The sequence below is a fragment of the Cnephaeus nilssonii genome (assembly GCF_951640355.1).
Source record: "Cnephaeus nilssonii genome assembly, chromosome: 14".
Lineage (NCBI taxonomy): Eukaryota > Metazoa > Chordata > Mammalia > Chiroptera > Vespertilionidae > Cnephaeus > Cnephaeus nilssonii.
The window spans coordinates 30,675,631-30,819,809 of NC_137085.1; the positions used below are offsets into that span (position 1 = coordinate 30,675,631).

The window sequence follows — 144,179 nt, forward strand, 5'->3', positions numbered from 1 at the left end:
TAAGCTTACCCCTAACTTCATTTCAGGACCCCAAGGTTTGGAGTGGCGATAGCCCTTCACGGTCCTGTCGTCATCGGTTTTGAAATAAAAGCTCCAAAATTCGACCCTCTGGCTGTGGCGTCTCACTGAAATTCAATATAACATCCCCACACTTGTCTTCCACCTCATTGGGACCTTCAGCCTTTCCCGGCTCCCCATCTCCTTCAGCCTTGACCTCTAGATGTATCAGTTTAATAGCTCTCTCCTCAGCACCCTCAAAGTCCTAACCTTCTAGTGGATGTGTTTTATATTTTACCCCACCCAGCTAATGCCCAACGTGTAGTTGAGCTTTGCTGGAGCAAAATCATATACAGTCGGGTGGCTGAGTCTATCTAAAACTCATCACCTGTAACCACACCTGGAGATTCCTCTACCTGATACAAACCACCTTCCTCTCCTACTTACAGCTGTTCTTTTCTTCCAGCTGCACCCTTTACCCCACGTGCTTTGTGTGATCTCAACACAAAGATCTTGCCTCCTATCACCTCACAGAAAGAAAACCCTAGAGATCCATGGGTGTGAACTTCCTCCATTTCCTGCCCCCTCTCACCTCCAAACTTGTCTGCAGCTGCACCCACTCTCACCTCTCTTTTCTGTATCTTGGTGTCCTTCCATACATCCAAGGCTAGATCCAGCCAAAAGAATTTAACTCAGTTCTCTTTGGTCAGTACTCAAACGTGTCAGAATCCCAACCCAAACCAGCTTAAGGAGACAAAAAAGGGATCCTTTACCAACTCACACAACGAGGATGGCCAATTTTGTATTCTTTTTAGGAACAGCAAGATCCAGGAGCTGGTGACACCACCTGGACAATATTGTTATTCTGTGCCTCAGTTTGCTCATCTGTAAAATGGGATATTAATAGTCCCTACCACATAGGGTTTTTGTGAGGAAGGAAAGTCCTCAGAAACCCAGGTAACACTCTTGTTTGCTCTTTTTTTTTTTTTCTGTGCAGTTGGTTTTATTCTTTTCTCTGCAGTCTGTCTTTCTTTGCTCCTTAGTCGTGCAAGAGAAAATGACCACCCACAATTCCTCAGCATATCAGGCCAGTTAGAACTAGGATAGTTTGATCCCAATTCTTAATAGTTGAGAGAGAGAATCCTATAGGCTTAGTTTGGGTCAGTGCCTACCACTAGGCCATTTAGGTGTGGTGGGAAGAGAAGAACCTGGTAAAAATGTGGCTGTAGCAGGCCCATCCCTGAGGGTAGTTGGAGCACCACAGGGAGAAAGGAGAATTGTGAATTGGCCAGACATCCCAAAAGGTATCCATTGCAATTGGAGGATGAGGAATCCCAGTCTGCTTTATGAGTAGATATAATATGGACAATGAAGCTGGAACCTTCCCCTTGATGTAGATAAAGGAAGGCCAAGCATTCAAGGTGTATAAGCTTAGTCCTTATTTTATGTGAGGAGTCCCTGTGCGGGATGCACAGAAGGCTGTACATCATCCTGGCCTCACCCTGTGGATTCTGTTTGTTCAGATTCCAGATCAAAGGTGTGCTGAGGGAAACCACAAGTCATGGTGTGGGGAACTCCAACCTGGCCTCACATCTGAACCCCAAGTTTGTGGGAAGAACCCTTCTGTGTAAATAAAGGAGGTGCCGGCAACACCCCCGCCTTGTGGCTTTATGTCATGGAGGGTGAATTGGTCAGGGATTCCAGGGGTCAAGACAAAGGTAAAGATTACAGGGGACCAGCCGTCTACCACCTGGTTGCAGATAAGCAGATACAAACCACCTGTGGGAGCAACATTGCACTAAAGAGGAGAGGAGTCCCTCCCTCCAAAACAGACTTGATTTTGACTTTCAGTATGAATTTCCTTATTGTGTTAAGAAACATAAATAAGAGAAGGCCTTTTACTTCTTTTTTTTAAAATATATTTTATTGATTTTTTACAGAGAGGAAGAGAGAGGGATAGAGAGTTAGAAACATCAATGAGAGAGAAACATCGATCAGCTGCCTCCTCCACACCCCCCACTGGGGATGTGCCCGCAACCAAGGTACATGCCCTTGACCGGAATCAAACCTGGGACCCTTGAGTCCGCAGGCCGACGCTCTATCCACTGAGCCAAACCGGTTTCGGCAGGCCTTTTACTTCTTAATATATAATAACAACAACAAACTCTTATTCAGAGCTTAACTGTATTAACTCACTTAATCCTCATAACTTTTGAGGTAGGGACTTATTATTATCCTTATTTTACAGATGAGGAGACCAAAGCACGGAGAGCTTAAGCAACTTGCCTAAAGTCGCACAGCTAATAAGTGACAGAGCTGGGGTTCCAACCCAGAAAATCGGTGCTCTTAAGTACTCAGAACTGCTACTCTCACTCCCACCGTGTGTATAGGTTAGGTTCTCAATCTCTCTCCTCTACACCTCTCCACCTTACTCTCCAATTGGACTCCTGTAGCCCAGGTTTACAATGGCAGCTTTTCTGTGGTTGGCCTGCCCTCTGCTGGTTAAAGAGCTGGATTGCAGAGATGTGGACTTCTGGGAAGGGCCCACCTTCCAGAAAGAGGGTGTGATCAATAGACCGGATTTCCTTTGGGTTAACTCTAGGCCTTTTGTTGACCAGAAATAAGGTCTAGGATAAGGTGACCAGATTTTAACATTGGTAGAGCGGGACACCATTGACCGGGGGGGGGGGGGGGGGGAGTGTCTTTTTAAAAATATATATATTTTATTGATTTTTTACAGAGAGGAAGAGAGAGGGAGAGTTAGAAACATCGATGAGAGAGAAACATCGATCAGCTGCCTCTTGCACACCCCCTACTGGGGATGTGCCCGCAACCAAGGTACATGCCCTTGACCGGAATCGAACCTGGGACCCTTGAGTCCGCAGGCCGACGCTCTATCCACTGAGCTAAACCAGTTTCGGCCGGCGGGGGGGGGGGGGGGGGGGGGGGGGCGGGTTCTTGATTAAAAATTTGGTCTATATTGTAATCGCTTTTGGTTTTTTTAATAAAAGGAAATTCACTTCTTAGATCATCATTGAATTTGCATCCTCTTTTCTTACTCATTATGTTAAAAATCTAAAAAAAATTTTTAAATTATATTATAAATTATTATATACATATTGCTTAAAAACACAGTAAGTAGGTACATAATTACATGAACATATTTTATTGTTAGTTTATAAATTAAATTAATTTGATTGTTATAAAGTAACTATATTTTAAAAATTATTTTAATCCTATATTTCTTTCTAAATAATAACAATACTAACTTGTATTACTTTTCCTCTGAATTTGCCATAACGTAAGTCGTGTCACTTTCAAGGCCGGCGCTAGACTTTTTGCCGCCACTATAAAATATAAATAATACGAGTACTGTCTGCTAAATTCAAGAAAATTTATGTATTTATGAAATAAATAAATAAATTACTTACCTAAATTATCTGAATAGCTGATTTGTAATGACATCACTTGTTTAACTAGCTTACTAGCATGCAGTACGATGTGTATCGTCTGAGAGACAGTTACAAAATGTTTTCGTCGTTGCCAATCCCAAAAAATGCCATTGTTCATTAAGTCCAAACAGTGGTGGTCGAATTCTAACAACTGACCAACAATGCGAACTTTGATAAGCAGTTCTCGATAATCAGTTCTCAACAATTATTTGTTATATTAAAGTTTAACATTATAAAATTAACAAAAATAATATAAAACTCATATCCTGGCTAAATAGCCACATGGCCGCCGAAAACCGTATATTCCCTTCCCGTTCTGCCGCCGTTCCCTAGCTTGTCGTGCATTCTTTCCCAAAAATCGGGACTTTTTTAAAACGCCGCGGGGCGCGGGACAAATTTTTAAAAATCGGGGCTGTCCCGCCAAAAGCGGGACATCTGGTCACCTTAGTCTAGGAGGCTGTGACCCAACCTTTAAATGGGGAGTGGGAAGCTTCCTGATCAATACAACTGCCTGTTTAGAGGTTAAAAAGTTGTCTGCCTGTTTGAGTTTATACACAATAGAGAGATGTGAGAGAATTCATTTGTCTGGTGTTAAAAAAAATTTCCTAGACAAATTGATCTTTAGTAATTGCCAAAGTTTATCAACTTGCTAATAATGGATCCTCAAGATGACAAAAGCTTATGTTTTGTGTGTGAAAAGGATATAGAACTTGATGGCTTATACAGTTGGGATACAGAAGACATATAAAGCAGCTAGTTTAGGGGGGAAACTTCCCTAACAAGGTAAAGGTTGCAGTTTCATTGCATATGGTAACAAAAATATCATATTTCAAGTCAGTTATTACAGAGAAAATATGGATGAGAAGAGTTTGTGATGCCGGGAGCATAGTCTATCAATTAGAGATGAAAAATCCAATACACCTAAGAAGCAAAATGAAGATACATCTATGGCTGCCAACTGTAATGATAAAGTTTCATTTCTCAAGAATGATAACCTGACTGTCGTAGACGCATAAGCCACAGACACAGCAGCAAATAACAAGTTCTGACTTGAAACAGGCTGCTTGGCCAGGGATTGTCTCAAGCAGCAAGCACTGCAGAGGGAATACAGTTTATACCCTGTCACCCCCCACCACACTTTTTCTTTTTTTAAAAATTATTATTTTTTAATCTTCACCTGAGGATTTTTTTTTCATTGATTTTTAGAAAGAGTGGAAGGAATGCCGAAACCGGTTTGGCTCAGTGGCTAGAGCGTTGGCCTGCGGACTGAAGGGTCACAGGTTCGATTCCGGTCAAGGGCATGTACCTTGGTTTGCAGGCACATCCCCAGTGGGGAGTGTGCAGGAGGCAGCTGATCGATGTTTCTCTCTCATCAATGTTTCTAACTCTCTATCCCTCTCTCTTCCTCTCTGTAGAAAGAGTGGAAGGAATGAAGGGAGGGAGAGAGAGAGCTAGAGAGAGAGAAATACAGATGTGAGAGTCATATCAATTAGTTGCCTCCTGCATGGGCCCTGACTGGGGCCGGCTGGGGTTCAAACCCACAACCCTTTGGTGCGTCGGCTGACATTCTAACCACTTAGCATTATCAGTTATTATTGAATTTAAATTATTGAATTTATTGGGGTGGCATTGGTTAATAAACTTATATAGGTTTCAGGTATACACTTCTATAATACATCATCTGTATATTGTGTGGTTCACCACCCAAAGTCAAGTCTCCTTCTGTCACCATTTATCCCCCCTATATCCTCTTCTACGTACACCACCCCCCTTCCCTATGGTAATCACCATGCTGCTGTCTGTGTCTACGAGGTTTTCTTCCTTTGCTTAATTTCTTTACCTTTTTCACCCAGCCCCCCAAACCCCTTTCCTTCTAATAACTGTCAGTCTGTTCTCTGTATCTATGAGTCTGTTTCTGTTTTGTTAGCTTATTTTGTTCATTAAATTACACATATAAGTGAAATCATATGGTACTTGTCTTTCTGACTGGCTTATTTCACTTAGCATAATACTCTCTAGGTCCATCATTGCTCTTGTAAAAGGTAAAATGTCCTGGCTGATGCCATTTTGGGGCTCAGCCTATCTAGTCTCCAGGTGACCTAATCTATAATAACAAAAGGGAAATATGCTAATTAGATGGGATGTCTTCCGGACAGTCCTTCCTGACAAAGCTAGGGGGGTGGGGTTTTGGGGAGGGGGAAGTTGGCTGGGGTCCCAGGTACCTGCAGCCGGCCCAGGGGAAGCCAGCCCAGGTCCTGGGTGCCTGCTGGTGCCCGGAGGAGTGAAGTCCGGGTCCCAGGTGCTGGAGGGAAGCCAGTGCTGGCAGCCAGGGGAAGAAAGGCCTACTCTTACACAATTTTTCGTGCATTGGGCCTCTAGTCCACATATATAAAAGCTAAGTGGCCGAGGCCGGTTTTGCTCAGTGGATAGAGCGTCGGTCTGCGGACTGAAGGGTCCCAGGTTCGATTCCGGTCAAGGGCATGTACATTGGTTGCAGGCACATCCCCAGTAGGGGGTGTGCAGGAGACAGCTGGTCGATGTTTCTCATTGATGTTTCTGGCTCTCTGTCCTTCTCCCTTCCTCTCTGTAAAAAATCAATAAAATATATTTTAAAAATAAATAAAAATTAAAATAAATGTTGACTTGTGCATGCGCGATACATATAAAGCTCTTGCTGGCACCAATCACATGTGTGTGTGTTTCGATCTGTCATTGTTGATCATGAATTTGGTTGACACTTTTATTATAGAGAAAAGGCAAATAGCGATACTAAAATATTTCTTCTAATTAATTTCCTCTCAATGTGCACGAATCCGTGCACTGGCCACTAGTAAATTTATAATCCCTTAAAAAAAAGGTAAGATTTCCTGTTTTTATAGCTGAGTAGTATTCCATTGTGTAAATGTACTATAGCATTTAAAAATATATATTTTTTAATTGTTTTCAGAGAGGAAGGGAGAGGGAGATAGAAACATCAATGATGAAAGAATCATTGACTGGTTGCCTCCTGCATCCACTACTGGAGATCGAGCCCACAACCCAGCATGTACCCTGACGGGGAATTGAAGGTTGACCTCTTAGGTCAATGCTCAACCACTGAGCCACACCAACTGGGTTGTACTACAGATTTTTTATCCGCTCATCTACTGATGGGCACTTGGGCTGCTTCCAAATCTTGGCTATTGTAAACAACACTACAATGAATATAGGGGTGCATATATTCTCTCGAATTAGTGTTTCAGGTTTCTTTGGATATATTCCAAAAAGTGGAATCATTGGGTCAAATGGCAGTTCCATTTTTAAATTTTTGAGGTAATCCATACAGCTTTCCACAGTGGCTGCACCAATTTGCATTCCCACCAACATTTTACACGGGTTTCCTTTTCTCCACATCCTTGCCAACACTTGTTGTTTGTTGATTTATTGATGATAGCCATTCTGACATGTGTGAGATGATACCTCATTGTGGTTTTAATTTGCATTTCTCCAATGATTAGTAACATTGAACATCTTTTCATGACTATTGGCCGCCTGTATGTCCTCTTTGGAGAAGTATCTATTCAGGACCTTTGTTCATTTTCTAATTGGGTTTTTAAAAATCCTCACCCGAGGATATTTTTATTTTAGAGAGAGAGATAGAGAGAGAGAGAGAAACATTGATCAGTTGCCCTGACCAGGAATCAAACCCACAACCTTTTGGTGCATGGGACAACTCTCCAACTAGCTGAGCCACCCAACCAGGGTACAGAGACATTATGTTCTAAAATATCTTTCTAAGGTTTAAAAAAAGAGGGTAAGAAGAAATAATAAGAGATTAGAGTCATTATATTGGCATCATTTCTAACGAAGATCTTGCCAACCTGTTCTCAAGTATTAATCTGTTCAAGGCCCTCCAAATATTTTATAATATTTCCTTTGGTGTCCTGAAATTCATGGATAATACAATCTACTTACACAGATATGAAAAAATAAATATAAAGCTTAACATATAAAAATAAATACATTTGTTATAAAATATAGTAATATGTATTTCAATATTTAAATCCTTGGGTTTTACTACTAAAGACATAATGAAGCAATGAGATGCTTGCATCTACAGTAGGTTTAATGAATAAATTTGGACTTAATAGGAGTCATAAGAAGAAAAGCCATTCTATTCAAATGAAAGCAGAAGTGTGGTGGACACTAGAATAAGACCTGGTGTTAAGTAATTATAGAGAACACATTTGTATAAGCAAATTAGGGAAGTAACCTTAATTAAAGTAAGAATAACATGACAAGTACTAGGTAGAGAAAGTGAAGGTATATACTATTGAAAATTAACTGGCTCTTCTTTTTAAGGAAGATGTTATAATTTTCTATGTTGCGTTGTAGGATGGGATAGTAAAAGAATATCTCAGAAGTCATACACTCATCTAGTTTATCTGACCACATGTTGGAGCAAACATGTAGACTCCCAGAACTTTAAGATATTGGAAATCATGTCCTTCAAGAGTTGATGGGAAATAGAGAAAGATTTGGAAAAAATAAACAGTATTTAAGAGGCTACAGGGAAGTTCTGTGGCCAACTTTTGGGACAGTATCAGATACGACTGAAAGCCAATAGGAATCTCTAAGTAAATCATTTCAATAGGTAATTTTCACAACAGATTTCTTACCATTATGCTGCAAATATTATTAAATTAATATAAATTGTCAATAAAATATTTTATTTTTTAAAAATCTATTTCTTTATTGATTTCAGAGAGGAAGGGAGAAGGAGAGAGAGATAGAAACATCAATGATGAGAGAGAATCATCAATTGGCCGCCTCCTGCACGCCCCGCATTGGGGATCCAGCCCGCAACCCAGGCTTGTGCCCTTGGCCGGAATCGAACCCAGGACCCTTCAGTCCACAGGCTGACACTCTATCCACTGAGCCAAGCCGGCCAGGGCGGCAATAAAATATTTTAAAACTAGTCTTTATTTATAAAATCCATTGATATCCCTGCATTCATTTGTCTCTACTGATTTAATAATGCGTAAAGTCTATTAAAAGGAGTCTCAGCTGTGCATTTGCAATTGGTTTCGCTGTTTTCCCAGCAACCGTGCCACTGAAATGAACCCCTTTTCAACTACTTAGTTTGAAATGCTATAAGTAATTTAATTCTTCCCACAAGTGGGTATGAACATCCTAACTGGGTTCCAAACTTTTCATTATCAGGCTGCGTAAACTGTGTTTTGGATTCAAACTCATCATTCATTCATTCACTCATTCTCAATGAACTCTACCTACAAATGTTGGCTAGTGTTCCTTTGGTTTCGAATGCATTAACCTCCCAGTATCGTAAATTCAATCCTCACTTTAAATCTAATCAACCAATCGCATCAAATAAAAGCAAAATTTCCAAACCAGTGTTTCTAAGCAGAGTGTTCCTCTAGAAAAGAAACGAGAACGGACCCCTGCTTTTGACAGCCTCTAGGTGCTCCGCCCCTCACGTACTCCACGCCCCTTTCCCGTGCGTCCCGCCTCCAGGGCGGGCGTCGGACGTCGGGCGGAAGTGACGTCGGACGGCCGCCGGAGGTGTCGTTGCTGTGTTGCGCTGCTAGGCCTGAGAGTAGACTGGGTTCCGCGGCCAGGAATATAACGCAATGTCCATCGAAATCGAGTCCTCGGAGTGAGTCCTGCGGCGCGGGATGTTGGGGAGGTGGCGGGGCCGGGAGCTGAGGGGTGTGGAGCGGAAGGTGATCAGGAGAGGCGTCCGCGAGGCTAGCGGGTGGAGGGGCATTTCCTTGCCCACAAAGAAGTTTCTTGCATCTGGCTGCCTCGGAGGCGGGTGCACAAGGAAGTAGCGGGCCAGATGCCCAAAGCCCAGGGGGAGGCGGCGCGGGGCCGGGGAAGGATATTCCTCGAGTTCTAGCCATCGCCGACTCCTGGCGCTCCGTGACTGATCCGATTACCCCTCCTCTCCGGGCTCCCGTCTGATGATCTGCACGAGGGGCTGCTCTTCCTGCTCCCGTTAGAACAAGTGTGATTCTTTTCCTTTGGGGTTGCGTGGCTCCTTTGCTTTCCCCTTCACAGCACTTAACCCAGTATTGTCACCGTTTCGCTCTCCACCCCTCTGTGTTGGGCGCCTAGAGGCTCCTTTTTCTTCTATTTATAGTCCCAGTGCCTCTAGCACATCGTAGAGGCTCAATCACTGCCTTTGAAATGAATGGACGACTAGCTTTTTTATGCTCTACCTGGAGCTGAATTTTGGTTAGCGTGTGAGCTCTTTGTAGCCACAAAAGAGAATCTGGAGATTTGGCCCGAAGAATGACAGATTGGGGGTGGGGCAGTCCTAATGAGTGACTAAAGGCCTTTAGTGAACTTTTCCAGGACAGCACCCTCCACCTTGCCCTTGCCAACACTTAACAGTTAAATCATCAGACATAACTTTTGTGTTTTGAGTGTAAGTAAGGGAGAGGACTTGTTCTGAAGACCTGCCATAGGATGAAAGGAAGCTTATTTATTCAACAAATACTGAAGTCTATTGTTCTAGACTCCTGGTGATACAGTAGTGAACAAAACAGACAAAAATCCTTGCCCTTACAGAATATGCACAGTGATTGGGGAAGGCAAAACAGCAAACAAAAACAGTAAATAAAATATGAGGCTTAACAGATGGTGATCAGTATTGTGAAGAAAATAAAGCAAGGAAGAGTGATAAAGAGTGCTGGAGTTAAGATAACTAAGTCAAAGGAAGGAGTTGGAAAGGATTCCATGATTTAGGACCTAAATAATAGTGGATACTGACATTCTCCCATTCTTGGGCTGCTGTGCATTTTTATCTATAATAAAGTGTAACATGCTAATTAGACCGGACAGCTGAACGACCTTCCGGACGATCTTCTGGACGAAGCCAGGGCTGCGAGGGCTGAGCCCCTTGCACGAATTTCATGCATCGGGCCTCTAGTTATCAATAATAGCTACTATTTACTAAGTGTTTTTTATGCTAGTCATGCTGTAAGCAGTGTAGTCAACGCTTTTAGGTATTATTCTTAACTGATGAAGAACAGGCACAGAGATAACTGACTTGCCCAACCTCACAATTAGTGACAGAACTCTGACTCAAATCCCAGCCTATCTCCAAAGTTTTAAATCTTAATGTATTACATTGTGTTTGAAGGAAGTAAATTTGATTGTGGTTATACCAAATAAGAGGTCTTTACAGGAGAATATCTTATTTGGGGAGTGCAAATGGAAGTGTGTTAAGGAGGATAGTAGGTACTACAACAGCAGTGATCTAAACCTGAGTATCTCTTAAAGGAGCCATGAGAAAAAAAGACTACTGCAAATAGCAGTAATCAGTTTCCTTCTTAAAATCACTGCCAATTTGAATCTTCATTTTCCCACATATCTGTTACTTGGTAAGATTCTCATCTGTAAAATGGACATTACAATAATAACCTATCTCATAGGGTTGTTTTGAGGAGTAAAACAATCAATATGTCTGAAATGCTTAGAATAGTACTTGGGCCCTGGCCGGTTAGCTCAGTGGTTAGAACGTTGACCCATACACCGAATGCTCGTGGGTTCGATTTCTGGTCAAGGTCACATACCTTGGTTGGAGGTTTGATCCCCAGCTCCGGTGGGGGCTCCTGGGGGCACGTGTGGGAGGCAACCAATCGATCTCTCTGTCTTTCCTCTCTCTCCTTCCCTCCCTCCCTCCTCTATCCCTTCCACTTTCTCTAAATATCAATGGGAAAAAATCCTCAGGTGAGGATTTTAAAAAATTTATTAAAAAAGAATAGCACTTGGTATATTGTAAACCAAGCATGTCAAACTCAAAGGCCAACAGGCCAAATAAACAAGGTTTACATTTATGTGGGCTGCAAAAAAGAAAAAGCTTCCATTTTCATAGAAATGTAGGTTTATTTCAATAGAGACATGCTGAATACCAAGGGCTGAAATAAATGAGTAACCATTAACATAAAATAATAGAACATTTTAATAAGAATTAATATTTTTTTCTTGAACATTAACTTACCAGACACTGAATAACTGCACAAATTAATAAGTGTAATGCAAATACCTATTTTTCTTGTTCTCCGAAAGCGAAATATTTCCTGTTGCACACACCAAACAAGTCAGCACAAGACTAATGATGGGGCAATCGGCTGCTAAAATATTCGCTGCTAGTATTAGTGGAGAGAAATGGTGCGCCTGTGCATAAGGCGTGTAAGGGAAATGAATGCAACACGATTACGTACAGTAATCAGTCATTAGTGAACATTGTAGTTTGTTATTAATAATTATGTATATCAGGATATTGTAAAAATTAAATTACGAAATTTTTATTAAAATGTTTCTTACATACTGTTATATTGGCTGAGCCACAAAAGTATTTGTTGTGGTCCGCATGCGGCCCATGGGCCGAGAGTTTGACATGCTTGCTGTAAACGCATAATAAACATTGGTTATTATTTTGTGTTTATTATTTCTCCCCAGAGAGAATTGACTAAATTCCAATCTGAAACCCCTTCCCCAATTTCACCCTTTATACTAGTGCTGTTCAGTAGAAATACAGTGTGAACCATGTATAAGGAAAGAGAAGGAAAACAGTGTATCACTACATCACACATGAACTTTTACAGATTCTTCACTAGACTCTAACTCCAGATCAAGAAGTTTGAACTATAAACATATTTAACTAAAACATTTATAAGTTTTCTGTCACATGTTGAAAATGGATGCTTATTTCAGTATTTGGCAATTACCTGACTCCTCTTTTCCTTGGGAAACTGAGTTTATAATGTTTTTATTTCACTTGTCCTGAAAATTTGGTAATAGAGGCAGTAGGTAGTGTTATTTTTGCAAATGAGACACATGGATTTGCTTTACTTTTATATACAGTATAGCTCACCTTGTTTGTGTTCAACAAATCCTTATTAAGAAAATCTCAATTCACATGTTTTGGTTGTCATTTTAAAAATGGACCAAATAATCCTAATAATTTATAGTACTTGTGTTAATGACTAGACTAAGTTTAAATATTTCACTAAAGTGCAACAATGTAATTGTATAAATTAGTAAGAAACTTGACATAATAAAAAGATCTCTGGCCTTGGAAGTAAGAGAGTTACTTTGTACCAACTCCCTTTCTAGCTGACTATGAGACATTAGGCAAATCATTTCCCCCCTGAACCTCAGTTCTCCTATTTCTGAGATGGAGGTAGGACGGGATGAGCCCCCAAGTCCCCTGTAACTTAGATTCTGTGATTTTGGGCATGCTTTTCTCATATGACAAAGAAATGAAAAGTGGGTAGTGAAAGGACGATGGTTGAGAGGAGAAATAAGCTGGGTTGGGCTTTTATTTTGTGGCCTCTCTGGTAAGTAGGATCCCTGAACTGGATGACTTGCTTTCTTTTTTCAGTGTGATCCGTCTTATCATGCAGTACCTGAAGGAGAACAGTTTACACCGGGCATTAGCCACCTTACAGGAAGAGACTACTGTGTCTCTGAATACCGTGGACAGCATTGAGAGTTTTGTGGCTGACATTAATAGCGGCCACTGGGACACTGTTTTACAGGCTATACAGTCTCTGAAATTGCCAGACAAAACCCTCATTGACCTCTATGAACAGGTAAGAGTGGAAGTGATGCTGATTCCTGTGGGTTGGTTTATTGTGGGACCCCTCACTGAGAAGCATTAGTGAGCATTCCTTCAAGCACCATAAGGGCTGGAATAGTCCTTAAAACGTAGACTGTCAAGATTCAAGTGCTACTTTGTACTTTTTTTCTCTCTGCTTGGAAAAGCCAAGAATTTCCCAAATTGAAAGTATTTCTTAAGTGATCTTTAAATGTTCTGACATCAACCATTCTGAAACCAACTAGTGTACTGCAAATTCAGTTCTGGCACTAACCACCCAAGGTTAGCACAGACCCCATAAGTTAAGGGCTCAGTTCTCTATAAAATTGCCCTTACTTCAGACACAAGTTGTACTTTGGGATCTCATGTCACCCACATTCCTGACTAACGCTATAAATTTGGGGATTCCCGTGACCCCCTCAATTGATAATTGACTAGAATGAGTTGGAAAGCACTATATTTATTATTGCAATTTTATTATCAAGGATGCAGATTGGAACCAGCCAAAAGAAGTGACACATAGGATGAGGTCTGGGAGGGTCCTGAACACAGAGCTTCCAATGTCGTCTCCCCATGGACTCAGTGTCTTTCTCACCTGGCATATTAATGTGTTCACCAACCAGGAAGCTCCATTGGGGTTTTTATTGGGGTTTCATTCAGTCTTCAGCTCCCTTGAGATTGGGCTAGCTCAAAGCCTCAACCCTATAATCACATGGTAACCAGCCCTCATCCTGAGCTATCTTATTAGCACACTTAGGTGTGATGCAGGGGGCTCTTTAATAACAAAGATACTCCTATCACTGGCAAACTTTGAGGGTTTTTAGAAGCTCCGTGCCAGGAATCCAGGACAAAAATCATACAAATTATATATTATACAACAGAACAGAGTAGAGTTTATGGACATAAGGATGTAGCGTTGTTTGTAAAAATAGGGTAGTTGGTTTGTTTCTTTACAATCTACGTGAATTCAGTAATTCCCCAAGGAAAATTTTGGTACCTGAAGAAAGGTTTCTCTGAAGCTCATGGAGATATTCCCATCTTTAGTTTCTTCAGCATATGTAGTCTGAACAGATGGCCTGAGAGGAGAGGAGATTGGTAGACAAAAATGGAGGGTGGAAGTTGAAAGATTGAAGTTACTACTTACAATTACTTTCGTTGTCCATCTGAAAAGGAAAAAGCATACTTCCCAATATAGGAAATCATTTTGACAGGCCATTTCTGCATAAGAAATTGTACTGAAAAAGAAGTATTATGAGAATGCATTGAAACAGCCATTTTCTTTCATTTGTCCAGGTTGTTCTGGAATTGATAGAACTCCGTGAATTGGGGGCTGCCAGGTCTCTTCTGAGACAGACTGACCCTATGATCATGTTAAAACAAACACAGCCAGAGCGGTATATTCATCTGGAGAACCTCTTGGCCAGGTCTTATTTTGATCCTCGAGAGGTATGACTGTGGTAACAAAAAAAAATTGTTGTTAATTTTTGCAAACATGCAATAATGTAATCTTTTGAAACCATTTCATTGGGTCGTTTTTGGGATTTTGATTTTAATTTTCAGTAATACTTTTCCATTTATATATGTTTGTTGAAATTTGCATATATTGAAGGGGTTGATCTTGTTCAGTTTTCTGAGTATTGAAGGGTTTCCCTTCCCCACATACCACATTTTAGCGGCTTGTGTGTCAGTCAAGAAGCAGAAAGTTTATTCTGACATCATTTCCTCATTAGCCCAAGTACTTGTCTGGCCCTGAAGGGCTTCCTGACTGCTGGTATATTCTCTCTGCATTTGTGTCCCTTGCCCCTGACAATTGAGTTCTTGGAAACTCATGCTTTCACTTCTCAGCCGATTATGTTTACTGGTAGGGCATGGTGACTGATGATCTTTTATTTCCCTCAAACCTTTTTTTGTGTATGCTTTCATTCTTTCTCAGCCAGCCTTTACTAGTCTAAATGGATGAAGAAGAATAGACATTGGATAATGGAAAGTTAGAAACTATGAGGATTAAGGGTTACCAAGATAGGATTAATGTTAGAGGTGGTGAAGGACTTATGGGCTGGGGTCATTTGACTGAAAAAAATTACCAAAGAATATAAAAGAATCCTTGGCTGTGCAGATTTTTCAAAAACTGGAGAACAACCCTGGCTTTGACATAGTTTACTTGGACTCCTTTGAGAAATAACAGGGTGGATTGTCTGACCTCAGTTTTCTTCCAGCTCATACTTTTGAACTGCAAGTGGACAGAATTGGGAAGTCATTTTTGAAAACGAATTGATTTAATTAACCCCCTGTTTAACTGGGTAGTTTCTTTTCATGTTTTCCATTTTGAGTGTTTCTGCTTGATGATTGTTGTGTCTTTTTTTTTTTTTTTTTTAATAAGTACAGTCATATCTTGTAACCATTTCTTGGAAATGATGCTACCCCCTTTCCTTTTTCAGGCATACCCAGATGGAAGTAGCAAAGAGAAGAGAAGAGCAGCAATTGCTCAGGCCTTAGCTGGGGAAGTCAGTGTGGTGCCTCCATCTCGTCTCATGGCATTGCTGGGGCAGGTAATTAAAGTTTGTGGAACTGAAATTACCCTTTATATAAACTACATGTACAAGCTAAAGAAATCAGACATCCTACGTATTGATAACTATCTGTGAAGCTGTTTGTACTAACAGTTGTGCCATGCCATCCTCATCTTATAGATGAGTGGTTAAGAGCATAAGCTCTATGCCCAGCTGGTATAGCTCAGTGGTTGAGTGTTGACCTATGAACCAGGAGGTCATGTTTCAGTTCCCGATCAGGGCACATGCCCAGGTTTCAGGCTTGATCCCCAGTGTGGGGCATGCAGGTAGCCGATCAATGATTCTCTCTCATCATTGATGTTTCTATCTTTCTCTCCCTTCCCTTCCTCTCTGAAATCAATAAAAATCTATTTTAAAAAAAGAAGAAGAGCATAAGCTCGAGTCAGAATTAGGGTGACCATAGAATTTAACATTTCATCTAGGGTGACTATAGAATTTAACATTCCATAACATTAAGGGCACTCTTGATCGTAGAATCATTTTGGTACTTGGCACAAGAATATCTGTTGGCAGCCAACACAACAACAGTGCAAGAGATTGATCCTATTATTTATAAGAATTCAATAGTTGATAATGGGAATGTCACCAAACCTAGGAATAGAGAAGAATTATTCACCTTATGGTTTGGGGTGCTTGCTTTAGAATGGGGGGAATGGTCAGCTCAGAGCTTTCACTCACATTTTATACAGCATAATTTCAGATAGATTGAAAGTTATATATTTTAAGAAAACAGAAAAACTAGTAGATAATGTAATGTATTAAACCTCCTGCTAGGGAAGGACTTCCTATGATTAGGGAGTAAACATCCAGGTAAAGGTCAACAAATTTAGTCACTTAAGAGTTCAACATAAGATAAAAAGAAAGCTATAAGGCTGTAATTTAAAAAAAAAAAAGGCAGCCCTAGCTGGTTTGGCCCAGCGGATAGAGAATCAGCCTGTGGACTGAAGGGTCTCAGGTTTGATTTCATTCAAGGGCACATGCCAGGGTTTCGGGCTCAATCCCCGGTAGGGGGTGTGCCGGAGGCAGCCAATCAATGATTATCTCTCATCATTGATGTTTCTCTCTCTCTCCCCCCCTCTCCCTTCCTCTCTGAAATCAATAAAAATATATATTTTTTAAAAAGGCAGATTGGAGAAAAAAATTCTTTTTGGCAAACATAAATAACAAATAACTTGATCACATTAAAATTCACAAATTATTAATCAGAGAACTGCCTAAAGCAGGGTATAACTTTCCACTCATTAAATTAGCAGAGTTTTAAAATGATATCCAAACTGTTGAGTTTTCTTTCTTCTTCTTTTTTTTTTTTTTTTTTAATCCTTACCCGAGGATATTTTTCCATTGATTTTTAGAGAGAGTGGAAGGGAGGGAGAAGGGGATGAGGAGAGAGAGAGATTCAAGACAGACATTAACCAGTCGCCTTCCGCACGTTCCATGAGCTGGGCCAGGGACCCAACTGCAACTGAGGTACACATGCCCTTGACTGGGAATTAAATCCGAGACTCTTTGGTCTACAGGCCGTCGCTCTAACAACCACTGAGCAAAACTGGCCAGGGTGAGTTTTCTTGATATAACTAAGGGAAAAAGGAATAAATATTGTGCCTGTCATATAGATTTGACATATATTATTTTGTGGTATCCTTTTAGCAACTCTTAAGAATTAGGCTTTTACTTCTTTTAGTTCATGAAATTGGGAATCAGAATAACATTGGGCAAATGATCTGGCTTAGGGCCATCTGTCTCTTATGTCCATGATTTTTTCATTCATAATATAGTTGTGAGTGCTGTTGAAGTTGTGACTTTTTGGGAAAACAGTTTGTCATTGTATATTGGGAGGCTTAACCATTCGTGTTCTTTTTTGGATTCAATAATTTCTATTCTGGGAATCTATTCTAAGGTGGGAGTAACCCCAAAATAGAAAAAGCCTTATATTCAAAGATGTTCATTGCAGCATTATTTAGATGAGTAAAAAATTGGAAATGTGTAAATATGTCCATTAATATATTAGTTAAATAAACTGTTAAACATCCAGGATATATTTTACAGCCATTGAAATGATAATTATGGCATAGCAGGATATGATGTTGGGTGAAAACGAAGAATATAAAACTTTACCTATAGTATAATTACAGCTACATTAATTAAATACATGTGTAAGGGGAAATACTAGAAGGTAATATATAAAATGTAACAGTGGCCGTGTTCGGATGTTAGAACTATGGGAGATTTTTGTTTTCCAAATTTTATTTATAATAAAGAGTCACACCTATAAGGAAATAGATTGGAAAGATGAACCTGTTGGCTCTTAGAGTTCCCTTCCACCCTGAGCTCAGCCTGTGTTCCTGGGACACACAGAGCAGCATAGATTATGCTGTGTTTAGATGGTTGGGTCTGGATGGCGCAGTTTCCTGTGAACCTCATTCTTTCAGACTTGGCTCTGAGCAATCAGAATCAGATCTTAAAAGAACCCGAGTGGATTATTATACATTTCTTTTCTCATAGGCGCTGAAGTGGCAGCAGCACCAGGGGTTGCTTCCTCCTGGCATGACCATAGATTTGTTCCGAGGCAAAGCAGCTGTCAAAGATGTGGAAGAAGAAAAGTTTCCTACACAGCTGAGCAGGCATATTAAGGTAGGATCCTTTGACACTCAGCCAGTTGGTAATCATCTGTTGAGGACTCAGCATGTGCTTCCTCAGTCAGGCCCTGTGGTAGGCGCTTGAGTTAGAAAGCAGAATTCATTCTCCAGCTCTGGTAACATTCAGGGTTGCTGTTAGTGACCACGGGGTCCTGTGGCCTGGCAGTGGCACACCTCAGTTGTGTAACCAAGTGGACATACATTTGACATTTGGCCCGTCATCTGCCTTTGCAGTTTCTCCCCTGAAACCTGCATTTGGAAGAATGATTAGCTCTTTGGTTAAACCTGGGACTAACTATGAACTTTTAATGTATTTGTCTTGTTCAACATTTGTGTTTTTGTCTGCTGCATGTCAGCCAAAGTATCAGACATGGATTGTAAAGTGCGCTTGTGTAGTATTTGAGGAAAATAATTTATCATCTTATGGCTGGTTCTTGTTTATTTTCTTTTAATCTGAGACTTTTCTAGGAAAAAGCACAATCAAGTAATTGCAGCAGTTTCCAGAATTACAAGTATATGTGCTATTTCAGCATCTTTTTTATATTATAGTTTGTGGGTTTGTGCTCTCATTGAATTTATGGATTTTAAAATAATTCATATTCCTCAAATCTTTTGACTTCAGCTTAGTGCATTGAATTAGTCTTTTCCGGGTTATATGTTTTAACTTTCATTTAAAGATGATTTTGAGCAGTACTTTTACCCTGGCTGAAGCCTTGGGACAAATAGAAATCTATTATAATTATGCTGCTGGGCTAAGATTTTTGTTACAAACACTTTCCATTTTTGGCATTTAAATTGAAATTCATAAAAGAGCTTTTCTCTGTTATTATCTATCTAATGTTTTGTAGTTCTCGTCTGTTATTAGGAGCATGATTGCTGATAAGTGCTCAGGATACATTGCCCAGATAAAAAGTCTCTATTAGATTTAATTAGTTCTCCTAGAGTTAGTCACCTCCACATTATCACTTGATTAAGTGAAGGTCATGTAAAGGAACAGTGATAGAAAATTCATTTACAAAACAGCATATGAAAGCTGACATTTATTTTATAAAAATGACTTTTTTAAAGGGGGACATCTGTAATACTTTCAACAATAAAGATAAATTTTTAAAAAATGACTTTTTTCCTCAGATGCACAACAGGAACATATGCCATATTAAGTTGAGTGTGAAAGTCATGCTAATTGTGGCTGACTCTGGTAAAAGCTTATTGTTTGGGTTATAGGATTATTTGTTCTAAGGCCCATTATAAAATATATATATTTTACTTTTCTTTGAAAATGTCAACTTCACATTAAAAAATTAGCTTCAGCTGACAGCCTAGACATAAAACTGGTCAGAGAAAATATATCCACAACCTTCTGGTGTCCAGGTACAGAAATGTCTCTCCAATGCTCCATTAGAATAAGCTAGCTATGACTTTATGCTAGGGCAGGGTTTCCCAAAAGGTTAAAATGGGAATTGTTTTAAGGCCACTAGATAAAAATGTATCTGTTTCATTGTTTCATTTGAAACAGTTTGGTCAGAAATCACATGTGGAGTGTGCTCGATTTTCTCCAGATGGTCAGTATTTGGTCACTGGGTCTGTTGATGGATTCATTGAAGTATGGAACTTCACAACTGGAAAAATCAGGAAGGTAAAGTATTTAAAATATATTAACTTTTCTAGTGAAAGAAATTACTATTGTTATTTTTAAACTATCTGTTATTTATACACTTTATTTTTTAAATATATTTTTATTTATTTCAGAGCTGGAGAGAGAGAGAAATATCAATGATGAGAGAGAGTCATTGATTGGCTGCCTTCTGCCTTCTGCACACCCCACATTGGGCCAGCAACCCAGACATGTGTCCTGACTAGGAATCAAACCATGACCTCCTGGTTCATAGGTTGATGCTCCACCACTGAGCCATGCTGGCTGGGCTATTTATACACTTTAAACTTATTTTTTGAATGGGTGATATGTACATCTGATACAATATTTTATGAAACAGAAAATTTGTTCAGTAAAAGGTCATGCTACCACCCTTGTCCCTCAGTTGGTCAGTTCCTTTCCTTGGTCCAGCCAGGTTACCAGTTTCTTGTGTAACCTTCCTGGAATATTCTAGGTATGTATATGTAAGCAGTTACTTTTTATTCCCAATCTAACCTAATTGTAGTACTAAATGTGCTTCTCTTATTATGAGTGAGAAAATGTCTTTTTATATGTGAAAAACCACTAATATTTCCTATTCTGTGAAGTTTGTTCATATCCTTTGCCTGTTTTTTTTAGTTTATTTTTAGAAAATATTTTTGTTGATTTTTAGACAGAGAGAAATGAGAGGGGGAGAGAGAGAGAAACATCGACGTGAGAGTGAAATATTGACCAGCTGCTTCCTGTATGCTCCTACCAGGGATTGAACCTGCAACCCGAGCATGTGCCCTGATTGGTAATTGAACCAGCAACCTTTTGGTGCATGGGATGATGCCCAACCAACTGGGCCACGCTGGCCAGGGCTACCCATTTTTCTTTTGGATTGTATCTTAACTGATTTGTTGGAGCTTTTTTTAAAAAAATATATATTTTTATTGATTTCATAGAGGAAGGGAGCGGGAGATAGAAACATCAATGATGAGAGAATGGTTGATTGGCTGCCTCTTGCACGCCCCCTACTGGGGATCGAGCCTGCAATCCGGAAATGTGCCCTGACTGGGAATCTGACCTTGACCTTCTGGTTCATAGGTTGACACTCAATCCACTGAGTCACCCTGGTCAGGCTGTTAGAGCTTTTTAAAGTTTGAGGAAATCAACCTTTGCAATCTGTATTGCAAGTATTTTTCAGTTTTTACTTTTGTCTTGATTTTGCTTATGGTTTTGGTTTATAGACTTAAAATCTTTTATATCATCATATGTATCCATCTTTTCTTCCACAATTTCTTCTAATCTTTTTATGTTTCATTTTATGTTCAATTTTTGATCCATCTGAAATTTCTTTAATGAGATAAAGTTGGTGTAGATAAAATTTAATCATTTCCCCAAATAGCTACTTATTAGCTTTCCACTGATTTAAATTGTAATCTTTATCATAGAATACTAAATTCTACTTGGATAGTAAATTAATGAGTGATATTCACTTTCTACTTTATATTTTTTATAGTTTATCTTTTTTTTTAAACCATGAAGCAGTCTCAGTTTATAATTAAAAAAAAATAGGGAACTTCTGTTTGAACAATAATGGATGATAAAAATAAGTATCCATAAAATGGATGATAATTAAATATATTAGTCAGTACATGGTTTGAGGAAAAGGAGCTGACAATTTGGAAAAAACATTAGTTTCTCACATTATACCCCTAAGATAAATAAATTCAGATTTATTTAAGATGTACAATATGAAACTGTGCACCCATGGATACAGACAACAGTGTGGTGAAGGCCAGGGGAGGGGTGGAGATGGGCAAAGGTGAGGAATGTGATGGGGGCATCTGTAATAATGCCAATAATAAAAAAAATTGTAGGGAAATTTTGCTTAGGAAAGATTAGTAAGCATGCTTGCTTCAGTAGCGCATATACTAAAATTGGATGATACAGAGAAGATTAGCGTGGCCCCTGCACAAGGATGACATGCAAATTCATAAAGTGTTCCATATTTTTTCATGTAATACAAGTGTTTATTTAAAAGAAAAAAGTAAGCAAAAGATATAAGCTGTTATGTTGGCATTTTGTACAATGTTTGAACTGTGTAAAATTATTTATTCCCAGCAGTATCAGTCATTTGTTAGGAATTTGTGTGCATGCCACTACTATTTGCTTTGGAGATTTAGAGTATGTACAGCCATTATCCTACTTTCAGTGAGTTTGTAGAGATCTGGGATAACTGGGTTTTGTGTTGTTTTGATAACTGCTTATCATTGTTTCCTTTAGGATCTTAAGTACCAGGCCCAGGATAACTTTATGATGATGGATGATGCTGTTCTCTGCATGTGTTTCAGCAGAGATACAGAAATGTTAGCAACTGGGGCTCAAGATGGAAAAATCAAGGTATGGATAAGTGGCACAAACTCTTGTATGCAGACATTCAGAGAGTTCTGTAATGAGGGAGTGTCCTACATATGATATGAGCTTGATAACAGCTGTTTATTGAGCATCAACTTTGTGCTAATGAGTTTATCTTTTCTTGTTTAATCCTAGTAACAACTCTGCTAGTGAGTTCCAATAATTTGTTTAAGGTCAGTTAGTGAGCAATAGGTCTGAGACTTCAATTCAAATCTGCTCATGCCCTTTCTGCTGTACCACCATTGCTCACTTTATATGATGTGTTGTACTTTGTGTTGGTTTTTTTTTGTTTTTGTTTTTGTTTTAGTGAATGGGATATTTTTAGGGAATGGAGTAGTCTGCAGTTGATTAGCTGTGGCTTGTATTTAATTGCTGGTAAAATGCCCTGAGCTAGGTAAAATACAGAAGTAGTCTCTGCTAAGTGATCTTAGTCTAAATTTTTGTTTTAATAATTTACAAGGAAAGAGGTTTAACTTTCAAAGGATTCAGTTATTATTGTACTATGTAAACTAGACATATCATATTCAGCTATTAGCATGTACTTTTAATGCTGTTTTAGTACATTAGTGAGCGTTGCATCTTGCTTGGCTCTATGGACATTCTATTTACAAGTTTTTACTGTTCTTTTTTTTTTTTAAATAAAGGTATGGAAAATTCAGAGTGGACAGTGTTTAAGGAGATTTGAAAGGGCACACAGTAAAGGTGTCACCTGTCTAAGCTTTTCTAAGGATAGCAGTCAAATCCTTAGTGCCTCTTTTGACCAGACAATTAGGTAAGTAAGAATCCCCAACTGCCCTTACTTGGGTTTGATGTGATGAAGCTCTGAAGGGAGGTACTAGTGATTCCTTACACTTTCACCAGGATGGTATTATATAGAGAGTGAGGTATGTGAGATCTCATTTCCCCAGGCAGAGTACAGCTGACACAGTGCTATAATTTTGTCTACTTGAGTCGTTACCCACCTGCAGCAGAATCATGTTAGAGCGCATATTACAAGTACAGATTCCTGGGATCTAGCCAAGACCTAGAAGTCTGTCCCTGAACAGAAACCTGTGGTATTATTGGCATATTTTATACCAGTTTCTGTGCCAACTTTTTGTTTTATTTTTGTTTGTTTGACATAATGAAAATTATACTGCATATGTAAATGCATAGCCCTGCTTCTTCACTTAATATTATAACAAGAGCTTCTGTAATTCATCTAAAATGCATTCAACACTAGGTCTCAACCATAATATGTAGAATATTAATTGTTCTTTTCATTTCCTTTAATGTGTGATAGAATTCATGGTTTAAAATCTGGGAAGACCCTGAAGGAATTTCGTGGCCATTCTTCCTTTGTTAATGAAGCAACATTTACACAAGATGGACATTATATTATTAGTGCATCCTCTGATGGCACTGTAAAGGTTAAGTATTTGCTACTGGATTATTTTGGGGTATCTATTCCATTTTTGCCCTTTAAGGAGTTTTCAGTGGTGGTAATGGTGATAATTGTGGTGGAGTAAACCTCTTTACTAGCTATTTTAGTTATAATTGAGGTGAGTCTGAGACAGTAATAATATTCTGTGGGTAATTCCTATTGGCCTAGGAACCTCAAATCTCAAATCTACAAAATCAGACTTTAGCATATGTAGGAAAAGAGGAAAGGTGTGGAGTCCTAGGTTTAAGTCATACCCCATTTACAGTGCTTAAATTTGATCTTGTCATAGGTATGGTCCACCCACCACAAATTCACAAAGGTCTCGGTGGCCAAATAAATAGCTATCTTTTTTGTTGCTCAGCCTTATCCCACTCCTGACCCCCACATTTAGGGTCTTCCTAGTAGCATTTATAGAGGAACAGAAGAGGTAGAGAGTTAAAACCAAGCCCTTTCTCAGAGACTTATTTAATGCCCTCAGCTGAAAGTAACGGATTTTCAGTATGTTAAGAGACCTATTTTAAGAGAGGGCCTCATTTTCTAGAAAAGATGAGAAGTCCAAGTAGTAAATTGCTGAGGATCTTGAGACATTCCATTTACATTCTAGAGCTTGCCTTTTGCAAGTCTTGTAGCGGAAGACATCAACATTTTAACACAAACTCCTAAAAGTCAGACCACACTCTGAGGTTTGTTCTGGCTTGGGAATCTAACCAGAAACCTGAGGGTAGGAGATATACTTTTCCTCAGGATGGATGGGGAAATACACAGGTCTCTTAGTATTTTAGTCATGGGATTTTCCCTCTTTGTACTATGTATAGGAACTCACAAGATGTAAAATGCCCTTGGGAGGGAGGTTAACTAGGCCTCTTTGTTTTGAGGACTTTTCCTTTAGTTCCACAGTAGAAAGGATAAAGCATCTCACTGACTTTTTAGACAGAAAACTAAAACCCTTTGAACTCTGATATCTGAAATGTTCATTTCTCTTCTAGGCAACTGGGCTTTAGAGAAGATTGGGACGGATAATTACAATGTTTATTAGGAAAATAAACAATAGGGCACTAACTAGTGGGCACCTATTTCCTTCTGTTTATGGGTATTCAGTATCTGTTTTGTGCTAAGCTCTGTTGAAGACACAACATAGTCCATACCTTTGAGGCTTTTATGCCTCATTAAGTGAGTGGTGTCCAGACAAAAAAACCTCACAACTGTAGAAATTCTTAGGCTTTAATTTTTTTTTTCTTTTTTTGTCATAGATATGGAATATGAAGACCACAGAATGTTCAAATACCTTTAAATCCCTGGGCAGCACTGCAGGGACAGACATCACTGTCAACAGTGTGATCCTGCTTCCTAAAAACCCAGAGCACTTTGTGGTGTGCAACAGATCAAACACAGTGGTCATCATGAACATGCAGGGGCAGGTGAGTGCTCAGGAAGTGCCTGTGGACCATTCCCAAGTCAGCATGTCTTGGTCCTGGCCCTTCCAGTAACCAAATGTGGGTTCACCACTCCAAAAAGCATATACACCGTATTTGTTATTCAAATGTTTATTTAAACTGTATTCTTCAGCCTTTCAAAAGTTATCTCCTTTCCCCAGGGTTTTTGTATATTATGTTGTTCTTTTGCATCCTTGGGGTAAATGAGGCTCTTGCCTCTGCAGAATCTCATTGAAGATTTTAAGATTAACAATTCCTGTCAGAGTGAGGGAGATAGAGTGTGTCAGTTACCAATTTGGAACATCTAGCTACCACATGATCTCAGAACGCTAATAAGAGAAGGGCAACCATATTTTCATGATGTGTATTTGTAATCAGCACATTTGCATGGTTCCCAAGGAACCTCACTTTTGTAGCACCAGGGACATTAGAAGCTTCAAGGTTGAGGTCTCGAGCCCTGGGAACATGTGGTGGTGCTGTTGAAATGTTGGCTTGTGCACTTGGGATTCTGCTGAGCATGAAGGAGACCCAGGGGCTTGTGTATGGAACTCTATTCCTTTAGTCCCTATAAGTAATAGGAATTAGTACTTTAAGATCCTTGGTTGAGATGGTTGGTCTGTGGTATCTGCTGGGCCCTGCATAGTAACTATAGGTGCCTATTTCCTCATTTTCTACTTGACATTTTAAAGACTTTATTAAACAAAAATAATTTTAGATTCATAAAGAAGTTGTTCCTGTGTACTCTTTCCCCAATGATAACATCTTTTATAACCATAGTATAATTATCAAAACCTAGAAATTGACATTACTACAATTCTGTTAACTCAAATGCAACCTTATTTGGATTTCACCAGTTTTTACATTCATTCCTTTTGAGGCAGGAAGTTAATTGTTCTATGAAATTTCATTACATGTGTAGAATTATGTAACCATCACCATAGTTAGGCTAAAGAGCTGTTCATCATCATCATAGTCCTGACCAGTTTGGCTCAATGGATAGAGCGTCGGCCTGCGGACTTAAGGGTCCCAGGTTCGATTCTGGTCAAGGGTATGTACCTTGGTTGCGGGCGCATACCCGGTGGGGAGTGTGCAGGAGGCAGCTGATTAATGTTTCTCTCTCATCGATGTTTCTAACTCTCTATCCCTCTCCCTTCCTCTCTGTAAAAAATCAATAAAATATATATATATATATATAAAAAGAACTGTTCATCACCCCCAAAGAAACTTTCTCATACTACATATTTATAGTCAAACCTTCCCAAACAACATTAACCACTGGTATGTTTTCCACTATTATAATTTTGTCATTTTGAGAGTGGTGGATAAAGGAATCATACGGTATGTAACCTTTTATAACCTTTGCTATTTGTTTCAGCTTGATTTGTGATGATTTTAAGAGCAAACAAAGTCTTAGAGACAGTTCCAGCCTGCATGGGGAGAGTATCTCATTCTGTTAGAAAGTGAAACTGGGGAGCATGATTCCATAAAGTATTGAGAAACAGTGGTATATTGACTTAGAAATTGTATGTGTGGTAATGAATTTGCTTCATGGTAAAATGGCTCAATAAACTAAAGATCTTCAAATATTTCTCAGGCAAGAGGATTTAGCATATGATGAATGGAATTTGTGATCTAATTATACGTGTCAGTAAACCAGAGTACAAAATAACAATGTAAAGATGTCCATTTAAACTGCTGCTAATATTAAAAAATAATAATAATAATAAAAATAAACTGCTGCTAATACAGATGTTTTGTTTTTTGCCTTGGGCTGTGATATGATTTAGATTGTCAGAAGCTTCAGCTCTGGTAAGAGAGAAGGTGGTGACTTTGTTTGCTGCGCCCTCTCTCCCCGTGGTGAATGGATTTACTGTGTGGGAGAGGACTTTGTGCTCTACTGTTTTAGCACAGTCACTGGCAAACTGGAGAGAACGCTGACAGTGAGTATTATTGACTTAAAGGCCGTCTAAAGAAATTTTGTTAATGCTTGTGTCTTTCTGAACTCTGTAAACCTTTTCCTGACTGCTGTCAGTGTATACCTTGATATAAAAATTTTATCACTAAATAAAATAAAGGGTCCATAAGTAATTATATGGAATTACCTCCTCTCTCAAGAAAAGTCATCCTTCATTGAGCCCTCAGCTTCAAGTGGATAGGGTGGGTGTACATAAAGTAGAGAAGAAGAAAGGGAATATGTTTAGATAGCCACCTAAATTACCCATATATTCCTCAGGGGGATTGGAGAATGACAGATATAGCTAGTTCTGTCCATGTCTTTACAAAGACACATTATCCTATCAAATTGATTTGATTATGTTTTTAAATTGCTCAGATTGTCAGAGTCACTATAAGGAGTAATTAATGTCAGTAAACCAAAGTACTGTTTACTATTATTACAGCTGTTGTAATAATAGCCCCCAAATTTCAGTGGCTTAACACAATCAAAGTTTATTTACTAGTAGCCCTGCCCATGAATCCGTGCACCAGTAGCTCTCTGCCCACTGCCCCGCTCTCCTGTAGCTCTACACCTGCTGCCCCGCCCTCCTATAGCTTCCTCCGCCCCCCACCCCCCCATAGCTTGCTGCCCTGCCCCCATCCTGTAGCTCTCTGCCCCGCTTGTAGCGAGTATCTCACTGCTGCCCTCCTGTAGCTTCCTCTGCCCGCCCCCCCGCCTCCCCCTCATAGCTTGCTGCCCTGCCCCCTCCTGTAGCTCTCCACAGCCCGCTTGTAGCTCGCTGCCCCACCCTCCTGCTGATCCGTGATCTGGTCATTACGCGGTCAGTTGTTACGCTTCATGGTGTAATGACCATTTGCATATTACATCTTTATTATATAGGGTTATATAATACTAGAGGCCCGGTGCACAAAATCATGCATGGGTGTGATCCCTCGGCCTGGCCAGCAATCAGGGCCAATTGGGGCCAGGGTGAGGGACCGCAGGAGGTTGGCCAGCCGTGGGAGGTTGGCTGTGGGAGCGCACTGACCACCAGGGGGCAGCTCCTGCATTGAGCATCTGCCCGCTGGTGGTCAGTGTGCGTCATAGTGACCGATCATTCGGTCATTCAGTTGCTTAGGCTTTTATATATGTAAATGAGTTGGATAGCCCTCCTCCATCTTTTAGCTGTGCCATTTGGAATATATGGACTCCAAGATCTCAGGAGTAAAAGATAGGAGGAGGGCTATATTGGATGTTTTTAAGACCCACATCTGGAAGTGGCTTATATTACTTTGTTCCTCATTCATTTTTGGCTAGAATTCAGTCACATGGCCACACCCAAATGCAAGGGAGACAGGGAAAATGTAATCTCTGTGGCCCAGGAAGAAATGGTATGGTGAACATATGAAAAATTATATACATACCCATGTTAGAGAATAATCTCTTGTCTTGTGTCATTCTTGAGTGAACTTTTGGCACACCTGCCCTGGGAAGCCTCCAATATGTGAGCAAAACAAGGTGAGGTGGAGAGTGTCTAGCTAAGGGGCCTGGCCAGTCGAAGTTCACCGAGTTGAAGGAATCATTTAGTCTTATCCACTGTCCTGGGACAAAGTGTTATTTACACATTATGAAAAACAGTACAAAAAATATAAACAACAATGTAATAGCCTCGTTTGAGCTTTTGGTTTGTGTGTTGCCTTAGACTTGATTCCTTTGGTGGAAAGTGGAAGCTTCACTCTTATTCTCTGCCACTCAGCTCTGGAAGCCTCTTCAGAGTGGTTTTTTTATAGCATTATGTACCCTAACCCTATGTTTTACTTTTTCCAGGTCCATGAGAAGGATGTGATTGGGATTGCACATCATCCTCATCAGAACCTGATTGCTACCTACAGTGAAGATGGACTCCTAAAACTCTGGAAACCCTAATTAGTCTTTTTTCTTTAAACTAGCTTGAGAGCATGTACTTAAATGAAGACATATTCATATGTTGCTTTTTTTTTTTTTTTTTTTGCCAGTTTCTCTAACTTGTCTGAATTAGGCACAAGAATAATTTTGTGAAAGTTCATGTTTAAGTTAGCAGTTACCCTTTTCTACACATTTTTAAGGTATTCATTTGTCTTTATAATTGGGGCGATCACTTAATGTTTTCAATAATCTTTTACCTGGAGAATGAAATAATTGATAGTTCTAAAAAAATTATAATCCTTTGATTATTGCAATGCTGATTAAAATGTGCCTCCTTGCAGTAAACTTGTAAATAAGGAACTATCCCATATTCAGTAGCTAGTCTTTTTTTTTTTTTAGATGGTAATAAACTTTATACCTTTCTGGAGTCTTTGTTTTTAAATGTGAAAGTGCTTATCTAGTTAGCATATTAGAATCTAATGAGGTGAGTGGGACATGGACATTATTTTGCCTGAATCTTAAATACAGTAGGAAGTCAACTTCTGGGTAGAAGAAGAAACTATGTGAAAAGGTTGGATGTTACATAGGATCACATTTCACTGCCTGTACCTTTCCATTCTTTTTTTTTTTTTTTAAATTTTAAATGAATAGCTTTTTTTATTCTAAGTAATTTAAAAAAAAATCTTTATTGTTGAGAGTATTACAGATGTCCCCTCTTCTCTCCCCCATTCCTCCTCCACCCAGTTCCTGCTCACCCCAGGCCTTCACCACCCTACTGTCTGTGTCCATAGATAAGATCTTTGGTTAATCTCTTCCTGCCCTCCCTCTCTCCTTCCCTCTGAGATTCGTCAGTTTGTTCTATGCTTCCATGCCTTTGATTCTATTTTATTCACCAGTTTATTTTGTTCATCAGATTTCTTATTCACTTATTTTGATTATTAGATTCAATTGTTGATAGATATGTATTTATTGCCATTTTATTGTTCATATTTTTTATCTCTTCTTAAATAACTAGAGGCCTGGTGAACGAAATCTGTGCCCCGAGGGGTCGAGTGGGGGGGTCCCTCAGCCCGGCCTGTGCCTTCTCACAGTCTGGGATGCCTCAGGGGATGTCCGCCTGCCTGCTTAGGCCCACTCCCCATGGGGAACGGGCCTAAGCCGGCAGTCGAACATCCCTCTCGCAGTTTGGGACCCCTCGCTCCTTACTGCCCACCTGCTCCCTGCTCCTTACCGCTCGGCTTGCTGCTCCTTCCTTAGCGCTGCCGCGGAAGTGGGAGAGGCTCTTGTCACTGCCACTGTGCTCGCCAGCTGTGAGCCCAGCTTCTGGCTGAGCGGTGCTTCCCTGTGGGAGCGCACTGACCACCAGGGGGCAGCTCCTGCATTGAGTGTCTGCCCTCTGGTGGTCAGTACACATCACAGCGACCAGTCGTTCTGGTTGTTCCGCCATAACGGTCACTTAGGCTTTTATTATATAGATAACCTTCAACATTTCATATAATACTGGTTTGATGGTGATAAACTCCTTTAGCTTTTTCTTGTTTGTGAAGCTCTTCACCTGACCCTCAAATCTAAATGAGAGCTTTGCTGGGTAGAATATCTTGGTTGTAGGTCCTTAGTATTCATCATTTGAATATTTCTTGCCACTCCCTTCTGGCCTGCAAAGTTTCTGTTGAGGAATCAACTGACAGTCGTATAGGTGCTCCCTTGTAGGTAACTGCTTTTCTCTTGCTGCTTTAAAGTTCTCTGTCTTGAACTCTTGACGTTTTAATTATGATGTGTCTTGGTGTGGGCCTCTTTGGGTTCTTCTTGTTTGGGACTCTGTGCTTCCTGGACTTGAAAGTCTATTTCTTTTACCAGGTGGGGGAAGTTTCCTGTCATTATTTCTTCAAATAGGTTTTCAATATCTTGCTCTCTCTTCTCCTTCTGGCACCCTCATAATTTGAATGTTGGTATGCTTGAAATTGTCCCAGAGGCTCCTTACACTATCTTCATTTTTTTTTTTATCTTCATATATTTGGAATCTTTTTTCTTTTTGCTCTCCTTGAAAGTTTCATGAAGATCCTTGAGTAACTTTATAACCATGGTTTTGAGCTCTATATCCAGTAGTTTGCTTGCTTCCATTTCTTTCATTTGTGACATGTTTCTTTGTTTCCGCATTTTGGCTGCTTCTCTGTGTTTGTTTTGTGTATCAGGTAGAGCTACTCTGTCTCCTGGAATTGGTAGAGGGCCTTGTGTAATAGGTGTCCTGTAGGGCCCAGTGGCTCAGCCTCCCCAGTCACCTGAGCTGGGCACTCTGGGTGCGCCTCATTGTGAACTGTGTGCACAGTCTTATAGTTGACCCTAGATTGCTGTTGGTGTCTCTGGGAGGAGTTGACCTCCAGGCCAATTGGCTTTGAGGACCAACTGTGACTACAGTGGGAGGGCTGTTGTGCAAGAGGTGAGGCCCAGCTGTGAAGCAAGGCAGGCTGGTGCTAGAGCCTGGTCTTGGGCCTTTTATTGGTAAGTTTGGAGAACGCTGTCACCAGCTGCAGCTTGTTTGAGAGATTTTAGTAAAGTCTGAAACCTGAGCCAGGACAGGCCATTCCTATGGAAAAGCTGCTGCAAACAGCTTGGGTGGGGCTGCAGATTGGATGGGGCAGGGTCTCAGGGAATCCCCAGGGTGGAGCTAACAGTGTGCTCCAGGCAGATTGAGACTCAGATATGGCTGCCAGTCAGCCCTGTGGCAGGGGAGGTCCCAGCACAGGAACAATGACCCCTGTGAACACCTCCTGGGAGAAAGCTGCCCCCAAGTTCCTGCCCCAATGCCAGACAGTCCAGTTACTCCCCATATGTGTCTGGGTCCCCCAGCACTGGAGCTTGGAGGAAGCAGGACTGTAAGTTTGTGCACAGACCCTTTAAGAGGAACACCAGGAATTCCAGCAGCCTCCATGTCACTCAGTCACAGTCCCATAGTTCTGGGGACTTCTCTATCCAGCTGTAGGACCCTGGGCTGCAGGTCTGGTGTGGAGCTGGGACCCCTTGCTCATGTGTGGCCTCTGCAGAGATGATCTCTCTCCCGGTTAAACAAACAAACAAACATGGGTGTCGGACCAGCCCACTCTGCCCCTCCTACCAGTCTCAGTGTGCTTTCTTCATTATTCCTCTAGTTGTAGGACTTCCATTCAGCCAGCTTTCAGGCAATTCTGTATTTTAGTTACAATTTTGATGTTGTGGGAGGCAGTGAGTACAAGCATTTACGTACGCTGCCATCTTGGTTCTCTTTTTTCACACTCATTCTTATTAGCTGTGCCTTCTCACATGTTCTGGCCAGTTCCAGGAAATATCTTCTGAATGTTCTGGATAGAACTAGTTGCAGGATCCATTATACGAATTCAGTTTTGGCACCTCCCTTTGTTGAAGGAGGGCTTGGCATTGCAAGTGTGCTATTGTTCTGAAGAAAAATTAATAAAGGACCTGAGATTCAGAAAAGTCGTCTTTGCTATGTACATCATTACCAGTTAGTGAAAAAAAAAGTTAAAAGTCAACAAAATCCTTGAAAGTATTTTGCATGTGGGTGTCTCTTTTATCTTTCAAACAAAAATGTTGGAAGATGGAGCATCTGTGTTAATATATGAAGGTATTGTGTTAGGTACCATTTCAAGAAAGTGAGACCTTATTAGTTTGTATAGTCCGTTTATGCCCCTGTGTAATTTTAGCATTTATTAGGTACAAACTAATGGAGTTTTTTGTGTGTTTTTTTAAAAATATAATTTAGAATTCAGAGAGGAGGGGAGAGAGAGGGAGAGATAGAAACATCAGTGATGGGAGGGAATCATTGATCGGCTGCCTCCTGCACACCTCCCACTGGGGATCAAGCCCGTGACCTGGGCATGTGCCCTTGACTGGAATCGAACCTGGGACCCTTCAGTCCATAGTCCGACACTCTATCCATTGAGCCAAACCATCTAGGGCTGGAGAGAGATTTTTAAGTTTTGCAGTCTTATAATTTATCTTTGATTGTAATGTGAAATACAGCCTAATCCTATACCTAGCAAATAGTTTGTTCCATATTGGCTAAATTAATTCTTAATAGCAATAAGAAATTCCCCTTTGCAGTCACATTTCCCAAACTAAAAATTTTTCCTGTAGCCACAAAACCTATGGTTTTTTATTAACAGAATGTGTCATATGCTGCCATTTTGAGATTTGAACACAGCCATAAATCCATGAATTCATGTGAATGTAGCCTGCCATCCCAGTGAAAAGAAGCCTTTGCTTAAGTACTAGTAAAAGAAGTTTAAAGTGGAAAAGAAACAGCTTGTTAAAGTTCTTAGAAAAACTTTCATGACATTGGATTTTTTTCTTTAGCCCCTGGCCTCATGAACTGGCAGTTGTGAGATGCATGCTTTGTGCCCAGGCTAATGAAGGGCAAGGATCCGGTCAGCACATGTTGTTTATTCCTTCTAGGAACTCTTTATCAAACACTCTTCCGTTCCAGCACCTAGTGCTGAGGATGGTTTAAAAACAACAACAACAACAAACCAGCTTCTGGCATAGGATAGGGAAGAAAAGCAAGTTAAAAGGAGTAATTAAAATAGTGGAGTAAGAGAAAATCTTGAGTTGTTTTTTTTGTTTGTTTTTTGTTTTGTTTTGTTTTTGGTAACAGGAAGGGCACCTAATCCAGCCCTACTGAGTCAGGAAAGGCTTCCTGGAATTGAGCATAAAAGGACCCTGAGGAACTGTAGGTAAAGCGACTTGGCAGTCTAAGTAGAACTAGTGTATGGGGAGACCAGGCAAAGAGGAGAGACCTTGATTGGGAGCCATTAAGTACGCTTTTTTTTTTCTTTTTAGTAAAGTAATACATTGGTGTAATAAGTGAATACAAAGCTGAAAAAGAAATCTTCTGCTTTTCCCAGTAACCTTTAGGCACCTGTCTACAACTTAACCTAAAAACACAGTGTTAACTTTTATTCAAAAGTGAAAACAGGTGCTTCTTACTCCACTTAAATTTTTTTCTTAAGGCCCATGTGACCATTTAAGTACAGAAGGCAGGGGGGGCTCCAGGGACAGAGGCCCAGATGGGAGAAGGGAAGTCCATGCAACAGCCGCTGGACTGCCCTGCTGTCTTGCACAGAGAGGGGGAGATGGCTGAGGAGGGCATGCCCTGCATGCCCAAGGTGCCTCAGTGCACCCCTGCGGCGGTCCCTGGTCTGGTGGACCAGGCTGAGCAGCGCCAGTGGAGGCCCTTACCAGCTGCTGGTGCACCCCACACCCTCCTTGGAACCAGCCTTCAGCGGCTGGAGGCCTCTGACTTCGCCACTGGGCTGCTTTTCACGTTACATAATTGGCACCACAAGGCCAGTTGTAGAAGCTCAACGAATGGTAGCTGGATACCGATAATCAGTGGCTACTCCCTTGTGAAACTAAGTGCATCATGTCAGGTTCCTAGAGAGGCGCTCGGCTGCAGCTTGATAATTTAGCTGATATTCCTCGTTAGGTCTTAAAACTTAAAATACCTGGCATTAAAGTTAAACCGGTGAGAGAAAGGGTATTTGCCCTCTTTCTCAATCAGTTGTTTAGTTAGACTCTGGAAAATACCCATTTTTTTCTTTCTAATAAACAGTCTCAGGAACAATTCTGTATCTTCTTCAGCCAATTGTTAAAATTTTCAACTTGTATTGCTGGCACTAATAAACAGTACTTCCTATGTAAGCGGCCTTATTTCATTCTCAGGACCATTTTATGGAGTACAGCCTATTATTATTCCCATAATGCACAGGAACAAAGGTTCCACACGTTGCTCATGGAGCGGACACCAGGTGATTCCAAAATGCAATTTCTTAATTTTCATTCAGTCAAACTGCTGTCATCTTCTTCTCTAGCTTTAGGTTTGGGCAGAAGTGAAAAAAAGAATCCATAGCTTGTTTCTCCACCTTCTGTTAAAACTTACCTAAATTGGCCACAGGCAGTGAGATGAGTAGAACTAAATTACAAGAATCTGGATTCCAGGCTTTTATTTGGTCCAGAACAATGGCTCTCTTACCTGTTAACTTGTTTGAAAAAGCAAAATCTCAGGCCTACCCTAAGACCTATAGAATCAAACTGTTACAGTGGCACTCAGCAAGCACACACTAATTTGGGAACTAGTAGTCTGGAGAGCAGTTTCCTCACCTATTAAGTATAGCTGTCCCCCAAGGGATTGGTTCCCAGACCTCTGGCAGATACCCAAATTCAGAAGATTCTCAAGACCCTTATATAAAATGACATTTGTATATAGGCTACAGCAGGTATATCTACACATCACCTTATTCTTGTGGCAAATTCAAATTTTGCTTTTTGGAACTTTCTGGGATTCCCCCCTGCCCCCCTGACCCCGAGTATTTTCAATCCAATTTATTGAATCCATGGATGCAGAATCTGAGAATACACAGGGCTGTGTGTTTTGATTCTTGTTCTGTCAGTCTCTCAAGGTTACTAAAACCAAATTGATAAAGGTACAAGACTTCAGAAACCCTTGAGTGTATTTGTATTGCTGTAGCTTACTAGCATTTTCATTCCCTGCTTTTAGAGCCTGTGCTTTATTTTCCCATGTTACTTCAAAAGAAACTGTAATGAAGTGTTATTTCTAAGCTTGGATGCTCCCTTGTCCTGAGCCTCCAACTCTCACTTGCAATAGCATGGGGTGCCACTATTTGAACTCCCACATTAATCCTAAGTGGCATTTCTGTCCTAGGTGGTTAGGTTAATACAAGTATGTCCCCATATTGGTAGTGTTGAAACTTGGCAGTACTTGACTATCCTGTTCAATTACACCAAAATCCCTGGAGGGTGGAACTAAAATCAATTTTAAAGCTTCCCAGGTAATTCCACTTGTAGCCAAGGTTGAAAACCAGTGCCATAAGCAGAAAAGATTGGATGCTCATTTCACATACAGGAAGGTTGATCACGACGTTACACAGCATGGGACATAATTCTCTCTGAACAAGCAGTAGTGCTGGGGCCAGGAACTGCACTTGTGTGGATGCGCTTTATTTCTGTGATTACCTGGGTCAGTGTTCTAAGAGATTTTTTTTTTTTTTTTACTAGTAAGCTTCTGCCCTTCCAGACATAACTATTTTCTTTTAGTGATTTCTATTTTCTCTTAAAGGTTTTGATTATTGTGGTAAAATATATAAAACTTTTAACCATTTTTAAGTGTAGAATTCAGTAGCATTATATAAATATCATTTCTAAAACTTTTTCATCACCCCAGAGACAATTAAGCACTAACTCTCTATTCCTCTTCCCCCCAGCCCTTGGTAATGTCTCTGAATTTGCCTAGATATTTCATGTAGTATCTGTCCCTTTGTGTGTCATTTTGGTTGGACAAAAGGTTTACAGTTCTTCGTATGAAAAATACAATATACTTTTGCCTGACCAGTGTGGCTCAGTGGTTGAGCGTTGACCCATGAACCAAGAGGTCACTGGTTCAATTCCTGGTCAGGGTTCCTGCCTGGGTTGTGGGCTTGATTCTCAGTAGGGGGAATGCAGGAGGCAGCTGAGATCAATGGCTCTCCCTCTTCAATGTTTCTCTCTCTCTCTAAAAAAAAAAAAAAAAAATCAATAAAAAAATAAGACTTTTGCATATCCCCAACTGTAAACCCACTTTTTGCCAACCCCTATATAGATATCACTTTGTTTACCATCCATTGGCTAGATGGTTGTTTTCCCTTTGGCTATCCTATATAATAAAAGGGTAATATGTAAATTACCACCACTCTGCTACGCCCACGATTGGGCCAGCGGGAGGCGCAGGGGGCGGGACTCGGGGTGGCCGGGGTGGCTGATTGGGCCAGCGTCTGCGCCATGGCTGTGCTGCGGCACAGAAGGGGCCTCTGGGACAGCGAGCCCACGTCCTGCTGCGGACCATCAAAAGCGGGGGAGCTGGCTGGCTGTCTGCTCCAGCACCAGCGGACAGCCAGCCAGCTCCGCCGCGATCGAAAGCGGAGAGCAGGCTGCTAGCAGCGTCCGCGGAGCGTGCTAGGCTTTGCGGGGCACTAGATATGGCCTGGATGGCAGGTTAGGCCTAGGGGACCCTACACGTGCATGATTTAATCACATGCACTGGGCCTCTAGTCCTATATAATAAAGATGTAACATGCAAATGGTCATTACACCGTGAAGCAACCGACCGCCTAATAACCGGATCATGGACCAGCAGGAGGGTGGGGCAGCTGGCTACAAGTGGGCTGCAAAGAGCTACAGGAGGGGGCAGGGCAGCAAGCTATGAGGGGGGTGGAGGGGAGCTACAGGAGGGCAGCAGTGAACTACTGGTGCACGGATTTGTGTGCAGGGGTACTAGTGAATAATGCTGCAACAAAGGGCATGCCAAGTATCTGAATCCAGGAGTGTAATTACTGGGTCATATGGCAATTCCATGTTTGGGTTTTTGAGGAGCTGCCCAACTTTTCTATAGCAGGTATAACATTTAATATTCCCATGAGCAATGTGCAGGGTTCCAACTTCTCCATTCTCATTTGCTTTCATTTTGAATTAGATTTTGTATTAGTTGATGTGAAGTAGTAGCTCAATGTGGTTTTGATTTGCATTTTCCCTCATGACTGATAACTTTTCACTTTCCACCCACTTAATAGAAAATATTTAACTATAGTTAATAATTTTGAGTGTTAATATTTTAACTAGTTCATTGAAAAGTTACATATCTTAGTGACCAGCTAATGCTTTCATTTGGGGAAAAATAAAAAAGCCTATAGTGACACACTGGAAATACTTTGTAATCAGTGTATTAAGGAGATATTCATACATTTCAAGAATTGCTTAAATTCTGATATCCAGATTTAAGCTTGTGAACATATGACTTTAAACATACAATTAAAGCTACTCATAATTTGCTATACTACCAACATTAAATTACAGTTACTTTGGAGCATAAGTTAAATGGTTTAAAGTAAGCCTGTAACATACCTAAAACATACCTTCCTATCTCATTCATGCAAATTCTCCAGGTAAAGGTTTCATCACTCAACTTCTTCTAAGTTAGCCTACTCCAGAAGTCACTACTCTAAGGCTTATGGTCCAAAGACAAGGGGGAAAAAATGTAACCAAGGATTGATATATAGTTTATATAATAATAAAAAAAAGATGGCACCACAGAAGGGAATGCAATTCTACAAGTGCAAGCCCTCAAGAAGCAGATTATGATAAACCCCTTCTTTGGAAAGGTATCATTTCTATCATTGATACCACAGGTTAAATTATATGGCATGCCACCTTCAAGTAACAGTTGAGGCAACAGAATAAATGCAGAGGCATCACAAATGAATCCCACTTAATACAACTATACAAACTAACACTTCTCTACAAATTAAGTTCTTTGTCTGACTGCCAGTTAAATACAGAATTTTAACTTCATAGCTTAACAATTAAGGGTCACACACCAAAGTCAATACATATATCTAGCATTTCAGTCAAAGCTATTCCATATACATAGCCAAAATTAATTACAAAGTATGGCCTAGCAAATGCTAGGGGAATTTTTTTACAGGTATTAAACTTATCTTGCACACTTAAGTCATCATACATACAGGGCAAAGTCAGAGCTTTTATATTTGAGTTTATTCTTCATTTACCTTTTAAAACACTACTATACTTGAATATTAAAACAAAAACAATAGCAAGTAGTGAGCATATTATGGTTACAGTCCTTCACTCATTCACTACTGTATATAAAATGCCAGCAGTGAGTGTTATTCACTGGCCCCATTAAGAGGTCTGACACTGAACACCACCCCTAGGATGATGTTCATCATCCTCATATGCTTCTCCATTGTAATGGCGCCGTCTTTCTTGATTTGGATCAAAGTCTACCAGTTCTACCTGGTCCATTTCATCAGTCTCTTCTACTTCCTTCCTTTCAGGTAGGAGTTTTTCCAGCAAAGAGAGTTTATCAGGAGAGAGAAAGCCATTCTCAGGAAAGTTTACCTATAAAAAAGGGAACTTCTATAAGTTTGATTTGGTTTACTTCATCATTAGTTCCTTGAATTAGTCAACCCATTTCCCCCAGGAAAACAGGTAACCACAACACTATTTTTCAGTGAATTTTCCCATCCCAGGTTAGAATACATGCTCTAAAAGGCACAGCATCCAGTGCTCTGAACTACAGTTTAGGGCAGATGGCACAAGTAAGGTCTTTTTAAAAAATAATGATCCTAGTAAAATTGCACTGTAACTACCATTGTTCTATTCAGCAAATACATTATACATGAGAATCCTTCCTAAAACACATTTTATGAACCACCCCATTAACAAACCAACCACTGTATTTTGCTAAAAATCCACAATAGTTATTTTAAGTTCTTCTACTGAACTTTAAGATCCCAGTTATGGCCTTGTAACCTCTTCCTCCACCAATTTTTAAGTAGCCAAATGATGTAAACAAACCCAATCCCAACTTGACAGAAGTATTAGATAAATGTATTTCTTCCTGGATAATGTTTCTTGACATTCAGAAAATGTAATTGTTATCAGATTTTAGTAAGTAATCACTCAAATATTCCTAGAGTACTTTATAGCTTACCTTAAATTCGATGATTAGGCGACCCTTTTCATAAGGTCTACGATAAATTGGCATGCCTTCATTTAATACACACTTGATATCTCCATGCTTGACAATCTGACCTAAAAACATTGAAGGCAGGTTCTTCTTTAAATATAGCCACATTTTCATGAAATAGAGAAAATAAAGAACAGAGAAAAATGTCCTAGCTCATTGACAGGAGGTGAAGTTATGTGAAGCAACCCTTTATTTTTCATTTATGGGTTTTCTTGGGGCTTCCAAAAAGGAGCCAAGATCATACAATTTCAGTTCAGCTCATGAAAGGGATATGTAACTGAGCAAGTAAAATATCCATTTCCTCGTGCCTACACAGCTATCTGCAGACCATGAAAATAAATGACTAGAATAGAGAGAGAAGCTCATCTATCAGGTACCTTACCTGGATGAGAGGTGATGACTATGGTTCGGTTGTCAAGAGTAGCTATTGGCTTTTGGAAGCCACATAATGCTTCAACCAGCTGTATGTCCATACACATGAAAAGGTCTTCTCCTCGTCTGTATTAATATAAATTTAGCACATACTTAGATCTTTCAAATCACCAATTATTTTAAGTACTACAGCAGGCAATTGTTTTCTTAATAACAGCAAGGTATCTTTTACAAAGGTGTCCTTTCTTCCCCATTCTAAAAACAGAGCTGAGAACCAGGAGCAGCAAATATATGGAACCTGCCAGCCCCATTTCCTGGACAAGGCTTCGGAATCCTTAACCACACTCTAGGTAGTCTCTACCATTTACCATCCCTGAATTGTCCCATCACCTAATTTTAAATTTAGTTGCTCACATAGAGAAGAAAAAATTCTAGTAACAGTGAGGCTTAAAAAAAGCAAACATATATTAGGGAGATTGTAAGATGAACAGACCTCAGCTGGGCCCTGGATTATAGGCTCTATAAAATTTGATGTACATAAATTAACACAGTGCGTGGCACATTATGAACATAATCTTTTATATTTAATAACAGCCCATTTCCTCCCTTGGTGTTTAGACTTTTTTGCTTTTCCAATCCATATTAATAACAGGATACTCTCCAGAAAACCTCCTGAGGAGTCACCTCAAATGATGGCATTAAAATCCTGAGTTTAGCCCTAACCGGTTTGGCTCAGTGGATAGAGCATTGGCCTGCGGACTGAAAGGTCCCAGGTTCGATTCTGGTCAAGGGCATGTACCTTGGTTGGGGGCACATCCCCAGTGGGAGGTGTATAGGAGGCAGCTGATCGATGTTTCTCTCTCATCGATGTTTCTGACACTCTATCCCTCTCCCTTCCTCTCTGTAAAAAATAAAATATATTTTAAAAAATCCTCTGAGTTTAATAGCATTTTCGATTGTAGGAACACTTGGGGAGTGTTCTATTATAATTTTCTTAAAACCAGTTCCTTCAGATGTAAATCCTGACAAGATTTATTAGAACCCCAATCCAGTCTGTTTTAAAGTCAGCCATGGGTATGTATTTGACATATTCACTGTTTACCATCAATTTTTCTTGTGCTTCCCTGTAAGTTCATTGTAAATACTATTAAATATTTCACAGCAATAGGCCTGAATTTAGATTTTAATACAGATGGTTCTAGATACTTATTTACAATTAAAAGCAACTGAACATATTGTGAACTCAAGGATTTCAAGTGGTGAGAACTTTAGGGCACAATTTTGTCTAGGGAAGTTTCCCGTAATCCACCTGGTTTATTATATTCATGCAAAACATCATCTAACTGAAGTATATTCTTCAAATTCCAGATTAGGTAATCAATTTACCTAAATTTGGACAAAAAGCTAAAATCTGATCCTTTTTTGTTCTTAGCCTCTTTCCAGATGAAAACATTAATGATTAACAACATTTTAGAAAAGATATATATAACCTAACTCTCCCACTATATTTTTCCAGGGTATTTCTAAGAAGTATGTTCTAAGAATAATAAAAAGCTCATTTAAAAAAAACACTCCAAGTATGCACGATGTCAGTTTGAGTAGTTGATTAAAATTTTTACCGAGTGAAAACAGCATGGTCCTTCTGATCTAAAACAATGATAATATCTCCTGGCTCCAGTCCTGGTTCCTGGTCTCCTTCACCATGGAATGTTATCTTCTGGCCATCTTTCATGCCTAAAAACAGAAGGTTAATTTTATATTTTTATTTAACATCCAACTAAGGTCAGATTCTCAATATATTAAGAAACACAGATGCATGTTTGTGCATAAAAAAAGCAAGTTCAAGTTTTTGTGGGTGCTAAGGTTTATAAAGATGACTAAGAATGCCCACATGATTAGACCAGTCCAATTTCTTAAGAAAGATATCACAGAGAATACAAACTCTAGAGGCAAACAGATCAGGCCTCAAGTCTCAGAGCTGCTACTTACTACCAGCTGGATTATCCCAGGGAAGCAAGTTGCTTAACTCCTAACTATCAACTGTCCTACACAGACCTACCTCATGAGGATTGTTGTGAGGATTAAATAAAAAGGCCCATGCTGGCAACAAATCAGTGACTGGCAAACATTATAACCATAAATGTTAACTATTCCAATGTCATTACTTAACTTAAAAGAACCCGTATTCAATTATTCCTATTAAGCCTAACAGTAACATAAATCAAGACTTTCGTTTCTCTATTGTATTAGCACTATTTACATATAGGAAATACAGGATGTCCCCTCAAAATGTATGCACACACTTTGAATAATTATATAGACAGTGTTAGCCCTAGCTGGATAGCTCAGTTAGTTAGAGCGTTGTCCCGATGTGCCAAGGTTTAAGGTTCAATCCCTGGTCAGGGCATAAACAAAAAGCAACCAATAAATGCTTAAGAAAGTGGAACAACAAATTGATGTCTCTACCAATAAAATAGAAATTAAAAAATGTTTTTAAAAAAGGCAGTGTTTATTAAAGGCCAACTTATTTTGAGAGATTCCCTCCCCTCATACCTCTGACCCATATATTTTTAGTTCAGCAAGGCCTTAGACAACATCTCTTTAAACTTAACTCATGTAATGTGTTTGCAGATTATACTACAGCAAAGTTCCTGAACCAATCAGTGACATCACCCAAAGAGAACAATTTATGGGAAAAATTAAACCTATATAAACACAGCCAGTACAATGGATATCTATATATCAATCCAGATTCAGCAGTTAACTCATGACTAATATTTCATATATACCTTCATCCTTGTCCAACCCCCCAATATCTGAAGCAAAATCCAGACATGAATTAACCCACAAATACTTCAGTACCTCTAGAAAAATATTGCAGGGCTTACATAATGTAGTATATGCATTAATATGAGATGTTCATAATATTAATAGTTCCAAATCAGTATGTACAGTATAATACTAGTTGCAAAGTCTGAAGATTAGAACATTTACTATTTCAGAATAGCAAAATTAGAAACTTTAATTTACTCTGGAGTTATATACATTTCTAAAAAGTTATATAGTTATAACCGAGCCCCAGAGTCAGAAACCTACAGGTAGGTTTACAGTCTACAAAAAAAAAACATTTTTATTGATTTCAAAGAGGGAAGGAGAAACATCAATAATGATAATCATCGATTGGCTGCCTCCTACATACTTCCCACTGGAGGTTAAGCCCACAACCCGGGCATGTGACCTTTTAGTGCATCGGTTGACCAAAACATTTTAAAAAGCACTATTTTTTTGTATTTTTTAAGATTTTTTAGAGAGAGGGAGAAAGACAAACATCGACGTGAGAGCAGAACATCAATTGGCCACCTCCTGCATGCTCCTCATCGGGGATCCAGCTTGCAACCCAGGCATGTGCCCTGAGAATTGAACTGGCAACCCTTCAGTGTACAGACCATGCCCTAACAACTGAGCACAGGCCAGGGCTAAAAAAAAGCAGTATTTTTAATCTAAGCTCTTACAAATTAATAAAAAAAATAACACATTTCATTAGTTTAGAAAAATCTTAAGGAAATAATTTAAATTCACCCATATCTCCTTCCCCCAAGTCCTTGAAAGTACATATATTCTTTACCCTAGCAGTTCCTAAGGAACTTAACATGTGCAAAAATTACAATTTAAAGAGGTAGAACTAGTAATTTAATGCAAGTGAATTAAATTCAGAACACCATTTAATCATTTACTGATGTCAGTGTTAATATAAATGAGGAGATTCTTAATCTATTCCTTACAAATGTGCAAAAATGTCTGGGTGAAAAGTTTTTACTATGTAGTCAAGGTATCTCTAGGTGATAAGACCATGCATATAACCCTATTGAGAATAATTTTTAACAACTCTAAAATGTAAATAATCTTGCCATTGCACTCAAGAATTCAGAAGTGGCTGAGAACTCACCTTTATCAATATGAACTTCTAGAATCTTCTTCTCTCGAACTATCTTCCTTCCGTTGCAGCTTTTACATCTATCTTTAGGACTGATCCTTTCCCCATGGCCCTGGCACTCCATGCACACAGACTGAATTTGCTGAACCATTCCAGGGCCTATCTGATGAATTCTTATTTGCATTCCAGTACCTCGGCAATTGGGACAGCACTCAACTGCTCCTTTCTTACCACCTCGGCCTAAATAGTTTAAAAAGAAATTGAATTATGTTTGAACTTAGTGTCGGACACAATGATGAATGTTTTAATAAGATAGTTTTAATAGACACAACACTTCATTAACAGTTGCAAGTGTGATGCGATGCTTGTCCATCAAGAACTACAATTTAGCCTTTTTATTTCATAAAATACTGCTGCAGCCAGCTTGTTATCTATAAACATTGACTGTTGTTTTCCCAAAGAACCATTTTAGAATTGTGAATTTTAAACGCGCTCCCAAATCACAGGACATCCTTAATCTGTGAGATGAGAACATTAAGGAGTTTATTCTCTTTAGAAGATACCATATTTCCAACAAATAACTTGTATTTATAAAAGGCTTAGAGAATCAGAGCCAATAACTTCTCTAAATGCAAAGAAGTCACTGTTTAAATCCTATTACAGATTATGAAATCATTGGAATGATTAAGTGTTAGAGATAATATGAAGTGCTCATTTGAACTATGTTGAAAAAAAATGACAGTACCTTAGATTCCAACTGCATTGAAAATCCTATACAATAAAAGACTAATATGCAAATTGTCCCCACAGGCAAGAGTTCGATCGACCGGGAATTAGACATGTGCTGACCACCAGGGGGCGGCACGGAACACGACAGGCTTTGGCGACGCAGCGCTGGCAGCAGCAGTGGAGGCGCTGCTGGCCCCAATGGGCCCTGATGAGTGTGGGACTGCAGTGGGATGGTGGAGCAGGTGAGCGGGTGGCGTCAGGCCAAGGCAGGTGCAAGCGGGGGCCCAGATCGCACTGCCAGCCACCCCCAAGATTGGCTCTGATTGCAGGCCAGGCCTAGGGACCCTACCTGTACATGAATTTCCTGCACTGGGCCTCTAGTATACACATAAAAAACTGCGCACATTTTGCTAATATTCTCTAGATGGTAGGTATAGGTAGTTCTTTATATTTGCACTCTCCAATATTTAGGCAGTGTATTACTCGTCAGTTTTATATCTTCAGAAAGGCTTTATTTCAATTTTCAGTTAATTTAAGATGTTAGAAGACCATACCTTCACATTTGTCACAAATCACATTCTTTTGTAGAGCTAGTTTTCTCGTTGCACCATTATATAAGTCTTCTAAGGTTACGGAGAGCTGATGCACAACGTTTTTACCTAGAACAAAATAATGCTCATTAAAATCTAAGATGTACGTACGTACCTTGTGTTCAATGTACCATCAAAATGATCAATAATAATAAAAGATAAGGCTCACAAGGTACATTTGTTAAGTACCTATTATATACATAGAATGTTGGCCACAATACCCACATAACCCTCAAACTGTAATTTCAGATGAGAAAAATTGGGTGAGATTAAGTAATTTGCCTAAAAATGTAGTTGTGACTATCTTATAAATTATGGCAATCAAAAACATGAACTGCAAAATCAGTTGAGAACCAATGCCATTTATAGAGGCACATTTCATAATAATTATTTCAAACTGCATTTCTGTCCCAATATATTCTTCTTTGAATCTTTCACTTACTATGATATTGAGCAACATGGCCTATTACTTCATCCAAAAATTCTTCAGCACACTAAGTTCCAAGTTACAACCAATCAAGATTGGCTGGGGAAGCTGATGCATTTATTCAATCTCCACAGAATATCAATTCCTACTTGTACATGAAGTAGGAATAGTACATTTACTGCTTGACTAGCACTTTATCATAGTGCTGTCCAAAGAACCTGCTGCAGTGATAAGAATGTTTTATATTCATGCTATCCCACACAGTAGCCACTAGTCACATGTGGCTATTGCAGATGAAAAACTGAACTTTTGTCTTTTTTAATGGATCTAAATTTATTGTGGCCAGTGGCTACAAAGGAGTGCCATAACTCATTTCAGAATAGGAAGTGGAAGGTAGAGATCATATGAGGACACTGAGGCTACAGAAATGAAGTCACCTGCCAATGGTTAATATGCTCCCAGCTAATAATTCTTTCACAAGGACTTCATCCACCACACAACAGTATTGCCTTATGCCCAAGTGAAAACAAGTTCTCAAACTCTTATCTGCACAATATGCCTGTTGTGAACATTTTTAGTTTCCAATGGAGTGTGAAGCGCCATTAACTATATCCTTCTGCTCCTAGCTTCATCTTTGGGTTCTATATCACAAATATAGCCCCATACAGTTGGTTCCAGCACGTTGAAAGCTGCCTTTCTTACTTTAGCTTTAAAGTTTTGAGAGTATAAAGAAGGGAAAAAAGCTTATTAAATTTGATTAAGCAAGTATTTTTTAGTGTCCCACACAGAGGCCTTTCATTGATCTAAATCACATAGTTTGCCAGTCAATTCATTATTAAAAAGGTAATTGTAAAAACATATCCCTTTCCTTTCAGGAAAAACTAAGTAAACAATTTCTAGTCTTTCTGAATTTTAAAAAGCTCACAGTGAAATTTAATGGCTTCCCTATTCCTTCTAAAATGGACTCTACCCATTGGCCCTTATTTATGTAAACTATACTGGGAACAAATGACTCTGACTCGAACACTGTTTTCCTATGAAGAATATTTCTACAGCCAGGAAATGGCATTTCTGATAAATGTTAAGGGAACATATCAAGATATAATAAAGCTGCAGCAAAATTAAACAGATAGCAGGCTATTTGTAAGTAAAGAATCTATGTTCCAATCCTGACTACTGATGCCTTGCTGTATAAACGGGAGGGAAGTTTAGGTTTCTTAACTTTAACTCACTTTCAACTGAGTACCTCCTACTAGGTTGGGGGGGTGTCAAATAATATCTTAAAAGGGCTTTGAAAATTATGTTCTTATACTTTGTTCCTTTAATTAGTGCTTGACAATCTTATTGAAGTTTGTGTCCCACTGTCCAAGAGCTTTAGAAGCACTCACTTGTTAGCACTTGGTCTAGATAATTTTAGTGACATCAAATCTTATTTTTAAAAACTATACCACAAATAAAAATGGTAGTGTACAGTTTGCAAAATTATAACATGTAAACCAACATTTAAAATAGATGAGTTCTCAAGAATTTGCTTTGACCAAGGGGCTACCGTGAATTGCTGCATAGACTGGATTATTCTTACCTCTCCTTTCTCTCTGCATCCTTCCTCCTCCTCCAAAAAACATATCAAAGATGTCCATGGGGGAACCAAAACCACCACCTGCTCCACCTTCCTTAATTGCTTGTTCTCCTCCTTTGTCATATAATTCCCTTTTCTTTGCATCAGAGAGCACTTCGTAAGCTTGAGAAATCTGTTTAAACTGTTTGAGAAAAGAATAAATCTCACTTTAATAAAGTATTATGAAGCATAGCTACTATACCGGACATACTCAATTTCAGGTTGTTATGGAACTACCATACACCTGACCAAAAAAACTACTTAGGCTACGTTTGAGTATGAATATACAACTTGCCTTCTCTCCTTCATTTGGATTCTTATCCGGGTGGTACTTCAAGGCCAGCTTCCTATAAGCCTTTTTCAGTTCTTCCTGGGTGGCATTGGGTTTGACCCCCAAAACATCGTAGTAAGTAGTTTCTTTCACCATTTTTGACAGCCTGAAATTAAAAAACAAACAAACAAACAAACAAAAACCCTAAATTTTAACTGACTTTCAACTGGTAGCTGTAATTCGTTAAATCATAGATATGGACGAGAAATCTGTTCTTTGCCAAATCTGATTATAAAAACCCTGCCTTCCCTAAACTTCAGAGAAGGTAACAATTCCTTTGATAATTCAGCAATAAATTCTAACAGATTAAATATAAGCTAACAATTATCAAGGAATAATTCAAAAGCTTCCTCCAGCAGCTGCTTCCCATTCTCCCAACAAGAAAGCCTCCCCACGATCGGGGTTCTTCCCGTTTCCCGTCCCCAGCAGGGGCAGAAGGAACCAAAAGGCGCACTAACAGGTTCAGTCCGCCGGTCTCGGGTCAATATGACAAGACACACACACTCCCTAGAAAAAATACATTTGGGTACAAAGGGGCAGGGAGCGGTTTATGAAACGCTTTATGGCAACCCTAAGCAGGTTTCTCAGTTACAGGGCTCACAGCGCCTCCACGCAGACCGCCGAACCCCTCGCTCCCACCAGCCAGCGGAGCGGAAAAACGTCGTTCGGTGTCCCCCAGCACTAGGCGCGGATCGTTGAGGTTTCCTTCCTCCCCCCCCCCCCCCCCCCCCCCCCCGCTCACCATGGAGAAAGGGGGTGGGAGAAGCCCAGGCCGCAACAAAGAGGAGGGGAGACCGGAGGAGCGAAACCGCGGCCTCCGCCCCGCTCCTCCCGCAGCCCCTCACCCTGAGCTCCTTCTGCGCTTGCGCGCCGGGTCGCCCACCCCCAGGGGGCGCGGGGGAAGGGGGCGCCAGCGGAAAGCCTGAGGCGGCAGGTCCGGGAGACCCCGGGCTGGACGGGGGGCGGGGGCAGCTTTGTGAAAGGTCTCGGGCCCACTCACTACGTGCCGGGGATGGCAGGCCCGCCCCCCCCCCCCTAAAAGGGAATCGTGGGTGCTAGAACCCATCACCCTCCCGCCCACGCGGAGCCAACCGCCTTCCGACCGCGGCCCCATCCAGCTTCCCGGCGCCACCAATGGCGCCGGCCTTGGGTCGAGGGGAGGCGCCGGGGCTGACACTCACCGGTGAGCGGGCCGAGGCAGGCGTGGAGGAGCTGGAAAGAGCGCGTTGCTGCGCGCAGCTCAGGCAGCCGCCGCTCCTCCACCTCTCCCCGAGCGTTCTGGAAAGTTCCGCCCGGCGCGCCGCAGCCGTCGTCTTTTTGTAGCCGAGCCCAGACGCGTCACCCGCAGGAAGTCCCGCCCCTCCCGCCGCTGCCACCGCCCCGCGGTTACCCGGGCAACGGCGCGGGGGCGCTTGGGCTGGAGTGGGCTGTGCCGAACAGCATTGTGGGGTTGGGTTCCTAGAGCTCCTGGAACTTTCTGGAGCCCTTTCTTACACCCGGTTGGGTGCAAGAGGTCGGGATTGTCCAGCGGGGACAGGGGTTGCCCAGGAGCGTTGCAACTCCGGTTCCGTAATCGGGGGGGGGGGGGGGGGGGGGGGCGGCCGCCGCCTGCGAGGACGGGACCGCGGGCGGGTGCCGTGTGCAGAACGGGTGTCTCGCAGAACAAAGCCCTGCAGCGCTTCCACCCGGTGGCGCCTCGTTTGCCTCTTTCGGCGACTCTTAGCGGCTTAGTTCTTGAGCGCCGAGGTTCTGGGAACTGCTGAGCCAGAAACGCTGAGCCAGACGGGCCTGGGCCCCGGAGCAGTCTCACAGGCCTTGGATCTTGTTCCTTTTTACACGCAGCCCCTGACCTGCTAATGCAAACCGCGAGGTTGGGAGAGCGTTTTGCAAGTCCAGACTCACACACACGCCGTCTGCCTTGGGCCTTGCAGCCTCCTATACGCTGGGCTCAGGCCAGCGCCAAACCAGAAACGTTTGCAATGTCTCTGGGCAAACGGGGGGCCGTGAACTCTTCTCTGGCCGGGTGTTCACTGGGTTGGCTAGCGGGAGACACAGAGTTAGCACCAAGACTGACAGATGGTTTTATTTGATGTTTTAAGTACCACCAGTCTGTGAACCTGGATCTACAGTCTGCAAAGTGAGTCTCTGGGCTTTTCAAATGTAGGGAGGGGGGCATATTGGAAAAAGGGGGGCCGTTTTTCTTATTCATTAGCACAACCAACTCAGGAGTACTATCTGGCTCCAAGGAAGCTGAAATTGAAAAAAAGCCGGCTCACATTGCTTAGATTTTAGTAGGCAGCCGTACACGTCAACGAACTGTAAGTGAACCCCAATACAGAGGTTAGCCGGGCAGAGGGCCCTGCATATTAATCTGATGGAAGAGGGAGAGCTTCCCTGGGAAAGTGGTGGTTGAGCTGAGTTTTGAAGAAGGGAGAAGAGCTTTCGCAGCAAAGGACAAAGTACTTTGCTGATGTCAGTGTTATAGTTAAGTGAGGAGATTCTGAATCTGTTCCTTACAAATGTGCAAAAATGTCTGGGTGGAAAAGGTTTTTACTACGTAGTCAAGATATCTCTTGGCTATCTAGGTGGAAGAATCTGATGTTTTTAGGAAATTGCAAGCAATTGGATATAGCCAGACCTAAGGGATCTGAAATAGCCGGAAGTGAGGCTTCCGAGCCAGTTGGGGTGTACCTTGCCAAACTAAGGATTCCGAACTTTACCCTGGAGGCACCCCCATGTGTATCTCTTCAGCCTTATCTCTTTAAATTGTGTGCACCAGTTGCACCTAACTATTTTCAGTTTCCCAAATGCACTTTTTCACCTCTCTCTGCTTTACTCTGGCTGACAAACACCTAATTTTCCCAGTCTTAGATGTTATCTTCTCAAATACTACCCCTGGTATAAAGTTGTTTGTTTGTTTTCTTCTGATCAGCAGTTACTGAAGGTATGCTTCCTGGGAGGGCACTAGGGTTTGTTAATATAAAAATCACACAAGTCATGGTCCCTGTCCTCAAGGAGTTCACCATATAAAGAAGTTGAGGAATATACCCCAACAAGAAAGAGTCTATTGAGGTGCTGAGTAGGGAAAATTTGCACCATCTAAATAAATATCCCAGGTTGAGAGACCAGCAGTTGTGAAAGCATGAACAATTAAGAGAAAACAATAACTACACACTGTTCATGTATTATGTAAGCATTATAGTTCTAAAGTCCATACTTGGCTCTGAAACGTTTGTGAATCTAACACTGGTTAAGCACAACCCTTCATAATAGCAAAACACTTCAAGAGTTTCCACGATAAATATTACCATGCCTCGTGTTTCTTAAATATAGCCACGATTAGTGTTTCTTTTTGCCTGAGGGACCCAATTGAAATTCCCACAACTTTTAGAAAGATGGAAGCATGATACAAACATGAAGATACCTTCTTGAGACCATCAACATAAGGCCATGAAATATGATATTGGAAATACTTTAAAAATTTGCAAGCTCACTAAATGAGCTTAATTCTTTATTAAGAATAAAGATAAGGGGTATACAAGTTGATTAAAAAAAAAAAAGAAAAACTGTACTTATTTGCTTGTATGTGCATAAAATATTTCAGAAGGATACCCCAAAACTTGTAATATGGTTTGCCTGTGGGAGAGAGCTGGGTATTGGAGAGAGGCAGATGGGAGGAAGGCAATTACCAAATAACCTTTTGTGACTTTGGAATATTTAACGTATTTGAATGTAGTATTTATTTGAACATTAAAAAACATCATGTAATCTGTTTGACATTTTTTTCCTCATAGAAATTTATGTCAATGATGCTGAAAATATGTCCTGATGAATATTCTGGCTTAACATTTTTAAGAAACATTCTTATTTACATAAAACAGAAAAAGAGTAACAATAATTATGTGATTTTTTTTTTTTAAAGAAATGGGATCATATACATGCTGCTTGTTCCTTGCTCTTTTCACTTAATTTATTGTCATCTTATCATGTTCGGATAAATAAACCTACCCTATTTTTAACGACTTCATAGAATGTAGGATACAGGCACTATAATTTAACCATTGCCCTATTGATGAACATTTTGGCAATTGCCAATGTTTTACAAACAGTGTTAAATAGTAGATATTTATTGTTGAGAAATTCTCAAATCCATCTTTGGGCATTAATGCAAGTATTTCTGTAAGACGGACATCTAGAATTGAAATTGTTGAGCCAACGTAAATGCAGATTTTAAATTGTAATAAATACTTTTCTATAACAGTTTGTATTGCTGCCAGCAGTGTGTGAGTGGGCCTTGCCAGTATGGGGGATTTTATTTTTTTTAGTCTTTGCTAACCATGGAGATTAAAAAGTGGTATCTATTGTTTTAATTTGAATTTCTTTAGTAGTGTGGTTAAGCATCTTCTAAATAGTATTTATCAACTCTTCTGTCAGTGGTCCTTCTTGTTATTTGATCATTTTTCTGTAGTGTAACTCCACTATTTTAATGTGATATAATAGCACCTTTATATTAGGGATAGTGTGTGTGCATATATACACTGAGTGGCCAGATTATTATGATCTCTGAATGCATAATAATCTGGCCACTCAGTGTATATCCTATATAATAAAAGGCTAATATGCAAATTGTCCCCTCGACCAGGAGTTCGACCAGCAGGCAGGCTGGCCAATCGCCCATGTCCCCTCCCCCTGGCCAGGCTGGCCGGACCCACCCATGTACAAATTCATGCACCGGGCCTCTAATATATATATATATTTACTGTATATGTGCCATATGAAGTTTTTAATTTTTATGTAGATACATTAAAAAAATTTTTAATTGATTTATTGGTTGCTTCTTGTATGTGCTCTGTCCGGGGATTAAACTCACAATCACATCTTTGGCATATTAGGACAATGCTCTTACTAACTGAGCTACCTCGCCAGGGCTAAATTTTCTCTTCTTTTAATTTATTGGTTTTGAGAGAGAGAGAGAGAGAGAGAGAGAGAGAGAGAGAGAGAGAGAGAGAGAAACATCTATTTGTTGTTCTACTTAGTTATAATTCATTGGTTGATTCTTGTATGTGCCCTTGATTCTTTTTTTTTTCCCCCTTGATTCTTGATTGAACCCAAAATCTTGGGTGTTGGAACAATGTTCTAACCAGCTTAGCTATCCAGTGAGGGTTAGATAAATTGCGACACTTTCTTTTTGGCTTTTGCATTTCTCCTCCTCCCTTCTTTCCCCCTTCTCCTTCTCCTTTATTTGTTATACATAGAAAGCCTTCACAAATCCATTATAAATATATCCTCCCAGGTTTTTCTCTAGTACTTTTATGGTTCCATTTTTTACATTAAAATTTTTAATCCACCTGAAATTTATTTTGGTGTAAGGGCTGAGGATTATTTTTAAGTAATTGAGATTTATTTTTGGCCAAATGGAGGGCTAGTTTATCTAACACTATTTTAGTACTTTATTTTTTCTTCCTGACTAATGTAAAATGCCACTTTTATTGTATACTAAACTCCCATTAAAATACATGTTAATTTCTGGTAGTTCCCCTTATTGCTCCTCCTTTTTACAATTTTCCTGGCACTTTCTAGGATTTTTATTCTTTTAGGTAAATGTAAGAATATTTCTGGAAGATTCCCCCCCATTCCCACTGTCATTTTGATTGTGATTATAGTGCTTTTATATGTCAGTCAGTTTGGGGAGCATTAAAATGCTTATGGTATTAAATCTTCCTACTCGCTGAAACCGGTTTGGCTCAGTGGATAGAGCGTCGGCCTGCAGACTGAAAGGTTCCAAGTTCGATTCCGGTCAAGGGCATGTACCTTGGTTGCGGGCACATCCCCAGTGGGGGGTGTGCAGGAGGCAGCTGATCGATGTTTTTCTCTCATCAATGTTTCTAGCTCTCTATCTCTCTCTCTTCCTCTCTGTAAAAAATCAATAAAATATATTTTAAAAATAAATAAATCTACTCATGAAAAAGGTATATAGTGCATATAACTGTATGTTCACTTTGTTGTGTTTATGCTTTTTAAAAATTTAGGTCCTGATTATTTCTTCTTAAAGATGTCACTGGACATTGTCTTCTTGTTGTTTTCACAAATGGCCTCTTTTCTTACCATGGTATTTTATTTCAGTGCCTGTGCTTGGTGCATTCTCAGTAACCATGTGACCAGATCACAGATGGCCATGCAGGTAGCTGGAGATGGCTGGAGGCATGGCAGGAGCCAAGTCTTAAGGGCTTACGCATTATGCTGTTAGTTTGAATTTTACCTTGAAAGCTCTGAAGAGATACTGGAAGACTTTAAGGGTGGGGTGATATAACCTCTAACAGCTGATTTTTTTATTTTTATTTTTAGCTCCTATCAGGCACTGCGCTAAACTCTGCAAGTGTCATATTTTAATCTCACAACTCTGTTTTACAGACGATTTGATCATATGTACTTTTTAGAACAGTCATTTGGGTGCTAATGTGAAGGATGGATTCTTAGAAATCTTTTACGATGAGGATGAGATTAGTAAGTGACAAGGCCAAAACAGGAGAAATGGGAAGGGAGGGAAGTATTAATACAAAGGTGAGGTCTGCAGGTCTTGGTGACTGGATCAGAGATGAGGGGAAAGGAGTCATCACTGACATCCCGCCTTCTGGACCGAGCAGTAGGATGGCTGCAGATGCCCTTCCTGAGAGGGACAACCTAGAAGGAGGAGGAAGAGGAGGCTGTGGGGGGCAGAATTGGAAAAGGGGGCAAGATGAATCCAGTTTTGGATATGCAGAATTACTGCTATCCTTTTTTCTTTAATTTAAAAAAGAAAAGAAACATTTTATTGGAAAATACAAAATGGGAAGAAAATTGTAGTCAAAATACCATTTATGCTTGTATAAATTAATTTAAATTTCTTGCAGCATTTAGGTTTTAATTGACTGTGAGGCCTAGTAGGGGTGGAAATTTTTTTTAGTGTCACCAATTTGTGCTGGTACTCCTCTTATCACTGTGAATGCCCACGGTTTCAGTCTTCTTGATGAGCTGTTCTCCTTCCTTCCAACCCCCAAACCCCAATTGTTATTTTTAAAATAAACTTTTAATTTTAGAGTAGTTTTAGATTTACAGAAATGTTACAAGGATAGGACAGAGGATTCCCATATATCTGGCACCCGGGTTTCTGTATTATCAGCATCTTGTGTTAAAATGGTACAGTTGTCACTACTAATGAACCAATTTTGATACATTATTAATAACTAGAGCCCATTCTTTATTTGAATTTCCTTAGTTTTTACTTATTGTCTCTTTTCTGTCCCCAGACCCTATCCAGGATATCGCATTACTTTTATCGTTGTTCTTTTAATCCTTACCAGAGGATGTGTTTAGAGAGAGGAAGGCGTGGGGGAGAGAATGAATCATCGATGTAAGACAGAAACATTTATTGGGATCAAACCCAAGCATGTGCCTGGACCAGAAGTCAAATCCAAACCTTTTGGTATCCAGGATGATGCTCCAAGCAACTGAGCCAGCTGGCCAGGGCAGGATATCACGTTCCTTCTAGTCGTCATGTCTCCTTAGGCTCCTCTTGACTGTGACAATTTCTTAGATTTGCCTTATTTTTGATGACCTGGGCAGTTTTAAGGAGTGCAGGCCAGGTGTTTTGTAGACTGTCCTTCAGTTTGGGTTATCTAAGGTGTTTTTCTCATGGTTTGAGCGGGTTTACGGGTTTTGGGGAGGAAGACTACAGAGGTAAAGTGCTAGTTTCATCATATAATCCAGCTACATGCTATGAACATAACTTATTACTATTGATGTTGACCTTGATCATCTACCTGGCTGAGGTAGTGTTTGTCAGGTTTCTCCATTGTGAAGTTATTCCTCTGCTCTCCCGCTTTTCCATACTATACCCTTTAGAAGGAAGTCTTGATGTCATAGGCTTGAAGGCACAGAGTAGTATTTGCTGAACTGAACTGGGTCCCTATTATTTTGTCTCACAAAAGTTCTGCCAGATAATTTTTTCAATTTTATCAATAGGAAAATAAAAATTAGAGAATTTGAGTAACTTGCTCAAAGTAACACAGTAAGTAGTCAAATTGGAATTTGAACCCAGTCTTTCTGAATACAAAGCCTGTGGTCTTTGCCTGTACCATCTGGCTTTACAGAGGGTTGTATTTACTTTGGCCATCTTCCCTAAGTACTTGTAATGCAAAAGTGTCCATAGATAACGTGGTTAAACTCGTTATATGGAAATTTAATTCCTCTTTTCAATTTAAAGTTATACCTTAGAACTCTCAGTTTTGAATTGGGCAGATCTCTGTGCTCAATATTGCTCGATCCAATTTTAATATAATATCTTCTCTATAGAATTATGAAGAGTGGGTTACAGCAGGGCCTTCCTGGGAAAGTGGGTACCAGTTAAGATATTACAGTAGTATAGGACTGTTTTTATATTTTGTGAGGCAGCGTAAAATGAAAACAGTGCCCCTTGTTCAGAAATCATTAAGAATTCCAGCTGTAGTTGGTTTTGCTTAGGTGTTAGAGCATCAGTACTTGGACTGAAGGGTCTCGGGTTCAATTCTGGTCAAGGGTATGTACCTCGGTTGCAGGCTCGATCCCTGGTCCTGGTTGGGACATGTTCGGGAGGCAGTCAATCGATGTGTCTCTCTCACATCAATGTTTCTCTCTCTGTGTCTCTCCCCTTCCCTTCCACTCTCTCTAAAATCAGTGGGGAAAAATAATATCCTCGGGTGAGGATTAATAAGAAATCCAATACACTGACAGTAAAGCATTATACCAAACAGGAGGCCCTTCTAAGATGAGACCTATGTGAGTGTACAGGTCACATGTCCATGAAGTTGGCCCTGCAGTAGTTGAAGTAGTAGGTAAAGAGGGCCAATATTAAAGTAGTGGAAGTGTGAACGGAGAATGGAGGGTGGTTACACAGCGTATTAAAGAGGTAAATCTATAGGAATTGATTGATGATTAGTTGTGATGAGTGGGTGAAGCCATTCACTGGCACAGAAATCAAAGAGGACCATATTGGCCTTGGGAAAAGGATGAGTTCAGTTTTAAACATTAACATCCAAGTGTAGATATTCAGGAAGCACTTGGATATATAAGTAGCCATAGAAAAATAGCTGGGTATACACTCCAAAATGATAGTGCCCAGATGAAGACCAGGATGAAGGGGGACAATTGGCTGAGGACTTGAATCTTTTTTTTTAAATATATTTTATTGATTTTTTACAGAGAGGAAGGGAGAGGGATAGAGAGCTAGAAACATCGATGAGAGAGAAACATCGACCAGCTGCCTCCTGCACACCCCCTACCGGGGATGTGCCCGCAACCAATGTACATGCCCTTGACTGGAATCGAACCTGGGACCTTTCAGTCCGCAGACCAACGCTCTATCCACCGAGCCAAACCGGTTTCGGCAGGACTTGAATCTTTTAAAGAAAGTATTCATGTATTTCTTATATAACTGAGAAATAATTTTTAAATGGAAATCAAGTCACAAAGTATTATTGTATTTGTAAGAGAAATAGAGTCAATCTGAAAGTAAAAGTTTCAAAAGTTTATAGTAAAAAGAAAGGCATTTATGATAGAAATAGATTTGCAACCATATATTTTCTGTTGCTCATACCACACTACATGTGTTTCAAAATAGGCTCTTAGTTTACTTTTTAAACTTTTATTGAGTACCCACAATCAATTGGTTCCTTTACAGGGTGTATAACTTTGAAAACTTATATTAAACTTTAGTTTTACCTTGTATCTTTATGCTTTTTGATTACTGACGTAAGCATTTCCATATTTTAGTAGTATGTTGTATAATGCTTTTTTCTTTCGATCACATTACCTGTGTGTTTTTTGTTGGGGGAGGTGATAGGAAAAGCCTGAAGATAGAAGTCCGAAGCTCACATTTGAGTTCTGCCTCTGCCTCTTGTTGGCTGTAAAATCTTGGCAAAATTACTCAGCTTCTCTGAGCATGCTCTCCTTATTGGTAAATGGAGATGAAGTTAACCTTATTAGAGATGTGAAAATTAAATGAGACTATAAATGAAAGTTGTTTGTAAACTCTAAATTTTACAAGTTCATACTTTTTTTTAGTTCTGCACCCAGGACCTTTCTTGGTGAGCTTCCCACCTCACCTCCTTCCCAGAATCATCTCCTCCCTTCTTAAACTCGTTTTCTCACCATCCCCAGAATGTGCCTTGTAATTTCCTGCCTCCTTAATACTGCTCTGATTCATTTATTTAATCAACACATGTTTATCAAGCACCTCACTTCCCTCAAGTCTTTGTTTAAATGTTACCTTCTCAGTGAGGTCTACAATGTCTACCCTATTCTAAGTTGCAAGCTGTTGCTCCTCAGCACTGCCAGTCCTCCATCACCTGCTCTCCTCATCCTCCACTACACTTATGACGTAACACATATTTACCTATTGTCTCTTCTCTCCACACCCACTTCCCACTAGAATTTAAATGTCATTTGGGCAGGGCTCTTTGTTTTGTCTTATGATGTATCCCAGGCATGTAGAACACTGCCTGGTACAGAGTAGGAACTGAACCAGAGGTATTTATTAAACAAATGAATGAATATGCATTGTGCCAGACTTTTAGCCAGGCTCTGGGTATATAGTTGTGAAAAAGAAGAGCTGGTTTCAGCCCTCACGGAACACCAGCCTGGCATTATTGTCTGGTGGTTTTTCTGCCCGCCTGGGCTGCCCTCCTTTGGGAAATGTCAGAGTGACTAATAGCTGAGTTCAGAGTGGCCTTTCCTCTTAGCACTGAGCAATTTTCAGGTAGTTTTGCTTTTAAGTTTAAAAAAATTATAATAGAAGGACAGGAAGAGAGTAATGCCTTCTATTTAGTTATTCTAAGTTAAAAGTCAACATTTTTTCCGAATGCAAAGAAGAATACAAGTATTTCCTTTAAAGTGCTGGGCCTTGCAGATAGCTGAAAAAGGTCATGGGGGTATATCTGGTTTAACTTGTTTTTCCTCCCTTCTTCCCTCCCTCCCTCCCTTCTTCTTTTTTTTCTTTCTCATGCCACCCCTCCTTTCACCTGAAGGAAGATGGTTGTAATTTTTCAAATTATTGAAGAATGAGAGGATGTGCAATAAACATGTTTATTGCTGTCCTTTTGAAAAATTTTGGAATGCTTCATTCATGAGATCCTGACCTGTTTCTTGTTTGTCAATAAGAGGTTTTATATTGCGCCCTAACCGGTTTGGTTCAGTGGATAGAAAGTCGGCCTGCAGACTGAAGGGTCCCAGGTTTGATTCCGGTCAAGGGCATGTACCTTGGTTGTGGGCACATCCCCAGTGGGGGGTGTGCAAAAGGCAGTTGATCAATGTTTCTCCCTCATCGATGTTTCTAACTCTCTATCCCTCTCCCTTCCTCTCTGTAAAAAATCAATAAAATATATTAAAAAAGAGGCTTTATATTGCTATAACTCTTTCTTAAGAAAAGAGAAAACAAAAGGAGATTAAATTGAGTATATTTAAAAATAATCTGCTGATCCAGCACACTTAAAACAGTATGTCAGCAACTGTTCTTTCTCTCACTATGTTCTCACATAGGCAACCAGGGAAACACAACGCAAGCCAGGGAAACTCTGTGAGATGGGATGAAGAATTAAGGGAGAACATTGCTGCCCAGGTATGGAGCTGAACTAAATGATTTTTAATATTGCTTCCAAATCTGAGACTTTTCATCTAGATAATTTAAATTCCTAAACTCTGTTTGTCCTCATTTATTTGAATAATCCAGTTGATAACATTTTGTGTAGGTATATTTTCTAAATAATTATTTTAATTCTGCAGGTATGAATTGTTTTGCCCCAAAATCTTTTTGTTAGAAAAAATATTGATAAAGGAAACTCTTGGGATTGAGCCTCAATTTATTGTAAACAGTTTCTATGATGTCCCATAAACCCATGATATGACATAAAAATCTACTCTGCAAGATTATTTTTAGCATCTTCTTGCAACAACTTAAGTTTTTGTAACAATTGTTGCATTGTGAATAAACTCTAAAACATCCTCAATAAAACAAAGTACAAAAGAAAAACTCAAGCGATGAGCTCTATGTAAGGTCTCTTGTAATGCTCTGATTTATGAGCCCTTTAGTGTGCTCACATTGACTTGTGGACACATCTCTGTCCTAGTATTTATATAAATAGGTATCTATACTAATAAAAGGGTAATATGCTAATTAGACTGGGAGACCTTCCTGGAGACCTTCCGGATGTCCTTCCAGACAAAGCCATGGTGGCGGGGCCAAGGCAGAGGCAGTTAGGGGTGATCAGGCAGGCGGGGGGGGGGCAGTTGGGGGAGATCAGGCCGGTGGGGGGGGCAGTTGGGGGTGAGCAGGCTGGCAGGTGGGGGCAGTTGGGGACAATCAGGCCGGCAGGGGGGGCAGTTGGGGGTGATCAGGCCGGCAGGCGGGGCAGTTGGGGGCGAGCAGGCTGGTGGGGGGTCAGTTGGGGGTGAGCAGGCCAGCAGGGGGGCAGTTGGGAGCATTCAGGCCAGCAGGGGGGATAGCTGAGGGCGATCAGGCTGGTGGGGGGGCAGTTAGGGGTGATCAGGCTGGAATGGGGGGCAGTTGGGGGTGATCAGGCCGGAAGGCAGAGTGGTTAGGGGCGCTCAGGCAGGCAGGCAGGTGAGTGGTTAGGAGCCAGCAGTCCCAGATTGCGAGAGGGATGTCTGACTGTTGGTTTAGGATCGGGCCTTAACCAGCAGTCGGACATCCTCCGAAGGGTCCCAGATTGGAGAGGGTGCAGGTCGGGCTGAGGGACACACACCCCTCCTGCCCCCATGCATGAATTTCGTGCACCGGGCCACTAGTATACATTATAAACATTGATGGTGATACCTTCTTCCAGAAAGGATTCATAGCCATTTCCAAAGATACAGGAAAACCCCCCAACACAAAAATCACTCACACACACTCCAAGATGCCATAAATTAAAAGTGTAGAGAATGAAAAAAAAGAACTTCAGAGAATGAAGAAATAAAAACATGGGTAGAAACAAAATGGAGGCAAAGCTAAAAATGAATATAGGAATAACCTTCACATTTGCTACAGCTGGGCCATGAATTTGTCTCTAAGCTGACAGTTTCATTGGTCCCACAATTCATGATATCTATGGATAAAAAACAAACCTGTTACTCTGGAGAAAAACTATTCCCGGAACTAAGATCAGATTGGACTGTCTCCCAGGGACACTCATAAAGAGAACATTGTGTTATATGAGCAGCAGTGTCCTTGACAGCATCCCTGACAGGGTGACCAGTTCACAAGGATGCCTCTTACAGCCTGATGGCTACACACCAAAAAGCGAGTCCATGGGTTAAAGCAATACTTCTGAGGCAGGGGACTGGCTCAGTGATAATGGCTGCACTGATAAAATGTTTTTATCTCTTGGACTACAGTTATTGGCATATAGCAGGTATCAAGAAGTATTTTTGAGTGAATGTCAATTGAAGATCTAGTTCAAAGACTCCCTCTAGAAAGGTCTTCCGATTATCAAGACCTAAAATCCTGCTCTCTCCAACTTTGTACCCCTTTTGTAGCTATCAAGCAATAAATACAGTTATGCAATATTTCTTCTACTGTTGGGTTAAACTGCCGTTTCAATATTTTGACATTAAATTTCTCATGTCTTCCCCAAATATGGGAATGAGGCCAGGGATATTTGTATGTGTGTACACATAGTTGTTGTTGGTGGTGGAAGTGTTAGGTCTAGAAAGTACTATACTCATCAAACTGGAAGACCAGTTTGCAGGTCACCTTGAGAGTACTATTGGCTTAGACCCAGACTCCCACATCCAGGCTATCCTTCAGAGCTGAGGCAGGGTGGGTCATGGTGCCACCGTGGGCCTTTGGCCATGGGTCTCTGCTGAGCAACAGAAAGACCCAGTCACAGGTAATGGCATCACTGGCATTACAAGAGACTGAGTGCTGAGCTACTCACCCAGGGCTCTTTACAGTCCTGTAGGGGAACTGGGGTTGAGTTGAGTTCATAGGTTAGGGTTTAGTCATGTTAGTTGGCAGAGTTACAGGCTTGGGGGTAGGGCTTGGTGTAAGGGCTTTTCTCCCGGGTGGGTGTCACCACCTCTCAGTTCTGACTGTTATCTTCCTGTTGTCATTGACATTGTAAAGGTGCTTCAGAGCAGGAACGTGGTCCCTATGTGCAGCTTTCTACCTGCAGTCACAATGATGATGAAGATCTTGTCTTCTGGTGTATAACTTTACCTTGTTCTTGTTTCAACAGCAATGGCACTGCCAGACCTGGGATAGGAAACTGGAAGAGGGCGTGTAGTGGTTAAGAATATGGGTTTTGATGGAGGCCTGTGCAGGTCGCAACCCATCCAGGGCTTGAAGTTGCTATCTGCCTCATAAAGGAAAGTAGACGGTTTGTCTTTTGGCAAGACAAAGTTGTCTTGTCTGAAAAAGCCTCCTCCATGGTTGGCTTTGGCATCTTCCAGGAATAGGAGGGTCTCCTGTCATGATGGGGAGGAGGTGCTTTTGCTGATTCACATGATGGGTGGCTGGGGTTCGGGGGAGACACGTGCCAAACACGCAGCAGCAGTGGGAGGCCTGTGACAGCACCAGGATGTGGCACAGCCACAGGGTCACAGGGAATGGGAAGGTGCTCAGGATCACCTTGTTGACTATATTGCTGCTGGCACTCAGCACTGCAGGCATAGCACTGCCACCTCCTGTGCCCTCACATGCCCTGCTGCTGCCACCCTGCCCCAGTGGCCACCCCTTTCCACTCATCTGATGACCCAACCCAGGCTCGTCATCACTTTCTGCTTTGCTTTCTCTTAATAGAATTTATCCCTACATAACCTGTATATTTCTTTGTTTATAGTCTGCCTCTCCGCACTACACTGTAAGCTCCTTGAAAGCGGGAACTTTGTTTTGTTCACTGTGGTAGCCCCAGCACCTAAAACAATGCCTGACATGTAGAAGGTACTCAAAAACACTTATTGAGCTGAGGCCGGTTTGGCTCAGTGGATGGAGCGTCGGCCTGTGGACTGAGGTTCGATTCCGGTCAGGGGCATGTGCCTTGATTGCGGGCACATCCCCAGTGGGGGGTGTGCAGGGGGCGGCTGATCGATGTTTCTCTCTCGTCGATGTTTCTAGCTCTCTGTCTCTCGCCCTTCTTCTCTGTGAAGAATCAATAAAATATATTTTTTAAAAAAACCACACCACTTATTGAATGAATGAATAAATGTACCAGCCAATGGAGAGCTAGAGCTTTTGTGAGTTCATCTGGCTAGAGGCCAAGACACTGGAGAATGTGGAATGCAGGTGTCCACGTGGACTCCTATAGCTTTGTCTCTCCTACTAGACTAATGGGAAGAGCTGACAATGCCAAGAACCCCGGCCCTCCTGGGAGTTACTGTTCAGTATCTGTAATTGTAAGGTTGAGGGCCTAGATAGTACAGGATTCATATGGTTTGGGAATGGTACAAAGGGCAGTCCCATCAATCTTTAAGTTAGCTAGAGTAGTTTTCTTGCTTCCAATCCAAAAACCTTGACTGAGTAGGTTCAAGAAATTGAAAGAAAGCCCTGTGTTTGGGTATATGGATAGACAAGGAGAGAGTGATACATAGGAATAGATAAGACCTTCTCTAAAAGTAAGACTAAACAAATGTGTTTAGTATTAAGTGGATGAGGAGTGGAAACTCATGAAAGAATTTAAGCAGGGGAACAATATGGTCAGATTTGTGTTTTGAAATATTTTCTTGGCTGGACAATGTGGCTCAGGGGTTGAGCATTGACCCAGGAATCAAGAGGTTGCTGGTTTAATTCCCGGTCAGGACACATGCCCAGGTTGCGGGCTTGATGCTGGGGCGTGCAGGAGGCAGCCAATTGACATTTTTATCTATCCTTCTCCCTTCCTCTCTCTCTAAAATCAATATTAATTAAAAAAAAATATTTTCTCTAGCTGAAGTGTGAATGGATTGGAGGGGGGTCAGAGTGAATTATGGAAAAAATAAAGAAAAACATTCCAGAGGAACTAGCATGAACATCAAGGAACACAATAGAGTATTCAGTTGGGCCAGGGCTTAGCAAAGATCTTTCATTTATCTCTCTACAGTCCTGGGGAGAAGGAGTTTGGAAGATATTGCTGGTACAAGGCTGGGAGTGAAGAGAGGGTGGGAGGTAAGGCAGGATAAATTAGAAGGGCTTTGGTGACTTTCTTTTTAATGTTTATAAGAACTTTCAGGAGAGACCACCGCAACATCCATGATTTACACAAATAAGAACTGAACTGAAATAAAAGGTCTAACTTGAACCATCAATGGTATAAATGTCAGTACTTGGGATTATAGTGACAATCTCCTCAACTCTTAAAAATTTAGAATCTTGAGAGAGTTAAACTATGAAATCAACACATAGTGGGATAAATTACCCAGCCCTAATAGCAGGAGTTGAAAACAACGTGTAAATTATAGATGGAAGCTTTTAAATTGTAGGTTATAGTTAAAGGATACATTAGCATGTTTACACTATGATGTGGAACTCTACTGGTGTGCCAATTACAGATATGACTATCAAGAATTTGAAAAGATTATTAAAACATTTTAATCAGAATGGCTATCATCAACAAATCGACAAAAGACAAGTGCTGGCGAGGATGTGGAGAAAAAGGGCCCTAGCTGGTTTGGCTCAGTTGATAGAGCCTCGGCCTGGGGACTGAAGGGTCCTGGGTTTGATTCCAGTCAAGGGCACATGCCCAGGTTTGGGGCTCGATCCCTAGTAGGGGGCGTGCAGGAGGCAGCCAATCGATGATTCTCTCTCATCATTGATGTTTCCATCTCTCCGCTCTCCCTCTCTGAAATCAATCAATATATATATATATATATATATATATATATATATATATATATATATATATATATATATATATATATAAAGGAACCCCTGTACACTGCTGGTGGGAATGCAGACTGGTGCAGCCACTGTGGAAAACAGTATGAAGTTTCCTCAAAAAATTCAAAATGGAACTCCCATTTGACCCAGTAATCCCACTTCTAGAAATGTATCCCAAGAAATCAGAAACACCAATCAGAAAGAATATATATACCCCTATGTTCATAGCAGCACAATTTACCATAGCTAAGATTTGGAAACAGCCTAAGTGCCCATCAGCAGATGAGTGGATTAGAAAGCTGTGGCACATCTACACAATGGAATACTATGCTCTTATAAAAAAGAATTCTTACCATTTGCAACAGTATGGATGGACCTGGAGAGCATTATGCTAAGTGAAATAAGCCATTCGGAGAAAGATAAATATCACATGATCTCACTCATTTGTGGAATATAATGAACAACATAAACTGATGAACAAAAATAGATCCAGAGACATAGAAGCATGGAACAGGCCACCAAACCTCAGAGGGAAGGGAGGGGAAGGTGGGAGTGAAGGGGGTAAGAGATTAACCAAAGGACTATGCATACCCAATGGACAGACAATAGGGGGTTGAGGACCTGTGCTGGGGGGGAGGGGGGTTGGGGGGAGCAGGCTGGGAGAGGTCAATGGGGGAAAAATTGACATGTAATACTTTCAACAATGAAGAATTAAAGTTAAAAAAAACAAAAAAATTTAAATAAATTATATACCTATTTAAGCATGAAACCTAATGTCAAACAGGTAATATTCACAGAAACATGCTCAAGTTTCTCATGAAAAATTTAAACATTCTATTTGAGTATTTAGCCTTAGTAAAGGTTGTGAGTTTCTCCTTATGAAGGGAGTGTCAAGAGGCGCAGGCTGCCTAGAAACGGCCACAGGGATAGCAGCCTGAAGTCTCCCGACTCAGAGGCACTGGCGGTGGCAGGGGAGCGGCGCTCCGGGGGAGAGAAGCTGGGTAACTCCCAGCAACCACACTTGGGCCACGCCCCACTGAGGGACCAATAAGGGCGGGCGTTCACTTTCTGGACCTTAGGGGAGACATCAGCCAATCTTATGACCGGCACTGGTGACGCACATCGTTGCGCGCCAGTTTGGCGACGTCATCTCTCAGCGCCGGAAGTGGTGCGGCAAACGAGTGACGCGAACTTGCCCGACTAGGCTGTTTGAGGTAAGGCAGTTTGGGCCTACCTCCTGTGCTGGCCGCGATGGAAGCCGTGGGCGTGGGCCTTATGCCGGGCTCGCTGCTGTTTTTGAGTGATGTGCCTTGAATAACGCTCTGACCGCTTCTTTCCCGGCAGGCGTTGCTCCTCCCGCGTGCTCCAGGGCTCTCGGCTCCCTCTGGCTCCCTTGGGCCGTGTTTGGCTCCGCCCCACTTCGCGTCCGTTCACCTGTGCCCCTGACACCCGTACCTAGCTTGGTCGCAACACAAGCGGAGAAAATATTAGAGCGTGGGCACTGTCCAACCGTGGGTTTGTCAGGTAGGACATTGTTTCCTTCAGAAACGCTCCCTGAAAGGAACCTGAGGGCCTCTCACAGCCCTCACAGGCCTTATGGGAAGGCCAGAAGAGGCAAGCCTGTGGTCACGCAGACCAGTGATAGCCCTTCAACAAAGCTGGGGTGTAATTTCCATTTGGAACAATGTGGCCCAGGTTTGGAGCCTTTTGGGAATTTGACGTATTGGGGATCGTTAGAACACTTGGGACAGGGCTCTCCACGTGGGGAGACAATACACATTTGTGCCTTTTCATGTTAGTTGCACCGCCTGGGATGGTCATGAGCGCCTGCTTTCATCCTACCTGTACTATTAACAAGAGTGATAATGCTTACTTTTTGCCAGACACTGATCTTTACATACTCATTTAGCCCTTGTAGTGTTGAGCAGTTATTGTTTTACAGCTGAAGAAATAAAGGCTTAGGTCAAATAACTGGTCTCAAGTCACACAGTGAGTAGGTGGTGGAGCCACGATTTGAACTCAGGCATTTGGACTTTAGAGGCCTGGATGTTATCCACTATTCTATATTGATTTTATTCAGCTGCTCGTCAAATGCCCTAACACCTCACTCTGTTGTTATCTACTATTTTATGGAGAAAATTTAGGTCATCAGAGGTGCCTTTCCTCACATTTCTGCTTTTGCTTTCCCATTTACAAAGCCATTTAGATTTATACTCATCTTGATCTTAAGTCTCAGAGGATGAGGAAGAGCTGTATCCCCTGATCAAAGCAAATCCCTTTACCTGTGTTTCTGATCTTTTATACTCTCACCTATGAGACCTTGTTTTCATTTGTTTTTTCTGCCCCTATCCCAGTCATGTATAAACAAAGTCACGTTTCTCAGATCCCTGGCCATCTCATCCCCACTTCCATTATGCAAGCCAGAAAGAAAGAAGTTCTTGGTGATCATCTTCCTTTAGCTGTCATCCAGTGACTCTTCCTCCTTCCCATCCAAACTGTTTTAAAGGGTATTCTAAGTTCTGTCCCCATTTTCTCAACGCCCATTCCCTTCTGCAGTCTGTTTTCCGACCTATTATTCCCCTGAAATCTTACCCTAAGGTCACCAGGGATTGTTCCTCAAACCAAATAGTCATTTAAAAATCATCACTTGATTCCCTTGCTGCTTTTGAGACTTGATACCTCTCACTCCCTTTTTTATTTTTGTTAATCCTCACCCGAGGATATTTTTCCATTGATTTTTCTTAAAGTGGAAGGGAGGGGGACAGAGAGAGAGTGAAACCTTGATGTGAGAGAGACACATTGATTGGTTGCCTCCCACATGCGTCCTGACCAGGGCCAGGGATTGAGCTTGCAACCTAGGTACATGCCCTTGACTGGAATCGAACCTGGGACCCTTCAGTCCACAGGCTGATGCTCTATCCACTGAGCCAAACTGGCTAGGGCTTACTCCCTTCTTTGCTTTCCAGGATAATACACTCAGCTGATTTATTCAGTGAACATTTATTGTGATATAGAGATGAGCAAGACACTGTGCCTTTCCTTAAGGAGCTTATATTCTAGCTGTTTCTCCATGTCCCTCTCACCAGTCATTTCTCCTGTGGGCAGTCTTTTTCCTCCTCTCCTAAAACGTTGGGTGTTCCCAGTGCTTGCCACTTTGGCCCACTGTACTTTTTTTTATTGATTTCAGAGAGAAAGGGAGAGGGAGAGAGGGATAGAAACATCAATGATGAGAGAAAATCATTGATCGGCTGCCTCCTGCACGCTCCCTACTGGGGATCGAGCCCCCAACCTAGGCATGTGCCCTGACTGGGAATCGAACCATGACCTCCATGGTTCATAGGTCGACACTCAACCACTGAGCCATTCTGTCCAGGCTGTTCTTTTCATTCTGAACATAATGCCTGAGTGAGCACATCACCTGGCTTGGTTTTAACTCCCTCATGCTTTCAAATAGAAGTTGTCATATTAGACCTTTTTTTCTGAGTTTCACCCTCACCTCTGACTACTCTCCCGTACAGCTCTGCCATAGGCAGTTCAAATTCAGAGGCCCAAAACTGAACTTACTTTATCACACCCATCACTAAATCCTAATGATTTTACCCCCTAAATGTTTCTCAAGTCTGTGCTCTCTACTTTGTCCCTCCATTGTCTTACTTCAGACCTCATCTCTGTCACCTGAAATATGATGGGCTTCTAACTGGTTTCCCCGCATTTAGTTCTGTTCCCCACATATCTTTTCTCCACACTACCTACCTCCTCCCCCAAATGATCTTTGAAAACAAATCTGTGTCAAAGTCCTGCTTAATAATCTTTAAAGAGCTTTCTGTCTTTAATGTTTGCTCATTCATTCAGCACATATTTATTGTTTACTGAATTGCAAAATTCATTGGAACTTCTAAATTTTGAGCTTCTCAGCCCATCAACCAGGGCTCTGCTTCATTTGGACCTGCTTGAATCTCCAGCCTCTTCTCTGCCTCATACTTTGGGTTGCAGCAACACTGAACTGCTTCTGCATATGCACAGTGCTATTCCTTCATGCACTTGCCCTTGCTGTTCACTTTTGTTGGAGTCTTCTCCCCGATTTCTTTCTTTACTTCTTTTTTAAATATATTTTATTGATTTTTACAGAGAGGAAGGGAGAGGGATAGAGAGTTAGAAACATCGATGAGAGAGAAACATCGATTCAGCTGCCTCCTGCACACCCCCCACTGGGGATATGCCCGCAACCAAGGTACATGCCCTTGACCGGAATCGAACCTGGGACCCTTGAGTCTGCAGGCCGACGCTCTATCCACTGAGCCGAACCGGTTAGGGCTCTTTGCTTCTTCTTTTTTTTTTTTTTTTTTAAATCTTTTTATTGATTTCAGAGAGGAAGGTAGAGAGAGATAGAAACATCAATGATGAGAGAGAATCCTTGATATGCCTCATGCATGCCCCCTACTGGGGATTGAACCCGAAACCTGGGCATGTGCTCTAACCAGGAATTGAACTGACCTGGTTCATAGGTCGACGCTCAACCACCGAGCCACACCAGCCAGGCTCTTTCTCCACTTCTCCTAGGTTAGGCTGCTCCCTTTCACCTAATTAACGAGGTTTTTATATAGGAGTCATTTTAGGCTCAACTCCTATAGGAAACCTTTCTTGACACCTTTCTCCAACTCTGGGTTGGGTACTTCACTTTTGTGCCCTATCTGTGATGGCAGGTATGATGTATTATACCTGTAACATACAGTGCAAGTGAAATGTATTATGTCTTTACTCCTAGCACTAGGTTGGCACAAGGAACATAGTGGGCATGCAGTAATTTTGATTGAATGATCAAATGAGTGAAGAGAAAAGGTATATGGTGCAGTGATTAAGAACCTGTTCTTTGGCCCTAGCTGGTTTGGCTCAGTGGATAGAGTGTCGACCTGTGGACAGAAGGGTCCCTGGTTCGATTCTGGTCAAGGGCACATACCCGGGTTGTGAGCTCCATCCCCAGTAGGGGGTGTGCAGAAGGCAGCCGATCAATAATTCTCTCATCACTGATGTTTCTATCTCTCCCTCTCCCTTCCTCTCTGAAATCAATAAAAATATATTAAAAATAAAAAAGAACCTGCTCTTTGGAATTAATTCAAATCCTGTCTCTGGCACACATTGGCTGTATGACTTGAACACATTACTTACTAGTATCTTCTCTAAGCCTTAAATTTTCGCTTCCTTGCATTGAGAGTTGTTGTGAAGATTAAATGAGGCGATATAAATGAGATATTTAGCAAATGTCTAGCACATAGTATGCATTTGATAAAAGAATGCTGAACACCAGGGGCTATAGAAGTATAAGACCAGGCCTAACCCAGGGCAGTGATCTCCAAAGAGCCTTCCTCCAAATTTTCTGAAGGGATGGACAGTGATGCAGTCTGTATACAAGGAGATTTAATTATCATCTGTACCCATCCATCCCACCTTGACCCTTGGATCTTTCATAGGCAACTTAATCTAATTGTGTTTTAATCTGAAAGCATCTCTTCTTTACCTACGTTTATCCCCAAATTATGTCTCTATATTTTTCCTTTTGGTTAATGGGTATTTCCAAATTAGGAATCCTGGTTATCTCCCTTTCCTCATTTGTCATTCCCCAAATGCAGTCAGTAATTAAGTCTACCTTCATGATTTCTTCTGGCTGTTCTTCCTCTCCATCCCCTTTGTTCTGCCTTTGCTCAGGCAGAATTTCTTGTCTTTCTCTTCTGCTGAAACTCTACATGGCCTTAAGGGTTGTTTTTCAAAAGAATGCCAGCACCTCCACTATTGTGCAAGTTGTGTATTGCACAAAGGTGCTGCAGTCATACTTGGAAATTGCATGTTTGCATATTTATTATGACAGTCTTCTGGCAGATGGCAGCAAAACATCATTCTAACATCAGTATGTTCTGTCAGTTAAAGAAGGGAAACCTTCAAATACACAAAAAGTGCCTATAGACTAAAGAATAGCTTCTCTTCTATGTCCTTAGTTTTTTGCCAGGCAAACTCCTTTTCAGTCCTTTAAAACCCATTATAAATATCCCTTTTCACAAATCTTTTTTGATACTCTCTGCGAGTCAGTCATCCCTTTGCCTGAGCTAATGCCATATTTGGTTACTTCCTTCTTACATGCTCATCACATTACATTTTAATAATTGGTATATGAGTCTATGTGTCCCATTGTACTCCAAGCCTCAGAAGAATAGGGACAATGTTTAATCATTCTTTGGTCCTCAACCTGTAGCCTGATGCCCAGCACATAAAGTATATCAATAAATATAACAAATTTGATTGCTTGGCATGATTCAGTCACAGAGGTGAATACTTTACCCATGTTTTCTTAGTTAATTCTCACAACAGCCATATGAATCCTGTCATTATCACATTGTACATGTGAGGAAATGAGACTAGGGAGGTGAAGTCACTTGCCTCAAGATGAACAGATGGTATATGGCATGTGTGGTATCTGGGGTGTGGCCCTGGAGGACCTGTGCTGGTTTTTCCATGATTCTCTTCTGTTTTGTCTCTCAGAGTCATGATGCGGGTGTGCTGGTTGGTGAGACAGGACAACCGTCACCAGCGAATCAAACTTCCACATTTGGAAGCAGTCGTGGTTGGGCGTGGCCCAGAGACCAAGATCACTGATAAGAAATGTTCTCGACAGCAAGGTAACTGGTCACAAGACTGTGGAGAGCACCTGCTCGGTTCCTTAGAGTAGTGATAACCAAAGGTGCGCATTTTCTGGGTGGTCATGATGGAAAACCTTTGGTCTGCCATAAACAAAACTCAGGAACAGGGCTCTTAGCCAACACCGGGCCCGTTCACTCCCGATTCCATCCTCTGAAAGCAGTTACTATTCAGTGTTGGGAACAGGCGGGTCCTTCCTATTGGTGGTGGAGTCCTGCACCCTGCTTTGTCTAGGAAGGGTCCAAGTTGGGAAGTGAGACAGTTGAATTCTGGGATCTCCAGGCTGAAACTGTGTCTGAGAAGTGATGGGATGGTTCCATCCTTTACATATTGCCTCATACAGAGGGTGGTATTTTTATTTATTTTAAAAATTTATCTTTATTGTTGAAAGTATTATAAATGTCCCCTTTGTTTTTTTCCTCGTTGACTCCCTCTACCTGGCACCCACCCCTCCCAGGCCTTCACCACACCATTGTCTGTGTCCCTGGGCAATGCATATATACATATAAGTTTCCCAGTTAATCTCCCCCCATCTACCTCCTGACCTCTATCTTTCCCAGAGGGTGGTATCTTTATAAGGGGATAGTATCTAGCTCTTGAAGTGTCATCCCTGGAACTTAATGAAATGAAAGTCCTTAGGAAAAAGCCTTACCATATACCTCATTTTTTTGCCTATAAACTTCTGGACATGCTCACTGCTACCAGGCCTCCCACCTGCAGTATGTTCCCCAGAGCAGGGTTTTCTGAGGTTTGGAGTCTGCAGCACGGATTATTGGTTTTGCCACATGAGTTAATCTAAATGGGTGAAAAAAAAGTCATGCTTGACCTGGCTAGGCCCAAGATACATAGGCAGACGCTGCTTCTCACTCTCTGTCCCCCTGGTCACAATGGCAGTGTGTGTGTCCGCCTGTCCTCTGCCTGTCCTCTCTGGAGAGCAGCTGTGGTGTCTCTCTTCTTTGTTCCCTATCTTACTTACCTGAACATGAGTGATAAATGTTACTTCTTCCCACACATGCTCAGATTGTTCTGACTGTTCCTCTTTCTAGACTATTCTCTCCACTCCTCCTACCCAAGGCCAGCTGAACGTCTGTTTTTCCGGAATGTATCATTTGCCCCTTTCTCTGTTAAAGGCATCTGATAGCTTTATATAATAGCGGAAGCCTGATTTAATCTTGAGTGAAGAGCTTGTAAGAGAAGTGGGTCCCCTTCCCTGACTGTGGTCCCAGGTGGGCCAAGGGCTCTGGAATAGGAAGACTTGTGGAGACTCAGTGAAGCTGCCTCTTAGGGATATTAGCAGTAGCTAAGGGAGTATGTACACTGTTGGACTTTTTTTTAAAGTGTTTGATTCTGTAAATTTAGAAAATAAACAGATAGTCCCATCATTCTAATACTCTCTGATTGAAGAAAATAAAGTTTTAATTTATGATGACCTGTTGGACATTTTATGGAAGGATTTGGAGCCCCAGTCACCTGTATAATGGGCAGTTTTGCTCATAGGCCTTTGAGGAAACCCATGTCAAGTTGCCTTCTTGAGGCTTCATTGTCCTATAGAGAGAATAGGAGCAAGTGCCTGGTTCTTCATGGTATTTGGGTTTGACTTTTTTTAATCTCTTCCAGTGCAGTTGAAAGCAGAGTGTAACAAAGGATATGTCAAGGTAAAGCAGGTATGTCTGTTTGTGACTTGAATTTCCATTTTATACTTGATGATTTTCTTAGGCTATTGACTTTAGAGTGTCATTGCCAGCCAGTAAGTCTTCTCAGTCATGTGTGGAAGTGATGGAGTAATATAAGTGAACATTAAGCATAGTTCCTGGCACATAGTAAGTGGTTAACATAATAGTGGCTCTATTAGTGATGGAATTGTTGCTTTTTTTGTAATTACCTTCTGATTATTTCATAGGTAGGGGTCAATCCCAGCAGCATTGACTCAGTCATAATTGGGAAGGACCAAGAGGTGAAGCTGCAGCCTGGCCAGGTTCTCCACATTGTGAATGAACTTTATCCGTATATTGTAGAATTCGAGGAAGAGGCAAAGAGCCCTGGCCTGGAAACACACAGGAAGAGAAAGAGGTCAGGCAACAGCGATTCCTTAGAAAGGGATGCTGCCCAGGAAGCTGAGCCCAGTACAGGACTGGTACCTGGGAGTGACCCTAGCCAATGCTTTGTGCCCCCAAACAAGGGGACAGATGAATCTACCAAAAAGGTGAGGGTAGTTTGCTTGATAGATGATGTGGAGATTAAATGAGATATAATGATGGCTTAATTGTTTTGTACACTCTAAAGCCAGGCACACGTGAGGGGTTATTAACCATGATAGGGGTTATTAACCAAGATGAAAGAGTCACTTGTTTGTTTCACCAGTCACTTGGGTGAATGTCCCTTTATGTGCTTTTCTCTTGAATTCCTGAGGTAAGCCACTTGAAGGTAGGGCGATAATGGAATATACTTAACACTGAGCTACTAAAATGTGTCAGTCATTTGTATTTCTAGAAGGTTAGCATTGGAACACTTTTCATAGATCATGTGATTCACATCCTGATGTCAAAGTGGAAACCTAGTCAGGCTTAGATGGAGTGGGAGAGGACAGAAGATGTGGTTCACACTCTGGCATTTCCAGCCTCTGTCTAGACATGCAGCTCTGGATATAGGGAGAAAATGGGGCTGGCTTATGATTACAAAGGCATAAGTTTGATATAAAGGGGATATAGTTTAGTTCTTAAAAATTAACTTTATTTCCAAGTTTGGTTGGACTTTGCTGACATTCAATGTGAACTAATGCCAAATTTAACTATTGGCATTTGAGATTTTCATTGCTCTTTATTGTTTTAGGAATCATTGGGCCACTGGAGTCAGGGCTTGAAGATTTCTATGCAGGATCCCAAAATGCAGGTCAGAATAAAATTTTGGCATTGAAATAATCGTCAGAGGTCATAACTATAAATGAAATCAAAGGCCATCAGTGTTTCTGAATGAGATTTGTTTTATTGGGCTATTTGTGAGAACAAGTAGCTTTTCTCATTGCCAATAAGTGAGCACCTGAAATTCTTTGGAAAGAAACTAAGTTCTTCAAATGAATATCCCCTCTGCCTTGTTCTTCTTAAATTTCTGCATACTATTAAGGGAAGTTGAGTTAACCTTACTGTGGTCCCTTTCAGGAGCATCAGATAATATGACTGTGGTTACTGGCCTATCCTGGGATTAATAGTCCGGTATCACCCTAGGAGGGGTCTTTGAGTTCTTAAATTATCTCCTGGGATGACAAGGGGCCAGATCTGAGAGTGTCTTGGAACACACGTGCAGATGTCATATGGTCTGCTGTGGTAGAGTGGAGAAGGGAGCATTTAATTGATGCCTGGAGGGATTTCACATCAGATCCTTAGCAACTACTTCGTACTGTGCATCTTCTGTGTAGTGTGGTGATTAAAACACAGACTAAAGTTGGGGTTGCAATCTTAGATTTCCTGCTTAGTAACTGTGACTTTGCATAAGACACTCAACTTATCTGAGTCTCTGTGCTTTCATCTGTCAAAATTGGGATACTAAAAACTTTTACAGAAGATTGTGGTGGGATTAAGTGAGTTAATGAATATATAACAGCACCTGGCACAGAAGATGCATGGAAAATGTCTGTTTCCTTCTCCTTTGCCTCTCTGCTAGGTTTACAAAGATGAGCAGGTGGTGGTGATTAAGGATAAATACCCCAAGGCTCGTCACCACTGGCTGGTCTTACCATGGGCCTCAATTTCCAGTCTGAAGGCTGTGACCAGAGAACATCTTGAGCTCCTCAAACATATGCATACTGTGGGGGAAAAGGTGATTGCAAATGTTGCTGGGTCCAGCAAACTCCGCTTCCGATTGGGCTACCACGCCATTCCCAGCATGAGGTAAGCCCTGTGGGGAGGGCTGGTGCATCCTGATTATGTGTAGGTGGAGATGGATTCAGCCTGGGTCTGCTGCGTGTGCTGTTAGCTGCAAGGCCCAGGGGGGTTTCCACGGCAGGTGAGCTGAAACTTCCGTTCTTCTGTCTGACTTGCCTGTAAGCCTTGAGTTCCTACTTCTGCTTGTAATTCGGTTACATACTTTTTTTTTGTTCCTCTCAAAGTGTAAACCTCTGAGGACCTAATTTATGAACTAGACGAAGTAGCTTTATTACACCGGGATGAAGAATTAAAGAATTGTAGTCAGTGACTGTTCAGAAACTCCTAAGTGATTAAGGACCATTGCTCTGAAGGACACAAACATCACTGATTTCTGTCCTAACAGCTTAGTAGATCTAAGATGTAAGATAAAATGAGAGAAAAGTGCAGAGCCTGGCTCATTCCCAGAAGGATTCAGAAAGGAAGGATTGATTCTTTTCAAAGAATGCATCCAAGGCAGTTCTCCACAGGATAAATTACCTGAACGAGATAAGCAGAGTAATGGATTTCAGAGTTTTTATCTTGGGGTTTTTTTTTTTTTTTTTTTGCAATAAAATATAGCATTAAATTTACCACTTTAACCATGTTCAAGGTCTAGTTTAATGGCATTAAGTACATTTACATTGTGCAACTATCACCACTATTTCTAGAACTTTCTTCCCACACTACCATCTTCCTTCCTCCCCCAACCGCTCAAAACCACCAATCTGGTTTCTGTCTCTATGACTTTAACTACTTTAGGTACCTCATATAAGTGGAATTATATAGGATCTGTCTTTTTGTGACTGGCTTATTTCACTTAAGATAATTCTTCAAAGTTCATCCATGTTGTACCATGTATCAGAATATCTTAGGGTTCTTTTTAATAAGCACCATTATTCTTCACTTTTTTTTTAGATGGGTAATTATGACTTAGATTACTGGCTACTTTAATGTAATGAAATTTTTGTGCCACATATGTCCCCCCATCAATACTCTTTCTTTTAAAAGGACGTATAACGTATCCTTCATAATAAAAAGGCAATATGCAAATAACCATCACTCCGCTACGTCCACGATTGGGCGGTGGGAGGCTGGGGGGTGGGACTCGGGGTGGCACATCCGGCCATTGAGAGGCGCGGGACTCCCGCGCCCCCCCCCCCCCCCCAACGGCTGGATTGGCGGCCGCTGAGGGGGGCTGCCTCGGACACCCTGGACACCCAGCTCCGCTGCCATCAGAGGCGGGGAGCCGGTTGTCCGCACCCGGATCCCCTGCCCAGCTCCGCTGCCATCGGAGGCGGGGAGCCGGTTGTCCGCACCCGGATCCCCTGCCGTGCTCCCCTTCGTCAGCGCCTCAAGCCCCAGCAGCAGCGGCAGCGGCTGGGGATGAGCTGGTGATCCCAACAGCCTGGCAGCTCAGTGGCGGCGGCGGAGGCAGCATTGGGCCTGGGGACTGGCGAACAGGCAGAAGATGGCCCTGATCGCAGGAGGCTAGGCCTAGGGACCCTACCCGCACGATTGAATCGTGCGCTGGGCCTCTAGTATAGAATAAAATGTATAATAAGATTTATAGTTTGATCAGTTTTGACAAATGTACATACCATGCAACTATCACTCTGATCAAGATACAGAACATTTCTATCATCTCATCCCAGGAAGCACCTTTGTGCTCTTTCCAGTTAATCCTCCGCAAGCATTGTTATAACTTCTTTCAGCATAATTGGTTTAGTCTGTTCTCATGTAAATGGAACCATGTAATGTGTGCTCTTTTTCATTCTGGCTTTCTTTGGTCTGCGAAATGATTTTGAGATTCTTGCATGTCACCCATAGTCCTATTTCCCTAATGCTTCAGAGCCTGTGACTAACAGCTAATGATTACAGAGCCCTTTTCACATAGTAACCATGGTGTCCGTGCCTTTTTCATATAATGAATACTGTTGTGCTAAGGAGAATGCTAAAAGCAAGAGCTATGGCAGGTGTGGGTGGGAAACAAAATGAGCAGTAAGTAAAGTTGTCACTTACATACTCTTTTATGACCACTCTTTATTATATAATTTTGAATGAAGTTTATAGAAAGGAAAAGGTAACAAATCATTTTGTCTATTGTAAAAGTAATATATTTTAAATTTAGAAAATATAAAAACACAAAGTGTGAAGCAGGACAAAAATCTTCCATAACACCACTAATTAAACTGTAAACCTTATTCGAATTTCACCCATTTTTCTTTTTTTTTTTTACAACCAAGATTACTTTATTTTTTTTTAAATTTAAATAAATCTTTATTGTTCAGATTATTACAATTGTTTCTCCTTTTTTCCCCCCCAGATCTCCCCATCACCCTCCCCCCCCCCTTATCCATAGTCACCCATTTTTCTTAAATCCTTTTCTGCTCCAGAATTCGATCTAAGGTCCTGCAATTGAATTTATTGTCTCTCCTTAGTCTCCCCTAATCTGTGACACTTCCTCTTCCTTTTCTGGTTTTCATGACCTTGACACTTTTTAAAATATATATATATTTTATTGATGTTTCACAGAGAGGAAGGGAGAGGGATAGTTAGAAACATCAATCAGCTGCCTCCTGCACACCCCCTACGGATGATGTGCCTATAACCAAGGTACATACCCTTGACCAGAATCGAACCTGGGACCCTTCAGTCCGCAGGCCAATGCTCTATCCACTGAGCCAAACCAGTTAGGGCGACCTTGACACTTTTGATGAGTAATAGCTAGTTATCTTATAGGATATCTCTCAGTTTGGGTTTGTCTGATGATTTTTCATGATTAGATTGAGATTATGCTTTTTTCTCTTCTTGCCAACATGCCACAGAAGTGATATGTCCATTTCAGTGCCTCATAGCAAGGAGTGCATGATGTCAAGATGTTTTATTACTCATGATGTTAACCTTGATCACTTTGTAAGGTGGTATCTGCCAGGTTTCTCTACTCAAAGTTACTATTGAATATTTTGAGACTATGCTACTATCGTATTTCTGTTCAAACTTTTGCCCAGTACTTTTAGCGTCTCTATTGGTATCTGGCCTGCAATAGTTATTACTATGGTGTTTACCTAATGGTGACTTTATGTTTCCCTCATTCCTTCTAATTTATTTATTTTTTGTTTTTTATTAATACTCACCCATTGATTTTTAGAGAGAGTGGAAGGGACAGGGAGAGACAGAGAGAGAGAAACATCTATGTGAGAGAGACACATCGATTGGTTGCCTCCCGCATGTGCCCTGTCCAGGGCTGGGGATGAAGCCTGCAACCGAGGTACTGCCTTGACTGGAATCGAGCATGAGACCCTTCAGTCCAAGGGCTGGCACTTTAACAACTGAGCAACCGGCTAGGGCCCTTCTAATTTATTAATTACATTTCTTCCATGTGGAAGAGCACCCCTCCCCCCAATCCCTGCCCCAATTACATATTTATTCAATTATCAGTGCAGATTCATGGATATTTATTTTATTCTATAAGTTTTAACTCAGTCTGTCATTATTTATTTTGTTGCTCAAGTCATTCCAGCTTTGATCATTGGATGCTCCTTTTGGCTGGCCCCTGTAGCACTTTGACATACCTCCAACATGTTTTGAGCACTTATTTTCTGGAATAAGATGTTCCTGGCTCATTATAGCCTTGGAATGAACCACTTCTGCCAAGAGCCCTTGTTCCTTTTATTGGATATTTATAAACCAAGACTTGGGTACTAGGTTTCTGTAATGTTGATTCTAGGGTGTTTTTGCTCCTAGTAGATAGAGCTAGGAAATAAATGCATGAATCCTAACCTGCACTGGTAACACACACCTCTCTATTTATTTACCTGTGTGTGTATATGAAAACTATGAATTCAGCTGAAACCGGTTTGGCTCAGTGGATAGAGCGTTGGCCTGCGGACTCAAGAGTCCCAGGTTCGATTCCGGACAAGGGCATGTACCTTGGTTGCGGGCACATCCCCAGTAGGGGTTGTGCAAGAGGCAGCTGATCGATGTTTCTCTCTCATCGATGTTTCTAACTCTCTATCCCTCTCTCTTCCTCTCTGTAAAAAATCAATAAAATATATTTAAAAAAAAAAAAAGAAAACTATGAATTCATAGTGATACCTCTTATTCCAGTCCAACTCCACAAGGTTCATTCTTGTCTTCCGATTTCTGTTATTATAACTTCTTTCTCCAACAGTGAGAAATTTGGCTCTCATTAGTTACACTAAATTTACTTATTTGTTCAATTCTAGTACAGTTGACCCTTGAACAACACTAGCTATTACTCAAAGCTATACAAAAAGGCTTCCTACCTGGTTTAACAAGTTGAACAGCAAACTCTTGATTTCATTCTCAAATCTGCTTTTCCCATAAGCTTCTCTATCTCAGTAGGTGGCAACTCCCCAAACCCACATCCAATTCATTAATAAGTCCTATTCCAAAATATATTAAAAATTGGATTGCTTCTTGTCATCTCAGCTATTATAGCTCTAGTCTAAGATTTGATTATTTCTGACTTGGACTGCTAGGTCTCTGTATCCATCCTTACCCACTTCATAGTCCTTTCTCCCGGCAGCAAGAATCATCTTTAAAAAGTATAACTCAGATAGTAGCACTCCTCTGCTTAAAATCCTTAATGGCTCTTCAATATAATCAGAATATAGTGCAAACCCCTTGCTGACCTATAAGACCCTTATGATCTGGCTCCTACCTAATCTCTGCTCCAAGGCTCCAGTCATTCTGGCCATATTATCTTTCTGTTCCTTGGTTGTATCAAGCTCTTTCTCATCTCAGGGCCTTTTGCACTTAGCCTCCCCGCTCTCTGAAATACTCTTTCCCCAAAGATTCTTAGCTTGCCTGACGGCTTTCTCAGCTCAAATCACTGCCTGGGAGAGACCTTCCCTGAACACCCTAAGCTAGTTAAAGAGGCAACCTCTACCCCCTCGGCATTCTATCACATTTCTCTGTTTTATTATTTTCTAAGCAATGTTAATTATTTGAATTCTCCTTGTTGATTGGTTTACTTATACTTTATTTGTCTCCCCTCATGATAATATAATTTCTATATGGACAGAGGTCTTTCCCATTTTGTTCACTGCTAAATTCCCAGTGCTAGAACAGTGTGTGGCCCTAGTAGGTAGATAATGAGCATTAAATATTCTCAAGTGAATGAATGAATTGAATTGAATGGAAACAGTCAATATTTTACATACCCATACTTTTACTGTTTGTCCTTTTAATTTAACCATAGTCTTTCATGGATTTAATCATCTATTTCCCCCCCTCTCAACTAGCCATGTACACCTTCATGTGATCAGCCAGGATTTTGATTCTCCGTGCCTTAAAAACAAAAAACATTGGAATTCTTTTAATACAGAATACTTCCTAGAATCTCAAGGTAAACAGTATTCTTTTGTTTTCACATTTGGTTCATTTTCTCAGCTATTCTTATATTTGACTTGGTTATTTCCCTAAATAATAATCTGGTCTCAAAAACCCATATTTAACTTTATGTTCCCTATAAAGAGGGCCCCACTAAAAGAAACTGGATTATTTGAATTGTAGTGGGATTGTCAGTTTGCTGTGAGCAGCCATCTTTGGGGACCTAGAAAGCTGTTATATCAGGGTCAAAAAGGTGTTTTATTATAATACCAGGGTACTTAAAAATTGTTCTGAGAATTATTGGAGTTCATAGATATGAAAACTCTGAACAGTTCTATGTCTCTTCTGCCATCAGCTGAGCAGGAGCATCGGTCTGCCTTGTGTTAGGAGTGTTTAATTAATAGGGGAAGGGCGTGTGTGCAGAGGAACATTTCCCAGTGTATATTCTGTGGAAGTTCAGTATGCTGGGGGATTAACAGTGACAGCTGCCATCAACCAAAGGTCAGTCAGTAGTAAAGCACTGTGATAAGGCTCTGACATAGTAACAGGGGTTGCTTAGAATGTATCTTAACGGAATGTAATATCCAAAATAGGTTGCTCAGATTGAGAATTTGATCAAGCCCCTTTCCCCAGCAATGAGTCTAACCTCAAATTTACTAGCTTTAGGATACCTGGCATATATTTATTTGGGGTCAGATTTTTTTTTCTTTGTATTGGCTTTCCAGATCAGCTAGGCTCTGAACTTTTTTTCCTTGCTTGCAGCTGTGATCAAGATGATACAAGAGGCTGGCAGAGTAACTGTCCGAGATGGTATGCCTGAGCTCTTGAAGCAGCCCCTGCGTTGTCATGAGTGCCAGCAGCTGCTGCCTTCCATTCCTCAGCTGAAAGAGCATCTCAGGAAGCACTGGCCAGAGTGATTCTGTGGAACCTGAACTTCTGCAGCAAGTATGGTGATTGTTTAGAGCAAACTCCTGGCACCTGTTCTGGATTGCTTGTGAACTTTTATTTCTTAAATTAAAAATACAGGCTTTTTTTTTTTTTTAAACAAAGTTTGTTCTATTCTTAAGTGGCAAAATGTGGGGTGACTCAAAATAGGTCAGGAGTTAGGAATTTGGGTTTGTCATGGAAGTGTTCTCTGGTTGGCGAGGATGGCTGGGATAGGCCTGACCACCATCTCCAGGACCCACATCAGCTCTAACGGGAACAAACTGATCTAATGCAGGATATGGAAGTAGAGGGCAGATAATATGTTTCTGTTCCTTATATTTATCCTCCCTCCCGGAGGCACGAGGTACCCTTTCTTTAGAGCAGCCGGAGGGGTCTCTTGTTTATCCTGAAGGCATTGATCTAGTTCTCTGATCTTATTTAATTAAAAAAATTTTTTTAAATTACAGTTTACTTTCTTTTTTTTTCTTCATTTTTTTATTAAGGTATTATATGTGTACATATCTTACCATTGCCCCCCAATTACAGTTTACTTTCAATATTATTTTGTATTTCAGGCGTACAGCATAGTGGTTAGACAATCATATACTTTACACAGTGTTCCCCCTGATATTTCCAGTACCCAGCTGGCACCATCAGTTATTACAATATTACTGTTTATATTTCCTATGCTGTATTTGTTCTCTGATCTTAATCTGTTCTGTAATATTCTTTCTCTTTCCCTTCTTCATGGGGAGGTTTAGTTTCTTCTGTCCCTTTCATATTTTTCTACCCCAAACCACCCAAATACTACCTTTTCAGGAAGTCTATCTCATAAGTTCTCCTTTACTCTGAGAAAACAGGCTAGGTGAGTAGGTGGAGGGATGGGGCTTTCTTCTACTATCAGGGGCTCCTGGATGGTGAGGAAATACTCAGCCATATGTTCATCACAGTTCAGTGAGCAAGCCTTTTTGCTGGCCTGTTTGAATCTGTTTGAAAATAAAGTTCATTTGTTTGGGGCATCTCTCCTAGGTAGTTGAAACTAACAGTTTAGCCAACAGTCACAAAGTAATTTCTGATACATGAAAAGATAGTTGTTTAATGAAAAAGTTGCATTGAATCCCATAGCATAATTTTCCACTTAGAACGAATTTGGATAGAACAGTTGGATCAAATTTGGATAACAGAACTAAAGGTAAAGGGAAGTCTAATGTTTCTTGATTAAATGTTGATTTGCTTGGGGATATAATTATTTTGGTTCTTGAGTTTATTGGGACAAAACAACACACACAAAAAACACACACACACAAACAAAAAAACCCACCCTAACAATAACTTCTCTCTGGAGAGAGAAAACTTCAATCCATAGAGACCACAGTTGACCTCACTGTCTTTCACAAATAAACAAGATGCTACAGTGGTTTCTTAGTGAGCGTGGGTATAGTACCACAGACTGTGTAATAATATGTGAGATGTAATGAAAGAAAATTTGGAAGAGTGAGTGACCACCCTTACATTCTTTGTTCAGCCAGGCTACTCAGTGACCTTGAATAATAGCTCTTTTAGAAGAACAAATGTAAATAATGACTTGGAGGGGCCAGAAAAAGGATGTGAGGTATTGAGGTAGATAGGCCCCATGCCATGCCCTCTCCCAGGTGGGCTATTGTTGACATTATTACCAGAAAAAAATTACCTTTCTTTGCTTATGTAATTCAGATTTATCATTAACCAAAAACATGTAAATCACATTTGTGATGCCAGGTTGTAGTATTTCCTCCATTAGGGAGTATCCTCTTTTATCTTGGCCTCATCATAGACAGGCAAGGCAGCAGTTCTATTAAAATAAAGCTGTTGAATATGGATGGTTACTTTAACTCTAGCTAAGAAGGCAAATTTATGGAGTTCTGTTGCTGTAAAAGTAAGTAGATACGATGTGACAGCCAGAGCTGAACTGGAACCTGAAACTGAGCAAGTGAATGCTTTCTATGAGAGCATGGAGAACAGATCTTGAGCAGTTAATAACAGATCTTAAGTCAGAGCTGGAGAAAAGGGCTCTCAAAGTCCGTTAGACTCTGAATTGGAGTAATCAGATATGTATATTTTAATGTTAACTTTTTTTTTTTTTTAAAGCAAACAGTCCAACTCTACTACCAGAGAATGGGCTTTGGGTTTTAGAGTCTCCTAATGATTAGGGTTCTCATGCTTCTGACTCAGGGAGGGGCCAGTAGGTGAGCATTATACAGGCTGTTGTCAAATGACTCATAAAATCAGTGACATATCCAAATGCCCAAGAGTTCCCCTGTCGCAGCTGCTCTCTACCCAAACCTCAGGGAAGGGAATGGTCAGGTAGGGAAGTGGGAAAGGAGTTTAGACCTCTAGGATTCTGGGTCACACACTACTCAACTCCTTTTGCCTGTTCTATCTTGCAAATTTATTTTGAGACCATCTATTTCAACTTCCTAAATTTTTAGAAGGCAGCTGGGATATGAAGGTTTAAGGGGTTGGTTCATTTAGTAATTTAAACTAGGTTTTGCCCTTTATTGAAGTCCTCTCCTTGACTTTTCCCAGATGCTCGCAGGCACTGACATCATATTTATGAAGGATTGACATCACTGACATCATATTTATGAAGGATTGACACACTCCTATGTCCTGCCTCATAATTATTTTTTTCATCTAAAGGTGAAATAGGAAATAAAAAGGACTTAGGCTTGTATATGAGGTTCAGCTCTGTTCCATGTTAGCTGTGTGACATGGGTCATTTATCCTTTCTGGTCTCAATTTCATCAGCTGTTAAATGGAGCTAAAATACGTACTTCCCAGATTGAGGATTAAACAAGCATGAACTTGATAGGGCCAGATACTTGTGTGGTGCGCATTCATCAATCCTAGTCTTTGCTGCTAAACTTGAACCCCAGCAAAAATTCTCTCTAGCAAGCCTCTTTTCCCTCCCAGCTTTGATGTCTCACATTTAAAACTAGGGCCTTGGACTAGATTATACTTAAAGTCCCTGTAAGATTCAAGTCTTCATGCTTTAGCTGGTTAGCTCCTATTGCTCTGTCCTTAAGGTCTCCTTTTTTTCTAAGGCCAAAATTGGTAGATGTGTTCTCTAAAGCACAAGAGATTCTTCACATCCATGCCTTAACCTATCAAGTTACGTGTGTTTTTTTATAATAGTGTTTTATTGAAAAGTACAGAAAACCCACCTGTGTTATGTTCATCTGAACATAACAAGCAAGCCTCTTCACACCTTCTGTTGTCTTATAAAAGCTTCATTTCTTTGGAGTAATACCTTGCCTGTTCCAGCAAGTATCTCAGTTAACTGGGTTCCTTTTCCTCCAGACTCAAAATAAAAATTAAACTCTTCTTGGGTCAGGGGTGGAACTGAGAGAGTCAGGAGAGTAAAGAGCAATATGTGTGTGTGTGTGTATGTATTTAAATACATTTGATTTCAGAGAGGAAGGGAGAGGGAGAGAGAGAGAGAAACATTAGTGACAAGGGAGAATCATTGATTGGCTGCCGCCTGCATGCCCCACACTAGGTATCGAACCCACAACTTGGCGTGTTAACGGGGAATCGAACCATGACCTCCTGGTTCATAGGTTGACACTCAGCCATTGGGCCACACTGGCCGGGCAGAGCACCATATTTTTCAAAAGGCCCTCAATGGCTTTGTAAGGTTGGTGATGGTTTTTGAACTCAGCCAGGGGAATGAAACACTTCATCATTCGAGCAAACTGTTCATCGACCATGGACCATTTGTGGTGGTGGTTTTTGCTGGATGGATCATAATAGGGATTGCTTTTCTCAAACTGTGTGTGGTCTGGGTAAGCCTCCTTCACAATCTTCCTAAGTCCTGCAATGCCTGGCTCTTTGCAGTTGCTATGATATAAGGTTTCCTCCTCCAGCTTCCTGGCTCCATGGAGGTTCCAGGCCTGATAGTTGTGAACCCATCCCAGCATGCTGTCTGCTTGGGCTCTGCTTTGAGATCCTCGGTGTTGAACTTCACATTTACATCTTTCTCTAGTCAGCTCTCTGGCTCTGATTTCATCAACCAGTAACTGCTTAGATTCTCCCACATTTTTTAGAGCCTAAAGTCTTCTAAGGGCTGGAGTTCTCCACTTTAGTTATGCCTAACCTGAGTTCTTAGTCTTGGTATGCTTTCCTGCTGGTCCCTTTTTGTCTGGCCCAGCAGCCCAAGCCAGCCTCCTCCTGGGCTGAAGAGTGGAAGATTCTGGCATCTACTGATAGATACAGATGGCAACTCTTTTTCTGCCCTTAGAAACCACTACTCAGACACAACTCCAGCCCCTAAAGTAAGTTTTTTTTTTTTCTTATGAAGCAAGCAAACGTATCCTCAAGATTTTATTGTCATATTATAAAACAAAATATAAAGCTTAGAACTAGATCACTTGGCCCTTTGTCTTCTTATCTCCTCCCAGATAAGATGCAATGCTTGCATCTCTTTTTTTTTTTTTTAATATATTTTATTGATTTTTTACAGAGAGGAAGGGAGAGGGATAGAGAGCTAGAAACATCGATGAGAGAGAATCATCGACCAGCTGCCTCCTGCACACCCCCTACCAGGGATGTGCCCGCAGCCAATGTACATGCCCTTTGACCGGAATCGAACCTGGGACCTTTCAGTCCGCAGACCGACGCTCTATCCATTGAGCCAAACCGGTTTCGGCTTGCATCTCTTAATAGCCATTGTTCTTTTAGATCTGCAGTTGAGCTCAATGCATTCAAACCTCAGCACAATCTCCTCTGTAGAATTAGCCTTTTTGTGGAAAATCGGCTTAGTCTGCCCACCATAACCACTCTGCTTCCTGTCATAACTCTTTTCCCTGTGCAGACAGAGAATCCTAGCCCTTCTTGTACTGTGTTACTCTATGGGTTGATGCTTGCCACACTCATTACAGAAATTCCACCAGGTTTTAGGAACATTTACTGTGGTTGTAAGAGCATTATTGGCATGGAAAGTCAAGTAAATTTTGAAAGAGAGAGAGAGAGAGAGAGACTTTCCCCCCTACCATTCCTATCAAAGCATGGAAAGGACTCTGGCTCCTCTGCTTGGGTCACATACTCATCTCTGGACTAATCACTGTGTCTCTTAGGGGGATGGCATACTCTGGCTATCACGAGTAACAGGACCTTCTTGTGGAGTGCCTTGGGACTGATGGCCTCACTGGAATACCTGGAGCAGGGAATGCTAGTTTGAAAAACAATTGATGTTATCCCTCTGTGGACTGCCTACGTCATCCCAACAAGCTGGTAGCTCCCTTGGCCCCAGGCTGTTGTCCTGGTATCTAGGACTAAAAAGAAGGAAAACATCCCTGGACTTCTGGCAGTTAGTAGTGAAAAGTTGGACCCCACCCCCAATTTGTACTGTTTCCCTTGGTTGGAGGAAAAACCAATATATTCAAATTGAATAATTGGTTACTGGCCAAGGGCCTTTTGGAAAACTTCTCCAGAAATTATAGGATGTACTCTTACAACTCTGGCTGGAGTCGCCAGGGTCCTGGGGCACCTCCCTGTCCTGGCTCACCAGCAGACCACCAGCCTTTGCTGTTCTTTCCTTGGCTGCACTCTGGAGAAAGGAAGCCAGGTCCAGGCAGAGGAAGGGGCATTGAGGGAGGCCTGAAAACCCAACTGAAGGTTGGATTCTTACCTACTACTATTAGCATTTCCACTATCCTAAGTATTCCTAGAGAATTGCCCAGTGACTAGGGACTGTTACTTCTGTTTTCAAGAACCTGTAAAGGGGGCAAATATTTATGACAGAGCAAGGGGAAGAAATAGGTCAAATATTAAAATGTGATCCTTCTAGCTGGTCATGCATTAGCGAAGAGACTCAAGGTATCTAAATTCCCCACCTGAGAAGCTGCTAGCCCATTTATCCCCTTAATGGGAATGAGAGAAGAGTGCCCCCCTGCCTCGCAGACAGAAGCTTTAAGAATACTCTCACCCTGGAGGCTAAGGCCCATGTAGGGCACAAATACACAACCTTACAGATTGGGGCCTCTGTTTGTTACCAGACCATGAGGTTCTCCAGAATAGATGCTGTTTCTTTTGTTCTTCATCAGGTAGCCAATGAAATTCAGTGTACCTGAGACATAATAGGATCCAATAAAATTTTGTTGAGTGAATGAAACCTTGTGTCATACTTGAAAAGCATTAAAAAAAACCCCATAACTTTCTGGTGCAGCTGGACTTAACTCTCAAGTGTGTTGTCTGGTGGGGCTGCATCTGGCTTTTGGAAACATTTTGATAAACATCCTGCTACCACTGTTTACAGGCAAAGTATCTCACAGATTAGAATTAGTGGAACATAAACATGTTCATATTTTCCCACATAATGCTCCAGATAATATTTTCCCAGATTATTACTTTTGCTAACAAACCAGGTGCTTAGGGGTATCGGTGTTTTCCATGATCTATTTTTTTTTTGTTTACTATCTTTGGCCACCAGATGGCAGCCTTTGAACAATAAATTCTTAATCTTTTTTATAATCCAAAACTTTTGGAAATTAGTTTTATATAACTCTTTTATGTTTCAGAATCAGTGTTTCAAAATAAAATACACAAGTGTGTGTGTTTTTTAAGAGACTGGTGAGAGTTTAACTGATATCCAAATTAAGATAGAAGTTTGAGAGAAAAACAGGTTAAGGGGAGGTTGTTTGGCTTGCAGATGAAATAGACTTGGTGAGAGCCAGGGTTGAGGCCTGATACTGGCATTTATAAGATGAGGGTCTTAAGGCATGTCAAATGCATGCTAGACATTGAAAATATGCTAGCTTATTTCCTCGTTTCTTAATTTGACCCCAAGGTTAGTAACTTTTGTTCCCATCACAAGTATACCTGGGAATAGCACTGGGAACAGACACTTCTCCCGGCCATATCCTTGAAAAGTGGCATCATTTTTATGTTGACATATTTGTTGTTAAGTCTCTGATGGTTTGATGTTAGAGGAAGCACTGTCAAAGCAAGACTAATGATACACAGAGAAGGTAGAGGGCTTGTGTTCATTTTTCATGGGCCAACTCCCCTCAAAACCTCTGTCTGATATAAGAACCTAGCCTCACTTCTGTCGTCAGCTTGTCTAAGACTTCTGTCTTCTAAGCAGACAGCATAAGTGTCGCAGCCTGAAATAGTACCAGAATATTAGAGCTGGAAGGAACTTGATAAACCAGGGCTTCTGAGAAATTGGTGGAAGCTATGGTCCCTCTCCCCATACATTTTCATAAAAATCAGTTGTCTATGGATTTCCCAAGGCAGAGGTTCTCAACTGGAGTGTGTATTTGTGTGTGTACATTCTTCAGTCCTCAATTATTTTGAACCATGTGGTAAGGCTTTTTTTCTAAACTACACCAGAAAGACACTCTACTACCAATGGAAGGGCATCTAATGCCCATGGTGCTTTGGGGGCAGAAAAATGTTTAATCTTGTGCTTCGAGAATCTGTTAAAGCTAATCTAGTAGCCTCTGATGTTCCATTGAGTAGTTTGAGACACAGTAATGGCTGTTACAACACCAGTGACAAACTTATGTCCTTTCTTTTAATTTTAATTTTTTTAAAATATATTTTTTATTGACTTCAGAGAGGGAGGGAGAGGGAGGGGGAGGAGGAGAGAGGGGGGGGAGGAGAGAGAGAGAGAGAGAGAGAGAGAGAGAGAGAGAGAGAGAGAGAGAAACATCAATGATGAGAGAGAGTTGTTGATTGGCTGCCTCCTGTATGCCCCACACTGGGGATTGAGCCCACAACCTGGGCATGTGCTCTGACCGGGAATTGAACCATGACCTCCTGGTTCAGAGGTCGAAGCTCAACCACTGAGCCATACTGGCTGGGCAAACTTATGTCTTTAGTAAACACCAAGAATGCTATGTTCACAAATTCATACTGAGAGAAAATATACTAAATTGTTAATGGGTGGCCTTCTCTGGATGGTGAACACATGGGTAATTTAAATTTTGTTATATTCTTGTGTTATATTCACTGTACCTAATTAGCTACAGTGAATATATATTTGGGAATGTGAAGAAAACCATGTTTTACTTTTAAAAAAGGTAGTAGGTCACAAGGAAATGCAGTCAACATTATTTAAATCAATAGCTGATATAAAACCAAAAATGGCTAATAATTTCAATAAGTCCACTCAGTTCTCCAGTCCTCTAGAGACAGAAAGACATCTTGCAGAGCCAAATTTCAAGTGTTTACAGGTTAAATTGGCCCTGAGGATGACACAAATGAAAGTAATTCATGTTGTGGATCTGATTGCCCAATCACTGGATCTAGAAAAGTGAATTTTTTCTGTTTGCCCCCAACTTCAATCTCTGTCTCTTTCACAAAGACATTAACTACATTTTCTTCAATATTGTTGTTCATAGCAACTTCCTATTTGTATTTGCAAATGTCTTTCAGCAGCCACTGAGGTCCCATGATTTCTCTCGTGTTATGTTACTGCAGCATCTATATATGTAAAAGCCTAAGTGACTGTTCGACCATTCGATTGGTAGCTGTTGACGTGCACTGACCACGAGGGGGCAAATGCTCAACCCACAGGCATGGAAACATGGAACAGACTGATGAATCTCAGAGGGAAGGAGGGAGGGGGAAGGGTGGGAAGAGATTAACCAAAGATCTTATATGCATACTAGAAGCTGGTGCACGGATTCGTGCACTGGTGGGGTCCCTCGGTCTGGCCTGCAGGGATCGGGCCAAAACTGGCAGTCCGACATACCCCTGAGGGGTCCTGGATTGCGAGAGGGCACAGGCCAGGTGGAGGAACCCCACTGGTGCACGAATCTGTGCACCAGGCCTCTAGTGTTATAAGTTTCATTATTGAACCATTCTTGAGTTCTGGGAATGAGCTTTCTGGCTTCCTGAGGGCTGCTCTTTCAAATGTTGAATTGGACTCCAGGAAACATTTTTGACGGGATGGGGAAATAAGGTTTATAGATTAGTTCATGTGTGAGTGCTTTGTGGCCTGGAAACCAGATTTCTGACATAAAATATCAGAAGAGGAGGAGGAGAAAATAGGACCTGGAATCAGGAGAATGGGTAGGATTGTGGCTTGCTGGGTCAGTTCTTAGGATATCCTTTGTGGTAGAAAGATCAAGTAATGGGAGAGGTAGAAAGGCAACAAAAAGAAGTCAGAGAGGTTAAACCAATCTACATAATGAAGAGGGAGAGAGGCAAAAGATGAAAAAGATACGTGAAGTGAACATTTGGGGAAGACTTTGAGGTATTTGGGAAGTGGGAACTTTTGGAGTGGTGAGAAGGACTGGGGAAGGGAGGAGAGGAACTTGGAGAAGGGTTGTCCTCCTTAGCTGTGACTTGAATCCTGACTTCAATGTTTTTTGAGAGGTACAAGCAAAGATTATATACTTCATTTTTTGGGAAAATTTTGATATCTGTTGTTCTTTCTCCATTTCTCCTATCTTCCATTTTGTGTTGTCCCCTTCTTAATTACATTTGCTAGATGTTTGCTTATATTATTAAGTGATATTTTTTAGAAAAGCAGTTCTTAGATTTGTTACCTTCATAATTGTCTTTTAAAAAAAAATATATTTTTTTATTGATTTCAGAGAGGAAGGGAGAGGGAGAGAGAGAGAAACATCAATGATGAGAATCATTGATCGGCTGCCTCCTGCATGCCCCCTACTGGTGATCGAGCCCAAAACCCAGGCATATGCCCTTGACTGGAATTGAACCTGCGACCCTTCAGTCTGCAGGCCAACGTTCTATCTATCCACTGAGCCAAAGCCAGCTAGGGCCATAATTGTCTCTTTAAAAAATATATTTTTTTATTGATTTCACAGAGGAAGGGAGAGGGAGAGAGAGATAGACACATCAATAATGAGAGAGAATCATCTTTCAGCTGCCTCCTGCATGCCCCACACTGGGGATCAAGCCTGCAGCCCAGCCATGTGCCCTGAGTGGGAATCAAACTGTGACCTCCTGGTTCATAGGTTGACACTCAACCACTGAGCCATGCCGTCTGGGCTTCATATTGTGTTTATAATTTTGTTTTTGCATTTGTCTATTTCTTTTCTCTTGCTTTATTATTTTTAAAAAGTTTTTTGAGTCAAATACTGAGTTACTATATTTTACTGTTAAAATATTTTTTATTAATAATTCAATTTTTAAAATAATGAAAGTATTTAACGAATTGAATTTCTGGGCTAGACCTGAGACTGCCTTGGCTGTTGATAACAAGGAAATACTTATTCTAATTTCTAGACCAGAACCATCAGGTTTCCTTATGTCCATCAGGGAAGGCTGATGTTCAGGATGCTAAAGTGGAAGTGGTGTGCTTATCCCTAGTTAAGGCTTTGTTCCTTGTACATTTCACAAAAGCTTTTTTTTTTTTTTTTTTTAAATAAATGAATACTTGTATTAGGGTGCTCTCATCTTTCTTCTTATCTGCACTACAGCAATGACACAATGTGACCTAGGCAAGGATCTACTATTAGTCTTTTATACTTTAGTATGATTTTATTTTATTTTTTTTGGTCAATTCTCACCCAAAAATATTTTTTCCATTGATTTTTTTTAGAGAGAGTGGAAGAGACAGAGAGAGACACATTGATTGGTTGCCTCCCATAGGCGCCCCAGGCCAGGGAATCGAGCCTGCAACTGAGGTACATGCCCTTGTCCGGAATTGAATCCAGGACCCTTCACCAGGATCCTTCAGTCTGTTCTGTCTGCTTAGCCAAACCAGCCAGGGCACGATAGAGGAATTTTAAACCTCGATTTTATCTCTTCCAGATATCTGCACTTCAGTTCTATTTGTACAACAAAACATTTTGACCCCAGTGAAAGGATTTTTCTTTCAATAAGGTACAACTTATCAAACACCACCACCCCCAATTAGATCATGCTTTAATATTGTAAAGTCATCATCAAACTCAAGGTCACCTAGATTTTCTCGCATGTTATCTTCTAGGAATTTATGGTTTTGTATTTTACATTTAGGTCTATGATCCATTTTGATTTAATTTTGTGAAAGGTGTAAGATTTGCGTCTACATTTCTTTTTTTTTTTCTGCAAATGTTCATTTAAAGGATTTTAAAGCATTACCAGATGGGGGAAATTTTAAATATGAAGTAAGCATCTCTTTTTTCCCCTCCCAGTGCTCCACTTTCCTACTAATGAGAATCTATGATTAAAGAGAAAAATTTCAAAGGAAAATAATACAATTGCCAGCAGAAAGCCATGGAAATTAGGGAGACTAGAGTGTGAGACCTCCACTCCTTCAGCTGTTTTTTTCTTTTTGTTTGTATTCTCCTCCCATAGCTGGAGGGAGGTGGGATTATGGGAGCCGTTGCCTTCCCTGGGCTGGATACGCTATTTCTAACTCTAGAGTAACCATCAGTAGAAGCCCCTCACTTCCTGCCTGTGCTCATCTGCCAGTTCCCAGGCACCACGGAATGGGGGCAGTGTTCAGAAAACTGCATTGGCCTCTGAATCAAATCCCAGACTCACTTTAAGATTAGGAGAAAATGAGCAAGGGCAGGTACCATCTAGGCTAAATGTGAAAAGTCAGTTGTTTGTAGAAGGCATGATTGAAATGTCACAATTTGGAAAGAACTTGTCACAGTGTGTGATCTGCCCAGAGGCACTCTCCAAAATACCACAAAATCCTCCAGGAATCTTTTCATCTTTTAAAGACTCCAGTTTGCATTTGCAGGAGCCAGCTGACCTGCTGAGCACAGTGTCCTGTAAAGGCAGAGTTTGTGTTTCAGTTCCTGGTGGTGGAAGGAACACCAGAGTGGTGTCTACTTTTTGAAAAAGAGATGGGAACTCATTTGTGAAAGGCAGATGGGCACAGGGAACACTAGGCAGCCCACATGTGTGAGCAGTGAGGTCAGGGAGGTCTTTGGAGACAAGTAGTTCCCATGCTAGGTTTAACCATGAGAAAAAGAAACTGGTCTCTTTAAGATGAGATTCCCCCCCCCCACGCTCCCCCCCCCCCCCAACCCCCACTGCTGGGGCCTAGGATGTATTGTCTGCTGGGTATAGAGGCACCAACATCAACAGTATCAAGGTACCCTTTGTGCCAGGCATCAACCCTGGCAGCAGTGCCATGAGGCAGGTGACTTTAGTTTCACTTTGCCTGAGGAACTTACAACTCAGAGTGGTTATGTCACAGACCAGGTTGGGGTTGGTGGTGGAGGACAGGGCAGTCAGGAGATAGAATTCTTCCCTCACGCCCAGGTGTCTCCTTCCGTACCCACATATAACATCTCTCTTAAACTGGTTACTGAGCCTCAAATTTGAGTCAAAATATGTTAGGCAAGTTGAGAATGACCAAACCTGGCTGAGTCGAGGGGATTAACTCTGAAGGCTGGGGCATGTTATTTGGACCACCAGCTTCCACCCTTCAGGAAAGCACCAGTGCTTCCCCAATGCATTCTCTTTTAACTGTGTTAACAGAGAAAGGGGAAATTATAGCGAAAAAAGGACTTCAGTAAAACCTCCGCTGCCACTGAGGGTGGTGAGGTGGAAAGGGCAGAGAGCAGACTGAGCAGGTTTGGACTGTTTGGGTCCTCCCTGCTCTGGCTGCTTTTCTGAGCCTCAGTTTCCTTTGCTGTTAAGTCAGCAGTTAAAACTATAAGTAATGAAATAAAGTATCTAAAGTGCCCAGCACAGTGGATTTTAATTCTCGTGGAGGTGGGATGGAGGGCCTGCCTGGGAGAAGGTACCAGGTAGGTGTGACCCACAACCCCCAGGAAGGGGAGGAAGTTGGTAGGCTGGGGAGAGGGGACAAGGGGCTGCAGCTTTGAAGCTCTTACCTGCCTTCTTCCTCACCCCTCCTCCTGGAGGAGATGGGCTGAGGGCCCAGCAGGATCTCTGTATCGAGTTGGCGGGAGGGAGAAGCTTCAGGAGACACCATGGGAACCCACCACGAGAGTACCCTGGGCTCTGTGGGTCCCTTTGTTTTTTGGTGGCTATGGAGGCTGCCCATGCAGGCTTAAGCCAGAGGAGGTGGGAAACAGGGGAGATGATGACTCATAGGGAGACCTGGATCCCAGAAGGCTGGGCAAAAGGAGGGTAAGCCCCCACCCCTGCCCCATCCTCCCCCAGGTGCCTACAAGAAGCACCTTCCCCTCCACAGTAGCAGCTTGCTGGGGCTGTGTGCGGGAAGAGGGGAGAAACAAGCTTGGTGTGGGGATCTTCCTGAGGTTTGGGGTTGTGGGAGGCTTAGGGAGGCTCTTGCCCCAACAGGTGCTGCTCATCATGGACCCGGACCTGGCATGATCTGGATAGCAGAGACCACAACTGCTGGCTGCTGCTCTACCCGGGCAAGGGCATCATCCTGGATAGTGAGGTAAATGCAGCTCACCTGGTGACTTGCTGGGCCAGTGCTTGAACTCCTAGAGGTTGGGCTGTGAGCAAGGGGACCTAAATTCCTCAGGGATCCAGGGCCCTCAGTCTAAAAGTGTTTTTTCAGTCACTTCCTGATGAAATACTTGCACCTGTTCTATCCTCAATGACCAATCTTGATTTTTCTTAGTCTCTTATGTTAACCAGAGTGACCCACACCCTAGATGACAGCCACAGTAGAGCTTTGGAGCCCCTGGGTTCAATCCTAGATCACTCAGCAACTGTACGGCACTTGATAATTTGTTCAACTTCTCTGATCTTAGGATTTCTCACCAGTAAAACAGGGACACTAATATATCACCATGTAGGATTACATTGAACATTAAATGAAATAATGAGGGTAAAGCACTTGGTAGATGGTCACTAACTATGATGATTATGGAAAATAGTTGTTTTCAAAGGAGACTTTGTGGAATTGGTTTAATCTATTTATTAATCGGAATCTTCTTTTCATTTCTGATAAGGAACTACACAACAGTGAGCAGGCTTTAGAAAATAATGTTGGTAGATTCCAAATATGGTTTAGGACCATATAAAACATCCTTGACAAAACAAATTACTTTTAATTCAAAAGAATTTTGAGAAATGAAATAATTTAGTCCCTCTTCCATAGCTAAGAGCTTGCAATGGTAGTTTCTATATGAAGTAGTAAACTATTATGTTCCTAAAGTGGAAAGTAATTGATAGGTGAAGATTTTAGGTGAATTTACTTCCCATATGTTTGGAGCAACAGCCAACTTCAAGATTAAACTCCCAGTCATTTTGCCAAGCACAGATGAACATTCCAACTCATTTGTTGTGCCTGTATGGGAGGTAAACTTTTTGTATAATTACAAACACCTCTCATTATCATAGTGTCCACTCTCAGGATCCTATCTTCACAAAAGCAACAAGGTTTTAAACTAATGTGACTAATAGCAACGATGTTCAACAGACATCCATCCTCTCCTCTTCTGTGGTCCATTTTTTTCTGGATGGGGCTACTCTATACACATAACTGTGTTTTGCACATTATCTACTCCTTTCTGTAAAACCCAAAGAGGAGTTATCAAAAAGAAAAGAAAGGGACCTTTTAAAGAGCAACAATGCAGACAGGCTCATTGCTTCCAACCACATGTGTAGCTAGCCTACCAGGACTTTGTGTTATAATTAACAGTATTTCTGAATTGCTTTTTAATTTCTCATCACTATATTCATATGGCTTCTGTTTCTTGAGATAAAAACCCACATTTTCTCTTTTTAACAGAATTGCCTAATTGCACAGTTACTTTCAACTATATAAAAGCCAACATTAAAAACCAGCCAAGGGAAATAATTACCACTTGCAGACAGGGAAGAGGTAAATAAGCTGATATGTAGTTCTTGTGCTTTAGGTAATTTGAGATCAACAAAGGATTTTCTGAAGAAAAAAATTGCAATTTAATTTACCATAGATTTAGCTATAGACAGTTCTATTGACAGAATGCATTTAATGTTTTTCTGATTTATTTGGTGCTTAGCAAAGGAATTGCTTTAACTCTTGCATCTCAATTTATTGTTGTGTGAGTCTTTAATCTTAATTTTTATTGGCTGTGAGATAAGTAAAATAATTATGGTGAGAGATTTAGTACTATCAAAATTGGACATCTCCAGGAAGCAAAATACACATAAGGACATACAGGAATTTAACAACACGATGAGTAAACTCGTTTTCTAAAACATTTAAAATAGTTGGTTTCAGCATGGCCAGTGTGGCTCAGTGGTTGAGTGTTGGACATATGAACCAGGAGGTCAGGGTTCAATTCCTGGTCAGGGCACATGCCTGATTTGCGGGCTTTATCTCCAGTGTGGGGCGTGCAGGAGGCAGCTGATCAATGATTCTCTGTCATTATTGATGTTTCTATCTCCCTCTCCCTCTCTGAAATCAATAAAATATATATTAAAAATAAAAATAAAATAGATGGTTTCACATTTGACCACAAAGAAAATTTGATACATCTTTATGTTTCACTTTTTGTAACAATCATGTTACTCTTACAATGCAAAATAAATAAATTTTAAAAATTAAAAATGTGTTTTTTCTGTTTCTAATGTCTAGAACAATGTTTGGCACATATTAGGCACTCAATAAATGTTGGCTGCATAAATAAACAAATGAATTTTAACCTGCATTGAGAACCTTGTATGTGCTAGACAATGAATAGCAAGTATTGCCCTATAGCTGTGTGTTCTAAAGCCATTTGAGTTAAATGGAGTTCGGCATATCACAGAGCAAACATATGCTCTCAAACATAACTAACAGATAACAAGTCTGTATTCACTTCAGCCCATGACAGGGGCTATACCTGTTCTTCAACCACATTGTAAGAGATTCTGCTGAAGTGGTTTATTTCATACCTTTGATATCAGGTATCCAGTTCTCACACTTCAGGCAATAGTTTACAGAGTGAGGGAGGAGTGATAAGGGCATATGGAGAAGGGAAAGCTTTCAGACATGAGCATGCTGATTGCCCAGGTAACTCTCATGTCCTTTCTAGCTTTACCAAGAATACTTCTTTCATCTCCAAGCACACTGGCTCTGTTGTCCATTTATTTGTTATCATTTTTTACTTGTTATCTGGAGATAGTCTCCTTTTTTTCACTTAAAAATATTTATTTGCTCTTTTCGAAATGTTGGCTTAGTTGAAGGGGTTGATTTTCTGCTGTACTTGATGACTTAATTATAATTATAACTAGAATTCAAACTCGTGAAATAGTGTGAGACCCAGACTGACTCCCACTGCGCAGCGAGACCCATCAATGCACCTCCTGGTGACCAGTCGTTTGGTCGTTCTGGTGTTCCTTTTATAATAAAGATAGGCACCCTCCTGAAGTACTACTCACCATAATGCTCACTCATATTCTAAGCCATTTTCAATCAAGGAAAATTAAGAGCTCATAGTTGGATTAGGATTTTCACTTGTTTCTAATTAGGCATTTGCTTAGAATTTGGAAATGTTTGCTGCCTAGAGGCAAAATTAGCATCAATTTTAAAGGTAGTGCATTTTCTATCCAATAATGTGTTATGCTTCTTTTTTTTTTTTAAAATATATTTTATTGAACCTTTACAGAGAGGAAGGGAGAGGAATAGAGAGCTAGAAACATCGATGAGAGAGAAACACCGACCAGCTGCCTCCTGCACACCCCCTACTGGGGATGTGCCCGCAACCAATGTACATGCCCTTGACCGGAATCGAACCCGGGACCCTTCAGTCCGCAGGCCGATGCTCTATCCACTGAGCCAAACCGGTTTCAGTTGTGTTATGCTTCTTAATAGTAGGCAGAATAATAGGACACCTATGTTCTTTTTCCCCCTTTTTTTGCAATTATTGAGAGCTTAGTTGTGCTGGGCACTGAACAAAGCTATTTAAGTTATTTCTTTAAAAAAATTTTTTTATTGATTTCAGAGAGGAAGGGAAAGGGAGAGAGAGAAACATCAATGATGAGAGAAGATCATTGATTGGCTGCCTCCTGTACACACCACACTGGGAATCAAGCCTACCACCCAGGCATGTGCCCTGAGCGGGAATCAAACCGTGACCTCTTGGTTCATAGGTTGATAATAAGTTATCCTACTGCTAAACCCATTCCACTATATACCAGTGTTGGATCAATGCCACAATTTTCTTCCTTTGCTCCTATCTTCAGATTAGTTAATCAATGTTAGAAAAAAATTCAGTAGACCTTACAATAAACCTTGCATATTGGTACCACTACCCATTCATGGCCTTAAACCCATTCTGGGCTCTCAGCACTCTCATTCTCTGGGTTGGCTGTTTTCAGGCTCTTCCTTCATTGTCTTCAACAATTGTGCCAGGTCAATAAGTTCTCACTTTCCTTACTCTTAACTATATTTTCTACTACTTCAAAAAAAAAAAAAAAAAGGAAGCCATGAAACATTATCTTGCTCAAATTTCCATCCCCCTCACTGCCACTCATCTACATGTATACCATTCCTGACTTTCTTCCACAGAAAAAGGGGTCCCTCCTCTTGTTAAAATACAACTCCTTGCCTGGACCGCAAGTCCAAGATGGAAACACCTGCATTCTGGGCAGCAGGATGGAGGAAAATATGAAGAAGTGGTTCAAGGACGCACACATATTATCTCTTAAGAAGGTTCCTAGACGTTCCTCCATGACCCTTCTTTATATTGCCATGGCCAGAATTCAGTCACATGCTACAGGTGACTAAGCTTTAAGAAAGTCTCTGAAATATCTTTATTTTGGGCAACTACATGCCAAACTAGAATTTTTATTATAGAGGCATCACAGAATGAAAATTGGAGATATTGAATAGTCCCTGGCAATGTTCCTTTGCACAGGAAAAACATTGGGTTGCCTCTCCTTTTCTCCTTTACTTATTACTTATATTGCAAATATTTTATTAATTTTGACCATTTTACTCTTTTAATTTTATTTATAGCATTTCTCGTTATACAGAGGTTTAAAATTACTCTGTAGCCAAATAAGGCATTCTTTCTTTTTAATTTATTGTTTCTGGGTTTTATATTTTGCTTAAGTAGGTCTTCCTTATTATATGTTCTTATATTTTCTTTGGTGCTTTTATACTTTTGTTTTTTGACTTTAGGTCTTTATTATATCTGGTTATATGCAACTTCTGAAAGCAGTAAAAACTTGGAAGGAGAAAGTTAAAAAGGACATTAGAGCCAAAACCGGTTTGGCTCAGTGGATAGAGCATCAGCCTGCGGACTGAAAGGTCCCGGGTTCGATTCCGGTCAAGGGCATGTACCTTGGTTTCGGGCACATCCCCAGTAGGGGGTGTGCAAGAGGCAGCTAATTGATGTTCCTCTCTCATCGATGTTTCTAACTCTCTATCCCTCTCCCTTCCTCTCTGTAAGAAATCAATAAAATATATTTAAAAAAAAGAATCAACCAATGAATGCATAAATAAATGGAACAACAAATCAACATTTCTCTCTCTCTCTCTCTCTCTAAAAATCAATAAAAAAAAAAAAAAAAAAAGGACATTAGATAACCGAAGTAAATGCTAGCAGGTCCAGCTGATAGAAATTCATACTCTTTACTCAGGAGTAGGCCAGATTTTTGCTTTTCCTTTGCACACAATTTTGTGCCTTAGTATATACCCTTAGTAAAGCAAGGCATTTGCCAGGAAATGAACTGCAAGAAGTGACAGGTGCCATTCTACTCAGAGGAAGGACTCAGACCAAAAAAAAAATTTCAAAAGACCCAATTATTTAAAAAAAGATAGTGTTCCAGAGCCTTTTAGATGTAAAGGATCAGCATTTCCTCAAGGGTTCCCAAAGGCAGTTCCAGGAAGAGAGCGGCTCTTCATAATGAAGGTCCTGAGCTCTAGGAAAAAGCTCATTATTGCCCACTCTGTTGGAACAGGAAAATTGTCATGCAGTTTTGGAACAATTTCATCAAGATATGTAAAATTGAAAAATTAAATGTTTAGCCCTGGCTGACGTGGCTCAGTTGGTTGGGCTTTATCCCATGCAATGAAAGGTTGCTGGTTTGATTCCCGGTCAGGGCACATGCCCGGGTTGCTGGCTTGATCCCAGGTAGTGGGTGTGCAGGAGACAGCCCATTGATGTTTTGCTCTCACATCGATGTTTTTCTCTCCCTTCCTCTCTCTCTAAAAAGTCAATAAACAGATCTTTAAAATATAAAAGTAAAAATAAAAATTAAATGCTTGAAAAAAAAGCTCTGGTTAGAAGAAGATAATTGGGCAGCTGCTTCTCTGCCTTTTGAGTAAACCCAGTTGTCCATTCTTTCTGTGAGGATGGGGAAGCAGTGTGAGTCCACCCAGGCTCCTGTGAAGTTGGTTTGTTATGAGACTTGTCTCCAGGGAATGTGAGTAGAAGTGATGATCTGGCTCATAAACAACATCCTTCGCTCTCTTTTCCCATCTGCTAATGGGACACAGATTTTCTGGGCAACCTGAAAAGCCATGTATTAAAGATGGGAGGGCCCCCATCAACCTAGTTCCTGTCCTTTCTTCTTATCCCGAGCTGATTGGACTTTTAGATAAGCAAGAAAGTATGGCAGAGTCTCTCTAATTTTCATTTTGTTCAGCTATTCAGAAAATAGGGTTTATTTTAACAGCAGTAAATATTACTTCCACTAATACTGAGTAACCTAGTCCTACCTTAGGAAACCTGGCAATCTGCAGGGATAATCCCCTTCCACTTGTTTGTATATTCTTTTTTTTTTATTTTAATTTCTTTATTGATTAAGGTGTCACATATTTGTCCTCATCCCCCCATTCCCATCCCACACCCCTCCCCTCGTGTTTGTATATTCTTGTGTGAAGTCTCTTTACCATTAAAAGATGGTGGCAGGGGGATAAGCACACATATGTAATACCTTAATCAATAAAGAAAAAGAAAAATTAAAAAAAACAAAGCCCAAGTATATAAAAAAAGATGGTGACAAATGGGCCTGGTGATGCCTTTGGCATAGTGTCTTCCCATGGTCCAATGGCTGATGACTAGACTCCTGCAGGAAGCCAGTTCTCTAGGTTTAGGCATTACAAAGTTACTGGATTTTGGCCTTAAATGGATGTCAGTTGGTCTGGGTGGACTTCAGTTGTACAACTTTTTTTTTAAATTATTATTTCTTTATTGATTAAGGTGTCACATATTTGTCCTCATCCCCCCATTCCCATCCCACACCCCTCCCCACGGATGCCCCAACCCCCTGTTGAACTTAACCATTGGTTAGGCTCATATGCATGCACACAAGTCCTTTGGTTGATCTCTCCCCCCTCCCTCCACCCTCCCCTATCCTCCCTCTGAGGCCCGATAGTCCGATCAATGCCTCCTTGTTTCTGGTTCTGTTCTTGTTCATCAGTCTGTGTTGTTCATCATTTCCCCTAGATGAGTGAGATCATGTGTCACTAGAGATATACTTATAAGAACTGAATGTGAGACGAGCAATAATAGTTATGCTGACAGGCAAATGAATCAGTCTGTAGTGAGTTTCTTTCTGGACCCAGTTGTACAACTTTTGAACTTGCATTAAAACTGTTTGATTCAAATCTTCCTTTATGTCTTACAGCAGTTTTGTAACTTTTCTCTCAATCTATATCCTCCTTATTTCTTGTTTATCTTAGTGGTTATTCATTATATACAAAGAGATCCTATTGCTATTAGAGTGGCACTTACATTTTTATTATCATGTTTTTGGCTTATTGCTAATATATAGGAAAGTTAGTAATTAGAAATATACAAGAAAATAGAAATAATTAAAATTAGTTATTTTGTGAATGTTCTGATAGTTTGGCAGTTGATATCCTGAAATTTTTAGATAGACTATCATGTGATAATTATCTTTTCTGATAGTTATATCTATTTTTTTAAAAAATATTTTAAATTGATTTCAGAGAGGAAGGGAGAGGAAGAGAGAGATGGAAATATCAATGATGAGAGGGAATCATTGATTGGCTGCCTCTTGCACATTGGACCGACCCTGCAACCCAGGCATGTGCCCTTGACCGGAATTGAACCTGGGACCCTTTGGTCCGCAGGCTGATGCTCTATCCACTGAGCCAAACCAGCTAGGGCTACATCTATTTTTTAAATTGCCTTCTCCTCACCCCCATTTGCCAAAATCCTCAAAAGGCAATGTTAACTGATAGCTGTAATACTGTATGTATATCCCTGTCTTGAACCTAAAACTTATATTTCTGACTGACTTGATTTCTCATTTTCTGTTTTACTATTTAGGGATGTGTACATTTTGTTAAGTGAAGGAAATTGTTTCCTTAGTTTAATGCTCTGTAATGGATTACAGAGCACAGAAATGATCTGTACCTTGGAGATATGTTATTTTCAAATCATGTCAACTTGGATATGGACGTAAATTCTTTTTTTAGAAAGAAAGGTAATTATAAGAACAGAAATGCAATTCCCCCCTTTAAGAACAGAAGTCAACTTATCAGTAAAGTGCTTGTTAGCTAGATTTTGAAGTTTCAAGAAAAGTCTCCAAGGCAAATGCATTTGCTTTGATTGAACTAACTGTTCTCCAGCTTCTGACATCCAGGGAGAAGATAAGAATTTTTCTTGTACTAAAAAAACCCTTTAGTTCCTTTCCTGTGCACACAATAAACCCTCTGAAAAAGTTCCTGCCTCTAACACTTATGAAATATTGTTTAGGTAAATTATAATATTGTATTTATTATTTATTAAATATTTAAATTTTATATTATATTAGTAGTGGTCTTTATGAAGAAGCACAATGAATGGTTCAAACATTGTTCAGTATTGTAAATGATTCACAATAAACTTCTAAGACCTTCCTTAAAGGTGAATTGTAATCAACACTTATATAAAAACATACACCTGATTTCTTCTATGATAGTAGATGAAGAAAAAAGAATTCTCAACAGTTCTGCCTCCTGGAAATTAAACACAATGCAATAAGTAATAGGGTGAGATAATTACATGGTCAAGGGTAACCCCAAATTGCAATGTAAACCAAACTCATTAAGGCACCATACAAAGTGGATTTAATTAACTTATTTGGCACATATTTTATTGAGAATAGGGCACACACTTCTGAGTTATGTGCATGACCCACTTTCCTCAGTCCTATGCTCTTCCTGCCCTCTTCTCTACTGCCCCTCCCCCTCTGAGAAACCCATTAATTAACTTCCTTGACTTCTTTTTTTCTTTTCCATTTGCCCTCCCCAGCTCTAAGCATGAAGGCAGTTCAGGCCACTCACATTTAGCCATAAGGTTCTAAGTTGTGAGAATAAAAGAACTAGATAACAGGCTGTTATTCTTAAGAGAGTGTTTTTCAGTGGACACAGGAAGTGTTGGTAAGGGCAGATTTAAAAATTGTCTCTTATTTTCCATCGGTGTTTTACGAAGCTCTTCCCAACTATGAGAAAACTTTTTTTTTTTTTTTTTTTTAACATGACCTGGGCAGTCTGAAGAGCCCCACCAAGTCAGTGAGAGCTGGGAAGTGCTCTTATTCACCTTCCCAACAGCTTCTCCCCCATCATGGAAATTCTTTTCACATATCAGTCCGGTTATTTTCTTTTACATTTGCACAAGGCATGAGTCACAGTAAAAAAGTCACTGTGAGAATATGCCAGATTACAAAATAGATTTCCTTTCCCCCCCTAATGGCAGATTCGAGATTTTAAAATTGCAGTGATTTTGTAAGCTTAACAGCATGGTTTTTGAAGCCCTATACTTTTTTTTTGGTTAATGTAAACTGCATTTTTTTACTATAAAAATTTAACTAAAATTGTCATTTAATTCAGGCATTCTCAAGTTTAAAACAATTGCCCCTACAGAGCTGTACTACTCACACTGAAAATGAAAGGTGCAATTATACCATAAGTGGAGGTAGCACATGTTACTGTTAGTGTGTGTGTGTGTGTGTGTGTGTGTGTGTGTTCTGTGCATATGTATTGAGTATGTGCTGGGTTCAAATTTCACAGCAGTATTCCTATTTGTGCTAGTCATTTCACCAGATTAATTTAACATTAATCAATTCATGCTGACATCTGAAACAATGAAAACAGCCTTTACTGGCAGTAAAGGATTCTTTTTTGGTCTCCCTGTAATTACTGTTTTGTTTTTAATAGATTTAAAAAAATATTTTTATTGGTTTCAGAGAGGAAGGGAGAGAGAGATAGAAACATCAATGATGAGAGAGAATCATTGATTGGCTGCCTCCTGCACAGCCCTCTACCCCGGCAGGAATTGAACCCGGGACCCTTCAGTCCACAGGCCAATGCTGAGCCAAACCGGCTAGGGCACAATTACTGTTTTCTTTCAATATGGCAGCTAATTCTAACACTTTGGCCTGAAGCCTGGTGGAATTTATTGGTATTATTTTGTATTGCAGCCTTCAATCCAAAATAGACAAGTAAGTGCCGCATTTCTACCACAATTGGCTTTCTGTTCCTACTACAGTTTAAACTAAAATATATTGCAGCAACTTTACCTTGTTTTCATATTCATGGAATTTTGTCAATATAGTTTATACCCTAGCTTCTTGAAAGTCTAGATCTCATCCTATCTTTGTTTTCCTGTTGCCATTTTTTAAGTCTTCTAATTACATCCTGTTTTACTTTCAGCATGATCACTTTTTGTTTCTTTGGTGTACTTTAATCTTTGTTGTAAAATGTTTTGTGAGTTTATCACTGGGAGACAAGGAGGCAACACAACTGTACTCTTTAATGTCTGTGCAAGAACTGAATAAAGAGTGCTCAGTGGCCAATTGTTTACAATTAATATACAATTAATATACATTGTAACTGAAATTTGCATTGTTTTGTTGAGTGGTATTACTTAACTAAACCATGGAAACTGAAATTTGTACCTCTTGGAACCATGTGAAGCGAAGGATACCTGTAATCTATTTCAATGAATCACTTATCTTTAAACCTTATCTACTTAATAATCTTGGGTCTCAAACTAACAATCTTTTATCTGAGTAAGAGTCGTGAGGCTGTACCACTCTAGCGTTTGAACTTAAAAGTTATGGTAGCTGCTCTGATCCCTGTGATTGTCTTCTCGAAATGAGGTCTCCTCCTCGCCTCCTACCCTCACTAACGATGTTCCACAGGCCTGCCTCTGACATGTCATTTCCTTTCACGGACAAAACAACAAAGCCTTCTCTCTCTCATGTCTCCTGTCCTCTCTCTGTTTCTCTATGTTCTTATGATTTAGAATGGCCCTCCAGAAATACACGGCAGCCCTTACCTGGCTTTACAGCTCTTACCCTCCAGCCAGGATGAAAAATTTGCCTTAATACTACCCACAGTGCAGCCAGCTAGACTCTGCCTGTATAATGAATAACTCATAAACACCGAAAGCACTGTTCTCCCTGCAGAATGCCTCATGGTGGCTGCTACAACCTCTTTCAAACCTCAGGCCAATCTTTTTCTTTTCTTTTTTTCCCATTTAAGAATCTAAGTTTCAAAAACTCTTCTGTAGTATTTAATTCCAGCTTCAAAGGCTCACAAAGGAAAAAAGTTTGCTTTTTAATCTTTAGAACCTTTGAGGCATCTTCAATGTGACAAAATGGGTTTTAAATAGGTTTTCACTCTTATATCTTGGAGTTTCCCAGCATTTTTTTTTTAAAATGAACTTACCTTTTCCCCTATGAAGCTCTTGAAGGCAGCCACCTCTTCATCTTTGAAGCCCTCACAAAACTGAAAGCATCTTTGCACAAAGCAGGAGCTCAACATATGTCTGTTGAATTGAATCCTCTCACCTCCAAACAGACTTAAAAAATAAAGATGTTTAAGCACCTTATCCTAAGAAACAGAAAGCAGTCCTGTTAACAAATATATATAGGACTGATAACCCTTCCCAAAGACTCCTCTCAGTGATGGCGAGGAAAGACCCACCCACCAGGGCGGGGTGTCACAGTAGGTTCAGGTTTAAATTCCATTAGCAATCATAGGAGGTTTGTTAATTTTAAGATTGAAAGGTATTTGTATGAAGAGTGCAATAAAGATTGTGCTTACTTTTAATTCAGGAAATGTCATTTCTATGAGACCTTTTAAAAAATAAGGTAATTCCATTTTTAATTTTTTAAATATATATTTTTATTGATTTCAGAGAGGAAGGAAGAGGAAAAGAGAGATAGAAACATCAATGATGAGGGAGAATCATTGATCGGCTGCCTCCTGCACGCCCTCTAATGGGGATTGAGCCTGCAACCTAGGCATGTGCCCTTGACTGGAATCGAACCTGGGATCTTCCAGTCCACAGTCCAATGCTCTATTCACTGAGTCAAACCAGCTAGGGCTCTATGAGAGTTTTTTAAATTAAATTTCAAATCTTTATAATAGTAAGAAACATTCAAAATATTTCACATAGAAAGCCGAAACCGGTTTGGCTCAGTGGATAGGGCGTCGGTCTGCGGACTGAAGGGTCCCGGGTTCGATTCCAGTCAAGGGCATGTCCATTGGTTGCGGGCACATCCCCGGTAGGGGGTGTGCAGGAGGCAGCTGGTCCATATGTTTCTAGCTCTCTGTCCCTCTCCTTTCCTCTCTGTAAAAAGTCAATAAAACATATTTTAAAAAAAAATATTTCACATAGAGTGAAAATAGGAGCCAAAGCTTATGGGTATGGCAGGCCAAGAGTCTCTGATTTGAGGTGAAAATATGATTCCTTTGGAAATCTCTCTAACCCTCCAATACATTTTCTTCATTTCCTCTGGTGACTCAAATATTTGGAGTGTACATAGGCCGAACTATTTGAGCATTTAAAAATAATAACTATACTTTGAGTATCCAGCTCCTTACTGTGGTTTTCTTTGAGAACAAAAGACAGGGAAAAGAATTTTTTTTTTTTGGTGTGTGTGTGTGAAAAGGTGGATTCCATTTAGTTCCATTAGATCCTGACTAGGGAGCTAAATTAACCAGTTTCAGAGCTCTTCAGAGTGATTACACTCTGCATTTGCTGCAGAGTAGCCCTAATCAGGAGAAAGGGCTTAAATAATACCACCACTATTTTTTTTCTCAGTTGCTTTTTGCTCCACACTTTCTTTTTAATATATATATATATTTTATTGATTTTTTACAGAGAGGAAGGGGGAGGGATAGAGAGTTAGAAATATTGATAAGAGAGAAACATCGATCAGCTGCCTCCTGCACACTCCCTACTGGGTATGTGCTCACAACCAAGGTACATGCCCTTGACCGGAATCGAACCTGGGACCCTTGAGTCCGCAGGCCAACGCTCTATCCACTGAGCCAAACCGGTTAGGGCTTTAAAATATATTTAAATAAATAAGTATATTTATTTAAAACGCTAACTCTTTTTTTAAAGATACATTTCTATTGATTTTAGACAGGAAGGGAGGGGGGAGAGAGATAGAAACATCAATGATGAGAGAGAATCATTGATCGGCTGCCTCCTGCACGCCCCACACTGGATCAAGCCCTGGGAATCAAACCGTGACCTCCTGGTTCAAAGGTCAATGCTCAACCACTGAGCCATGCCAGCTGGGCTGCTCCACACTTTCTTGTCATTGTAACTGATGCTTTCTCACCTGTATCTCTTGTTAGTAAAACAACTTCTTTCTTCCTACAAAGGGGAAAGATAAAATATATGATGATGGACAATATTCACTCATACTCTGTCTACTGCTGGCAAATGACCCAGTGAAACTGGACATCCAAGGTATGAGACATATGTGTTTGAACATACTGCTCAGCCATAGTCACATAGGAAATAAATTCTTTAATAAAATGTTTTATGCCTATGTGTAACCACTAATGGAGTAGTTGCTATGTTTGGAATACAATATAATTCTGGGTGAGACTATGGTGTTGGATCCACATGTGAAATTCATTCACTGTTATTCATAATTAATCTAATGTAGGAAAGAATTGAAGTCAGAGGAGTACAGCGTGCCAGTGGAGGCAATTAATGGGGTTAATTTGAGAAAAACAAGGATTTAATAATAGAATCATCCCAAACGTTGTAAAGAGAAAGGGAGTGGCTATGAAAACCTTTTGATCACAAGCTTTTTGGTTACTTTGTGGGAAAAGAGTGGTTCTTCTTAAAGATGAGTCATACATTTTTCTTTTTCAACAAGTATTCCAAATTCACTGATCTTTTTTGTGACACTGGCAGCTACTTATTTTTTAAAATATGTTTTAATAAATCTTTATTGTTCAGATTATTACAATTGTTCCTCTTTTTTCCCCCCATAGCTCCCGTCCACCCGGTTCCCACCCCACCCTCTGCCCTTACCACCCCCGCACTGTCCTCATCCATAGACGTACAATTTTTGTCCAGTCTCTTCCCGCACCCCCCACTTTCTTTCTATGCCCCTGATTGTCAGTCCACTCCCTTTCTGTGCCCCTGATTCTATTATATCCACCAGTTTATTCTGTTCATCAGATTTTTTATTCACTTGATTTTTAGATTCACTTGTTGATAGATACGTATTTGTTGTTCATAATTTTTATCTTTACCTTTTTCTTCTTCTTCCTCTTCTTAAAGAATACCTTTCAGCATTTCATATAATACTGATTTGGCGGTGATGAACTCCTTTAGCTTTTTCTTGTCTGTGAAGCTCTTTATCTGACCTTCAATTCTGAATGATAGCTTTGCTGGGTAGAGTAATCTTGGTTGTAGGTTCTTGCTATTCATCACTTTGAATATTTCTTGCCACTCCCGTCTGGCCTGCATAGTTTCTGTTGAGAAATCAGCTGACAATCGTATGGGTGCTCCCTTGTAGGTAACTAACTGTTTTTCTCTTGCTGCTTTTAATATTCTCTCTTTGTCTTTTGCTCTTGGCATTTTAATTATGATGTGTCTTGGTGTGGTCCTCTTTGGATTCCTTTTGTTTGGGGTTCTGTGAGCTTCTTGGACTTGTAAGTCTATTTCTTTCACCAGGTGGGGGAAGTTTTCAGTCATTATTTCTTCAAATAGGTTTTCAGTATCTTGCTCTCTCTTTTCTTCTGGCACCCCCATAATTCTGATGTTGGTATGCTTGAAGTTGTCCCAGAGGCTTCTTACACTATCTTCAACATTTTGGATTCCTTTTTCTTTTTGCTTTTCTGGTTGGGTGTTTTTTGCTTCTTTGTATTTCAAATCTTTGACTTGATTCTTGCGATCCTCTAGTCTGCTGTTGGATCTCTGTATATTATTTTTTATTTCAGTCAGTGTATGTTTAATTTCTAGTTGGTCCTTTTTCATATCCTCGAGGGTCTCACTAAATTTATCGGCCTTTTCTAGGAAATTCTTGAAAAACCTTATAATAGTGGTTTTGAACTCTATATCCAGTTGTTTGCTTTCCTCCATTTCTTTCATTTGTGACCTGTTTCTTTGTCTCTGCATTTTGCCTGCTTCCCTGAGTTGATAGAGTGGCTTTGTGTGCTAGGTGTCCTATAGGGCCCAGTGGCTCAGCCTCCCCAGTTACCTGAGGTGGACACTCTTGGTGCACCCCTTTGTGGGCTGTGTGCACAGTCTTGTTGTAGTTAAGCCTTGATTGTTGTTGGTATCACTGGGAGGAATTGACCTCCAGGCCAATTGGCTGTGAGGATCAGCTGTATCTACGATGGGAGAACTTCTGTGCTGGAGACACCCTTATGAGGCAAGACTTGCTTCAGTTGGACTTTGGTGCTCACTGAGTCTGCCCCCTGAATATGTCCTTTATGAATCTGAGGAGTTGTAATCTGGATGGTCCTACTCTGACCCCTGGGTACACTGGCTCTTGGATCTCCAAGGAGGTGCTAATTTAGCCTCTGCCTGAGGCCACCCAGCAGGAGCTGCGGAGAGATCTGCAGATTCCTCTTCTTTGTTTGGGTTTTGGAGGTGCCCAGATGAGGCCCAGCTGTGAAGCAATGCAAGCTGCTGCGGGGCCTTGGGCCTTCTTTTGGATGTTCTGGGTCTCTCTGACTCAGCTGCAGTTTGATAGGTAAGTTTAGATTTCAAAGGACCAGGCCATTCATATGCAAAAGCCTCTGTGCACAGCTTGGATGGGGTAGAGTCTCAGGGCAGAGCAAAGAGCAATGGCTTCCCATCAGTCCTGCCCTAAGAGGCCCCCAGGTCTCAGAGTCCCTTGGTAATCGCTGCAAGCACCTCTGAGAGAAAGCCGCCTTCGAGTTCTGCCTGCTGCCAAACAGTCCAGTTTCTCCCTGTATGAGTCTGGGTCCCCAGAGTCTTGCCCGGAACTGGAGTTCAGAGCAGTCGGGAGCTTGTGTCTCCCTCCGGATTGAAAAGGTCAGCCGCATACTCAGTTGCCAGCCCTCTCCGCGTGCACGCCTCTGTACCTCTGCACTTTACTTCCACAGCTCCTCTGAGTCTCAGTGTGCTTTTCTCTTCCCTTCTAGTTGTAGAAGTTCCACTTAGCCAGCCTTCCTGTGGTTCTGGATGATGTCTGTTTTGTCTTTTAGTTGTAGTTTTGAAGTTGTTGTGTGAGGCAGCAAGTTCAGGTGTTTACCTATGCCGCCATCTTGGTTTCTCCTAAAATATGTTTTTATTGATTTTAGAGAGAGACAGGAAGAGAGAAGGAGAGAGAGAGAAACATCCATCAGCTGCCTCCTGCACACCTCCTACTGGAGATCTAGCCTGGAAGTCCCGGGTATGTGTCCTGACCAGGAATTGAACCAGTGACCTCTTGGTGCACCTTATGATGCCCAACCAACTGAGCCACATCGGCCAGGGCCTAGCAGTTATTTATTTATTTATTTTAAGTTTATTCTGCTTTTTCAAGGCAAAGGTGATTTTATCAATGAGAGAGAAAATACCTGCTTTTCAAAAGAACTCTTGCTATGGAGAGAACATCTTAAAAATGGATGTTTGGAATGTTTCTATCATTATATGATTTTGTGGTTGAAAATGGTGTGTCTCAACCACAAAAACCTTGGTAGTTCTGTATTTTAAAAACCGGAATTTTCTAACCAGCATAAAAATTTCCAGATGAGCAAGTCAATGGGTTTGATTAGTTTCTAAGAACTGATTGATATCAGAGAAGGTGGAATTTCTGAGCCTAATTTCAACAAAAGCCTTCCCATAATTAGTGGTTGGGATTAAAAAGCATAATGTTGAGCCCGGCTGGTGTGGCTCAGTAGTTGAGCGTCGAACTATGAACCAGAAGGTCACAGTTCAATTCCCAGTCAGGGCACATGCCCGGGTGGTGGGCTCGGTCTCCAGAGTGGGGCTTGGAGGAGGCTGCCAATCAATGGTTCGTGCTCATCATTGATGTTTCTATCTCTTTCTTCCTCTCTCTTCCTCTCTGAAATCAATAAAAATATATATTAAAAAAAACCCATAATGTTGAAAATCCTGCCAATGACCTATCTTCCTCTTCTCCCCCTATTTGGACATATTGTCATTATTGAGTTAGGTTTTCAGCCATGCAGCTATTAAAACCAACTATTATATATGAATATAGCATCCAGCGTGAATATTTGTGTCATAGAGTTGAATGAGGTCTCTTAAATCAATAAAATATTAGTCATTTTATTAATAAATTGTTAATCTTCACTCAAGGATATTTTTTCCATTCCTTTTTTTTTTTTTTAAGAGAGAGTGGAAGGGAGGGAGAAGGAGGGAGGGAGGGAGGGAGGGAGAGAGAGAGAGAGAGAGAGAGAGAGAGACGGAGAGAGAGAGAAACATCCATGTAAGAGAGACACATCGATTGGTTGCAACCCAGCTACCTGCCCTTGACTGGAAACCCTTCAGTGCTCAGGCCGACACTCTAACCACTCAGGAACACTGGCTAGGGCTTTATTAATAAATTTTAAATGAAGAATAAAATATTTTTGTATGTCATAAAATTAAAATATTAAAAATACTTATCTCACTTAAAATGTTTTTAAAAAATAGAAAATCATATGTCATTTACGAAAAATATAATTATGGCCGAAGCCGGTTTGGCTCAGTGGATAGAGCATTGGTCTGCGGACTGAGGGGTCCCAGGTTCGATTCCGGTCAAGGGCATGTACATTGGTTGCGGGCACATCCCCGGTAGGGGGTGTGCAGGAGGCAGCTGGTCGATGTTTCTCTCTCATCGATGTTTCTAGCTCTCTACCCTTCTCCCTTCCTCTCTGTAAAAAATCAATAAAATATATTAAAAAAAAAGAAAAATATAATTATGAATACAGTTTATAAATAAAAACATATGTGTAGCCCATGGACACAGGCAATAGGGTAGTGAAGACCTGGGGGCAGGGGGAGGGGGAGAGGGGTGCGGAGGGAATGGGAGATAGCTGTAATACTATCAACAATAAAAAATACATTAAAAAAACAAAACAAAATAACCATATCTGTTGAAAGTGTAGTTAAATCTTTTTACTGATATACAACCAAAATAGTTCAGAGATCACTGTTCTATACATATAACTATCTCAATCCCAGAGTCCCAGGAAAGAGAAGATGATTGGCTTAGTTGGGTCAGATGTTCATCTCTGATCCAAACAGCTGTGGCCTAGGGAGGAGGGTGGCATAATATAGGCATCCTGGCCTTCTGCAGGCTAGCTCTGCAGTCAGTTTGTCTCTGCATCATCAGCTCCAGCAGCCCCTGTGTGCCCTTGGGGTGGGATCTTTGCACACTCGTCCCCACACTTACATTTTGACCCTAACCATCCCACAGGCTAGGAATGACAGGTAGATTTCATCTCCTATGCCAGCTCTAATCCATTAGGAGTTGACTGCCTGGAGAACTACAATGGAAAGTTTCTGAGACTACACCTTGTTCAGCAGGAAAGATCGTATCAATTGATTGGTGTCTGCTATGGTCACTGGAGATGGGCTGGTAGCACGGATGCCACATTTGTGCTATCCCTGTTCTAGACTGTGCCCATGGCAGTGAATATTCCTGCACTGCGTATTATGGTAAATGCAATTGGTTCATTAAAGAAACCTTTCTTTTATTAGTGAGTACCAGGTTATAAAATTGTCAAGAATTGTGCTCCAGATTTGGTCATACATCCTTTAAAATATACCTGGAGCAGACATTTCTGTACAGCTCAAGCTTAGGGAAGATATTATCATTTCCCCCCCTGTCACTTCTAACATAGTGTGCTTTAATACCTTCTGTATTCTCAGAGAAATTTCAGCACCTTTCAGAGTTAAGAGCTTCAGGGACAATTCTGCTAGAAAAATACCCCAGGGGAAAACAGTAAGGGCTAAAGACCCTTTTTTAGCCAATGCACAAAAGAACATTAGGAAGTAAATGTTTGCTGTGGTTTCCTCCAACTCTAGTTAGCTTCACCCCTGAGGCCCATGTCCCTGTAGGAATGAGGTGTGCCGCATCAACATGCAATCTTCTTAAAGTCTGTGTTCTTGTGGGCAGCCTCAGAGCACTGCTGTGGTTAAAATAATGCCGTCCATCATTTAAAAGTAATTTCCAAAGGTCTCAGCCCTTTACTTGTCTTTCATGACCTCTGCAAGGGGATATAAAGGATACCACAGTAATACATCTTTAATATCTTTTCTATTTCCCTTACACTGAAGCAGCTCCCCCATCCTCCTCACCCCAGTTTTACTCCAACAACCCCCCCACCCAATACCACAGCAGCTCTTGCCCCTCTGCCTGTTGCCATCCACCCCAGCTCCTTTCCTCTGGATTACAAGGTCCAAAAGAGCTTATTTAGCAAAGCAGGACCATCCCCGGCTTGGAGGGGGGACGAGGAAGCAATTCTCTCAAGCGTGGGAGGAGGAGAAAAACTGGGAAGCTGCATGCATGAACTATTTCCTTCTTATCATGTACTTCATGTGCGTCTCTCAGAGGTTCACTCCCAGGTTGTCAGATCCTGGGTTGTGTTGCAGTCCCTGAGAAAAGGAGGATTGGAGGGCAGCTCTCACACTGGGCCCCGTGCACTCTCACTTCACCCCCTCTCCTGGCTCTGCCTTTGGGATGCCACTGCTGCTGCTGTGTGTCTGTGGTTGAGAGCTGTGCTCTGTGCTCTGTGTTTCAGGAGCAGGCTCTGGGTGCCTGCCGATCTGCTCTTGAGATGCCCTTGTCATGGCCTCTTTCCCACTGGCAGTAGGGACGTCCCCTCTAGATGCCACCTTTTGAGAAGGCACCCTGTCTCCTCCAACCCTCTCTTGTCCTCTTCTGGAGTGAGTCTTGAGTTTGCACATTCAATTGGTAATTTAGGTCTAAAATCTATTTTATTAGTGTGAGACAATTTGGGGGAGGGGAGAGTACTAGTACACATAGGAGGGTGGATTACAGCTGTAGAGCCTCACTAATTAGTCCATCGCTTTTACAGCCCCTGCTTTATATCACCCAAAAGCCACCTTTAAGCCCAACACTGACCTCACTTAAGGTGTAACCTTAAAGGTGGACTTTAATGTTTTCTCCACTACCTCCATTCCCAGCTTCTTGATCAAGTCTTCCTTCTATTAGTCTTCTCTTCTCGGGGGAATTTCCCCTTTGCCTGCTGTTCCTTGATGTCAAACCTTTTCCTAAACAAAACATTTTCTCATTGTGTAAGAAAGTCAAAGATGTATGCTCACTGTAGAAATTAGGAAAATACAAAAAAGTGCAAAGACAAACCATCCACAATCATCTACAGCCTAGTAATAACCATAGTCGAAGTTTGGTGAATTTCCTTTGCTTTTTACATAATTGTAAGTCAACTGTATGTTCAGATCTGTATTCTGTTTTTTTCTCCTGATCTTTTCTTCTGATTCAGTCTGTACCAACCCCTAGGAAAGACATGGTGCTGTTTCTATACTGTTATCTGTGTGTGCATGTGTATGTGTGCCTTTGGGCAGGTGCTGAACTCCTGGCCACTGCAACTGCATTTGCAACACTCTACATTTGGGCCTCCTTTTACTATACAGTTTCTTTTTTTCTTACCTGTTTTGTACCCCCTTCTCAGCCATTATGAATATATAGTCTATGGATTCTGGTTGATTAAAGGAATTATTATCTGATGTCTAAAGTCCAACTTTAAATTGGAACAGGTAACACTAGGAACACATAAGAAGGAAGTCTACTTTTTAAATAATTGCCTATTGATCCGCTTCCTATGGTATTTGGAACCTCAATCATCACTCTCCTCAGCCTTAGCTCAATTGCTTATTCCTAACAGCCTGCAGACTCCATCAATTGCTAGGAAACAAGGTCTGAGCACCTAAGGAGAGTTTCCTGTTATTCTTTTTTAAAATGATAGCAAGGAGATTTGATAAGTGCTGAGTGAATTTTTAGCCTAGGATGTTCTGTCCCTAAGCTATAATTGCTGTTTTCCCATTAACTCCAGAAGTGATTCTGCCAAACGAAAGAAACTTTAGCCTTCATATATGTATTATTATTATTATTTTATTTAAAGTTCTCATTTAAATGTGTGGTTTCAAAAAAAGATTTCTACATCCTTAAAGGTGATCTTCGTTGTCTTGGGGCTGGTTTGATGTGAACGTTGGAGGGGGAAGGTTCACTTTAAAAATGAACCTTCTGGGATGCATTTATTCCACAAAGTGAGATACATCTGATTGCAGTGAATGTAGTCGCCAATTTAAAAATAATCTTACATGAAGTAGCCAATTTAAAAATAATTTTACAATTTAAAAATGCTAAAGTGGCCCTAGCTGGTCTGGCTTAGTGGATGGAGCGTTGGCCAGTGGATGACCAATCAAGGGCCCTGGGTTTGATTCCGGTCAAGAGCATGTACCTTGGTTGCAGGCTTGATCCCTGGCCCTAGTCAGGGTGCGTACAGGAGGCAACCAATTGATGCATCTCTCTCACATCAATGTTTCTCTCTCTGTGTCTCTCCCCTTCCCTTCCACTCTCACTAAAAATCATTGGGAAAAGATCTTCGGGAGAGGATTAACAACAACAAAATGCTAATAAGTATTACTGAAGTGATGTATATGTGATCTTCAAAATGGAATATCACTGAGGATAGCACAAGACAGTAAGGATTAAATGGTATTTTGGAGGGATTTAGTTTAGACATTAGAAGCTTTGCAAAATTCAGAGAAACCAGCATCCATGGTCGTAGATAAGAGAAGCCTTATCTTGAGATCTGTAAGAGAGCAGACAGTCTGTCTCCTGTATCACCTCTTTAAGGAATCAGCAACATGATTTAGGAAGGCTTCTTTCTAATCAGTCATAAGCCCTACAGGTGACTATGAATCTTGGTTATGAGTATTTTAATCTGGATGAAGGGTGTTGTTATAAGATTAATAGAAAATAAATATGGTCTCACGAGCTACATTTTTTTGCTGTCATGTATGCTCTAATGAGCTAAATACTTATTCCAGTGGAAAGATAGGTTTAACGTGCACTACAACGAATAGCCATAGGGTATTTATCATCTATCATATTTTCTTCCTTTTGCCCTAAAGCTGCAACTTGAAGCGACTGATGGATATATTCTGGAGGTACCCAGAGATCATGAATATCCCAGGACAACAGTGCATGAACTAGAATGGGAATCAGGTAGAAGGGATGGAATGAACCTTGGCTGTACTGATGCTTTGCTTTATTGCTATTCCAGGTGGTGGTGGTCTATGAGGGTGTACCCTCTCTTATTGCCCATATCAGAATTGGGAAGATGCAAGATTTTCTGGAAGCCAAAACCACTGTGCTACCAACAGTGGGTAAGGAAGCAGATTATGTGTTCAGTAAGTGAGAAGGTGACTCTAAGCTCTGTTAGGACAGGGCCCAGATAAGCCTTGTTCCTTGCTGTACCCTGAGTACCTAGCATAGTTCCTGCATAGCATAGGTACTCAATAAGTACTGTTGAATTACTAAAGGGGGTTTATTACTCCATGGTCAAACTTGTCCCCTTCCTCAAGGGTTCTGGCTGAATCTCTACACAGAAGCTCTAGAGATATCTGCATTAGAGCTCCTAGTGTCTTTGGATAATCGTAGTGTGGCTCTGCAGTGCTGGCTGGGTTCTGGGGCCTGAGCTGGTTTTGGGAATACAGACATAGGACATATGCATTCAGCATTTGGAGAATTCAGAGTCAAGAACCAGGCTGATTGCAACATTATTCTGGAGGGGCTGGGTGGAGAGGCAAACTCAGGTTTGAGGCACAGAGATGGAACAAGCAGACTTGGAAGATTGATCAGGGGGCAGCCCTGGACAGACTCTTCAAGTGCTAGATGGGGACAGGGGGCTTTTATGAGGCAAAATTCATCCTTACCCAGGACACTGAGCCTCTGAGGACATAGAGTAACTTTGAGTAGAAGCTCTTTCTACACACGTTTTCTTGATGCAGGGCCCCCCCTACCCAACCCTTCTCAGGAACTTTCTTTGTTTCCTGCCTCAGGCAGAAAGACCCAGAAAGCACCCCTAGAATAAGCTTTCCTTTCCCAAGCAAGTTCTAGAATTGGCAAGTACCACCAAAATGTTGCCTCAGTAATGCAGCTCCCCAGGACTCCCAGAAGGGGTGGGATTGAGGCCAACAGTGACAGGCTCAGCCCTTCAGGGAGCAGGTTTGTCATCATTACAGCCCTCTGGATTCGCAAGCTAATCTCCACGGCTTTTCCTCTTGGACGCTTAGGGCATCGAGAGTAAAGACTTCATGCCAGATGGTCTCTGGGCTCCGTGCAGGCCGCACTCACAGAGCCTTTGAGCTTTTAAGCAATTTCCCATTTTTTATGCCAAGCATATTACTTGAATGTAAGAAGTTTAACAGAATTAACAGCAGTCTCTTTTTCTAGATGTAAGATGGTTTTTAAAAATTGAATTTATTGGGGTGACATTGGTTAATGAAATTATATACATTTCAGAGGTACAATTCTACAATACATCATCTGTACATTGTATTGTGTGTTCACCACCCCAAGTCAAGTCTCCTTCTATCAGCATTTACCCCCCACTTTAGCCCTCTCCTTCTCCCCCCACCTCCCTTTCTCTCTGGTAATCACCACACTGTTGTCTGTCTATGAGGGGTTTTTTTCTCTTAATCCCTTCACCTTTTCTACCTAGCCCCCCACCCCTCTGACAGCTGTCAGTCTGTTCTCTATCTATATGTTTTTCTGTTTTACTTGTTAGTTTATTTTGTTCATTAGATTTCACATATGAGTGAAATAATATGGTACTTGTCTTTCTCTGACTGGCTTATTTTGCTTAGTATAATACTCTTCAGGTCCATCCATGTTATTGCAAAAGGTGACATTTCCATCTTTTTATGGCCAAGTAGTATTCCATTGTGTAAAGGCACCACAGCTTTTTTATCCACTCATCTACTGATGGGCACTTGAGCTGCTTCTTGAATATTATAAATCTTGGCTATTGCAAATAATGCTGCAATGAGCATAAAGGTGCATATATTCTTTTGAATTAGTGTTTCAGGTTTCTTCAGATATGATGTAAGGCGGTTTATAACCTACAATATTTTTAGGATCCTTCCAATGCACCCCAAGGCTCCTTAAAGCAATTAAAACCATGCCCTTGGCAATATGCAGACTGCAGCAGCTCCTTTGTCAGAATTTAAGTTTTTTTAGAGCACTTTCTCATCATATCTGGAAGCGATTGGGTTTGACTTGTGCAGAGAAAAGAAGATTCCTATGGGGGTCCTTTTGAATTCTTAGTTATGTCTCTGACATATAGGCCATGCTGGTGATACCATGGTGAGGTCCCAAGTCCTCCCCAGAAACTTCATTTTCTTCCAAACCAATGAAGTTAATTTACTGGGAAAATCCAGCAACTAGCAGACATTATACAAACTTTTAGGGAGCAATCTTACCAAAAGTTATCTTGTTGGCCTGCATAGAGAAATTTAAACAGTGGGACACTCTGGACCATTCCAAGCTTCCTGTGGACTCTTCTGGAGGTTTTATCACTTACACCAGACATTAAAATATGCCCACATCTCAATTAAATGTAAAATTTTTCATAAAAATGTTGAAAGGATTTTTATAATTGTGCTTTTGAAATTATTTGCCTATGAGTGACTTATTAAATTTACAGTTGACTATGTCTTCTTATCAATCAATCATTGTGCCTTCTCAGAAATTGTTTCAAAACAAGAGAATCGAATCTACAAATCATTCTCAGATGTAATGAAATTTTTTAATGAATAATAAATTTAACAATTAATGCAGTTGACATAATGCTACTTTTTACAGGCATTTAATTAAAGTCTTATTAATTTCAGTTTGCTTTTCTTGGAGCCAATTCATTATTTTTTTCTATAGGCCTCTGGAAAGCTGGGCTTAACAGGTAAAACAGCCCTGAAGGAATTTAATTCTGATGTTTGGCTCAGGAATAAAGATTTAAAGGTTACAGGATTGCTGTTTCAAACATTAGAAGGTCTCTCTTGTCAAAGAGGAATGAGACCAGTTCTGCGGTACTCCACAGGGCAGTCGCACATAACTCTCCTGAACAGCGTATCAGAGAGGCTGTCCCAGGAGACGTGTGACCTGGAGGTGTTCAGTGGGAGCTGGAGGGGTCTTTATAGGGGCTGGGAAGTTGAAGAGGACTGAAGGTTTAGAATCAGAAGATCAGAGTTCAAGTCCCTGTGCCAATCATTGCCTGCGCGACTTTGAGCAACTGAACCCACATAAATGTGCTTATCTCTTGCCTCTTCCTTCTTTGCTCAGCTCTTCATTATGTAGATAACATAGCCTTTTTGGCAACTTAAATCCCCTCCTTCACCTCCCCCCCTGCCCCCATTATCTTGGTTCTGTGCAATAAAGAAAGGTCTAGGAACTGATCCAGAAGTCTTCCTCCTTATATAGGAGTGGGGGAGTGGTTTGGGGAAAACATGAGGGCTACTTATGCATGTTTTTTTTTATTTGTTGTCAAACCAACTTTAAGTGCATCTATCATAGCAAATTTAAAATCTCAGATTCTTACTAGTTCATGCTCTAAGGTGTGTGCTTCTGCTCTTCCTGTCATTTGGTGTGTATCTAGAAAACTGACAAAGTGAACCTAAGCATTATTCTAGAAACTATCTATTAGAAAGGCCCAGATACTCCCAAAACCTATATAGTATATTCTGACACGAAAACTCCATGGCTTGGCATTTTCTATTGTTTGGGTTGTTGACACTAGTGTTTTCCTCCCTGGGATAGATAATGGAGCTTGTTGACTATGGGGACAGAGTGTGTGTGAGTGTGTGTATGAGAGAAAATAGTGCCTTGGAACTTTTAATAAGAGAATGGAAAGGAATCTACAAGATTGCTAAAGACTGATTCCAGAGAAGTAGGAGCAGAGTGTGAGGAAGAATAGCAATAGCTTTTGAAGGGCTGGAAGACAGAATATTTTTCTTTATTTTGAAGCTGAAATGTGCAGTGTATAAAGATGAAGGATTTTGATAAATCTGAAATAGTCATCTGACATTTAAGAATTGTATTGAATTCTGAAACCTTTGGATTCTCATTTAAATGACTTTCTAATTAAAGTCCTTATTAAACCCATTGCAATTAATTTGTGCTGAATACTATTGCTTTGATTAGTTTTTACTGTAAAACATTTAAGTCATAGTTCCTTCCTTCTCTCTCTCTCTCTCTCTCTCTCTCTCTCTTTCTCTCTCTCTCTTTCTTTCTTTCTTTTTTTCTAGTGGTTCCAGTATCAGAAACAAAACATGTTTTGGAATGAAAGTTGGACAGCAGATTTCATTAATATCAGACAAGGTTTGTAAATGACGAGAATCAGAATTTTATTCCTAACTCCCTGACTACGCATGTTCCCAATGTGGACTCAAAATTGGTTGCGATTAGAGTAGTCAGGATCTGACAGCCTAGATTTGTGCTTGGTCCTGATAGGCTAGTGCCTGTGGCTGTTAGGCAAAACTCACATGAGGTGCCTCAAGAATACCACCATGATTTAGACAAAGATGAGAGTTGGACCAGTGTACAGGGTGGGACAAAAGTAGGTTTACAGTTGTGAGTACACGAAACAGTTTATTCTTGTATTATTACTTATTAATTTTTTATATTATTTTCTGTACTCACAACTGTAAACCTGCTTTTGCCCCACCCTGTATATTTAATTCACCTGCTGAGAAATGCTAACTGGTGGCAGAGATGAGTGAAAGATAGCATTTATGTCACACTTCTAACTTTGGGAGGATGTTGTTGAAGGTTATAGATCTTGTTCTCTCGCTCTTTTTATAGTAACACAGTAAAAAAAATGGGAGAAATGGACAAAAGATAAAATCTCCCTTTGGAGGCTGATGAGAATTGTCAGATGAGATGGGCTCCTTGGGAATCATTATTTCTTTATAATGGTCCGCATATACTGGGAGCGCACAGGACATCACATGTCAAGGTCACTCTGCTCAGCAGAAAATTTCCTTAATATCACATAATAATGAGTGAATACAAATAAGGCCTTGACTACTGGCCTATCTCAGTAGGACTCTGTACTCCTGCTCAAAATTTTTAACTTTTCCTGTGAGCTGTGTAGCCTCAGTTCAAAGGCCACAGCACTTCAGACAGTGATGGTTGATGCTTTTCTGCCAAAATCCTGTCAGTTTAATCATCTAGTCAAGTTCGGGGTTCCTGCCTTCCGGGTTAGAGCCCACCCTGCCCCCAAGATGCTCCCTCCCCTATCCCCAGGCAGACCAGATTTCCCCTCCGGATCATGGAAACCTATTGAACTTAGAAAACCAACATGAGGGCTCTGCCCGTTCAGTCAGAAATTCTACCTTGAATGATCATGTCCCCTAATTATGGTTGGAAAGATAATCAGGCTCCCAGTCAGGTTTGAAGAAAAACACTGCCCCAAATTCATATGCAAAGCAGTGAGTGATGCCAGTCCCAAGGCATGGCTCAGTGGTTGAGCATCGACTTATAAACCAGGAGGTCACGGTTGGATTCCCTGTTAGTGCACATGCCTGGGTTGTGGACTCTAAGGTGCCTTCCCTCTCCAGCTCTCTGTAAACACAAGCCGTAGGTGAACTTGTAGCTCCATTCAGATATTATGAGTTATCCATTCAGAGAAGCCCCAGGTAAAGAAAGTTAAGAGCTGGGTCTTGGGAAGCATCTGAGTAGGAGACACCCAGAGAATACTCGAGTTAGGACTGGGTTAGGCAGTGAAATTAAAATGAATTTGGAGACAGGAACATACTAGTGCATTTATTGTACACAGGTACATGTAAGGCCCTTTGTATCTACCTCAGTGACTCCTCAACATCCATTTCTATAGATAAGAAAACTGAGGCTAATACAAATATCAAATCATTACATCGTACACCTGAAACTAATATAATGCCATGTCAATTATACCTAAAAACAAACAAACAAACAAACAAAAAAAACACACGAAATTGAGGCTCAGCTTAAGAAACTTGCCCAAGGTCACCCATCTCCCAAATAGCATACCTGAGACTGAATTCAAGTCTGGTGGGCTGTAGCCACTGTGCTTTATTGCCTCTTAAAGCTTTGAATAGGCTTGGGAGTGCAACATGGAGAGCAGGGTTCAGAGTCCTGTAAGTTTACTGCAAGTGAGGGGAGAAGCAGTGGATGTTGCAGACCCCCAAGCAGGCTGAGCTCAGCACCTGTGGAGGAGGTGACTGACAAGGAAGGGCAGATGGGCTATGGGTAGACCTGCTAGGTTTAACCCTTTGCACTCGCTTGCTTTTTTCTCGATTCCTTTATTTTAATGCTAACCGTGTCGAGTCACACTCGACATCCGAGTGCAAAAGGTTAAGGGTCCAGGGCTCAGCATAGGCTTGGAGGAATAAGTGTCTCTGCTCTGTCAAGGTCAAGCAGGCACAGGTGGCGGCAGGAGCAGGGGAGCCTGGGGACCCAGGTAGGTGTTGATAGGCAGCTGAGGTAAAGCTGGCAGAGTCCTGGGTGAGGAGGTCCCCAGAGAGTCCACATTAATCAGAGGCCTGCCTTGCTTGCTTCTCAGGAGAAGTCTACATGTGCGAGTGAATCATATCTACATAGAGATCCTGGTCTGGTCTGAATGGCTCTATAACTGGTTGGCTATGGAAGGTGTTTTTGTCCCTTGGTTCAGAGCTCAGAATCTGCCTGGCTGGTGTGGTTCAGTGGTTGAGCATCGATCTATGAAACAGGAGGTCACGGTTCGATTCCTAGTCAGGGCACATGCCCAGGTTGCAGGCTCGATCCCCAGTGTGGGTGTGTAGGAGGCAGCCAATCAATGATTCTCTTTCATCATTGATGTTTCTATCTCTCTCTCCCTCTTCCTTCCTCTCTGAAAACAATAATAAAAATGTATTTTAAAAAAGAGCTCAGAATCCAAGTCACATGGATCCAGAGTAAATTATTTATTAGTTGTTTGATTTGGCAAGTTACTTACTTGCTATCAGCTCTGTCTCCTCAACTATAAAATGAGGATAATAATAGTTTCTTCTTATAGGTTGTTGTGAGGATTAAATGAGTTAATATAGGTAAAGCACAGTAAAGCACAGTGGCTGGCTCAATAAATTTTAATAGTATTATTATTAAGTGATAAAACATATTTGGGATTAAGTCCATTCATTCCCTGGATTTAGTATAGCCAGATATTTCCTTTTAATCAGCAGTACCATAATATTATTTGAGTTAATTATAAGTTAATTTGAGTCTAAGTCTTTGCTCATAACTGAAATAGGGAAATTATTATGGTTATAATATGGTCAGCCCCCCGCCCCACCCTCCCCAACAATCCATTCATTCTCCTTCTTTGGCCCATGTCATGACTCAGGAATGGACGAGGCCTCCATTGCTGTGGGCCATGCCTCAACTCTTAGAGGACAAAGGCCAGCTCTGGCTGATGGCTCCCCTTGCACCCCCACATGGAAATTGGCCTGCAGGCCCCTTCTTGTTGCCTGTCTGAATCTCTGGGGAGCGTGGAGGGTTATTCATAGTGTCGGCTCTGACCATGGTGCCTGAGGACATAGATATATTTTTAGTATCTCTTCCCTAGGGTTGGCTGAAAAGGTCATGCCTATTTTTTATGCCTAATGTCAAGTTCTGAATAAACTCGTTTCTGTTAATAGCACTCAAGCAATGTCAGAGTTGGGTCCCCTCCCACCTTTAGAATGTCATTTTGATAATGACCTGTAAGGAAAGTGCTTTATAAACCCCAAAGCAATTTCTAGGAGTTCTTATGAACGACGAGAATAAGGGGCTGTGTCAAAGACTGCCCCGGAGAAGAGGGGTTAGGTGAATTCAGTAGCTTCAGAGGGACTGAAACTAGGACCTCTGAGAGGTAGATATCGGGAGAGGTTTCACATTCCATGATTTTTACTCATCAGAGCTGAGTAGGTGTGGAATGGCACGTTGACAAGCAATGAGCACCTCACTCTTGTATATATTCAAGCAGAGACAGGAAGGCTACAACCAGGGTTTTGGTGTCTGGAATCTTGTGGAAGCAGAACCCTGGATGATGTGGGCGGAGGGCCCTTCCACTGCTAAGATCCAGTGATTCTGGAAGGGGTAGAGGTGGGGGCTGCTCTATATGTTGGGACTGGGCATTGAGCGAAGTGGACACCCCCCAAAAAATAAGGTGCAGCAGCCTTGGGATAAACCTATCTGTGAAAATAAACCTATTTTCCTGGGGCTGATTTGATGGTTTAATTTCCCCATGTCTTACTTAATCGGGGAATTTCATTAATCTGCTATAATGGTTACATTAAGTAGGACTAAAATACATTTTTTCCGTTCTTCCCCTACATTTCAGTAATAATCATCTTAGATTCATCTCATTGGATTTCAACCTGTCAGATTCCTTTTAGCACATGAGAAAACTGAGGTGGGTGGTTAAGTGACCTGCCTAAGTTGTAAAGGGGAGAGTGGCAGAGCCCAGACTTAACCCTTCTGGCTCCTGGTCTCATGGTCTTTCTAGTAAACCAGACTGCTCTTGCTATGGGCACCGAGCTGAGGGGAACTCACACACACTGAGTCTGAAAGGCCACTTCCTTTAGACATAAGTCCTTCTTCTGCGGTAAAGCACTTGCACATGATAGGTGCTCAGCAGATATTTATTGACTTGAACAAAGCAACCCTGTCAGTGCCTGGAAATTAGTGCTCTATAAATGGTTATTGATTGAAAGTAGCACAACTTTCAAGGGCTTTAGGGAACTGACCACCAAAGTTCAGGACACATGAAAAACCTATGGCTTGTCTTCATGTTGCTGGATTTGTAGGTAGATTCAACACTGGACAGTAGCGAGGCTTCCTGCATGCTCTAAGGCCTCTTGCCTTAGCTTCCATTCTGGGCTTGAATGAAGATGAATCCTTCTGAGGATGCTTCCTACAAACAAGGGCTGTGACCACAACAAGAGCTGCTGGTCATTCAGGTTGAGGCATTAGTAGACAACAAGCCGCTGCTCCTCTTGCCATGGCCCTGCAGCATCCCTGGCATGGGAATCATCAGTCTCCTTCTGTGATTAATCCACTGCTGTTTAGCTGTGATCAGCAGGGCTCCCAATCCAGAGAGCGGCTGGACTCCAAATCCAGATCCTTGGGAGCTCCTAATTGGGCTCCACCTGCCAGGAGGTAATAGAAACTTATTGATATTTTTTGAAGGACAACTTTGTACTTTTTGGTAACTAGTAAATAGCGTATTGAGCATTCTCATTTTGCAGCCCAGTTTGCAGGAGACTTATAAAAGCTGTCTGTAGCTGTCATAACTGCGATCTTACTCCTTCCTAATTGCCGAGCAGTGCTTCTCTGTTTTTGTCTGTGAATCACCCAGGACTCAGAGTCATTGTGATTGACTATGGGCTTCAGTCATCCTGAAGATTCCTGGAGAGCTTGGGAGAGACAATGTAAAAGACAGCTGCTTTCTTCCTTTTTGGTTTGGGGACTCGGTTAAAGAAATGTTAGTAGACGGAATGATATTTAGGTTTCTATTCTGTGCTGGGAGTCTTAAGAAAAGATTACTGGAAGTTCCAGGAGGAAAGGGACTGATCACAGCAAGGAGCTCCACCAGCCCTTGCATCTCTGCATCTCTCGGGGAGCCAAGCACAGAATAGTGGTTAAGAGCCTGGATTTTGCAGATAGGCTAATTCAGTTCAAATTGTACCTCTGTTACCCGTTAGGTGGCTAAGGACTCATGCCATCTGGGGCACTGGAGACAGCATTTACTCAACTACTCTTGGTTCCTCCAGAAAGCAGTACTTCTTCCAGACTGGGATCTAGTAGGCTTGTTCCTGAATGTGTGTTTAGTGTGGGGCAGGGACATGTTCCCATCATTGTGCTAAGCTTGAGCTGCAGCCAGTGGGCTTCCTTGAACACCATTCAAGCCAAGGGCAAGAACTTGGTTTCCTAGGCAGAAACTCTGTAGACCAGGAGGGTCATCTATAACTTTTCCCTCCACTCAGCATAGTTGGTGAGCTCTTAGACTAGGAATAATAAGGAAATTAGACTGTTTATATTATTGATGGCATTAATAACTAATATTTGTCAGGGACCTACTTTGTGCCAACTATTGTACAAAACCCTTTATATGTATTACTAGAGGCCCGATGCACGAAGATTCGTGCAAGAATAGGCCTTCCTTCCCCTGGCTGCCGGCACTGGCTTCTCTCTGGCACTCGGGACCTGGGCCTTTGCTCTGGCTGGAGTCGCCTTCCGCCTTTTCTCCGGCCCTGCCGCCCTCCGGTAGCTCCCTCCACCCCCCGCCCCCACCTCATAGCGTGCACTGCCCAGAGGCCCAGAGTGGCCGGGGCAGGGCGGAACGCCTGCGTTCTGGCCCAGCCGCCACCATCTTTATTGCATCAATTTGCATATTCCCTTCTTATAGGCTGTGGGCACTGCCATCTTTGTCATGGAGTGATGGTCAATTTGCATATTCCTTCTTTATTAGCTAGGATTCCTAATTCTTAAATCTTACAAAATCAGTTTTATTTTCCCAACATTATCCACAAGGAAACTGAAGCAGAGCTTTTAAATAAACTTTCTCAGGGCTTAAACATAACTTTTTTCTGTTAAATTTGTGAAGCCTCCAGTTTTATTTTATTATTTTTTAAATTTTAAATCATTTTTAATTTTTAACTTACAGTTGACATACAATATTATATTAGTTTCAGGTGCACACCCCAGTGATTAAGCATTATGTAACTTACTAAGTGATCATCCTGATAAATCTAGTACCCATCTGACACCATATATAGTTATTAGAAAATTATCCTACCTAATAAAATGGTAATATGTAAATTACCATCACTCTGCTACGCCCACGATTGGGCTAGCGGGAGGCACAGGGGGCGGGACTCGGGGTGGCTGGGGTAGCCGATTGGGCCAGCGAGCTCAGTGTCTGCGCCATGGCTGTGCTGCGGAACAGAAGGGGTGTCTGGGGCAGCGAGCTCACGTCCTGCCGTGGACCATCAAAAGCGGGGGAGCTGGGTGCCTGTCCGCTGGTGCACCAGCGGACAGGCACCCAGCTCCCCCGCGATCGAAAGCAAAAGCGTGTAGGGGACCCTACACGTGCATGATTCAATCATGCACTTGGCCTCTAGTTAACTATATTACCTCTGCTGTAGTTTACATCCCCATGACTATTTTGTAACATCCAATTTATACTTCTTAATCCCTTCACCTTTTTACCCATTCCCCTCAATCTTCCTCCCTTCTGGCAACCAACAAAATCTTTTCTGTATCTATGAGTCTATTTCTGTTATGCTTCTTTGTTTATTTTGTGTGATATTTTAGATTCATGTATTGATAGATATGTATTTATTGCAATTTTCTTGTTTATATATTTTATATATTTTTCTTCTTCTTAAAGAAGATCTTTTAACATTTCATGTAATACTGGTTTGGTGGTGATGAACTTCTTTAGCTTTTTCTTGGTCTGGGAAGCTCTTTATCTGTCCTTTGATTCTAAGTGATAGCTTGCTGGGTAATCTTAATTGTAGGTCCTTTTATCATTTTGAATATTTCTTGCCAATCAAGAAATATTTAAATATTCCTGGCCTGCAAAGTTTCTATTCAGAAATCATCTGACAGTCTTATGGGAGCTCCCTTATAGGTAACTTAATGCTTTTCTCTTGCTACTTTTAAGATTCTCTTTGTCTTCAACTTTTTGCATCGTAATTATGATGTGCCTTGATGTGGGCCTCTGAGTTCATCTTATTTGGGACTCTGTGCTTGTATGTCTATTTCCTTCACCAGGTTAGGGAAGTTTGCTGTGATTATTTTTTTCAAATAGATTTTCAATTTCTTACTCTCTCTCTTCTCCGTCTGGCACCCCCATGACACAAATGATGGTATGCTTAAGTTATCTTAGAGGCTTCTTACACTAGCCTCATTTTTTTTTCTTTTTCCATTCTGATTGGGTGTTTATTGCTTTCTTATATTCCACATTGCTGATTTGATTCTCAGCTTCATCTATTCTACTGTTGATTCTCTGTAAATTCATTTCAGTTAGTCCAGTGGTCGGCAAACTCATTAGTCAACAGAGCCAAGTATCAACAGTACAACGATTGAAATTTGTTTTGAGAGCCAAACTTTTTAAACTTAAACTATATAGGTAGATACATTGTTATTAACTTAATTAGGGTACTCTAAGCTGGCCTTTGTTAAAAACTCAAGGGGCCAAAGAGCCGCATGTGGCTCGCGAGCCACAGTTTGCGACCACTGTGTTAGTCTATCCTTCATTTCTGACTGGTTCTTTTTTATGGTTTCCATGTCCATTTTTATGCTGTTGAAGTTCTCTCTTAAGTTCAATGACTCTTCTTCTAAATTCATTGAGCATCCTTATAACCTGTGTTTTGAACTCTGCATCTAATAGATTGCTTGTCTCTGTTTTGTTTAGTTTTTTTTTTTCTTCTAGTTTTATTTTGTCCTTTCATTTGGAACATGTTTCTTTGTTTCCTCATTTTGGCATCCTTCCTGTGTTTGTTTCTTTGTGTTAGGTAGAACTGCTATATCTCCCGGGCTTGGTAGAGTGGCCTTAGAAATCCGCTTTACATTTTTAAGTAATTTGAGATTGTCTGCTATGAGCATCACAGGCATTGTGATTAAGTGGTGCTATTTCTCAGAAACCCGGCACTTATCATAAACATCCAACCCATTCTAACAGGTCTAGTGTAGGTTTGGCTAAGACCGATTTTGTTTGCTAAATTCTGCTTGACATGAAAGAAGCTTCTGAAAATATAAATTTACAAAAATTGTAGGAAAATTAAAGTTGGGTTGAGAAAAACCATTTATGGACCAGCTTCCTTTCATGTCACATAAAAAGGTAGTGCTGCTTGCCTGAGAGAAAGGGGTAAGCACTGCTTGTTCCCCACTGCCTGATCCCCACCTCGTAGATGCTTCAGAGCCGTGCTAACAAAATGATTCCCAGGTTCATTTGGAAAAATCAACAGATGGGAATATCCAGGGACTTTAAAAAAGTAGTACCAAGGGGGAGTATTTTCCCTCTTTGATATTAAAAAATAATAGAAAATTAAAGTAATTAAAAGTGTGCTGCCGAAAAAAGACTTGGCAAATAGATTTGGAGTAGAATAGATAAGTTTGAAATGGACAAAAGGATACACATGAAATAAGTGCATGACAAAGCTCAAATATCAGTGAAGGGAGGAAGAATTATTCAATAAATTGTGCTCGAACAATGGATTAGTTGTATGGGAAAAATCAAATTATAGCATCATCTCATTCTATTGCCTGTTAATTCTCAATGGTTTAAGTCAGTGATCGGCAACTCATTAGTCAACAGAGCCAAATATCAACATACAACGATTGAAATTTCTTTTGAGAGCCAAATTTTTTAAACTTAAACTATATAGGTAGGTACATTGTTATTAACTTAATTAGGGTACTCCTAAGCTGGCCTTTGCTAAAACTCAAGGGACCAAAGAGCCTCATGTGGCTCGCGAGCCGCAGTTTGGCGACCACTGGTTTAAGTAATCCATTGTAAAAATGAAAGCAAGATAAATTTATAGAAAGGAGTTTACAAGCTTTGGATAAACTCAAAAAACATTGGATAAACTTGAAAGGAAAATATTGATAGATTTGTCTGCATTAAAGGATGGAAATATCTAACTCATTTGATCCTTCTGGGAAGACCCAATTATATTAATATATTAAAATGATTTACATACTGCAAAGTGGAATAATTTAAAACTTTTTCAAGTCACTGAGAAGAGGATATAATCTATTTATTTGCTGATCCCAATTCAAATTCTATATCCTATTTTCTCTTGAGCATTGCTCATGTTCATTAGACAGTTTTATTTTAACAAAGCATAACTGATCATTTATTTCCTACCATATATTTACAGCAAAGATATCATCACTTTTTTTTTTAGAATGAAAGCAGCATCTTGCTAACATCTAATTCGCCTGTTCTTTTCAATAGTTCCTACTTGAAAAACACAGAAATGCTTTGGCATAGGTCCTTAAGACTTGGAACTGTAAAACTAACAGCTCTCTGGTTTGTTGGAGAAGCTTTAAGGATAGGCAGGGAGTCATGCAGAGTAGAGATAGGGGAGAGCCACAGAACCAGGGAAAGGGACTGGGCCAAATTGTATTTTCTTAGAGAAAGCATGGGCTTTGGAACTGGCAAATATGGGTTGATTCTTGTCTCCTCACTCACTAATGGACCTCTCTGGGTAATTACTGCTTTGTTCAAAGAAGATAATAATAGTGCCTACCCTGGTTGGGTTCTTATTAGGATTAAAGCATCACCTGAGAGCAAATGTGTAAAGTGAGGAGTCAGTGCCCTGTGGTCGTTCCCTTCTCCTTTCTGCCTTCCTTTCCTTGTTCTTCTTCAGCCCATTTAGCCCCAACTCTCTATTCAGTTTATTCAACAACCTTACATTGAAAGCTTACTCTGCACTTGGCCTCTGGAAGGTGCAGGGATAACAAACAGAAAAAGACATAATTCCTAACCTCAGGTTTCTCACAGTGTCTAGAGATCTGGATACTTAAGCAGTCCAAAACAAGGCAGTACGAGAGGTTTGCACAATCCTGTAGGAGCTCTGAGAAGACGATGCCTGGAGGATCTGGGAAAACAATGTAGGAAATGTTATTAAAACAGTGTACTAAAGTAGTAATCTTTATCTTGCCTCCTCATTTCCTACTCTCAAAGGCCTGAAACTAACAACTAGGTAAGGGTTTCAGCAAAAAGGGCATATTAATACACGTGGTAGCTGCTCCAACCTCCCCAGCCTCCCCACAACTGAGTGTCTTCCCCATTCTTGAGAAAATTGCTGTTCATTACACCAGCTGTCCTGGGGGTGAGTAAGGGCGGGGGAGGGGGGGGAGGCGGGGGTGGGGGGGAGGCACCACTTCAGCTTTATCCATACATGAGGAGGGAATACAGTTCTGACTTCAGACAAATGAGTCTCAGTAGCTTTTCTTATTACCGTGATGGTAGAACTGGCATGTACTCTCTCCAAGGCAATTCATAGGGAGCTGAAGCAAGTAAGATAATCAGAAATATGGGGCTGGTAGTCTTAAGGAATGACCCTGGTTGGGAAGCCTGAGGCTGCACGGTGGTTGGCCCCTTGACTCTATGGCATGGATTATGAACCTCAGTCTTGCAGAGTGAACCATGTGAATGAACCTCCAGTTCTTGGATCATTGTTTCTCCAAGCTGTGGTTTTCAGAGCTGTGGTTTTACAGAGCTACAGTCTTTTTGTGGAGGTGCCTCATCCATTGTTAGACAATTCTGTGTTAGCAGATCTCCCTTATCCTGAATGCCAGTGAGTCTTCCTGTAACTTCCACCCATTATGCTGAGTCCACTCCATCCTCAGCTGCTGTGTCACCCACTGGGTGCTTTCTACGTATCACTTCTACTCCTTACCTCCAGCTATTCCTTCATTTGGTGGGTAGGCATTATTACTTGATTTTATAGAGGAGGAAACTGGGATTTAGTAAAGGTTTATCAAATTGGTTGAAATCACAGGTAGCCCAGCCAGAATTATGTTCCTTTCTAACTGCTTCCAAAGTCTATACTTTTACAGTACACCATGCTATTTCTTAATTTTTAATTTTATTTTGGTAAAATATACATGACATAGCATTTACCATTTTAACTTTTTTTAAGTGTACAGTTCAGTGGCATTAAGTACATTTATATTGTTGTACAATCATCAGCTATCTAATTTTTAAAGCATTTAAAGACACCGGGGCATCCAAGTCTCTTGGTAGTGGGCCAAAAGATCATTAATTAAGATAACTAATCTGTGTGGGGGGGGGACCAGTGAATTTCTACTTGGTAATAATGGCTTGGTGAACAATTATTTGGATGTAGCTCAAATGCACATTTGAATTTGGAAGCTTTATTTATATTTATTATCTTCTGTCAGAATGTCACAGTCTCCCAATTTCAGGAAATTAAATAAGAATATCTCACTATTATGTTGTTAATTACATCCAGCTTTAATTACATTGCTAATTGATCCCAGCCTACTAGCTTGACATCTGGGTGCAGCAGGCACACCACAGAAGTGACAGGCACGTAAATATACCGGAGAGTTCATGTGAGTTACCTATTAGATAAAAACCTCTGGTGGTCCACTTTGGGGGCAGCAGCAAGCTGGCTTTCTGGGAAGGATGGATATCAGGACTCCCTTTAGTTTTCTCTTTACCAGGCTGAATATCCTTGTTTTTCTTCATGAAACACAGGTTCTAAGGCCCTTTATTGAGTGCATTGTTCTCCAGCTTGTTGACTCACATTTCTTTCCAAGTGTTGCATCTAGGATGGAACCCAATACTGACAGTGCAGAGCATAACACACCTCCCTAACTTTGGAAGCACGCCTCTACCCACAGTACCTTCATAGCATCAGCCTCCCTGTCAGCTTTCATGTTGCTGGCTTATATTGAGCTTAAGTCAGTTCAACCTCCAAACCTTTTTTATATATATCATTGTGACTCTAGACCTCTGACCTATGTCCTTGCGAATTGGCCTTTGGACTCAAGGATAAAGCTCTATTTCTATCAAGGATGAAAATATTTGCAATGCTTATGCCATGGACCTTGCTCACACGTAGCTTTTCCCCATTTTTTATTATTCCCAAGATTAATGGGGCAATATGTGAGTCTTCATTTTTCTCTTAAAAAAAAAAAAAGGTAGGGAATAAATGGGGAGACACTGGGTTGGCAGCTTTTTATATTGGTTAGGAGAGACCCGGTTGGGTAGAAGTTGTAGTTTTGCAAAATAGTCCCGAAACTGAAACTGGTCTTTTAGGTACAAAGTAGCTTGCAGTGGCGGCCACATACTGTTTGACTCACAATTCTTCACCTTCGCAAAGTACTCTGTGGCTTGCCAGGTTGTGCAAACCAAAGTATCATTGACTTGTTGTATATATAAAAAGCACATTGTGGATTAGATTATAAAGCAGGCACAAGCGATCATTCTTTTAATATGCCACCCTTCAGGTCTCATCCTGCAGTTAGGGGGGTTTTCTTTCTGTGCCCTTGACTTGGTGCCATTCTAATGTTAATAGAGAATATTTTCAGAATACAGTTTCCAAGAACCCTCAGTTGTTAAATGTTCGGTTTGCTATTCACCTCTCCTGCTCTTTCTGATCTTAACCAATGGGGAACATACATAAGAATAATAGAGAAAAGTACCACTCCTTTCATAGATAAATAAGCTCCTGACACCCAGAGTACACTTTGGTAAAAGCTGGATTGGAGAACCTTATTCAGTGTGAAGTTCAAGTGCATGCTTCCACCACCCAGCCCAAACCTGTCATTGAATTCACATGCTCAGCCGCATGGCTAAGTGAGCAAGTGAATAACTGGGCCTGCAGAGCCAATGTAGTCACTTACCCAACTACTCACATGCCAGGGCTACAAGCCTGCCACACCCACCCAGTCATAGGTTAAACAAGAAGAATGGCAGGCCCAGTCAGCATGGCTCAGTGGTTGAGCATCAATCTATGAACCAGGAGGTCATGGTTCGATTCCTGGTCAGGGCACATGCTTGGGTTGCGTGCTCGATCCCCAGTGTAGGGCCTGCAGGAGGTAGTTGATCAATGATTCTCTCTCAGCATTGATGTTTCTACCTCTTTCTCCCTCTCCCTTCCTCTCTGAAGTCAATAAAATATATATATATATATATATATATATATATATATATATATATATATATATAAAAGAATGGAAGGCCTGCCCATTGAAGAGGGCCTGCCCAGGGGTGTTTACCATGAGGACCGAAAATGCAAGCAGTAGTGTTTAATACAGTGATGCTGCACACCATTAATTGCAGCACACTGAGTGTGAGCTCTCACCCATCAGACAGCCCACTCTCTCAGTGGAAAGTGAGTCTGGGTTAGGAGAGACCAGAGCATTCCATCCAGTCCTCCTAAGAGAGGGGAGGGGGAGCACAAGGCCCTTCATCTCTCCTTTGGAACTATACAATAAGCATCACTATTCCTCCCCTCACCAGCATCAGTTTTTTTAAAGTAATGCTCTGTCTATCCCTGGTAGAATGTCTCATTTGTGATCTAATCCAAGGGTTGATGATTGAAAACAAGCTTTAATCTGAAAAGATGGTGGAATTTTGATCAGAGAAAAATGTTATGACTGGAAAACTCCCCATGGAGAAGCTGTAAAGCAATCCTCAGTTTATACAAAGCAGCACCTGTGCCTTCGTGCTGATGGTGCACATGTAGTAATTAATGACGCTGAAATGCCAGTCTCACACCTGGGTTGGGGAGAGCCTTCTCCCTCTCTGGGAGTGGGGGTGGGGGACTCCAGCTTAAAGAGAAACAAACATGAGAGACAGGTGTGGAAAGACGCTGAAAAGTTTGTGACTACTTGGCTTGGGAAAAGTGCCTTTTATTTCCAAAGCAACATTTTTAAGAAAAATGAAACTTCTCCATGTGAGAACTTTTTTCTTTGTACTTGTATTTTATATTGGAATGAATGCAGTATGGCAATGTTAAAAAACCATGAATGACTTTTGGAATTAGGCAAAGTCAGGATTAGGATCTGGTTCTCTTACCTATGGGGTCCTTGGCAAGTTACTTCACCTCTCTGAGCCTCAGTTTCCTCATTCAGAGTGGAGATAATCACAGTGACCAGCAGGGTTGTTGTGCAGATTAGAGATACTGGATCTAAAGTGCCTGGTCCAGAATGAATTGTGATGATGATGGCATATTTTTTTCTAAATACTTTATTCTGCATCACAATGGATGAACTTGCTAGTTTTATTTGCACACCACACTAAATCTACGAGGATATTTATATTTGTTCCTTTATGTGGTCAGAAAAAGTAGGTCAGATTTTAAAGTGGGAATTACGAGATCATGATCCAGATAAATCCTTTCTGGTCTGTGTTATTGATTTCTCCAGAGAATTAGGCCATCCAACCATTTGCAGATTTATTGGAGTCAGCATTGAAGTGCCAGATGTGGTTATTATGACAGAATACTGCCCAAAGCGACGTTTGATGGATGCTCTGCTCAATGCTGACATTCCTCTCAACTTGGGTTTTCAGTGAGAGCCAGGCATTTGAGTAGTGGGAGACACAACCAAGCCCTCTTTCCATCAGCGTTCCAAAGGATCTATTGTAATGCAACGAATGCATTGCATTAGCTTAGAGGAGGTTTTATGTTATATCTTGGGGCACGGATGGGAATAAATGAGTCATTATATCTAGACAGGGATATCTAAAGGGAACAGGATTTTGAATCAGGCCTACCCATGGCATCCAGGGAAGACCTGGCTGGAGATGCTGGCAGAAAGTCCTTTAGCATCTAAAGAATATAAGCTACAGGCAACAGCAAGTCATAGCAAGTAGGCACTGGCTAGGTCTAATTACTGTATTTAAATAAACACTGGGCTAGACCCTGAAGGTCACAAAAATAAACAAGAAATGTTCCCTACATTCAAGAACGTCTTGGTCTGGTGGGAAAGACAAATAAGTAGAGTTATAGAACAGTTGATAGAAGTCGTTAGGAGAGTGTAAAGTGTATGGGAGTAGCAGTTAGTCCAGACTGGGCATGGGAGTGGGCCAAGGAAGCTTTTTCAAGGTGGAGGTGGGATGAGGAAGAGTAGAAGTTTGCCAGGAGAAGGGGAGAAGAAAGGCCATTCTAAAGAGAGGGAATAGCATGTGTAAGAGAAGATGGCCCAATCTGGGAGTGTAAGTAGATTAGTATGACCAGAGTTTAGAGATAAAGGTGGATGTGGGAGGTAGGAGTGAGTGGTGAGAAATGAGACTAGAAAGATAATAGTCTTGAACTGGGCCAAAGTAGATATGATAATTTAGTATTTGATAAAAATGGAACTTCAAATAAGTGAGGAAAGGAGAGATTGTTTGAATAAAGGATTCAGGATGACAGAGTACCCATTTGGCAAAAATAACATTATATCCCTAGTGTACACATTTAACCAAAATTAAATTGGGGACTGCTTTAAATTTTCAATATAAAAGTGAAACTTTAGAAGAACTAAAAGGAAACACTCATATATGATTATATAATACCACAGTGAAAACTAACAGGCAAATGAGTAATTGGGAAAAGTGATCTCTTACTGAGTATAACTAAGTGTTCAGGTTGATCTTCATAGACCAGTGGGTATTAGCAATGTAAAAAGCATAACAAATAACCTCTAGTCTGTAACTATAGACAAATCTATGAACATTGAAATTTGTTTTTAAATATGTAACAGTGAACCACATTTACTTGGAAGAAATATATATATATATATATATATATATATATATATATATATATATATATATTACAGATAATTATGATCTTATAGAATTTACAAATTTGGGTGTAGCTAAGTTTATCTTAAACAATGTCTCTACTATCTCTGCAAACAGTGGCTCTGCATTCAGAGAGGAAAATAAATCTGTGTGGGTTTTTTTAATTTGTTCTGGATGAGAAATTTCACATCACAATGACCTGTGTGTTAGGTTGCTGAAGGAGGAACGCACGAGGCCAGAGTGGTGAGGGATTAGGAATTTATTCGATCATCCGCACACCAGGTGGCTGAGCCTGGATGGCTTCAGCACCCAGTGAGGGCAGTCAACAGCTTTTAAAGGACTTTTGGCGGGATTTTTTCTGGACAGAGACTTCTTTATGCATACCCGGAGGGAAGATAATGGAATGTGGTCACCACAAGTGAAATGTGGTCTTCAGCAAAGGGAATGTCCATAGTGAAATGACCTGAAAAGCCAGTTCCCGGGGGAAGCTATCATCTCAATTGCTCCATCAAACCCAACACTATGTGTCTCTTTGTAGCTATGCCATCATTTTTTTGGAGGTTGCCACCTGAAGTGACCCAGCCTCGGTAAGACTCTATTGAACATATTTTCAAGTGAGCCATCAGGGAGTCTGCTTCTCCATTGCTCAGCAGCGAACAGTGTGCCCTCTCCTGGCAGAGAACAATGTGGTGTCTGACTTGTTCATATATGTTGAATAGAGAATAAGATATATCCATTCTCCTCCTCCTGCTCTTTCTCCTCCTCATCTATCGTTAAGTAGCATATGCTTTTGGTTTGAAAAAGCACTGAATAAAAATCCCATACTGTAAAGTCTCCTGGGTACTAGGATGAGTTCCTCCATCCAAATCTAGGCCTGTTGGGTTGAAGGAGAGCAGCACTAAAATACTCTGGCTGCATCTGGAACACAGGGACCCTCTGGGATTTGTTTCCTTTGACCGCATTCCAATCATAATGATGTTGAGCATGGATTTTATTCCCCAGGATGTGAGTCCTTAAATAAATCCTTCTCACCCTCAGGCTTTGTTTATTTATTTTAAGAAATTTCTCTCCGGATATATGAATTCCAACAGATCACAAAAATAATACATATTTCAACAGAGACCAAAACTGTCATTAAGACATTGTCTATAGAGAACTGGGAGGTGAATGAGGGTGGGGCATGGTTCTTTGAAATTATTTTTCATTTTATTATTTTAAATGTAAAACCCTTGCTAGTTGTGTTGACCAATAGTTTCACATGCTTCTGAATGCCACTTATCAGGTAAACCGAGTGACATGGGGATTTCAACCAGAATGATCAAACATTATTGACTGACCTTGATACTTTTAAATAGATGCAAAAAGGAACAGAAGGAAAAGATGATAGTATATAATGAGAAAATCTGTCTCATTTCTCCCAATTATCTGGTTAGTGCCCAGCTTTAATATACGTGTAAGTAAATTAATTTCCAACAACAACCGTGCAAGTTAAGTGTAATTCCACAGAGACGGGGGAAAACCACGAAACAAACTACCACTCTTTATGGGGATTGGCTCATACTAGTCACAATCTGTCAGCAATATCTGAAAATAGATTCTCTCAGAGTGCAGATGAGCGAGGTCATCTCTACACTGAGCAGTAAACCACATATGGAACTTGTCTATGGCAGGGGCTAGGCTGGCATCACTCTGTCCTCTACAGGAGTGAGTGTGTGGGAGAGGCTGTGGGCTGCAGGGGGCAGTGGGCAGTAAAGGGCCTGAGCAGCAGTTAGAGTCCATCAGCCGTGTTGAGGAGCACTGGGAGTGACTGGATGTTTAGGAGGGGTCCTTTGCTGGAGATTCTTAAATGCCAGGTTGAGAAAGTCACATGTGATCAGAAGGGAGCACTGTCAGCTCTTCAATAATGGGAATGACATGGAAGAAAACGAGAAAGAAGAGAGAGGTGGCACAATAGAATTTTCTTTCCTTTGTGGTTAATTAAGGCACTTAGTAAGGGCTCCAGAGTGAATCTCAGAAGGGACTGTCTAATTTACGGTTTAATTCTAAATGCTTGTTAACAGATAAATTGATACACTTTTAATTTGTCCTTTTTACCTGCCAAAGGGGTTGAATAAACCACCTCATCTTATCCCTTTGGGGTCATCCAGAACTAGAGCTATTAGCTGTAAGTCACCTTATAGATTATTTATTTGTGCCATTTCATTTTCAGATGAGGCAGCTGAGACCCAGAGAGATTGAGAGACATCTTTAAGGCTCCAGCTCACTACTCCCTTATTCCCATTTAGTTCTCTGGTGGAAGGACACAGATTCAGCACTGTAATCCCGTTTCTTCCACTTCCATTATAATTTTAGGCAACCTCAATATCCATGAGGATAATGTGTTGTTTAATACCATCCTATCAATCCTTTGACCCCCATCTTCTCCCATCATCTTGTCCTTCACTTGCCTCAGCTACCCATTTTTATATCTCAATCTGAGATATCATCATTGCCCATAATTGGATCTCCTTCAAATTCTCCATTTCAATATCTCACTCTTTGACTTCCATCTCCTATTTTCTATCAAATTCCCTTTAGTTTCCCAACCCCACCAATGTATCAGGCTGGGAGGTCCAATCCATTGACCTGATTGCACCTCACTTCCTCTCATATGCCCTTTACCTTCCCACTTGGCTTAGATTACATGGTCTGTCATTAATATAGATTCATTTTCCTAACTCTCTTCTGTTGTCTTATCACAAACTGACAAATTATATATGCTTAGTGAATTGCTGTGTCCCACCTCTGGACTATAAATTCCTTGAGGGCAGGACCTTTGGTTTGCTCTGCTGTATCCTGAGTGCAGATCATAGTTGAGACATGGTAGATGCTTAGTAAATATTAATTGAATGAATGAATAAATAAATAAATTGGTGAAAGTAGGGATAGCTTTCAGAGGGGTTAAAACTATATTTTGCTCTAGAGATTTTGCACATGTTTTTTTTTTTATTGTTTCTCTTTTTCTTTTTTAAATATATTTTATTGATTTTTTACAGAGAGGAAGGGAGAGAGATAGAGAGTTAGAAACATCGATAAGAGAGCAACATCGACCAGCCGCCTCCCGCACATCCCCCACCGGGGATGTGCCCGCAACCAATGCACATGCCCCTGACCGGAATCGAACCCGGGACCCCCCAGTCCGCAGGCCAATGCTCTATCCACTGAGCCAAACCGGTTTCGGCTTGATTGTTTCTCTTTTAAAAAAAATATTTTTATTGATTTCAGAGATGAAGGGAGAGGAAGATAGAGATAAAAAAAAAACACAAACATCAATGATGAAAGAGAATCATCGATTGGCTGCCTCCTGCACAGTCCCTACTGGGGATGGAGCCACAACCTGGGCATGTGCTCTGACCGGGAATAGAACCATAAATTCCTGGTCAATACTGAACACTGAGCCACCATGGTCAGCTGATTATTTCTAATGCTGTTTGTTTTTTTTCTTCATTTCTTTTCTCCCCTCCCACAAAAAGAAGAGCCTTGTTCTGTGGAGTGTCCTCTTGATGACAGGGAAGCCTGAAAATCGCTGTCCTTGCCCTTCAGAGTGTGCAGAGGTAAGAAAGTGAGGAAGGAAAGGGAACTTCTTGAGTTCTGACTCTGAAGCCATCACATCAACTAAGCATGAACTCATGTTATGTCTTGGAAAGAGATGTATCAACAAGAGTAATCTCTTGCTTCAAGTTAACAACTTCTTGGCATTTTTCTGATAGAGATAATCCAGTAGGCAATTAGAATACGTGTTAGGAACTTGGAACAGAGGCTCAGATGGAGACAGAAATTTGGGGACTACCACTGATGGAGATGAACCTCTTAGGGAGGAGATGTGGAGAGAGAAGAGAAGAGAGGGCAGAATCCTGAGATAGGAGCCCAGCATTACTGTAGAGCTCTGGTGCCATAGACACATGATGATGAAGTGACACATATGAGGTTGAAAACAAAACAATGTGCCCCATCTACAGATGCAGCTGTGGTGCCATAATACCCATCACTTTGGGATTTAGATAAGCTTATGGGCTTTATGATAATTTGTGTAATTGATAGGAATTAAGTTAATAGAACACAAAATGAGAATTGTGATTGTAAAAGGCTTACGTAGTATTCATGGGACAGCTAAGGTTAAAAAAGGCACAGAAACCCAAAAATAGATGATTCCAAATTGCTCAGTTCTGTAATTCTGTTCAGAATACCCATAAATCAGTGTGTGCTTGTTATTCTTGATCACTGCAGTTGATTGGGAGGTGAAGAAAAAACAGCCCACCCCAAAGACCCATGTTTGGACAAGTAATGAAGCTGTTATACAAGATCCCAACTAAGTTATTCGGGACATGATGATGCCTTTGGTAAGCTTGGGGGACTTCCCAGTTCTCACTACTGCATCCATTTAGGTATGGATTTACCAGCGCATTCAGGGCAAGTCTCAGTGGTGTATCCCCGAAGAACTGGTTTGGTTACTGATCACAAGGAGATGATAATTATAAGCCAAGGGCCCCCTATGGAAATTCCACTGCTTTCTAGGTGATTTCAAAGAGTCAGAGATTATTACACAGGGAGCAAATTGTTCCCATGAAATAATTTCTCTTTGTGATGGATGCTTAGATGGAGAAGTACAGCAAACACCTGGAAGTACTTGTGGCAGAAAGGACCCATGACTTAATGCATGAAAAACAGAAAACTGGCTGCCTGCTCTATAGTAAGTAATGTCTTATTGAAATACATGTCAATAATGAAGCCTGATTTGGTTAGTTCATGAATTTCTACTTAACTTGCTTCTCTGGAATATTCTTTTCTGAGAACTAATTACTGAAGCCACAGAAATAACAATTTTACATTCTTGTTTTAAAATCCTGTGTCCTGCTTGCATGGATTTTAAAGGGTCAGTTCTCATTTGCACTAGACTTTCGGTAACTCTGAGTCCTTTTAACAGAAGTCCAAGTCTGTAAAAGGTCGAAGGTAGAAGACAAATCTTCACCTGTAATACCAAGGAAAGGATTTAATGTCAGCACTGGATCTTGGGCATCTGTACATGAGTCTTGCATGGAAGGGCCCAGCCTAGGGGGATGGAGCTGGAAGAACAATTTTCCTAGGAAGCTGAAGGGATGGTGCTCAGGCAGGTAGAGGACTCCAGCCCTAGCAATGGAGCAGAGCAGTATGATTTAGACATGGTTCAGAACTTGGGCTCTGGAGAGAGCCAGAGCTGGATTAGTGTCCCAGCTCTGCCTTTTTCTAGTTTCATGATTTTTGAGCAAGTCACTTTATTAGCCTTAGTTTCTTTATCCCATGAAATAGAAATTAAAAACTGTACCTATTTCATAGGAATGTCACATTAAGTGAGTTAATTGAGTTAATGCAGAGGTAATGCTCTTAGCAAGTGTCTGGTACAATGTGAAAGGTTTGGAGTGGGCCAGGGTCGCGCACCTATGACATGAGGCCATAATGTATCAAAATAACTTTTATCCCAGGCACCTGGGTGCAAGTGGACGGAGTCCGAAAAAGGAATCAGTGGTGACTGAAGGGGGAGGCAGACTTTTATTAACTTCTGCTGGCTGCAAACAGTTCTGCTGACTTAAGGGTCCGGTCTGTCCTTGGTTCCTCCTGGCATCAGATATCTAGTGGTTATCTAGGCTATGCCAAGCTCAAGGCTGCAAGCGTTCTGCAAGATATCTGCTAAGCACAATCAGTTTCCTTTGCCCCGTTTTATTCTCTTTAACCCTTTCACAATGAAGAGCTCAATGTATATGATGATGATGATGATAATGATAGACCAGGATCTTTGTTTGAGGGATCTGCCAAAACAAGGAAGCAAATCGTCAGCAGGTACCTGCCAGAGAGGTTTAGGTGCCGAGGCAAGGTCCACCAGTACCCCAACAGATTGGTCCCATTATCCAAGGACCAAAGTTTTCTGTCCTCTGGGTTGCCCTGTCTGTGCCAGGCATGGAGGTTCCCCATGTGGTTATTGTAGAAAGCCCAGTGTCCTCTAGCACAGTACTTCTCAATTCTGGCTGTACATTACACCCCCTGGAGCTTTCCTAATGAACTAATGCCTGGGCCCCACCTCTCTGATACCCTGTGAAAGCTCACTGGTAGATTCTAATGTGCAGCCCTACTTGGAAAACTACTGACTAGCAGTTTAACGAGTAAACTAAACATTGTTTTAATGCAACAGAATCAGTAAACACCCAGTAGCAAGATAATTGCCAAACCCATAATTCTCTAATAATCGATTGGAATAACTGGTTCTTTTTCTCTTTGACACTTTTCAGCATTTGACATCACTGACTCCTCCCTTCTTTTTGAAGCTTTCTCCTCCCTGGATGTCCCTACTTGCTCTCTCCTCTTCACCTCCTACTGCCCCGCAGCCTTCCTCTCAGTTTTTTCAGCAGCTCTGCATCCTTCATGCACACCTTGGATGTTGATAGTTTCCTGGGGTCTATCCTTGGCATGCTTGATAGACATAGAGGAGTTACTGTCTTCCTTTTGGTGGTGTCACCGGATGGGGATGGGCCCATAGTAGGTCTGCCTCGGGCTGGCTGGCAGTGGGTGGATTCTTGACTTTGTGCAGGAAAGATTTCCCAATACGAATGCAAGTTATTTTGAGAGTACATTTATTAAAGCTGGGGACAGTGAAACAAAGGCAGGTCTTAGGGTAGAAGCAACAGGAAAGAGCCTAGGTGGTGCTCTGCTTTGATCCCTAGAAAAGCTGTAGGAAAGAAGTGAGCTGAGGTGGGACTGCTGTTAGTTCACTAGAAAGTGAGAGAAAAGGGGCATTGGAAACAGGTTCAGGGGTTAGCACAGGATGAGCTGCTGCTGCCCACTTCTCCCTCGTTGCAAGTTTCTTTAGGAGAAAGAAGGTAAAAAGTTCTTGTCCAAGTATAGGCATGGGTGTGCTCTGGAGAGAGCCCGTGCTGGTATCCTTTGTCTTGAGCGTGTGTTTTTTGTTTTGTTTTGTTTTTTAAAATCTCTCTTCTGCTGGTAAGAATCTTAGGGGAGGGTTTCAGCAGAATATTCATCAGCTTTCCAGGTGCATTTTTAATATGCTGATGCATCAAACTGAGCCTATGGGGAATTTGGGTTTATCCTTTGGTTGGCTTTCCTGTTTTACTTTCATCTTGCGTCTGTCAGGCTCTAATTGTTTTTTTCGTGTTTTTTGTTTTTTTGTTATTTGTTCCCCTGACTTCATCTGTTCTTGGGTTTAGCTGGCATAAATGGCGTTAATCGGGTCTCTCTTACTCTGACCAGAGTGATTTAAGCTATTTATTCTCTGCTCAGGGAGGAGAGATATAAACTATTTGTTCTCAGGTGTCCTTGGTTAGGGAATATAAGGTCTTGTGATTTACTAGCTGGCTGTAAATTGGTCAAATTCTTTGGCCTTGTTTGATGATCTTATCTCAGTTTCCCCATTCTACTTGCCCAGGAATTTTCCTCCCTTTTTCTATCCTGCCTCAGTGGGATAAGTAACTTTCCAAATCT

General features: G+C 41.0%; 3 protein-coding genes and 1 pseudogene across 7 annotated transcripts; 2 read left to right on the top strand and 2 right to left on the bottom strand.

Annotated features, from left to right (window-relative positions):
- Window positions 1–8,977: 8,977 nt before the first annotated feature.
- Window positions 8,978–33,428, top strand: SMU1 (SMU1 DNA replication regulator and spliceosomal factor). Its single transcript, XM_079790175.1, has 12 exons — window positions 8,978–9,105; window positions 12,844–13,054; window positions 14,353–14,505; window positions 15,498–15,608; window positions 18,132–18,260; window positions 19,782–19,901; window positions 22,170–22,286; window positions 22,946–23,073; window positions 23,584–23,710; window positions 24,975–25,142; window positions 26,945–27,097; window positions 28,921–33,428. Exons 1-12 carry the CDS (start codon window positions 9,080–9,082, stop codon window positions 29,017–29,019), a joined length of 1,542 nt encoding a protein of 513 aa, XP_079646301.1. The 5' UTR covers window positions 8,978–9,079; the 3' UTR covers window positions 29,020–33,428.
- A 4,302-nt stretch (window positions 33,429–37,730) lies between these two features.
- On the bottom strand, window positions 37,731–48,917 carry DNAJA1 (DnaJ heat shock protein family (Hsp40) member A1). The gene is made up of 9 exons (XM_079790367.1): window positions 48,772–48,917; window positions 47,555–47,696; window positions 47,224–47,401; window positions 45,179–45,283; window positions 43,908–44,135; window positions 41,581–41,695; window positions 39,972–40,087; window positions 39,554–39,654; window positions 37,731–38,958 (listed from the first exon to the last, which is right to left on the bottom strand). The coding sequence occupies exons 2-9, from the start codon at window positions 47,684–47,686 to the stop codon at window positions 38,740–38,742; spliced, it is 1,194 nt and encodes a 397-aa protein (XP_079646493.1). The 5' UTR covers window positions 47,687–47,696; window positions 48,772–48,917; the 3' UTR covers window positions 37,731–38,739.
- A 286-nt stretch (window positions 48,918–49,203) lies between these two features.
- On the top strand, window positions 49,204–81,785 carry APTX (aprataxin). 4 transcript variants are annotated; one of them, XM_079790285.1, is made up of 10 exons: window positions 49,204–49,727; window positions 59,141–59,219; window positions 65,796–65,975; window positions 70,983–71,119; window positions 72,756–72,802; window positions 73,039–73,341; window positions 73,968–74,027; window positions 74,796–75,022; window positions 80,305–80,408; window positions 81,155–81,785. In XM_079790285.1, the coding sequence occupies exons 4-10, from the start codon at window positions 70,987–70,989 to the stop codon at window positions 81,307–81,309; spliced, it is 1,029 nt and encodes a 342-aa protein (XP_079646411.1). In that variant the 5' UTR covers window positions 49,204–49,727; window positions 59,141–59,219; window positions 65,796–65,975; window positions 70,983–70,986; the 3' UTR covers window positions 81,310–81,785. The 4 variants fall into 4 exon arrangements, with proteins under 4 accessions (XP_079646411.1, XP_079646410.1, XP_079646413.1 ...); XM_079790284.1 differs by lacking the exons at window positions 49,204–49,727; window positions 59,141–59,219 and adding an exon at window positions 65,615–65,665; XM_079790287.1 differs by lacking the exons at window positions 49,204–49,727; window positions 59,141–59,219; window positions 73,039–73,341 and adding an exon at window positions 65,615–65,665.
- Window positions 81,786–84,821: 3,036 nt separating this feature from the next.
- Window positions 84,822–85,557, bottom strand: LOC307111157 (thymocyte nuclear protein 1-like; annotated as a pseudogene). The gene has a single exon. The product of its transcript is annotated as a thymocyte nuclear protein 1-like (transcript).
- Window positions 85,558–144,179: the final 58,622 nt, after the last annotated feature.

Excerpts from the sequence above, each read along its gene's own strand:
- SMU1 (XM_079790175.1), top strand. The coding sequence starts at position 9,080 with ATGTCCATCGAAATCGAGTCCTCGGA. Across the intron at positions 9,106-12,843 it reads ATCGAAATCGAGTCCTCGGA|TGTGATCCGTCTTATCATGC; the intron begins GTGAGTCCTGCG and ends TTCTTTTTTCAG. Across the intron at positions 22,287-22,945 it reads CTCAAGATGGAAAAATCAAG|GTATGGAAAATTCAGAGTGG; the intron begins GTATGGATAAGT and ends TTTTAAATAAAG.
- DNAJA1 (XM_079790367.1), bottom strand. The coding sequence starts at position 47,686 with ATGGTGAAAGAAACTACTTACTACGATGTTTTGGGGGTCAAACCCAAT. Across the intron at positions 45,284-47,223 it reads GATGCAGAGAGAAAGGAGAG|GTAAAAACGTTGTGCATCAG; the intron begins GTAAGAATAATC and ends ATTTTGTTCTAG. Across the intron at positions 38,959-39,553 it reads GCCTAATCATCGAATTTAAG|GTAAACTTTCCTGAGAATGG; the intron begins GTAAGCTATAAA and ends CCTTTTTTATAG.
- APTX (XM_079790285.1), top strand. The coding sequence starts at position 70,987 with ATGATGCGGGTGTGCTGGTTGGTGAGACAGGACAACCGTCACCAGCGA. Across the intron at positions 73,342-73,967 it reads CAGATGAATCTACCAAAAAG|GAATCATTGGGCCACTGGAG; the intron begins GTGAGGGTAGTT and ends TTATTGTTTTAG. Across the intron at positions 74,028-74,795 it reads TGCAGGATCCCAAAATGCAG|GTTTACAAAGATGAGCAGGT; the intron begins GTCAGAATAAAA and ends CCTCTCTGCTAG.